Genomic DNA, 144,179 nt, shown 5'->3' on the forward strand with positions numbered 1-144,179 from the left:
GGTCTCTCTGGTTGACTTGTCTATGGAAAATGGACTTTGGGTATGCTAAGTGGTTTTGAAAATCTTTTTTTGTAGGGATGTGATATGTGATTTGTCTTTCCTTGGTTTCTTGGTAGGAAGCAATTGTCGTAAATTTCAAATAACGTGCAGAAATGCACCTTGTGGGAAAGACGGTGGATTTTTGCCAGTGTATTTGCTTTTCTGGGCATCTCTGTTCAGGTTTATTAGTGATTACAGTTCCTTTCAAGTACAAGTGCCTGGAAAGTGTTAAGGTCTGTAAAATGATTACGAGACAGTAGGCAAGAAATTGAGAAAAAGCCACAGCTCCTGGGAATGAGCCGCGAGAAGATCTAGTAGTGAGTGCTCCCTAGGATTGCTGTCAGGGTACAAGGTGAGGACGGTGGGCAGAGAAGTGGGAGCGGTGCGGGAGAGAGGGCTGGAGGTAGCTAATACATACATACACGCACAAAGCCCATACGGCTTCACTCATGCCAGGTTAAGAAGTGCCTTTTCCAGAAACTCAATAAAGAAATGGTATGTATTCAGGAGCTGTTTCAACCTGTCCACACCCTACCCTGACTTCCCCAGAAAACAGCCAAGCAAGGAGGCAAATGCCATTGCCAAGCCTCCGGTCTCTGGCGTCCAGCTCCCTCAGCTCCCAGAGCACAGCCCCACAGGACGTCACACGGAGCTGTCTCCAAGAGTGGGCACTGCACCGACCTGAGGCAAAGTTTTGATCTGATTCCTCCAAATCTGCCTGCCACTCGAGAGAGGGGTTTGGCCGCAGGGGCTCCCCGGCAGCACCAGGCAGAGGCTGAGCAGCAGCAGCAGCAGCAGCAACAGCCTGCAGGCTGAGTAAGGAGCCAGCCTCCGCCGCCTCCTCCTCCTGCCGGCGCGGAGTCGGCAGCACAGCCAGTCCCTATCGCTGTCACGCCGCCAGCAGCGCGGCCTCTCCGCCGCCCCCCCCCCAACACCCACCCCGCACAGCCCCAGCCCTCTCACTGTTATTTGCTTGACTGACCCGAAATGGGCAGGAGGGAGGACCTGGGCGCCTGAGGGAGGGGAGGGCGTTGGCCCGCCCACTCCTTCCCCTCTGGCTCCCTGCGGCAGCTTCTCCTCCTCATTGGTCATACACTTGCGTCCATCACCCCCACGCGGCCCCGGGATTGGCGGAAGGCGCACTTCGGAGCGAGGAGGGCAGAGTGACTCCGCCGGTCTCTGGCGCCTCATCTTTCCCTCCACCCCCCCTTTTCAACGTCCACCCACCTCTCCCCAGCCCCCACTCCACTCCCCCCCCACCTCCTCCAGTTCGCGGCAGTGTCCTTAGAAGACTCATTGGGCCAGGGGCGAAGCCAGCCGCCTATCGAGCCCCGCCGTCATTGGCCGACGCCCACGCCCGTCGGAGCGGCAGGCTTCGCCACTGGGTGGCTTCGCTCCGCTCCCCGCCCCCCCCCCAACGCCTCGCCTTCTCAGTCACCTCCTCCCCTCCCGGCTCTTCCAAGGCCCCCCTTTCCCCTCCCGTCCCCGCCGCGTCTCCCCTGTCCAGCTGGGCGGGGACTGCTGTACGACTCTGTAAAGTCTGTGAGTCACTGCACAACCTATCAATCCAATTAAATGTCTTGAGCGAGCCGAGCAGGCGGTGCTGCCGCCGCCGCCGCTCGCCCAGCCGCGGCCGCCCCTTCTCGCAGCGCCCCTCTGATCCATGGCTGTCTGTACTTGTTACGGTGTAACCTCCTCCTCCGCCTCCTCCGCCTCCTCCTCAGGAGCCGCTGCAACTTCCCCTCAGCCAGCCTCCTCCTCTGCTTGGGGACTGCAAAGGCATGGGATAGACCTAGAGCCACTTCTGTCTCCCCTCCAGCCCTCGCTCAATCTCCCCCCTTTAAATTAAAGTCTGTTCCTCGCTCCTCGTCGTTTTAGGGATTTATTTGTCAGTCTTTTATTTCCCCTGATTTTATTTTCCCTCCCTTGGGCAAGGGGGTCGCAGGGGCCGGTGGGTTTATTTTAGGGAAGGGGCTCTCCCCCCTCCCCCCGTTTCTCCTTGTCCCTTTGCGGCCGTGACTTGATTTTCCTGCCCCTCTCCGCTCCCACCCCTCGAACTCAGCGTCCTGCACTCGAGTGACGCAGCGACACCCTCCGCCCACAGCCCAGACGTCCCCTCCCTCGCTGCCACCCCGACCCGTCTCGGGGCTGGACCCGGTGCCGACTTCAGAGAAGGGTGAGTACCGTGTTGGGTTGGCGGAGGGGTGGGGGAGAATCTAGAAAAATGTTGTAGCCGGTCCACTCTGGGGAGGGCAGGGATCACGTTGTGGGCTGGAGGTTCCCGGTCAGGCGTGGATTTGAGGTGGCGACTGCCTCCCCCTCACTCCCTCTTCCCCCGCCCCTCGACTCCTTATTCACCAGCCTTGCTGTATTTCTAGGTATTGCCAGACTTCCACCATCGGGGCATTATAACGCTTATAAAATGAGCTGTAATGGCATGCTTTCTTAGTGAGTGGTCATAGTCAGCGATGTGATCTGATAGACTGTATGACCTGCAAAAAGTGCAAAACGGCTAATGGGTAGGTTTTCCTCCAAATCAAAGTTAAACTTTTATTCAATAAAGGCAAAGTAAAAGGTATTTCTAATTTGAATGTGTGGAGATAGACCAAGAGAAGACAGGTTGCCTTGTGGCATGGCTTACTATTTTTATTTTAAAATAGTTCTATAGGTTCCCTTTTGAAAAAAAACGTGAATTCAATATTAACGTAAAGGTTATGAAGTCGTTGAACCTGTTGGAGGAAAGCAAGGTAAGATGGAAATCCAGCTTGACACTTCATCTTTAGCTCACCTCTATTCTAGCAAGAAATTAAAACACAGAATTTTTTATTTCTCCGTCACTGGGCACAGTGGGGTGTGCTAAGGACAAAAAGGGCTTTTTTTTTCTTTTGATATCCCTCTTTTGTATACTTGATTGCTCTTGAACAAAATTTTAATTTGGTCTCTTGGTTGTTGGCTGTTCAAAAGTACACATACTTGGCCATATATGCTTTATGAGAATCTTGCCCTATGCATCTTTAATATTTAATTTGAGATAAAACTAAAAATTATGAGAAATAGGTACTCTGAATCACCTTCTGAGGTCGCTTTTGAGAATTCAGCCTATTTAAAATAGTATTCCTCTTTTTGAATCAAGTTCTGGTCTAGTTGTCCACAAGATTCAAATTAGGCCAAACCAAACATGTTTTGAAATATTAAAGTACAGGAAAGGCCTCTTAGTAGTTCATTCTCTCCTTCTCTTTCAGACTAACCAGAATAAGTTGTTGATAAATTTAATTGTAGAGAATAGACTGTTCCTGTACTGAAATCTGCCAAGTTTCTACAGAAAGATTTCTTTTTAAAGAGGAGAAATGTGTTTATGATCAGCCCAAAGTAGTAAAGTTGACTCAAATGTAAGTGCTGTCATAAGGAAATGCTTATCATAAGCCCCAAAACCTTGCAGAGTGTTTCAGGAAGACTTATACAAAGTCTTTTTGAATTGTTTAATAAATTTCATCATGTGGTCTTTTTCTTGAGTGTAAGACTGAATTATTGAGAGGCCTCAGAGCAGAGGGGAGCCATGCTGCCTGAGTTTGAATCTAGCCACTATCCCTGGATGGCTGACTGACCTTAGGCAGGTTTCAAACCTGGCCTGTGAGGGTTTTCTCCTGTAAATGGGAGGGATGACTTTTCCTCTAAGGGTTGCCTTAAGGATAATTGAGAGGGCACAAGGCACAGAGTACTTGCTGTTAGCTGCCCCATCATCATCGTCACCATCATCATCATCATCCACTGAGAGGATGTGTGGTGTAGTGGTTAAGGGGACCTCCACAACCAGACTGTAGGTTCAAGTGCCGGCATTTCCTCTTGCTATCCTTGTGATCTTGGCCGGGATGGGGAATCTCAGATTCCCCATCTATAAAGCAGGGATAATAGAAAAATGTACTTCGTAGGGTTACTGTGAGGTCAGAATGAGTTTGACTAGTATTTGGTACATCTTTTCAAGTTTAATTCTGTTTTGTTCCTGGTATGTCTTGAAACAATGGGTGACTATATTTTTTAGAACTATACTTTTTGTAAAGATAAAGAATTATTGCTGTCAATGAAATAAGCAGAGTTCTTATCCATATGCATGATGATTTATGGGATTTATACTTTTCAATAAAGTTTATATGAGGAGTTTTTATGAAAGTTAGTTATTGGATGAGTTGAGTTGATCACTCTTTCATTTAAACGTGCATAACCAAATATATATACCACTATTATAATGATACCTATCACATATTTGCTGTTATATGTGATTTTCTCCTCTACTAAACAGAAAGCTCTTTGAGGGTAAGAATAGTGTTTCATTCATAATTTAATCCCAGGTGCCCAGCAGAGTACCTGGTACATAGATAGGCTTAATGAATGCTGTAGAATGAATTAAACAATGTTATTCTCAATTTGTTTATGAGTAGTTGAATGACATTGTAAGTGATATTGTGGAGCATACTATTACTTGTGGTGTTGAGTTGAATTTTTATGTTCTCAATTACTGTTTTTGGAAATAGAGAGGGAATTATAACATGTTTTATTAGGAAAATATTTTTCATTTTGAAGATTGAACTTAAAATATTCTGAAAAGTACATATCAAATATCTTCTTTTAATACCTGACGTGGCCATTTTTTTACTGAAAGACTTTCTGACTCCCAAACTTCCTATAACTAAGTTGGATGTTATTATAATTAATACAAATTATACAAATTAGATTTTGAATGTCCCAAATGATGATGTGATGTTATTATCGGCTTCAGAATTAATAATAATAAAGAGAATTTATCAAACCAACACTGCGGAAATAAAACGATATCATTTCCTTAAGGACCTAAGCTTTATTTCTCTTTCCATTCAAGAGTGAAATTCTTTCTCTTGAGCAGTCTTAATAAATAATTAGCTTTTCAAATAGGCGTAGTAAATAGTGTAATAGGAATCATAAAGAAGGTATGTGTAATTAGTAAATAAAGCACTTTAACTAACTTCACCACACACTTAATAGGCATTACACAATTGGGTAATGTATCTTTTTAAATAAGCAAAATTGATCGTGCCTGTGCCACCCGCTTCATTTTTAGAATCATTCTGCTTTACTTGTCAATAAAACCAGTTTAATTACTGTGCCCTCTGAAATTATAAAAATGCAAGAAATATCTTTCATGAAAGAGATATCCTCAGTAACAAAATCTGAAAACTAATCTACTCAGAAGTGTTACAGAGTTCCATAACATTGTTAAAACTTTTCAAATATGTGAACTATCTAGTACAACGTGGGTAATTTTATATATATAATCCTTTGTCTAACCAAATCATCAGTCATCCAATTTAGTTGAATATATTGCATATTCACTGGCTAAAACAATTAATTTTTAAAAAGTCGCCCTTTTTTGTTCATACACTTTTAAAGCAGCTTATCTAAAATGAAACTTTAAAAAATTAATTTATAGGCACTTGAAACTACACTTAAGTGTCTGGTCTGTAAGATGGAAGGTCTGAGTTTTTGCTTAACACATTTCAGCATGACATTATTTCTGTAGCTCATATCTCTTTCATTTAACATTTTTCGTTTTGGTGAAGACATTTGAGTATTGGTATTTTACAGATGTATATAATGTCTTCAACTTTTAAAAAAGTGAAGTTTCTGATGAAGAATTGTCTGGAAGGAAGAGGAAGAGGAATAGAAATAACCTTTAGGGCCTGTGATTTCTATCCTTGTCTTTTAACGTTAGGAAAATGGATAATAATATACTCTGTCAGTGATCAAAAGGAGAGGAAAATTATTTTTGTGTTATCTATTGACATAAACTTAGAATTAAAGTCCCTGGAGTTCTAGACTGAACCATGCTACCGATTGGCACATGACCTTGAGCATTACACTTAACCTCCAGGACTCTCCCTGTTCTTATCCTTTTTTTTTTTTTCATCGTTATTAGATTATAATTGCTTTACAATGTTGTGTTAGTTTCTGCTGTACAACAAAATGAATCAGCTATATGTAACCTATATCCCCTCCCTCTTGGGCCTCCCTCCCACCCTCCCCATCCCACCCCTGTGGTCCTCACAAAGCACCAAGCTGATCTCCCTGTGCTATATAGCAGCTTCCCACTAGCTATCTGTTTTACACACGGTAGTGTATATATGTCAGTGCTACTCTCTCAATTCGTCCCACCCTCCCCTTCCCCCTACGCCCCCGCCGTGTCCACAAGTCTGTTCTCTCTGTACTGCCCTGCCACTAGGTTCATCACTACCATTTTTCTAGATGCCATATGTATGTATTAGCATACAGTATTTGTTTTTCTCTTTCTGACTTACTTCACTCTGTATGACAGACTCTAGATACATCCACATCACTACAGATGACTCAATTTCGTTCCTTTTTATGGCTGAGTAGTGTTCTTATCCTTTCAGTGGGAAGAGGGAAGGCAGTTACCCTGCCCTCACTCACAGAGGACATTGTAGGGGTAAGTTGTAAGTGCTTTTTAAAAGCATTGGAGAAGGACAGGGTGCAAGCAAATACAAAGTAAACATTTGCATTTAGAAATGGACATTTGTTTGTCATTAAAAAATTGTGACTTTAGATCTTTTGTCTGAAGGGCATTTTTCCTTTTAACTTTATATTTGTAGAGACTTCTTACTGGTATGTTCACAAGAAAGTATAAGGTACCTAAAGAGCCAAGAAACTTTGAAAGGGATTTTAAATGTTAACATTGAGTTTTGGTATATCCTGGATTATAGCAGATGTTGATATTATAAGAACAAACTTTATGTATCTAGGAGATAATACATTTTATTAACTTAAAGCTTGTAAAAATTTCACGTGTGTTGCAGGAAAAAATGTTTAGATGTATCAGTTTCGTCAGCAGTATATGCAAAGAGAGAAATTAGATTATTTACTTTTAAATTTCAAAAGGCTTACTTGGCTAGAGGACCCCTCCTTACACTCAGTTATTTTTGTACCTTGAATACAGTGAAATGTGCACATTTCAGAATATAGTGGCTTGAAGGATTTTATTTACTCCAGCGAATCTTTTATTTAGGAAGGTGAGTGAAGACAGGTATGTAAAGGCTGTATTTTAAGAAACTAGTTTTTTTTTCCTCTTGTCCCTAAAAATGAGTTCTGAGTCTTTAAAAGTCAAAAAGCCCAGAGTTAGCACATTATGTCAGTTTCTTTGAATTCAGCTTTCCCTCTCTCTGGTTTTTAACAGAAGAGTTGTCACAACCTTATGATATTATCACTTTTTAAAGTGGAAATGAAATTCTAGTGTACTCAGAGTAAGACCTATTAAAACAAGTGGGACATACAAAGAAATATTTTTTGTTCCAACTAATATTAAGTATAGTGAACAGTCATCCTCAAATGCAAGGTTGCTAAGCAGAAAGCAACTTTTAAAAGTGTATTGTCCTTTTGTCCTTATTGTTCAACATCCAATTGATGAAAACTCAGAACGATCAGATTTCTTTTCTACTTTTGAATGTAAGTCCACACTGATGTTTATGAAGTTTCGTGTGATGTTACGTACAACTCTGTAGTATTGAATGTTTACTTTTAACATATTAAATAAAATGACCAAAACAGTCCACCTTTTATTTAAATTTTATCTGATTTTCACAACCTTCTTCCCTTTATTCTACCATTGTTTTTCAGTTTTCTTAACATTACCACTTGAATTTGTATTTCTTTTAATGTGGCATCTTTCTCATTTTGCTCTTCTTTTCACATTGGTCTTTTTCCTTGATTATGACAGGTTTTTTTCTTTGCCTCTCTTTTGCCTTTGCCTCTGTTTAAGGCATGGAATAGGGGTTTTCATCTATTTCAGTCTGCTTTTATGAGATTGGGGCAAAGGCCTTCCATATAGAAAATTTGCTTTGCCTTATTTCAGAAGATGAGCTCTCTGATCATCTTATCTACACAAAACTTAAGGGGCCATTTTGTAAACCTAAAACCAAGTTTTAACTCATGTGAGGTGGTAAAAAGGGACGATAACGATGTGTTTATTATTTACTGCTTTTCTATTAATCTCTTATTTTGGGGGGTTAACCACAGAATTTTTTCTGTCCACATTACCTTGAAACAGCTCAAACATCCAGGCTTTGTGTTGCTCGGCGCCCAGTGCTGGGCGAGCCCTGGCGGCAGTCTGAGCTATGACCATGGCCACCTGACCACGTGGGGGGCGAGTGGGCCTGAGAACAGCACATTAGACATGAAGAGCAGGTCCTTTGTTTTGTTTTTAACTCCGTAAAACCAGACAGAACCTCAGACTCTGTCCACTGTGAGGTTTTCCAGGGTTCGCCATTGTTGAATGACTAATGTTCCTGGTGAAGTAACCATTAGCTTTATTGTCTTCCAGTGGCCTCAGCTCAAATGAAATGTATCCCTTTGAGTTAATTTTGTTTTGATTTTAAGACTTCTTTTCACTGAGAAGATCAAAGGGTATGAAAATGAATATGTATTTTTAAACAAAAAAGATTTACATAAAAATCCTTTGAGTAAAAAGATTTTCTAAGGACTCAAATCCATTGATTTGGAGAGAATGTTTAGTAGTTTCTTTCTTATTTTTTTAACATCTTTATTGGAGTATAATTGCTTTACAATGGTGTGTTAGTTTCTGCTTTATAACAAAGTGAATCAGTTATATGTTTAATAGTTTCTTAAAATACTTGACATTATTCAGACATTGGTAGTAGAAAACCTTTCAATTTGATTAAATGAAATGAATCCCCTTTTTGATTTACAAAACAAGCAGTCCATTGTTACTTTTTATTTAAACAATTCAAATATAGGGTTAGATAAACTTCATTTTGGAGTTGATTAAATAAGAGACTTTCCAGAAATTGTACTTTGTAAAATCTATGCCTCCTGGAAGAAGCTTGGTCTTTCTTTTTTTCTTTTGTAAACCTATATCCCATTACTGACTTCATTCATTTATTCATTTCATTCAACACATTTATTGAGCACTTACTATGTGCCAGCTACTCTTACGAGGCATATACATTATAGCAGTGAAGAAAAGAAACAAATATTATTGTCCTTGTAGAAATTACATTCTAAACTATTCTGATGTGTTTAGAGCTTGTTATCTACTATTTTGAGTAGTGATAACTAAACACTGTGTAATAATGGTTTGAAAAGAAAGTCAAGATTTCTTCATATGGATTTTATACCTTTTAAGTTGGTACAAAAGTCTAAAACTGAATCCTGAAACAAAACTGCATTCAAATGGACAATTTTTATTTGAGTTTGAGTTGAAATATTAAAAACCCTATAATGTTGTCGATGTTTCCACCAGAAATCATGAAATCATCCTCGTTTATGAACCCTGGGAAACCTTACATTGAACATGGTCTGAAATTTCTCCTAGCTTTTCTCCTAGCTTTTCTTTACACCTTTGAAGTTGTTTTCTCACTTTGCTTTGTTTTCTTTGTGACAGAGCCTGAAAAAAATGTGTATCACTGAAAATTGCACAATGGAAATGTAGTCATCTCAGCTATATGGCACAATTAACAAGAAAATCTTAAGTTTCCTTTGTCTAGTGTATATAAAGAACTAATCTTTTGTTTCTGTGATTGTAAAAACTATGTAATTTCCTAAACAAATAAAACTCTTAGTGTACATTTCCACCTCAAATATTTAAGAAGATATATGTGTTTTTGCGGTACAAATAGTACGAGTATGATATAATATAATGATTTTCATTAATTATTTTATTTTTGTTCATAAATATTTAACATATGTCCCAAGTGCTTGGGGGTATCAGAGACTAATAGACATGGCACCTGTCCATAATGGTTTTCACAGTCCAGTTGGGGAGACAAAAGATCCCCACATGAAAATTGTCTCTTGTGTTGGGCAATATGAGATTTAACTTGATGGAAAGTCTGGTGTAGGCCACTACAGTAAGCAAGGTCAAATGGACTTGCCTTCTGGAAGTCCTGAATGGCCTTCATGGGAATCCATCCTTCCTTTTATTGTTTTTGTTTTTAATCCTTTTAAGTTTGGGAAAGATGGCCATCTTTGTGCCTTAGGCACCTAAGGGTAGAACAGTCCCTTCTCTAGCTACTGCAACTGCTCAGCAAGAAGGAAAGGAAATGGAGTACACACCCTAGCCATTTATCATCAATACATTCGCTAGCTATCCCCGAGGGAAGCAGGGACTCTGAACCAAAAATAGAATACAAATGCCCCAACTTACCGTGGTTCAACTTCCAATGGTTCAACTTTACCATGGTGTGAAAGTTCTGTACATTCAGTAGAAAATGGAGCTGGAATTTTGAGTTTGGATCTTTTCCTGGGCTGACAGTATGCTACACGATCCTCTCGTGATGATAGTCACGAGGTAAATAACTAATACACTTACAACTATTCTGTACTCACACAACCATTCTGTTTTTCACTTTCAGTACAATATTCAATAACTTACATGAGATATTCAATACTTTAGTATAAAGTAGGCTTTGTGTTAGATAATTTTGCCTGATTGTAGGCTAATGGAAGTGTTCTGAGCGTGTTTAAGGTAGGCTAGACTAAGCTATGATGTTTGGTAGGTTAGGTGTATTAAATGCATTTTCGACTTACAGTATTTTCAGTTTACATGGGTTTATCAGGATGTAACCCTGTTGTAAGTTGAGGAAGATCTGTATATGGGCACACAATGGATATGGTTTGGGTTCTTGAGAACAAAAAGTTTTCCAGAGATTTGGGAAGGCTGGTACATCAATGAGGGCCCTGTACACAAGGGGAGTTCCCTGAAAAATGGAAGAAACACTGAAAGGGGAGGAAAGAAGTGGAGATGGAGACTTTTGATAGTTACTGAAGACACACTCTTTTTCCCTGGAGCAGTTTTGCCTGGAGCAGTCCTGCCTGTGAGATGGGCATGCCCTGGGCCTAATATGCCAAACTTAGGAAGTCTATATATTGCTGTAATATGTAGGTATGATCTTTCTAAATTGTTTTGCTTTTCAGTTAGCCGAGATTCCTGATGTGTGTGTGTTTAAATTCTAAAATATAATGCCATGTGACTATGACTTTTGTTTTCATTTTCCTGCACGTTTAAAAATATTAAGAATTTCTTTGTTTTTTGAGTATATTTGTTTATTTGGACCTAAATCTAAGGTAGAATAACACAATATATGCTTGTCTGTTAGATTTAAATTAGGAGGAAAAATCTAAAGCCTTAATGTTTATTTTAGCTGTCGATGAAAGTATTTGGACACTTGTATGGAGACTTTTTTTTTTTTAATTGTTTCTTTTCCGAGAAACTGTATCTGTGCTAGAACCATCACATATCTATTTGATTTAAAGGCCACCTGGGATAGTTATGTTCATTATCTTGATTGCTGATGATTTCAAGGGTATATAGATATGTCATGACTTATCAAATTATATATTTTAAATATATGCATTTATTGGATATCAATGAAACTTTAAGAAAAAGCCACCTAGGTTGTAAGGTATATTTTTCAAGATAAAATCTCTATTGTAAGATTATATTTTTGAAGTTTGTCATTTATTTTTTATTTCTTTTTAAATTTTATCTACTGTTTATTTACCTCTCTCCCATACCCCAGTCACATAGATTTTAAGAAAGACAAATGGAACCGCAGAGACTCATGTGCCAGCTGAAATTTAGATATAGGACCTTAGAGAGCTTTCTACTGTATGTAATGCTCACTAGAGTATTTTTAAGTAATTTGCACAAATTTGAATTTGGAGAATTGGAGTTGTGTATTTTTCAAGGAATTCTTCTTTCCTTATAGTTTAACGGATTGTGACTCATCTTTGGCGTGGAGTAAAGAGCATGATTTTAGTAGGACTTTTTTTTTTAAAGAGATTAAATGGCTTAATGCTTCTCCTTAAATATTGTTCCTTTTTTTAAATTGCATTTTTATAAATTAAATTTTGGCATGTTGGACCATAGAGTCTATGGATAGATTTGTTTAGGGAATAACCGAGGCTGCTCCATTCTTCTTGCCCTCGTGGTCTTGAGCACAGCACAGAAGGCTTCGTTATCGATCTGTTAGAGTCCTGGTCTAATTTTAATTGAGTATTCCTTATGTCACCCAATGTGTGTTTCAGAGAAATTTCTTCATTGTTGGAATTAATGCTTATGTTAACTTTAAAACGGCAATTGTGTGTGTGTGTGTGTGTGTGTGTGTGGCCGCGCTACATAGCTTGCGGTATCTTAATTCCCTGACCAGGGATCAAACCCCCCGCCCCCTGCAGTGGAAACGTGGAGTCTTAACCACTGGACCGCAGGGAAGTCCCTAAAACGGCAATCTTTTATGAATAAAAAACATTCCAGAAAAAAATTTGAGTTGTGTTTTTGGGATTGGGGCTGTCAGGGTATTAATGAGTTGTGCCTTGCAAGCTCAGGCTCCTTCTACCATACAAGAGGGCCACATTACAATCACCCATCCCCAGGCCACAACCCAGGGAGAGGCCCTGGTTTCAGTATTTTTGAAAGTCCTCAACTTATTCCAATGTACAGCCACACTGTGCTCTGCAGGGCTGTATCTCACACCATATTCCCCCACACCCAAACTTTCTGTTGTAAAACTTTTCAACTATGTAGAAACCTTGAAAGAATAATTCAGTAAAGACCCATATTTTCTCCACCTAGATTCAGTAGTTATTAACCTTTTGCTTTATTTTGCTTTATGACTCTCTGTCTCCCTTTCTTTATATGTATAATTTTTTGTACCATGTGAAAGTAAGTTTTAGATATCATGACTCTTTACCATTAAATATTTCAATATGCATCTCCTAAGAATAAGGACATCTTCCTACATAACCACAGTACCATCATCACACCTAAGAAAATTAATAATAACTTGGAATGCTTTTCAAGAGCTCAATTCCATTTATTAAAGATGTATGAATTCACATTCTGCTAAAAGTTAAATGCATATGAAGTGAGAAGTTCTGCAGAATATGAAATTCTGGGAATTTTTGCTAAAGATATGTTTCTTATCTGTGTTTGCAAGTAAGGCCACTACTTCAAACATTTTTATAAGGTAAATGCCTTTTCTTATGTGTGCCGAGGTAAGATCCTTTCTAGATCTAACGTCGCATGATTGTATCATGAGACAAAAAATTTATCAAAGTTCATGCCACAGTGTGGTTTAGTGGAAAAAGCCCCATTTTGAGCCAGAACGATGTTGGTTCAAATTCTTGCTCTGCCACTTACTGCAGGTGACCTTGGAGAAGTTGAATTCATGTATCAGGATGCTTTTAGAAACCACCCTCAAGCTTGCTGGAATCATCAGGAAATTTATTATTTCACAACAAATCCAGAGCTACGGCGGGCTCCAGGGTTGGTCAGTTCTGTAGCTCAGGTTCTTGGGGTCGTTTGGCTTTCAGCTGGATTCCTTGCTGGCTCCCACGTCTGTTTTGGCTCCTTCCTCAAGCTGGTTCACATGCTTATGTTATGGCATTCAGAGGAAGTCAGAAACCTCCACAGGTGTGGACTGTCAGTCTTTCTGTCTGATTGGGCATCTCTGCCCACATCTGGACCAGAGGGCTGGGGTTCTCTTAGGGAGAGGAAGGGAGGAATGGATGTCGGGTGTACCACTAACAGTGTTCATTACTCCTCTCCAAGTCTCCGTTTCCTCGCTATAGAATAGGAACAGTGATATCTACCTCTATGATTATTAATTGGTATACAACAGGTAAAGCAACAATACACAGCTGATTTTAATAAATGCTAATTCCTATTTTTTTCTTCTCTCCTTTTCATCTTACGGAAAATTCTCTCTTCCTTTGACACTGCTACACTCCATTCTAGTAAGTATATGTAAGTGATTCTCTCAACTGGTCTTTTTTTTTTTTTTCTTTTTTTCACACACACACACTGTATTTTATTTTTACAAGAGATAAATAGACTGACACCAAGCATTGTACATGGATGACCACAACAAAAGCAACAATGATTGCAATTACCAAACATGAAACACACTCATACTATGTCATAATATTGCCATTCAGTTCAACTGGTCTTTTACCTGTCCTCTAACATCAGTATCTAGGGCATAGCATTTTTTTAAAATAAATTTATTCATCTTATTTATTTATTTTTGGCTGCACCGGGTCCTCACCGCTGCGCGTGGGCCCTCTCCAGCTGCAGCGAGCAGGGGCCGCTGCTCGCCGTGGCACGCGGGCCTCTCACTGTGGTGGCCTTTCCCACTGCGGAGCGCGGGCTCCAGGCACGTGGTCCTCAGCAGTTGGGGTGCCCAGGCCCAGCAGTCGTGGCGCATGGACTCAGTAGTTGTGGCACACGGGCCCAGTGGCTCTGCGGCATGTGGGATCATCCCGGACCAGGGCTCGAACCCATGTCCCCTGTATTGGCAGGCGGACTCTGAACCACTGTGCCACCAGGGAAGCTCTAGGACATAGCATTTTATGTGAATTTTGCACTTTGGTCAGGTACCCTCCATTAATCTATCTTGGCCCTTCTTATTTTTTCTTATGTATTTCAACTTTATATTATTCCAAAGCCAGGGAAGGGAAACTGTCAACAGTGTGCATATATTCATCAAGAGACAGATCAAATGGGAACAAAAATCTCTTTAATTTCGCTATTCGTAAAACAACAGAGTTGAAATAGATTTTTTTCCTTTATTTAAAAGAAATGCACCATGACCTGTGGAAAAGTCAGCAAAATACAGCACTATATTTGAAATACAGTACCTTATTTGTCCAGCATAGACCGGGTCTTTGATATTTTGGGAATATCTAGGCTTATCATGGTAGGTTAGCCAGGTTTATCAAGGCAGTTTAGCCACTCTAGTTTCTCTAGAACGTACTTTCTAAATAGAATTGTGTCTGATTTACAAGTCAGTCTTTTCTGGATTGTTTGATCTTGAGCCCTCTCTCACCCACTGTGAGAAAGTAATCTTTTAAAGATGCGTTTTCCAGTATGTGTGCACACTGGTGGGTCTTTGTTCACGCATGCCCTTCTCAAAGTATGTAGAGAAGGATTGTCATATTTTCCCCCATTGGAATTTCTAAAGCACTCCTGAATCACCTGCGAAGCCTGCAACATTGTCACAACCCAATCACGTCGGAAGATCTTCACCTTTTTAAAAAATTTTCTTCCTAAATGATGGGATCACTCTTGAAGGAGAGCTACTGATTCTTCTTGACCCCTCAAGTAGACTATTTGATTCCTGCCAACCTCCATGGAAAGAACAGAAGAAGGGTGAAAGTCTTGTGTCTCTCTTGACTTGGAAGATGCTAAGTCTTGGGTTGTCCCTAAATTTTCAGTTACAGTTTTTTTACTTGGTCTTTCATTTTTAGGTTTAGTGTTGATGAGGTGCCTATTGCTCTAGTAAGCTCTGTGAATACTGAAAATACTCAGAGTTTGAATGGTTCCATCCATAATTCAAAGCGTCTGCTGGCATGAATTGTTTCGAGCCAGAGGGTTACTTTTTAAAAGAACTATTTAAGGGCTTCCCTGGTGGTGCAGTGGTTAAGAATCCGCCTGCGAATGCAGAAGACACGGGTAACTACTGAAGCCCGTGCGCCTAGAGCCCGTGCTCCCCAACAAGAGAAGCCACCACAATGAGAAGCCCGCGCACCGCAACGAAGAGTAGCCCCCGCTCGCCACAACTAGAGAAAGCCCGTGCACAGCAATGAAGACCCAATGCAGCCAAAAATAAAATAAATAAATTTTTTTAAAAAAACTATTTAAGTATGTTTTGATGTTTCTTATACATCTCAAATGAAAGTTCTGTAAACTTTAAATTACAAAGCAGCACAATGAAAGCAGAATTCTGAAATAAATTGTATTTTATTAAAGAAACCAGAGAAGGGACACTGTGGCTATAATTTTAGTTAAAAGTGCTAGAATTTGGGGGGAAAAAAGTTAGAACTTTGTATTGCATTTCCTCAAAGTGCTGTTGGTTACTTTTAAAAAGGGAGACATAAGACTGTAACTTGTGAAGCTTGGTTTTGTTTGGGCAAATTTTAAATTTTAGTACCTTGCAGAAAAGTTTAATGGACAAGATTCCCTTTGCTGTGTAACAAATGTTTTTACTATTTAGCTAAGGTTTACTACCGGTGGCTCAGAGGCTGAAAGGAAAAGTGAAATGGCTGTTGTTTCCCATCTAATACTAGATTTTATTTTTATTTCCACTACCCAGTGTTAAAAAAAGAAATGAAAAGAAATCAAAGATCAAGATCCAAAAGCTCAAACTAAAATTTAATTTCCTAACTAGAATAAGGCTGGTTTTGCCATGATGTGAAAAGTCATCCGTAAGAAACATTTGTTAATAGCTAAACAGTTGGCCATACTGATTGCTGGGATTAGTAGTTCGATTGGGATGTACTCCTGTCTTCAGATAATCAGGCAGGTAAAAACCAATCAAGGCAAAGCAGTTGGGACTGACTCAACTTCTTTTTTGCCTCCCTACAGAGAAATGTTTCAACTATGCTTCTTGCCCCTACTTTTTAGTCTCCCTGAGAGAATGGAACAAAAGTCCAAGTGACAGTGGGTTGGAGAGCAGTGCATTATCTGCCTATTACCCAGGACTTATATACTCTAATGATAGAATAATTGCTAGAGCTTTGTTTTTCTTTCTTGATTCTATCATTTCTGTGTTGCCTTGGGAGCTTCTCATGGGCGGGGTCTAAAGTTGTGTGGAATGGATTCTAAGGGCAAACTGCTTTTGTCCCAGGTCATTTATTGTTTTCATTTTCTGTAAGAAGTTCTTATTTTGGCTGAAAAATTGCAGCATGACCAACAAAAAATTGTTGATCAGCTAAGAAAAGTATATTTACAGTAGCTTTGAAAAACCTATTTGGAAAAGAGATTATACTTAAAGATTATTATTTCTGAAAGACCCATATACCATGGAGAAATGTTCCGGCCATGAATCCATTTTGCTGTATTAACCATTCGTGCCATTCAGTCTGTGCATCTTTAATTATATGCTATATATTTGAGCATGAGGCATTTGGGGACACTTACTGGTCAACTTTGAGTTCTGAGAAATTTTTTTTTTTAAGTTGCAGCCGGACAAAAACAAACGGTAGTTTGAGGGTATTATTGGAATTGTATTATGGTTGAAAATTTTGATTGTTAGAAAATTTGTCTGTAATTAGCCATAAATTTAGTTTTATTGTGGACCAAGTCATGGACTCTGCTGGAGATGCAGAGTCCTAACTTAGTGTGAAAACGTTCTGGTACAGGGACCCTCCTGTCTTCTCAGCACCGTTGTCATGTTCCACTTCAACCCATTTCACATGTTGTGGCTAATGTAGTGACTGCTGAGTGGTAAGTGCACTAGATCAACAGGGGTCATAAGTTTTTGGTTTTGTTTTTTGCAGTACTTATGCATCATAAGAACAACATGGTGAAAACTGAAGCGTTTTCTATTTGGGTTAATTTAGGATCACCAATAGAGATATAAAGCATTTGACCTTTTTTTTTTTTTTTCTGTTTTGCTCTCACCTGATTACTGGATGGGGAGATGGGCAAAGAATCGATGTTGAGGGGAGGTGATGGAAGAGAGGTGCTTGTTGCTACCACTTTTTGTCCATCTGTGTAATCTACTAATCATTTCATATGGTCTCTGACAACTGTTCTGGTGACAAGTTTTACTTCTTTTGGAGAAACTGTGATTTTTATTTCTGAGTAATTGTATGAATAAGAAAATGGGTTTTTAGGGCTTCCCTGGTGGCGCAGTGGTTAAGAATCCACCTGCCAATGCAGGGGACATGGGTTCGAGCCCTGGTCCAGGAAGATCCCACATGCTGTGGAGCAACTAAGCTCGTGCGCCACAACCACTGAGCCTGTGCTCTAGGTCCCACAAGCCACAACTACTGAGCCCGCGTGCCACAACTACTGAAGCCCACGCACCTAGAGCCCGTGCTCCGCAACAGGAGAAGCCACCACAATGTGAAGCCCGCTCACTGCAACGACGAGTAGCCCCCGCTCGCCACAGCTAGAGAAAGCCTGCGCACAGCAATGAAGACCCAATGCAGTCAAAAATAAATAAATAAATTAATTAATTAATTAAAAAAAAAAGAAAATGGGTTTTTAAAAACAGATTTCCTATTTCCTAAAATAAAGTGGGAAAGGACTGCTGTGAGGCTGAGAAATCTGGAGGCCAGGAGACAAACAGTGGGTGCTCAAAAAATGCAGCTCTGCACCCTTGGGGAAAAAAATAAAATAAAATGTGGAAGCCTTTTCTCTTGTTCTTCTGCTTCATCTTATATTAGCCATTTGTATGCTTATAAACATTTTTGGTGTGAGAATTCCTGTTTTGAAAGCTTTCAAGTTGTTTTTCGGTCCAAGCTGTTGGCATTCTACCTGGCAGTATCCGTACTTCTTATTTGAGGAATACAAAAGGAGATGCACTTTAGACTACTTATCCTTTAACTTTTGAATACTGGATGCACAGGTATTAGTGCAAATTCAGTATGCCATTATGTGATGAGGAAAAAAAAAAAGACATGTTTATGACTAGGAAACAGTTCTTGGCAAAGAGAAGTTCTGTCCTGTTCAGTTACTGAAATAGAGCTGAGTTTTCTTTTATTATGTATGTCTTTGAAGTTGAAATGATTCAGTAGTCATCTGTGTGAGTAGTCTAGAGTAGTGAGTTCTTGGGAACGTTTGTACTCCCAAGGAGGCAGTTTGTGAAGCAAATGTATAGCGAGTAAGTATATTGTGACTTTTCTGACTAGCGTGCTATAGAGCAGGTGATGTTTTGGTATCCTGGAGCACAGCAGTTAACACGAGGTGTCAAGTGGAAACTCAGGCACTTGGTCAATCCAGTTATCAGTTTCTACTCTTCATATGCTGTCATTTTCTTGGTGTGTATTTGTAATTGCTTTAAAGCGATCCTGTCAATTTGACAACCAGAAAGGGTAACAGAAATAAAGTCCAAATAGTTGATTTTAGAATTTTAAGTAAGTTGTAATAGGGGAACATATTAAGTGTGAGGATAACCATCAATTTGATTTTTCTTACTGTTCCTCTTGCTTATCTCCTTGACTGACAAGTTGACTGCTTCTCTTTATGTAAAGTTTTATTTCTTTTAAATTAAAAATAAAAGCTCATGAACTTTGTACTGACTCAGGATGTGTGATGCTGTGTTTTAATCACTGCTCTGTTCAGTCAGTAAAATTCCTATACTTTTAAAACATCCCTGACTGTCAGGTTAGCACTGCTACCACGTGCCGCCATTTTGTTATCATTGTTTTGCATCATCATTGACTTGTGTGATCAGGTGTCTTTCACCACATGAAGGAATGAAACTGGCAACAGTCATTTTATAACGGTGTATGTTAATGCATAATGTTTAATCTACTCCACATCTTTCTGCAAGGTTTTCTGGCATCCTTTTTTAGCATTCATGTTAAAGGAGGCGCCCAGGATGGCCCTTCAGGTTTTCTGATGTGTTTAAGAATATGCGGTCAATGTTACTTGCTGGAACCAGCCCTGGAAAAGTTGAACTGGTGCCATATATTTCTTGCTACTGTTATGTCTAACTATAAAATGAAGGAAGTGCTAATAACACTTCCTACTTGTTTAGCACGTTTTCCTCCCCAGCTCTCCAAGGAGTTGGCCAATATCAGGCAAGATTCCCAGCCCATGTTTCTATTATTTTATAATTCTTGTAACAGTGTTGCATAAGGCTTCCGCTCAGTATCTTTTTTCTTAGGTTCTCCTAAAATTTGGAAAGTAATACTTGCTAGTATCATCCCCATTTCTCAGATACTAAGAACAAGGCATATCTTGGCTAAGTATTTGACCTAGGATTATACTATAATCAGCCGCAGTGCCGAAAACAGAACACGGGATTCTTCCTCGACTTCATTTTATTCCTGAGCAGTAGTTTCTCTCCTTTACAGATAAATATACTTACAACAGGACCAAAGAAAATACATTTCCGGGTTCCAAAAATATTTCCCACATCTCTTCTTCAGTGTTCCAGTGTTAGGATTTATACTAGATTTATTGTCTGAAGTAAAGTTTCAGTGCTGGTTATAAACACGATCTGTTCCCATATTATTCCTGATTTGACTACTATCCCAGAAGGTGATGGATAGCTGAAGAAAGAGTATAATGAATGTATCCCATATTTTCTTTTTGCCCTTCTAAATTTGATTTAATATAAGGTTGCTTTCTGCCAGGAAATTTCATGAATGGGCATATGTTAATAAGCCAGACTTTTTTTTCTTTTATAGTAATAAACTTAACAAAATATCTCCCCAAAGTGGATTCAGTTAGAGTGTGTTAAACTTGAGCGAGTACTTCCTGAACTTACAGGGGGAAGCAACGCCAGCCACTCTGAAAATGAAGTTGTTCCTATAAAACTTAGTTACTGCAGTCTGAATATATTTTGTGCTTTGATGTAGATCTTCAATAATTCTTTTTGTTAGTGAATGTTTGTATAACTTGAGGAGGAGTCTGTAAAAACGAGAAGAATTGATCGTTCTGCTTTAAAAATACTTAAAAAAAAACTGGGGATAAAGTTTCTGAGAGTGGCAGGTTTTGTTTTTTTTTTTCCTTCAGAGTAACAGAAGTGAAAGCTGCATTTTGATCAGTTTTGCTCAGCCTTCTTAGTGACAACTTCAGGCGCAAAGCGTGTGCTGGTGTGCACACACAAAGCAGTCTTCTTGTTTTGGTGCCCCGCACGTGAACCACTGCATGTCCACACATGCCTCACATAAAGAGTCCATTCTTGCTCACACGCAGCCAAGGAGGCTGGCCCCTTGGCTGCCCGCTGCAGTCTTCTGCTCAGGGGAAATTGGCAGCCTTTCTTCTCCTGTAAACAACAGCCTGACGTCACCCCATGCAGCAGTGATAGCGGACCCACTTTAGAGATTCTCAACTGGCAGATCTGCTGAAGGCCTGTCACTGGCTTTGATCATCTTCACTCACACTTGAATAAATGCAGTAGGGAGAAACTCGTTAATGTCAGGAATACTGGTGTAGCCCTTTAAAATGGTTTGTGAAGTACTTGACCTTGAATTTTCACCTATAATCCTAATGAGAAACCTGTGTGACCAGCAGGAGAATTGTAGTTATTTCTGTTTTAGAAATGAGGTAACTCAAGTCCAGAGAATTAAAAAGTTAGCCAGTGGTGGAATGACTGAAATTCAGGCCTTCTAAACACTGTTTTGTCTCTTTTTACTATGTTAAATAACTTCTTTAGTAATTGTTAATTGTTCTGTTACTTCCTCTCCCATCTAAAATGTGTGGGATGATGATTTATGAGTTTTTTCCCAGTCAAGACATCTGTGCGTTAAAATCAGATACAGTCTTGTTGCATTCGGAAACTCCCAGACAATACATTAACCCACTTCCTTGCCTCAGAGAGAGCCTTTTGAAAAATCTAGCATAAGTCTACACTCACCAGCCTAATTGGAAAGATTTATTAACAAGATCCTGTTCTTCATTTAGCCTCTGAAAGCTACATAAAATCGAGAGGATGGAAGATCGTAATTCTTTTGTGTTGTTAACAGGAAGAGACAAAGCTAACATGAAGGGGCTGTTCTATTAGTTAGAAATCAGAATTTTATTGGGAAGGAGGGGAGAGTTGAGCTACTGGTTAAAATATAACTTATTTGTTGTATAAGTAGTTGTCTTTCTCACATACCCACTTCTAGTTTATTTTCAGGCAGTTACAAAAAGTGAAAAAGAACAATGACCTTTCATGATTTATAGTTGTGTATGTGGTTTGGGAATACTTCAGGTTGTAGATAACTCTTGGTTTTCTCTTTTTGACTCAGTCGGTTTTTCAGTGTGACATTGAAGAATAGGTAGAATGGTGTTTAGGTGTGTGTGGACTACACACAGTAAATTAGTCGGACCTTAACTTCTCTGCTGAATGCCGCAACTTGAGCCAGCTCCCCTGATTTTGAAGTGTATGTTTAGAGAATGCAAATTAATGTTGATTTTAGCTTACCCCTGACAAAAAAATGTATTATGTTTTAATACATAATCCTATGTATTAAAAAGGCAAATATAATTTAAAAAAAAGAAACTGCTTTCTAAAACTGCACTTTGGTATACAGTAGGCACTCAAAAAGGAATTTTAAATGAAACTGTGATAATCAGAAATTAACTATGTTAGCAACCTCAATAAGCTAGCATCTATTATAGCAGTTGACTAAAGGTATACCCAAGGAAAAAAAGTGCGTTTGGGGTGGAAGAAACATATTTTATTGCATAACTTAAAATGAACCAAAAGAGCTGTTTATTTTGCTTTTTATTTCACTGAATGGAAAAAAAGTAGCTTTGCCTTTAAAAGACAGTACTGCTGGTTTTAAAAATTATAGCAGGTTGAAGGAATAGAAGGGTATTACATCAAATCTACTTTAACAAAGAAAACAAGTCACTGCCTTCTCACCATCTTTTGCTTCTTTCTGTCTGTGGCAAAGAATAAGGAGCAAGTAACAGCTGCCAGTCAGAGCCCCTCATTTCTGTTGGGCAGTGAAGTCTCAAAGTCTGGGTGTGCTGGGGGAGTGGAGTGGCCAGTGCAGTGAGCCACCCCAGCAGTGGGGGCAGTGCCACCGGTGCAGTGTGCGCACCAGTGCGGGGCTTCCCCAGCGCTGCCCTTGGGGGAAGCCCATGCCCACTTGTTACAGGAAAGGCTGCAGGGGGTCTCCCCAACCCAGCTTTAAGTTAAAAAACTGATGCTTCAAGTGTCCCAGTCTGTCACTTAACAGCGTGGAGTTTCTCATCACTGCAAGCGGCTGTTTGTAATTGTAAGCACATAGTAGTAAGGGCAGAGGACAGATGTTAGATAAGTGAAGTCAGTGGGAGAGCAGTGGGAGAGCCAAGCTGGCCTTAGATTTTAACTTTTAAGTAATTATCTGGCTATGTGTTCCACAGTGGGTAAAATATGAGCAGAAAACAAGGTGGAATTTGAATTTTAGCCCTCCATAAAAGCATTAGCTTTTTATTTTAGCATTTCAGAGTTGGAAAATACCATTTTGGCAGATTTGGTACAAATGATGATACCACCTGGATTTGTATGGTGCCTTGCAGTTCATAATCACTCTCATGAGCATTATTTTATTTAACACCTGCAGCCGTAACCACCTCGTGAGTTACTGCCCTTCACCTTTATAAGTGAGAAAACACAGTTCTGAGAGGTTATGACTGGTCGAAGGGCACCCAGCTAGTAGGCAGTACTAGGGCTTCGACTGGAATCCCCGTCCTTTGACCCCAGCGTTCCTGTCACCGAGCCGGGAACAAGCACCTTGATAACACCCAGCTTCATGGTCTTCCCACCTCTCGCTCTCGCATCTGCGCAGAAAACCACAGGCAGCAAATCGAGCTTAGTGACCGGTTCCTGTTGCTCCCAGTAAACTGTATCATCAAAGGGCAGCTTCTTGATTGACTTTGAAGTTAATAATCCAATAAAAAAAGAGAAGACTTGTTATTTCTTACGCAGAATTAGAAGAGTAGTGCACAATGACCCATAGGGACCATTTGGTTTTAATACACATTGTTTTACCCAGAGTAAAGCCCTTCATAAGGAAAGTGAAACTCCAGTTAATTGCAGAGGACTAGAGCCCATTTCCCCAGCCTCAGACCAGGTGGCGTTTTCTTTTAAAAAGGACACCTCCTTAAACAGAGGCTAGAGTCCTCATCCCAGGAGCTAATTGGACTTGAGCTTCCAGCAGAAGCAGTTACCCTTTGCGAAGCCTTGTGCTGGAACCAGGCTTGTGGGAGTTTAGGATCTAGTGGGGGAGACTTACTCCAGGGTGAAATGCCCCAGTGCTAAGTGTTCAGTCATTTAAGAGACTAAGAAGGTCACGGATAGATTCATGGATAACTCAGATTTGGTCTCAGTCTTCTGGAAAACATTTATGAAAAAGCCCTTTCTTCTATGACCTTCTATTTGTAAGAAAAATGACAACTGTGGCCACTTAGGAGTGTTTCAGAATAACGAACGCTGCCTATCCCTAAGAAGCTGAAGTATGAAGATTAAAAGCGAATCAAATTTTGATTGTTAGCCCTGGATTTCTCTTTAGGCATTGTCCCTAGAAGTTTTGACTGAGAAAATCGTGTATCACTTGTGCCTTGTTATAAAAGCTCTGCTAATACCTTTTAACTCCTTGGCATACATTTTCAAAGAACTGATGGTGAGCGAGAGCTTGGAGAGCCTTTTTGAACCCCCTGGTAATTTGGGCAGTCTCCAAGTCAGGCTGAGTTGATAGGGGATGCAGAATTGATCAGAATAATTACAAGTTCCATTATATAAAACTTGGCCAACAAAAATGCTCAGGGAATGCCTTTATAGGACCTAACTTGCACCAGAATTAAACTTGTCTTTCTCAGTAGTTACTTCCAAAGCTGAACAAACTTCATTGTGTAAACGGGTCACTTTGTGCAGTATTCTGCATGACATGTTCAGGTATACACAAAGGCAGTTGGATTATAAATTTCAAGGCCAAACTAGCTTCCAGTAAAGCAGATATTTGAGGAAGCTATATTATATTATATTCTTAGAGGAAGAGAAAATTCTCTTTAATTTAAAAGCTGCGTTCAATTTCCCAGTCTCTTGGCTTGGATCGTGCTCACCTCTGTCAGCTCCAGGTTTGGCTCCTCTGTTTATTCTCTCACGTTCCTGCCTCTAGGTCCTTGAATCACACTCGGCAGTACTTGCTTATAATCAGGTGGTCCTGTCCTCACTCTGTTCTCCAGGGCCTAAGAAGTGGATAGAATGATTTGGGGTTAGCTTTAAAAAAATAACCAGATACCCCATTGATTACAGTCTGTGTAGTACCTTTCTACCATAATGTGTCTCACTGGCTTCAAATCAGGCCAAAGACAGAGGTAAAATACTGTAAATGGTACATATGTAGACTTTGCTGAAGAGGCTGTGAGGGTCCTACCTTCACTTACCATGTTTACCCAAAAGTGTCCCTCATTTCATTTTGGTAGTGAAGACCAAAGTTGAATTTCATTAACAATCTATGTATATTTATAGCTTTTTGTGGGTTTTGCCAGTTTTCCCTCTTAGGTGATAAATGGTGGTGGTGAAGGGGAGTTCCATAAATTTTAGGGCAAGAACCCAACTCATTATTCATTCAATTCATTATTCATTATTTAAATTTTCAGTTCATCACTTCAGCCCCCAAGACTTTAGGAGAAAAACAGGCATTGCCTGTCTATTTGTTTGACGGAAAGTGTCAGAAACCTATCAAACTAACTTAGAAAATGGAGACTTACTGACTTAAAGAATTTAAGAAAGGCCTGGGCCACCAGACTGTGGGAGGAGCAGTACCGTAGTCGGCTTGAACGTGGCCAGGACTCTCTCCATCTTTCATCTCTGTCTCTTTCTGCATTTTTGTTTGATTCCTTCTCATGGCTGGCAACATGGCCACCAACAGTTTTTATTATAGCTTCTGTCACTGAAAAGTTCTCTGAATGCCAAGTTAAGAAAAAATCATAGGCAAGAAACTCAGATCAGTGTGTGTCATGTGTCCATCCCTGGGTCATTCAGCAGGGTTAGGGAGATGGGGGTCATGTAGAAACATGGCAACACGTGTGTGTTTACCCAGAGGACTAAAAGTGGGTAGGTGGGTATTGCCCAGGATAAGACATGCTTGTTGGGAAGAAAATTCCCCAGCATGTATGCTCACTACAACATGTCAGACCAGTGCCTTTCAAATGTTTTGACAGAAAACCATAGTAAAAAATACGTTTTACATTTAAGCACACATACACACACACACACACACACACACATTTAATTGAAAAAAAAATTGTGAAACAGTATTTACCCTCACTATGTACAAGGCATTCTGATACTTTCTATTACATTCTATTGTAGTTCACTTTTAAGAAATATTGATTATAATTTACCTAACTGATTTCATGACATTAAGATCTGTAGTTTGAAAAATACTATGCTAGATGTTAAAAGTAGCAGGTAGATAACTTCACATGCAAACAGATACTTGCGCGTGGATATTTATTCAGTCTTGTTGAATAACTTATGTTCTAGAAAGATGCTGGGGTCTCATAGGGTGACAAATATGTGACATGAATGCCTTTTCCAGCTTCCATGGTGGATGATATGATTGTGCTTTTCCTACTGAGGAATACTGTGGAGGCTTTCCCAGACCTTTGTAAAGTAAAGTAAGCAAGACGAGTGCCATATGCAATCAGCTGCACTCCACTCTGTTATGGACTTACCTCTTGCTGAGAAATACTGAAATCCTCTGGACCTAGAAAATTTCCCTAAGTGCTTTCACTTCTCTCTTAAAACAAAACATCAGCACCACTTTCTTGAAAACTTTGTTGTGGCAGCATGAAGGACAGCTTTCCTGATCATTGTAATACTGTAAAAGGATGGATGAAATCTTTGCTTATCCAAGAGTCAGCTGAAGAACTAAGGCCTCTTGTTTTTTATTTTCTACTGAAACATTTGAATCCCCAGCCTTCTACCTTTTAAGTTGAATTGAGAAGTTCAGATGGAAACTTAACAGCAGTAGAGCAGAGTGACTCCTGAACGAGACATACGAAAATGCAGAGAAGAGTAGTAGAATTCCTTCCTGCAAAAGCCCATGGAGATCCTAAATAACAACTGATTAGCATATAGTGCCATGAATCTTACTGTGAAATGCACAGCCATAAAATGTTTAGAAGAATATATTGGGGAATATAGAATTAGGAATACAGAGAGATTTCACAGAACAAGACACAAAAAGTACTGACCATCAAGGAAAAGATTGATAAATTTGACTACTGTTGATGAACTTTTAGTCATTAAAAAGATTGGAAAAAGTAGATTGAGAAAAGTATTTAGAACACATATAATAGACAAAGGACTGATATTCAAAATATATAAAGAACTGTTGATGGGAGTGTAAACTGGTATAACCATGTTAGGAAAAAGTTTGGCAGTATCTAGTAAAGCTGAAGATAAGATACCCTGTGATTCAGCAGTTTCACTCCTACTAGATTTATAACCTAGAGCAATAGTTCCTCAAACCTTTTGATCTCACTGTACAGTTTTGAAAATTATTGAGGACCTCAAAGAACTTTTGTTTATGTGGATTATATCTGTTGATAGCTACCATAGTAGAAAATAAAGAAAAATTTAAAATATTTATGTATTCATAAAAAAACCATTATGTGTTAACACAACTTATTTTTTATGAAAAATAACTAAATTTTTCCAAAGCAAAAAAAATTAGTGGAAAGACTGGAACTGTTTTACAGTTGTGCAGACCTATTTAATGTCTAGCTTAATAGAAGAGAGCTGGATTCTCCTATCTGCTTTTGCATTTATCTGTTGTGGTATGTTGTTTTGGTTGAAGTAGACAAAGAAAATGTAGCCTTCCACAGATACGTAGTTGGAAAAAAGAGGAATATTTTAATAACCTTTTCAAATAATTGTGGATATTCTTTTTTGTAAAATCTGAAACCATATCAATATACTTTAATTTACTTAAAATCTTTTAGTTTACCTTGCATGTTGTTGAGTAGATTTTTCACTCATGCCTGATTTTGTAACATCATACACTGATTGTTTGGAAAATATTGTTTCACTGAGTTATGCAGATATTTTCATTGTTGACACATTTCATTATACAATATTAAAATGTCACATTCTTTAACTTTACTACTGTGATATCATCAGAAAAGTGTTTAAGTATTGGGAAGCTGTCAAGCACGTAGTGGCAGATAGCAAGTTTTCCAAAATTCTAATTTTCACTTGAAAGCCCGAATTTTATCACTGGCACCAAAACTCTGTTGTTTTTCTCGAACTGATTTGGCTCACTTGTCTGCTAGATACTCAAGTCTGAACAACCACAGTTTGTCTGACTGTCATTCCTTCAGTAAGAATGGTGTCCCATGAAGCAAGCAGCTACCGTCAGCTCAAAGGCAAACAATTGCCCAAGCCCTTTCTCCAGGCAACCTTCGTCCCTTGGTATGTGGCAGAAGTGCTTTATGTGTACTCTCCCATTTCGTCACACAGAGCATTAAAAAGACATGTACTTGAGGGTTGAGATTTAATTAAATTAATATTTTTTTCTGCTTTAGTGGGTGAAGGTCAAGAAAACAATGACTGCTAGTACCATTTGGTGCTACTGCCTTTGTTCGTGTCATCCTGAATCCATCTAAGCTTTTCACTGTTTTTCAACAGTGAAAAATGCAAATAATATCTTAGAATTATTATGAAAATAGTTTTGACTTTGTGGACCCTCTGAAGGGGCCTGGAGATCCCCAGGGGTCCTAGAATCCCCTCCCTGTCCAGGAATTGGACCACACTTGAGAACTGTGCCCTAGAGAAAGCACAACTCTTGTGCACCAGGATACACAGGATCCATCAGGGATACATGAATGTGAGTGTGGGGGGTGGGGGGGGGCATATGATCAAGGAGAGGTATATGGTGAGGAGGATGCTTCTGGGATGCTGACAGTGTTCTATTTCTTAGCCTGAGTGGGGGTGTTTGTTCTATGATATGTGAATCTATACGTCTTTTATTTACAAGTCTGATTCTCTGACTTTCACTAGCATTGTTAGTGTTAGTCTCTGGTTTAGCAAAATAAAGGGTGTTGAGAAGGGAGGAACCACCCTCCAGTGCTCCCCTCTTTGTATTGTGTATGGGATGTATTTATCCAGCCTTTTCTGCATTTTGGGCTGTGGTTCTTTTGGTTATATTACAGTTGAGGTAGGAATTCAAGTACTTCTCGTGTGTTTTCCCCCTCATAGTTTCTGACGTGGCTAAGGCAGTGAAAATTATGAGGAAGCTTTTTTTCTTTTAATTGAAAACTTTATATAGTGCTTAGTTATTTGAGACTTAGGAACCTTACCATAGAAGCTATTCCCATATTCTTATTTTCTGGAAGGGGAACAAAATTAAAAGTAACTCGAGTAAGGACCCAAATGCAGAGTAAAACCATTTCTTCTTTTGCTGTTATTACATCATAAAACTACGGTGACCATACATGAAATAAGAAGTCGTAATAAGATTTTGGCATTACTGGATTATCTTACTTATGGTCATGCTTTGAGAACACTTTCACTTTAGTTGTCTAATTTTATCTCCATAACACTGAATTAAGCACAGCAAGTACTGATACTTCCATTTCATAGATAAGAAAACTGAGGCACAGAAAAGATCTGTGAATTAAATCAGTAGCAAAGCCAGGACTACTCTAGATTTCATGACTCCTAAGGAATTCAAGATAGTCATCAAAACCTGGGCATTTTTGTCTTTGCCTCGTTAGCTCTCCTAACAAGCCGAGCTCCTCCGCTCTTGGTCAGGAACGTCAGTCAGTGCTCTGTATGTACGTCAGCACCACCTACCATGCTTCCTTATGCTCTGACACTTGGAATGAGAACATTTAGAAAACCACAAAGACTGAATGAAATTTCAACTTTGTCTGTTAGAAACTGAGTCCATTGAGGTGTGTGTCCTATGCTACTAATCACGGCCTTCAACCTGAACCCTCGTGCCGTAAGTGAGAGGAGTGTTTATGCTCCTTTTGTTAGCTGTCAGGGTGACTGGAAGGTGGCGGAGCTGGACTGCAGATAAAACCAGTTCCCCTTCAGATGTACCTGATCTCCCAGCAGTGCTGTCTTCTTGCTCCTTGGCCGAGGTCCACACACGTGGGATTTGCGTGTGCAAGAGTGTATGCACTAACAGAAAAGAATGATCCCAGCTTGGCTGCAACAGACTAGGCAGAGAGCCTAGGCAAAGAGCTCCTGGGCTCTGGAGGATATGGGGAATGGCCCATAGAACCAACTCTGACTTAAATGGACACGTGAAGTCTTCCCGCAAGTGGCAGCAGAATCTCTGGCAACAGAGTGAGGCAATTAGAAAAAAAATTAAGTCTCTTTTTACGGTTTGTCCAGGTTAATCTTTTTTCTTTTTTGAAAGTAATGTTTACCTTTGTTTAATGTTAGAGTCCCAGGATAAATAGATATTATATATAAATGGATATTATGGGCCCTGTATTTCACAACCAGGACCTACATTTAGTAAATATTTTTCTCATTAGCTCCTACCAGGATGTTATTTTTGAGATATAGGTCTTAATCAAGTCTCTCACAAGTGAAATATAACAGAAATCTTAGAAATGAATCTACTAACTGCATTTTTCCGGATGCATTTCCAATACGGTAGTCTAATTATAAGCAACCCCTACACACAAATGTCTGCTGCTCTTGCCCCACGGTTCCCCTTCTGACCAGGCCCAGGTGCGGCTGCCACGGAAGGCGCTGTCAGTGCTCAGAGGATCTGTGGGTCGGAGTGGAGGAAGGAGGGACAGTTAAAGAAACAGTGCCGGGGGAGCAGACCCCAGGAACAGAGCCTGTGCCGTCATACTGTGGCAGTTTCCTGTCCCCTTGTCCACAACCAGACTTCTTTGTTTTACTTATGCTCATCAAGTGCCATTGGACAGAGTAACAAGTGTGGATTAGCAGGAGTCTCCTTTTTTTTTTAATTAATTAATTAATTTATTTATTTTTGGCTACGTTGGGTCTTTTGCTGTGCGCGGGCTTTCTCTAGTTGCAGCGAGCGGGGGCTACTCTTTGTTGTGCGGGCTTCTCACTGCGGTGGCTTCTCGTTGCCGAGGATGGGCTCTAGGCACGCGGGCTTCAGTAGTTGTGGCACATGGGCTCAGTAGTTGTGGCTCGCGGGCTCTAGAGTGCAGGTTCAATAGTTGTGGCACACGGGCTTAGTTGCTCTGCGACATGTGGGATCTTCCCGGACCAGGGCTCGAACCCGTGTCCCCTGCATTGGCAGGTGGATTCTTTTTTTTTCATTTTTTCAAAATTATTTATTTATTTATTTTTTGGCAGGCAGATTCTTAACCGCTGCGCCACCAGTGAAGTCCAGCAGCGGTCTTCTTTAACCTATAGCAAGGAGAATAAGAGCATGAGTCTGGAGTCTGACACTGTAGACTTGAAATTGGCTGTTATCACCTCCCAGCTGTGTGACCTTTGAGCAGGTTGCTTTACCCCACCTAGTGAGTCTGTTTTGTCTTCTGTGAATGGGGATAATTGTACCTACCTCCCAGGGTTACTCTAGGATTATATTATGACCTGTATGCATATGGTATACATGACCCCATGCCTAAGCTGTATTGATAGTAAGCATTCAGTAGATGGTAGCTCTTTTCATATATGCAGACAATTAAAAGGTTCATTCATGATCCCTACAGCATAAATTATTTTTAAGACAAGGCTTTATTCCACATATCTATCTGAACTCTACTCCCCGGAGGAGCTGACTTTTTTTTTTTTTTTTTTTATGAAATAATTTTTTAATTTAATTCATCATTTTCAAGGTATATTTATTTTTCACACTGGACTTATAACCACACATCCACTAAATGTGGATCTTTTTTTTTTTTAATTTTTGAATTTTATTTAATTTATTTTTTTTATACAGCAGGTCCTTATTAGTCATCCATTTTATACACATCAGTGTATACATGTCAATCCCAGTCTGCCAATTCATCACACCACCACCCCTACCTCCCACTGCTTTCCCCCCTTGGTGTCCATACGTTTTTTCTCTACTTCTGTGTCTCAGTTTCTGCCCTGTAAACCTGTTCATCTGTACCATTTTTCTAGGTTCCACATATATGTGTTAATATATGATATTTGTTTTTCTCTTTCTGACTTACTTCACTCTGTATGACAGTCTCTAGATCCATTCACGTCTCTACAAATGACCCAATTTCGTTCCTTTTTATGGCTGAGTAATATTCCATTGTGGATATGTACCACATCTTCTTTATCCATTCATCTGTCGATGGGCATTTAGGTTGCTTCCATGACCTGGCTAAATAGTGCTGCAGTGAACATTGGGGTGCATGTGTCTTTTTGAATTACGGTTTTCTCTGGGTATATGCCCAGTAGTGGGATTGCTGGATCATATGGTAATTCTATTTTTATTTTTTTAAGGAACCTCCATACTGTTCTCCATAGTGGCTGTATCAATTTACATTCCCACCAACAGTGCAAGAGGGTTCCCTTTTCTCCACACCCTCTTCAGCATTTGTTGTTTGTAGATTTTCTGATGATGCCCATTCTAACTGGTGTGGGGTGATACCTCACTGTAGTTTTGATTTGCATTTCTCTAATAATTAGTGATGTTGAGCAGCTTTTCATGTGCCTCTTGGCCATCTGTATGTCTTCTTTGGAGAAATGTCTATTTAGGTCTTATGCCCATTTTTTGATTGGGTTGTTTGTTTTTTTAATATTGAGCTGCATGAGCTGTTTATATATTTTGGAGATTAATCCTTTGTCCGTTGATTCATTTGCAAATATTTTCTCCCATTCTGAGGGTTGTCTTTTTGTCTTGTTTATGGTTTCCTTTGCTGCAAAAGCTTTGAAGTTTCATTAGGTCCCATTTGTTTATTTTTGTTTTTATTTCCATTACTCCAAGAGGTGGATCAAAAAAGATCTTGCTGTGATTTATGTCAAAGAGTGTTCTTCCCATGTTTTCCTCTAAGAGTTTTATAGTGTCCGGTCTTACATTTAGGTCTCTAATCCATTTTGAGTTTATTTTTGTGTATGGTGTTAGGGAGTGTTCTAATTTCATTCTTTTACATGTAGCTGTCCGGAGCTGACATTTTGAGAGGGGTAGGACAGTAGGGCACTGTTAGCGTGGAGATGCTAGGGAAAAGGGCAGGCCAAGGTGAGAAAGTCAGGAGATGTGGAACATCATAAGGCCCTGGGAAGTGGGGAAAGGAAGACTAAAAGGTGAGACTGGGTACATTGTTCCCCCAGAAAAGGGGTGAATTCTTCCTCTTCTTCCTTCCTATTGAACCTCATACACATTGCTGCTAGGACCCCAAACTCAGGCTGAGACTGTTAATACTGTATCTGCCCTCTGGCTGTACATTCAGTCACCTGCAGAGCTTATAAAAAAGGACCCCTGCTTGGGCCCTGCCCCAGTCCCTCAAATCTGAATTTCTTAGGGGGTGAGACCCAGCAGCACCTCAGGTAACCAGTGTGCATCCAGGGTGGGGAAGCATTTTAGCTACGTATGGGTTAAGTATACCTGTGAAGGCTAGCCTGGAAACCTGCCCATTCCAAGTTCTAAACAAGTGGGAACATTCCACACACACAAACACGTGCACACATACATACACACCCACACACACAAATGTACATATGCAGTCTTAACTTCAGCAAAAAAACTTTGTCCTTCATTGATTCAACAATCATGAGGAGTGTAGAAGAGATGCTGTTGTCAGTACTTTTAAGTGGAGAAATAAGCTTTATTCATGAATAACTATAAAAATTCCAAGATATCATGAATGCTGTAACAGAGGCCTAAATTAGGATGACAGTTCAGAGGAAGGACAGAGTATCTCATTAGTGCTAACAGGGACAGTCTGGAGCATTGAGGATGAAAAGGGGAACAGCATTTCAGCGAGAGGGAATGTTGTGAGCAAAGACTTGGAGATGGAAAAGCCCAAGGTATATAGAGGAACAATAGTTGGACCAGCTGGGGAGAAAGTTGAAGCTTGTGCTAAGGAATTTGCCAAGTTAGTGCAGGTTTTGAAGAGGAGGGTGGTGTGGATGGAGCTGTCTGTAGGAAGCTGGATCTGACGGTGATGTTACCCTGAGGGGAGAGGACTGGAAGTGGATGTATTTTCAAAGACCTATAGAATTGAACACAGACATAGAGTTGAACAGTGAGCAGTGGGGGAGGGGTGACACGGAGAGAATGGGAAAGGGGAGGGGAGGGTCGGCAGCTGGAATGAGAGAGGAAACTCATTCTTTCACCTTACCCTGCTGTTGCCCAACGTCTGTCTATTATTCTGTGAGATCTATGTCAGTCCATCCCTAACCACTCTTTGGATTTTACCTAGGGATGCAAAGGCACAGAAAAAAGCTGGAAAAAATTTTTTTGAAAGCTACCCTTTTTTGCAGAGATTTTTTTTTTTTCTGAAATTGAATGTAGAATATTGGAGAAATTGTTTAAACTAAGGTGTTTCTGTTGCAACCTGCTCATAACTGCTGATTCTTCCCAAATTATTTCTAAAAACCTGGCAGTAGAAAGACTTCTCTGAAAAACCATCTGCAGCTCTCACTTCCCTGAATCCCATTCTCCCTTTGTCAGGCATTCTTTATCTAATGGCCCAGATAAAATGAACTCTTTGGGAGAATCTGAGTGCATTTCCACTTATAAGCACAGAGAAATACTTTATTTAGAAATAGGAAGGATTTTGTTGCAAGCCTGTTGCAAGGCTGCAGAGAGCTCCTATCCAAAAATTAAGGAAGGAGTGTGGGTGTGGGAGCACCTGTCCTGTATTTGCCTGGATTAGCCCTGGACTCAGAATCCTGAGAAGGGACAGTGATTTATGTTATTTCCAGTTAATATAAATATTAAGAATGAGAAGAAAGGCTATTGTTCTGCCTTAGAAATCAGATTAATTAGGCAAAACCATACATGAGAGAAGTTTTAATCAGTGAGGTTGCGGGTGGGAGGTGGCTTCTCTTATGAAGTTTACTTCACTATAAAGAAACTGAAAAATTGATACAGATATAAAGACGATAAAAAGACAACAGAATAATATGATAAGTTTTTATTTTAAGAAAGACACCTAATCGCAAACATTGAACTGCTGTTTTGACTTTTGACATTTTCCTTATTCCATGTATGTATGCTTTATATATAGGTATATATAAATAATATCTATACGATGATGTGGTCGGGAATATGTACTTAAAATATAACAATCATTTTCTTGTATTTCTATAGCATTTTTATCATTGAAATTTACTTAGTATTATAAATATTCTATTATGTTTATAAATCATAATTTACCAAGCAGTTCTCTAATGCTGGATCATTAGATTGTTTCTTGTTTTTAGGTACTAGAGAAACACTGTGTTGTGTAGCTCCTTTTTGCTCTTATTCAATTATTTCCCTAGAATCAGAGTCCTAAGAGTAGATTTATTTAGTCAAAGAGTATAATATCTTGATGGTGCTTGTCTCAGTTCTTTTCTGAAAATTAGTACTTTCTATATCTGCTTAACACTCTAATGATAATAAACCTAGAAACTATAAAACCTTCTTTATTACCACAATTCTGATTTCAGTTTTTAAATCTCAAATTGAAAAAAACTATTATTCCTTTAAATTTAGCATCTCATAAATACATTTACATCTGTAATATAAATTAAAAATAAATGCAGTTCATGAATTTATAATTATCTAAATAAGCTGTATCCTTTATTATATAAAATAAATCCCACATACTATCTTCTCTTTCCTTCAGTATTTCCAGAAAGTTTATATCACTGTTTTTTTAAAACTATAAATCCCTATAAAATCCTAATTTTTCTTTTTTTCATAATATGCTAGGTCAGTTCAATCATATTTATACACCTAGTAGGTACCAGAGTTTGCTTTAAAAAAATCGATGTTTGTGTATGCACACGTTTCTTTTGTTAATTTTAAAAAGGAAAAACCCAATTTTTGAGTTATTAGGTATCAGTCTGGAATATTAAAATATCTTTCTCTGCAAGCTGCAAGTCATCTGCGTTCAGGTAGGTCTTTTTCCAAGGACTTGTTTTCTGTGTGCTGATATATAGCTGTGTTAAGACTAAAATAAGCTTTGTGGCTTAGAATAGTCTCCTTGCCAGTCGGTCCCTGCCACACTTTTTTTTTCCCCTTCAGTCCATCCTATTCATTACTCCCAGATTAATTTTCCTAAAACACTGCTTACTGAAAAACCTCACTGGAAAACCTTAATTGACTCCCCATTTCTAGATGAATTGAGTATAAACTTTTCACCTTGGCATTTAAAAACGTGCCTTTGCAGGTTCATGAGAACCACTGGCCAGATTAGTGTGCTGCCGCGGTTCCCCACCCAAGAGTTACCTCATCAGAAACTTCTAGGAGTGGGACTCTCCGAAATCTCTCTCTCTTTTCAAAGCCCCCCAGTTGAATGAAGCACCACTGGGCAGGGGGTGATGCACTCTGGCACCAGCAAAGGGCAGACACAGGCTTACATCGTGGCTCTGCCACTTAGCAGCCCAGGGATTTCCAGCATGGGTGCCGGCCTCTACACCTAGGCTTTCTTCTTTTTTTCTGTAAAGTGGGGTCAAATAGTATTTTGTGAGAATAATCACAATTATGCATACCACGATTGGTATAGAGTAAGTACTAAAGAAATACTGGCCACTACTGTTTTATAGTGACAGTAGTAGTAATAAAAATCGTAAGCTTTGTGTTCAGGCAGATGTGGGCTCAACTTAACAACTCTGTTCTTCCTCTCTCTAGATCTTATCCAAATTACCTAATTTTCTGACCCTCAGTTTCCTCATCTACAAATACGGCTAATAATGCCTCCCTTATTTAATATGAGATATAAAATATCAGCACATTGCTACATAGTAGGCACAAAATGATAGCAAATGTTTTATTATATGCCAGTTACTGTTCTAAGCTCTTTATGTTTTGTTTGTTTGTTTGTTTTTAGCATACCTCAGTTTTAATTTTCAAAACAGGGACACATATTCTTGAAGAAACTTAACAATCATGAATCAACTGAATCATTTGACAAGAAGTTCACAAGCCAATGTGAAGAAAGGGAGAGGGTATGAGAGCATGTAAGCTCATTATGTTTTAACTACTCTTCCTATGAACCTTATGAGGTGATACCAGTATTGTCATTATTTCACAGATGAAGAAACTAAGACACAGAGAAGTTAAGTAATTTGCTCAAGGTCACACAGCTAGGAAGCTATGGATTTGGACTCACTCCCCTGACTCCAGAGCCCACTCTCACCCACTATGCAGTGTTTCTTCTCATTATTATATTGCATTGTTATTGACTTACTTTATTTTTCCTCCACCCCCTCCTCTATCTACACTAGCTCCCTTAGGACGGTGAGTAATTTTTCTTTATATCCCCTACAGCACCTAGCAAGTACCTCATCTGTAGAAGATATTTAACAAACATGTGTTCAATTGAGCATAATAAACATACTCATTTCTTACATCTGGTCACAAGTAAACTGCTCTTGGTTTTAGGCGGTTGTCTTCTGGCAGACCGTCTTCCAGCCACAAGTCAGAGGACTCTAATTTGTCCACTTAACTGCTTTCCCAGCCTCTTCCCTCTGAGCTTCAAAAGTTTGTGTTCTGAGGAGGGGAGGACGTGTCATGGGTCATGGGATTTTGGTAGGGACTCTCCGGAAGGACTAGGCACCTGGAGGGCAGCCTCGTCAGGGTGCTGGGAGGTAAGAGGCCAGGCTCGAAACAGCTATCTCAGGGGAAGGCAGGTTCAGCTGCCCCCCATGACTCCCCTCCCCGGAGACTGCGCCAAGGGAGAAGCTCCCTCCTGCAGTTAACCCTACACCTCATCGGTTTCTGAGAGATGTTGCATTCATTTCCCCAAAGTATGACCCTGTTTTCACTTGCTGTTTCAAAGGGGCCATTTCTGAGGTGACTGTCTCCTCTGACCTCTTTCCCATTGTATGACATAATGAGAGTATCAGTTACGTTCTCTTTTCATGCTGCTACACTTACTTCTATGGATCTCACACTTACTCCTTAGGACCCTTTTCTTTTCGCTTTCTCCAAAGGAGAAGTTTAGGTGTACATCTTCCTTTATTTTGTTACGTTTATTCTGATTGGAAATTTAATCAGAATTGCTATTTCTTGAGTAATCTGAAATCCTGTATTACAGTTGTGATTGTTTTTCTTTGATATTAAAATTTTATCAGGATCTTTGATTTCTGTTTTTCATAACACCTGTTGTATTTTTCTTGCTACAAAATCAGTAAATATTCATTGTAGAAAACTGTAAAAGTGCAGAAAAGAATAAGTTAAAACATACAAATGATGTTGCATTCTGGTATTGAGTGATATTTACTTTTAACAGTTTGACACATGTTCTTCATAAAATTAGCATGTGGCTCTACATACTATATCTTAATTTTCTTTTATTGTATGATTTAGAAGTATCGTTCTTTGACTTGTTTAGGAAAATAATGGCAATGAATGAAAGGCAGACTTTGTGTACATTGCTGACAATCAGCATTAGGCATTTTTTACTAATGCATTTCTTGGGATCTAGGCAGCCTTTTGTCCGAGCTCCATTTGGAAGTCTGTCTCCGTAGTACGAGTGGCTAACAGAAAATGAGCTCGATAGGGAATTTTGAGGTGGTTCCCTCTGTGGATCGCAGGCACCGGCCTTCACCCTGCCGTTTGAGTCCCATTACTGAAAACAAAGCTGGCTTTGGACTGTGCACTACTGTATGTGGTACTCGATTCTGTATGCCTTGGTTTTCCACGTGCCTTGCCAAATTGGTTTCCTGACCATGACCTTGTAGTTCAGCATTTCCCTTTCCCTCCACCCGTTTCCTGCCTTTACTTTTGATCATCAGGATTCTTTTTCACATGAATCCCACGGTAGTAATGTAGTAGTCAGACCCACAGTCAGGAGACCCCACCCCTTGGTCTCCTGAAATTCTTTCTGGAAAAGTACATTTTCCAGGTCTATACTCAATAATTGTAATATCAAAGTACCACACAATTTTTAAAATGTCTTTTTTTTTGTTTTAGTAGCAAATTTTGGAATAGACAAACTTTTTTTTTTCGTCATCAACCCTGACATTGACATTGCTCTTAGGGAGCATTTTCAACTCTTACCTGTATGCACGTGTTGACTTCTACAGCTTGTTCAGTCCTCATGTCTTCCCACTGCTCCAGTCCTGTATTTCTGTATGCTTTTATTAGGACATCTCCAGTTAAGTATAACATTGTCACTTTAAGATCAACCTGTCTCATTTGGACCTCATTATCTTGCATACAAACCTGCTTCAACTACCTTTTTTCTTTCCTGTGGAACCTAATATTCATTTGCTCTCCCAGAGTACTAACTATTAGAACTAGCAAGAGAAAACAATAAGGTGGCCAGATGCAAAGTGAAGTACACAGAATTCAGTAGCTCTCCTATACATCATCAATGATCACGATGAAATAAGGTAAATATAATGATGAAAAAACATATATAATTGAAAATATAATGAAATAAAGTCCCAATCACCATAGCAATTAAAACTATAAAATACCTAGGAACAATTTGTTTTAAATAATTTTTTTATAGATTTATTTATTTTTGGCTGCGTTGGGTCTTTGTTGCTGCGCGCGGGCTTTCTCTAGTTGCAGCGAGCGGGGGCTACTCCTTGTTGCGGTGCATGTGCTTCTCATTGCAGTGGCTTCTCTTTTTGTGGAGCATGGGCTCTAGGTGCGTGGGCTTCAGTAGTTGTGGCACACGGGCTCAATGGTTGTGGCTCGCAGGCTCTAGGCTCAGTAGTTGTGGCGCGCAGGCTTAGTTGCTCTGCGGCATGTGGGATCCTCCTGGACCAGGGCTCGAACCTATGTCCCCTGCATTGACAGGCGGATTCCCAACCACTGTGCCACCAGGGAAGTCCCTAGGAACAGTTTTTAATAATAATTCTGTAAGACTTTAAAATTTTTCTTTTGCTGAAGGACTAAATATGTAGAGAAACATATTCCTAGGTGAGAAGATGCCAGTTCTCCCCAAGGCGATCTATAGATTCAGTGCAGTTACAACCAAAGTCCTAATGGAATTTTTAATAGAATTTGATAAGCTAATTCCAGCGTTTCTCAAAATTTGAATAAAGAAGAATGAAAAGCATAATCCTACCAGGTACAGACATCTACCTCAAATCTAGAGTAATTAAAACATTATGACCGGGCTTCCCTGGTGGCGCAGTGGTTGAGAATCTGCCTGCTAATGCAGGGGACACGGGTTCGAGCCCTGGTCTGGGAAGATCCCACATGCCGTGGAGCAACTAGGCCCGTGAGCCACACCTACTGAGCCTGTGCGTCTGGAACCTGTGCTCCGCAGCAAGAGAGGCCGCGATAGTGAGAGGCCCGCGCACCGCAATGAAGAGTGGCCCCCGCTTGCCACAACTGGAGAAAGCCTGCGCACAGAAACGAAGACCCAACACAGCCATAAATAAATAAATAAATAAACAAATGTGGGGTTTAAAAAAAAAAACAAAAAAACATTATGACCATAATTCAAAAAGAGTCATGTACCACAATGTTCATTGCAGCTCTGTTTACAATAGCCAGGACATGGAAGCAACCTAAGTGTCCATCGACAGATGAATGGATAAAGAAGATGTGGCACATATATACAACGGAATATTACTCAGCCATAAAAAGAAACGAAATTGAGTTATTTGTAGTGACGTGGATGGACCTAGAGTCTGTCATACAGAGTGAAGTAAGTCAGAAAGAGAAATACAAATACCGTATGCTAACACATATATGGAATCTAAAAAAAAAAAAGGTTATGAAGAACCTAGGGGCAGGACAGAAATAAAGACGCAGACATAGAGAATGGACTTGAGGACACGGGGAGGGGGAAGGGTAAGCTGGGACGAAGTGAGAGAGTGGCATGGACACATATACACTACCAAATGTAAAATAGATAGCTAGTGGGAAGCAGCTGCATAGCACAGGGAGATCAGCTCAGTGCCTTGTGGCCACCTAGAGGGGTGGGGTAGGGAGGATGGGAGGGAGACGCAAGAGTGAGGAGATATGGGGATATATGTATATGTATAGCTGATTCACTTTGTTATAAAGCAGAAACTAACACACCATTTTAAAGCAATTATACCCCAATAAAGATGTTAAAAAAAAAAAACTTTATGGCATTGGCATAGGAAAAGATCAACAGATCAATAGAACAGAATAGAATCCAGAAAAAAGACATAGAACCAAATTGAGTATATGATAAATACAGCTTTTATAATCAAAGGGAAGAGGATGGACTGTTCAGTAAATTAGAGAGAGAGAACAAAGAACACAGCAGAGGCCCTCAGATGAGAGACATGTATGGTGCATCTTTTCCAGCAAGAGATGCCCTTTACTGGAGAGGAGTAACAGGGGCAGTAGAGAGAAATGATGTTAAGGAGGTAAGCAAGGGTCCTCATATATCCTTCTAAAGAATTTAGACCTTTTATTCAAGTACCTTATTCATCCCCAGATTACTACAAATTTTCTCATATATTCTATGTTCTTTTATGGTTTATTTTATTACATTTAGATCTTTATCTCAAATTTATACCCATTCATTACATGAGGTAAGGATACCATTTTCATTTTTCCTAACTAAATAGCCAATTATCCCAGTTCCATTAATTGAATCTTCTTCCAGTGTTTTAAGTGCTGCTTTAAATGTCATCATATATAAAATTATTTTTCTGGGTTTGTTTCTGAACTCTATTTCAGCCCATGAATCTGTTTGTCTATTCCCTTGCTTATATAAAATGCACCACCTTGAATAGTCTTAAGCAGCAGAATGACATGATCAGATTTGTAAAGAGGTCACGCTGGCCAGTTAGGATTCTGTTCCAGTAAAATTCAAGCAAGAGATAGTCTCAGCCTGAACTGAACTGAAACAGTTGGGGTGGAATGGGCAGAACTTGGTACTTGCTGGAATGTGGTAGGTTTACAAAGAGGAGGAGGTAAGGAAGATGCCCAGGTTTCTTGCTTGGGAAACTGGATGGATAATGATGATGCCTTTCACCAAGAAAAAGAAAGAGCAGCAGGTTTGAGGAGAGGCATGAGAAGAGGATGAGTTCAGTTTTGGACATGTTGTATTTAAAAAACCCATAAGACTTCTCAGAGAGGAAGTAGAGTTAGGCATTTGAATTTTTAAATCTGAATCTCATGAAAGATCTGGGTGGAGAAATACTTGTGAGGCAGATAGCCCACAATTGATGTTTGGGAGTAGGTGAGAGTGTGAGTGTACAGGGAGAGTATATAAGAGAGCAAATGAGGACACATCCTCAGGAATAGCTTGAGGGAGAGAATCCTCCAAAGAGACAGATTGAGTGGCCAGAGAAGTAGGAGGAGATTGACAGTGAAGTGTTTTGGAAGCCAGGGGAAAAGAGCATTTAAAAAGGAGAGAACGGTTAGTAGTGTACAGTACTGCAAAGAGATCAGGAAAGCTAAGTTCTGAAAGGTTTCTGTGGACTTAGTAACAAGGAGCCCCTTGCTGACTATGACAAGTACCGATTGGATGGAGTGGTAGTGTGGAAGCTTGTTGTAGTGAGTTGAGCGGCAAATGGGAAGGAGAAAAGGTGAATGTAGAGAACTGGTTAAGAATTTTGACTGCAAAGAGGAGAGAAGTGGTGGTACCTAAGAGATTATGAAGCTGAATAGTTTTCTGAGTTCCTTTTTTGAAAATGGGCAAGACTTCATCTAAGTGAAGATGCTTACTTAGATGCTGATGAGAAGGATCCAGAAGAGGGAAAAGGAAATAATTGATAAGTCTTGGTCTCCAGGGTGCCTGAGAACAAGAGCCGCGGAGGGGTTGGAGTGCAGAGAAAGAGTGCATATGTAGGTGACTTTGTCAGATCAGGCTCAAGTTAAGAGATTGTGAAGGCTTCTATTTTCTCTGTGAAGTAGGAGCAACCTTTTCTGCTATGAATAAGGAGAGATGTGGTGGAATGACAGGTTTGAGAAAAATGCAGAAAGTTTGAAACAGCTACTATGTGGAATGGAGAGCAAGGCAACTAAAACTGTAGGATTTTGGCCACGTGGAGTCTGAATTCAGAGGGACGGTTTCTGTGTGAGGTGAGGGTCTGGAGCTGAGGCTTGAGTTCAAGATTAGATATGGAGATTTGAGATTTGGGATTGTTAGAAACTTTAAATTAAGGGTTGAGAGGAAAAGGGACAGTTGGCAGAGCAAATGCAATCAGAGAAAGAGACTCCAGACAAGGATATTGAAGAACATTAGGAGCAAGTAGAAATACCCAGTGAGTATGATATTGTGGCAACCAAGAGTTTCAAATAGAAGGGGTGAGTTAATGAATGGAGTCAATGCTGTAGATTGTGGTTCTTGACCCTGTAGAATCACCTAGGGAGATTTAAGCAAGTACCCAGCCCTCTGCCAACCCCAGACCAATTAAATTGGAATCTGTGGGTGGGGCTCTGGCATCAGTATTTTCTTTGTACTTCTGAGTTGTAGCCAGGTTGAGAATCACTGCTATAGAGAGAGTATATGATGAGGACTGAGACGTGACTGGACTTGGCAACCAAGTCATCAGTGGCTTTTGAGAGAGCAGTTTCAGTAAAATGACGAGACTAAATTCCAAATTGTAGCAGGAGGGGCTGGATGAGGATACAGAGTTTTGTGGTAAAAGTAAAGTAAATGGAAGGAATTGATGCTGCATGGCCCCCATCTTCTTATAAAGTAAGTGTTGTTGTCAGCTACTAACTATGAGTGGGGTGTGGATCTATTTGAGATTTTGTGCAGAGTAGGGAAAAAAACTGAACAGATGCTCTGAGGAATATAAGAGACTGCAAAGCCACAGTAATGGCCTAGATGAGCGTGAATTGCATTCTGTAATTATCTGGCCTCTATTACTCACGGTTATTGAAGTAACACATGCAGCAAAAATTGCATTTGGTCAAAATGGGTCTTGTAAATCCCTTAGGAAGGTGCACAGTGGGGACTGACATTCCCTCTCCCCAGAGAGCCAGTTTTCCCTAGGATCAGTGGAATAATCACTGTTTCTTCCCCTGAGCACCAGATGAAATAGTTGACTTGTATATAACTAACGGTATATAAAAAAAATGTCTCTTTACTCTAAAACCACACTCAGCTTAATTAAATATTCTCATTAAGGAGAAGTCCTTGGGTCATTAAGGAGGAGTAACTTAAGGGACTTCCCTGTCGTCCAGTGGTAAAGAATCCGCCTTCCAATGCGGGAGACGCAGGTTTGATCCCTGGTCGGGGAACTAAGATCCCACGTGCTGTGGGGAAACTAAACCCATGTGCCACAACTACTGAGCTTGCACGCCTCAACGAGAGAGACTGCATGCCGCAAACTACAGAGCCCACGTGCCCTGGAGCCTGCGCACCACAACTAGAGAGAAGCCCGCGCCACAATGAAAGATCCTGCGTGCTGCAACTAAGACCCGATGCAGCCAAAATAAAATAAAATAAAATAAATGTTTTTAAAAAGTAGAAAAGAAACATAAAAATTTAAAAATAAAACAGGAAAATTTAAAAAAAAGAAAAGAAAAGGAGGAGTACTTAAGTACTAAAATGGACTAAAGGTACAAAACAATTAGCTTTCCATCTCTGTCCTGGGCATACAATGAGTAGAATAGGTGGAATTGCCTATACTACCTAAATTGTTATTTTCCAGTTTTCTTTTTTTAATTGAGCACATATAGTTGATTTTGTATAAATTAAATATGATGATGCAACTCACACCACTCTATTTTTATTTCTCGCTTGTCCAAAATCATCTTGAGGGAGTATAATACAGTGGTTAAGAACGTGGACCCTGGTTCAGACCATGTCAAACCATGGGTTCAAACCATGTCACTGTCACTCACAACGTGTGTGACTTTGGTCATGTTGCTTAATCTTTCTTCTCAGATTTCTCATTCATAAAGTCAGCATGAAAATAATATCTACCTCATAGGTTTATTGTGAGGACTGATAAGTAAGTCGATCCATGGAAAGCACCCAGTACTGTTAGAAATTATTATTGTGAGTCATAGTAACAATGGCGTATGCTGATTCATAAGTGTGATTTGGACTACAACTTACATCACAAGGTCAGACTTTTACTAGACCTTAGACTGTGGCCCAGGAGATGATCTTTGCCTTTCAAGTCAAGGACCAGGTGAAAAAGCTGCTGGCAAAGTTCAGATGTCTACTACCAAGAAAGGGGGCTGTATTTATGACTTTTAAATAATCAGACCTGCTACAAACGGGTCTCTCTCAAATCTCACAGTTAAAGAAATACAGGGCTTCCCTGGTGGCGCAGTGGTTGAGAATCTGCCTGCCAATGCAGGGGACACGGGTTCGAGCACTGGTCTGGGAAGATCCCACATGCTACGGAGCGACTAGGCCCGTGAGCCACAATTACTGAGCCTGCGCGTCTGGAGTCTGTGCTCCGCAACAAGAGAGGCCACGATAATAAGAGGCCCGCGCACCGCAATGAAGAGTGGCCCCCACTTGCCGCAACTAGAGAAAGCCTTTGCACAGAAACGAAGATCCAACACAGCCATAAATAAATAAATAAATAAATACAATTAAAAAAAAAAAAAAGAAATACAGATCTTCCTCGACTTACAATGGGGTTACATCCTGATAAACCCATTGTAAGTTGAAAATATCGGAAGTCAAATTTGCATTTAATACGCCTAACCTACCAAACATCATAGCTTAGCCTAGCCTGCCTTATATGTGCTCAGAGCACTTCCATTAGCCTACCATTGGGCAGAATCATCTAACACAAAGCCCCTTTTATAATGAAGTGTTGAGTATGTCCTGTAATTTATTGAATACTGTACTGAAATACACAAAATGGTTACAGGGTCCTGGGGTGGTTGTAACTGTATTGGTTGTTTCCCCTTGTGATCACGTGGCTGTCTGGGAGCTGCGGCTACCCCTGCCCAGCATCACGAGAGAGCATTGTGCAGCATATCATTAGCCCAGGAAAAGGTCCAAATTCAAAATTCGAAGTCCAGTTTTCTACTGAATGTGTATTACTTTCGCACCATCATAAGATTGATGAACCATTAATTCGTTAAGCTGAACCATTAGAAGTCAGAGACGGTCTGTACGCTGATGAACACACAAAATCTTGGTCTTTGCACTAAGATAAGTGGCAAGTATGTTGGGATGTAGTAGATTTCTAGAAATATAAATTTTATAGATCATCTCTGTCAAAACCAACAGTGCTATGTGTTAAAAGGCAGACTCTTTTACATGAAATAATATGATGAGTTGGCCAAATTTTAGCCTTATGATTTTTTGCAAAGTTGGAGAAACATTTATTTTAAAAGAGCATCCCTGTTGAAAAGAGACAATGAAATGAAGTCTGATGATGTGTTAATGAAATTAAAGAATGGCTAAAAGTGGAATGATAAAGAAGTAAAAAGAAAGAAGCATCATTTTGATAGAATGGAGGGGCGAAATGTACATCTAAGATTAGAGCATTTCTTAGTACTAGGTTTTTCCTGTAGTTGGATTTTGCAATGATCCCTTTCAAATTTGTGGTAATTACTGGCATAAAACTCCTCATTACCACTTCTTTGAAGTATATGTGTCATGTTTGCAGAGATTTTTTTTTTTTTTCAGAATAAGACCTGCAACTCATAAACATAACCACTTTCAGAAATCGTTTATTTGAAAAAAATAATACCATATTTTGGCTCAAAATAAATAACTAGATTAAGCCTCTGAGCTCTTTTAAACAATTGTAATACTATATAACCTTATAAATAACATTTAGTTAATGCAGAGTGTTAAAGCACCTCAAAGAATTTAATTATTCACCACTTTTTAAAAAAGAACCATAATAAGTTGAATTATAAATGCCTTAGAACTTAAATTTACCTTGGATAGTTCCATGGCTACCCCACAATATTAGAGTACTAGAATCATTTATGCCTCAGTCATATAATAGCTATTATTTACTGAGCATTCTCTGTGTCAGGAACTGCTCTAAGTGCTTTATATGTTATAAGTGCTCAGTTAATCCTTACAGCTTTAAAACAGGTCTCATTTTGCCCAAGTTTCACAGCTAGTATGTGGCAAAGCCGAGACTTGTACTCATACAATCCACCTCTGGGACCTTAACCACTACGCTAGACTGCCTATATTTGAATAAGCAAATTCTGAGAGGGAGTTTAACATGCTTGAATTCCCCATGTATCTTCATTTTTAAAGAAGTGGAGAGAGTTCACAGTATTAACTTGAATTTATTGTACAAGTTATGGTACCTGTAGAGAGCTTTCTGTTTCAAAGGGGGAATTCTTGAGAATTTAAGTACTTCAGAATATTACAGAAACAAAAATATTATTAAAAAAAGACTTTCAGATACGCTGGTTGTACTGTTTACTGTACTAGACTGACAGTTTGTATTACATTACCTCTTCCTGGTATCAATCTTGCCTTCCATATTACATGCCAGGCATTTGCCTTAACTACTTTTAAAATTGATTATATGTCTGAGGAGTTGGAGATAAGTAGTGGGTGAATATCTTTGAATTTGCAGCAAAATAAGAGACATTCTGGTGGTGCTGAACAAAGGAATTCCATTGCATTTTGGACGTGTTTTCTAGTGTAGGTTTTCTGACTGGTCAGAACTGATGGAGTGCCATCTGGACAACTGATGGCCTTGTTTCGTTCCCTCATAGTTCCTCAGTTTCCTTGCTTTTTGTGTTAATTCAGAAGAGCATCATTTACAAGATAAAACAAATTCTTTTCTTGGGATGCTTTACCTGGGTAACTGCTCTAGCCTCTGTCTTTCCCTTGGGTTTTACACCTCTAGAATGAAAAGGGGGGATTTTATTCCCTATGAGGCTAGTTTGGTATATTTTTAAGTTTACATTGCCATAATGAAAAAAATTAAGATTCTCTCATGTCTTATCTGACTACATATTAAATTTAATTCCTTTGGAAATTGTACTAATTCTGTATATGTACATGTATATGTTGTTTTTATTATTTTGTATGTTTATAAAGAGAATAGATGTTTGTTCAAGCGATCCAAACCGTAAAAATATAACCACCCCCCAATCCCTCTACTCAGAATCCACTGACATCATTTTTTTAAAATAAATTTGTTTATTTATTTATTTGTTTGTTTATTTATTTATTTATTTTTGGCTGCGTTGGGTCTTTGTCGCTGTGCGTGGGCTTTCTCTAGTTGCGGCGAGCGGGGGCTACTCTTTCGTTGCGGTGTGCAGGCTTCTCATTGCGGTGGCTTCTCTTGTTGCGGAGCGCGGGCTGTAGGCGCGTGGGCTTAGTAATTGTGGCTCACGGGCTCTAGAGTGCAGGCTTAGTAGTTGTGGCTCACGGGCTTAGTTGCTCCGCGGCATGTGGGATCTTCCCGGACCAGGGCTTGAACCCAAGTCCCCTGCATTGGCAGGTGGATTCTTAGCCACTGTGCCACCGGGGAAGCCCCACTGACATCATTTTAATGAACAAGCTTTTAATCCCTCCCCCAGGAAATAAATAGAAATAAATAACTTTATTAAATAAAGCCATACTATAGATGCTGTTTTGCTTTTTGTTATTTTCAGTCATGGAACTCTTTCCATGTCAATATAGATTATATTTTTAAATAGCAGCATAGTATTCCAATGTGAATGGATATGTAATAATTTATTCAGTAAACCACCATTGCCAGACATTTGTATTGTTTTTCTTTTGTTCTCTTGGAAGCAATGTACTCCTGGGAACATCACTTATACTTACATCTTTGCACACTTTTGCATTTTTCTCAATAAGATAAATTCGTAGGTATGGGTTTGCTGAGTCTAGCAGCACATTAAAACATTTGATCATATTGCCGATTTGCTCTCCAATGTTTGTGCCAGTGTGTGCTCCTACTAACAGGGCATGAGAAGGTCTGTTTTGTTATACCCATTTGCTTCTTTCCTAACTGATTCATTTATTTAATAAAATCTGAGTGCTTACTACATGCCAAGGTATACTAAAGTTTCAATAATAAACAATACAGGGGCTTCCCTGGTGCCGCAGTGGTTAAGAATCCACCTGCCAGTACAGGGGACAAGGGTTCAAGCCCTGGTCCGAGAAGTTCCCACATGCCGCGGAGCAACTAAGCCCGTGCACCACAACTACTGAGCCTGCGCGCCACAACTACTGAGCCTGCGTGCCTAGAGCCCATGCCCCGCAACAAGAAAAGCCAACGCAATGAGAAGCCCACGCACCGCAACGAAGAGTAGCCCCCGCTCGCTGCAACTAGAGAAAGCACGCACGCAGCAAGGAAGACCCAACGCAGCCAAAAATAAATAAATAAAATTTAAAAAAAATTTAAAAAGTAAAAAAACAATACAGAAACAGTACAGGGTTTGTTTGGGGATACTAGCATCTGTTTTGTTTTTGCTTTTTTTAAATCTTCATTTCTTTTCTTCTCATTAATTTGAATATTTAAAATAAATATTGACTAGTATTCTTTCTTTGTGAATTGCATATTTACAAACTTATTTTTTCTGTAAATTTTTCTTATTTTATTACTATTTTTAGATTGTTATGTAGTCAGATCTATCTTTCTAGGCAGGCCTTCTCCACCCTAAGGTCATAAAATTGTTTGCTCATTGGACTAGCTAGTGTTCTTGGTTGCAAAAACAGAAACTGACTCTATTTTACTTAAGCCAAAAATGGTATCAGGTGCTCACGGAATTGCCAGGAAAGCTGGAAACAAGGAGTCAAGAGGAGGTGGGTGGCCTGCAGCAGAGTAAGGCCACATGACAAGGACAGATTGGTAAGACCAACCTTCTCATCCTGAACCTGCTACTGCTAAAATAATAGCGTCAGGAATATGTAATCTTTTCTTACTTTTCTTCATTCCTCATTCCCCCCCACCTCCCGCCTGTGGTGGCTTCATTCGTAGGTATATTGTCCCCAGTGGTAGTAAAGACAGCCAGAAGTGACAGTCTTACCTTTGTAACATCCTTAGCAGAAAGAGGGCACTTCTTTTTTTTTTTTTTAATAGATTTTATTTATTTATTTATTTATTTATTTATGGCTGCATTGGGTCTTCGTTGCTGTACGCAGGCTTTCTCTAGTTGCAGCAAGTGGGAGCTATTCTAACTTACGGTGCGCGGGCTTCTCATTACGGTGGCTTCTCTTGTTGCGGAGCACAGGCTCTAGGCGCGCAGGCTTCAGTCGTTGTGGCATGCGGGCTTCAGTCGTGGCTCGCGGGCTCTAGAGCGCAGGCTCAGTAGTTGTGGCGTATGGGCTTAGTTGCTCCACGGCGTGTGGGATCTTCCTGGACCAGGGCTTGAACCCGTGTCCCCTGCGTTGGCAGGCGGATTCTTAACCACTGCGCCACCAGGGAAGCCCAAGGGCACTTCTTTACCAGTTGTTTGTGCAGAAGTCTTGGCATTGAATGTCATTGGCCTGTCTTGGGACACATATGTATCTGTGAACCAGTCACTGTGGCAAGAGGGGTGGAATGTTTTGATTGGCCAGGCATAGGTCAGGTGCCTGTCCCTGGTACTGATAGTAGAATCAGCTGGATTGAGAAAAAAGAGAGGGGTGGTTCGCAAAGAAAAGCGGGGTGCTGTTACGGAAAAAGAGGAACAGATGCAACAAAGCAAACAGATGTCCTCCGTAATCATGGTATTTGACATTTTCAATAATACTGCATTCTGCATTCTTTCAGTAGAGCAAAATTCCACTTGGTAACTTATTGTTTCAGAAAATTAAAATGTTTTTTATTAAATTAGTTATTTCTCATTGTACATCAGTCACTAGGAAGAGGAAATATTAAAATCCTAATAAGGAAAGTAACGTGTATCCTTCATTTTTGAGTCAATTATATTGAATAAAAGACAGCTGTATAGGGCTTCCCTGGTGGCACAGTGGTTAAGAATCCGCCTGCCAATGCAGGGGACACGGGTTCGAGCCCTGGTCCAGGAAGATCCCATATGCTGCAGAGCAACTAAGCCCATGCACCACAACTATTGAGCCTGCGCTCTAGAGCCCACGAGCCACAACTACTGAGCCCGCATGCCACAACTACTGAAGCCCACACGCCTAGAGCCCGTGCTCGGCAACAAGAGAAGCCACTGCAATGAGAAGCCCGCACACCGCAACGAAGAGTAGCCCCCACTTTGCCACAACTAGAGAAAGCCCACGCACAGCAACGAAGACCCAACACAGCCAAAAATAAATAAATAAAATAAATACATTTATTAAAAAGAAAAAGACAGCTGTACAGAGGAGTAAAGAATTGCTCCTTTTTTATTGTATACATAGAACATGGATTCTTAAAGATGCAAGATTCATACATGGTGGAGATGTACATTTTACTAAAAATCCATGTTACTGAAATCTGATATAGTGTTATAAATATGTTTAGAGGTCCAGATAGTAGCATATACAAGGAAAGCCAAAAATATAAAACAGAAAAGAAAAATACATATACAGTACCCTCAATCACATTGCATGAGAAGTCACTGCTGTGTGTTACAAGACATTTTTGCAGTCATTCAAAACTGTTTCCCCATTTGAGTCAGCACTTGCTTAATGTATTGTCTCCCATGAGTGCCAGTAACAAACAGAAAAATATCAAAAAACAGTGAAGGGTAGTGAAGCAAAGAAGGGTTTTGGAGTCAGCCGAACTTGAGTTTCAATCTCGTCTTAAATGATGTGACTTTAAGCGTGCATCCCCATCTGAAAAATGATGTAAGATGTATCTCATGAATTTAAAGATTAAATGACACAGTTTATATAACAAGAGTAACTATTACCATTATTATTGCAATTTAGAATTATTTTGTAGGGAAAGGTAACATTCTTTTGGAAACTCCATTGTGTCAGTTAGCAAATTCAGAGACAGTTGTGTATATGAAAGAAATATGATGCATTTCCACATGTGTACTGGGGTTTTCTTTTGATACCTACAGTTTAGGTATAGTTGTGGTAAGCCTTTGGGGTGAAAAGATCGGTTTGTCAAAGGTAGGCTGTGATGTGCCTACTTGGCTTTTTCTAGTGTTCCGAGATCTGTGGGAAATGTCCTGTGCATTTTCAGGTCTAGGGACCAACAGCAGCAGCTCCAAGTGCCTGGTTACTGCACTGTGGTCCAGCGCCCTCGGAATTGAATGAGTTGTCTGTGGAGTTAGCCCAGTCTGGCCCAGCAGCATTTGAAGTCCGGGCCATATTTTAATTTGATTAACACTTTCACTTAATGATGACCTTGTTGTTTCGGCACTTTGCAATTGAATGATTTATGCAAAGGCTTTATCCTTTATTTGCTGTCTTAACTACAGAGTTTAGCATCAAATAATTTCATGACGGACCACATTTGGCATGCCTAGTTATTCAGGGAATTTTCAAAGAACTGTAGTGGGACTTTTTAGTCACACATCCTCTCTGTTCTTAGTCATCCATTCCTTTTATGGTAGTCATTAGCAAATATCTCCCAACCACTTCTATAATGGTTAACAGTGTAAGCTCTCTGTAGTGTTGGCTGTTTTGAGCTCTGTGTACTTAATTATGAGACAGTCAGCATATACTTGTGAAAACATAAACTAAATGTTGGTATATTCTCCACATGGTTTCTTTTTACAGAACAACGGTTGTTAATACACACATTAAACTATTTCAAAATCATTAATTGAAAGATTTTTGTCATATATACTTTTTTGGGTGTTATCTTTTCTCTCCTTCAGTTGTACCACTTATTAAAGTGTGATTAATTATTTTTAGAATTAAGGAAAAAGAGAACTGAAAATCAGGGTGATTAGAAGTTTTGTTTTAATGACTAGGAAAACAGACATTTTGATGTTCCAGGCAATCAGAAGCACCTTTTACATTTAACTACTTGACCCTAATGGCCTGGTCAAATCCCAGTGTTGCACAATTGCGTTCTACCTTCCCTAATACCTAGTAAATCTAATTGTTTGGCTGCTACCTATTTCCTTAACTTTAAAAACTGTTTATAGGCTGTGCTCTTATTGTAAGAGTACACCAGAAGGTGAACTTGGCACCTTTTCTAAAAATTTGATAATTTTCACTCCAACTCCTTCTTCTAACCCTTCTACTTTCTCCCCAAACTCACAGACACATTTCTCCAAACATACTCAATAGTGTTCTTTTTCGTACATCCAAAAGACATTGGACGTGTGGTCTGAAAACAGCACCAAGGGTAATTAATTAAGGTGAGAAAAGGAGATAATGGGTAGGACCTTGCTCCTGATCTCCATAAGGTGTTACGAAGTGCTCTTCTAGGTGTCTTGCAGGCCCCTGATTCAGCACATCCTGAGTCAAACTTGTTATCTCTCCCCGGCCTCTGGCTTACCCTCTTAAATTCTCTGTCTCCTATTATGGCATCTGTCTCCATCCTTTTCTCATCTTAACTGCACCCCAGCTCTTCCTCACACTCCATGTCCAATGCCCTCAGCTCTTGGCGGTGTGGGCGTGGCCCGAAGCCCCAGTCCCCAGTGAACTCATCCAGCAACCAGCAGGGGCATCCCTTCATGTATATTTGCTCTACACATATTTTCTTTGTGTGCATGATTTGAAAAAGTTTGGAAAGTATTGCTCTACAGGATAAAATATGCACTCCCATAAAGACTGTGCCAAAGATGACCCCAACTGACTTCTGGCTTCAGCTCCTCTCATTCCCCACAAGTGCATTTTATGTTATAATCTCATCAAACAAGTCTCAGTACTCTAAATACACTTAGCTGTTTCATTCCCCTGTCAAAATTGGCTCATTTTGTGGTTGCTTTTCCCTGTTTCTGCCAGGTGAAATTGTGTTCATCCTTTAAGCACAACCCAAATGTTATCTCTTCCTTGGCCCAACTAGGCAGAATTAATAGTGCTTCTTTCTGTGACTCCAGAGCTTATGCTTTTAACCACTGGCTGTGGTGAGCCAATAAATCTCTATTGCTTGGAGTTAGACTACCTGAGTTCAGATCCCAGCTGCATAGCAGCTGAGTGACCTTGGGTTATTACATAAACCTTCAAGTACTTGGTTTTCTTCTTTGTAAAGGTACATAATAATAGTCTGTAACTCATGGAGTTGCTATGAGGATTAAGTGATAGATAAAGCTATTTAGTGCTCAGTAAATGTTTTCTTACAATGATTATTTGAACTCCTGACATATTATTGCATTGCTTCTTGTTGTGTGCCCTTTGCTGGGTTTAAACTCCTTGGAGGAAAGGGGAGCTACGTCTTACTCACTTCTGTCCAACATCTGCGCTAACGCTTGGCACTATGAGTAGTAGCAGTGGTGCTGGTGGTAGTAAGGGCTCTATAGATCTTCCTTTGTGTCAGGCACTATTCTAAGAAGTTTTGACAGTATCTCCTTCAGAGGGTTGTTGAGAAGGTCAAATGCCCTCATAACAACCCTATGAGGGAAATACTATTGTATCTGTTTAACTGATGAGGAAACTGAGGAACAGAGAATTTAAGCACCTTGTCTAAGGTTACAAAGCTAGTAAGAATAACAACCAGAATTTGGACTCAGGCAACCTGGTTACAGATCCTCTGCTCTTAACCATTATACTAGGCTCCCTAAGAGTAGGTGCTTAATACATATCTGTTGAAACAAGTAAATGAATGAGATTCCAATAAACAGGCATGTGGGACAGAGTGGCTAGGAGATGGTCTTATTCAATGAGATATGGGTAAAAAGCCAAAAAAATTATCAAGAGATAGACTAAATGAATAAAAGAAAGCATTGGTAAATAATGGTAACACAAGGGGATAATCAGTATTAGTGACCATGGGTAGCTGGTCCTTTGCAGATACATAACTGTTCAACAGGCAGATCAACTTGATCCTTTCTAGGCTTGTTTTTAAGTTGTTAGATGGGTCTAGAGCCGGGTTTCTCAACCTTTGCACTACTGACATTTTGGGCCATAGAATTCATGGTTGTAGGGGGGCTGTTCTGTGGATTGCAGGGTGCCTAGTGTCATTCCTGGCTGTTACCTGTTAGATGCCAGTAGCATCTCCCATCTTTAAGATGCTGAAGGAAAAAGGAGCCAATATAAAATTATGTACAAGGTGAAAAATCCTTCAGAAGTGAAGACAAAATAAAGACCTTTTAAACCAACAAAAGGTAACTGAATTTATGGCCAGCAGACCTGCACACCAAGAAATGTAATGGAAAAATTTTCAGGCTGAATGAAAAAGATCCCAGATGGAAACTTGGATGTTCATAAAAGAATAAAGAGCAGTGGAAGTGGTAAATGTGTGGGTAAAGAGGAAAGACATTTCTCCATTAACATTAAAAAAAAAACTCTTTAAGTGACAATTGACTATTTAAAACAAATAGATTGTATTTGGAGGCTTATAACTTATGTAGAAGTAAAATGAATGACATCAATAGTACCAAGAATAGTTCTTACAATGTATGTGAAGTTGTATAATATTATTTGAAGGTATAATGTGTAAAGTTTAAAATGCATATTGCAAATGCTAATAAAGAAATTAAGTGAAGAGGAATAGCTAATACACAAATGGAAGAGATAAAATGAAATACCAAAAAATAGCCAGCCCAAAAGAAGAGAGGAAAAGAGGAAAAATGTAACAAAGAACAAATGACATAAATAGAAAACAAATAATGAGATGCTAGACTTAGAGCCAACCTATTTCAGTAATTACATTAAGTGTAAATGGTTTAAACAATCCAATGTAAATGAGTCAGACTGGATTAAAAGACTCAACTGTATATGCTATCTACAAACAGGGCCCAACTATATGCCATCTACAATTATATATTATCTATACACTTAGAATATAAAGACAGAGATTCAAAGTAAAAGAATAGAGAAAAATAAACTATACAAACACTAATTAAAAGAAAACTGTAGTGGTTGTATCATCAGACAGGTAGACTTAAGACTAAGAAATAGTACTAGGGATAAAATCATTTCATAAAGATTGTAGTAGTTTCAAATGTGTCCTCAAATTGTTTAACCCTCCTTTCTTTAAGAAGTGGAGCCTAATTCTTCTCCCTTTGAATGGGGGTTGGACTTTGTGACTCATGAATAGAATATGGTGGAAGAGGTAAAAGACAGTATGGCTTTCAGCTTGGTTGCACTCTATTTAATCACTTGCTGTGGGAAGTCAGCTGCCACATCATGAAGAGAGGTCCATATGGTTGGTTGGCCTCCAACCAAGAGCTACGTGAGGAATCATCTTGAAAGCAGATCCTACAGCTGCAGTCAAGCCTTCAGGTGACTGCAGCCCCAGCTAACATCTTAGCTGCCACCTCCTAAGGGACCCTGAGCCAGAACCACCCAGCTAAGCTGCCTCTGGATTTCTGATCCTCAGAACCTGTATGAGAATCAAAAATAAATGTTTGTTGTTTTAAGCTGCTGTTTTAAAGTAATTTGTTACACAGTAATAGAGCTAATAGAATGATAAAAGGGGTTGACTTATCAAGGAGATATTCAGATCTTAATCTGTATGCACTTAATAATACAGCTTCGGGCTTCCCTGGTGGTGCAGTGGTTGAGAGTCTGCCTGCCAATGCAGGGGACACGGGTTCGAGCCCTGGTCTGGGAGGATCCCACATGCCGCGGAGCAATTAGGCCCGTGAGCCACAACTACTGAGCCTGCGCATCTGGAGCCTGTGCTCCGCAGCTAGAGAGGCTGCGATAGTGAGAGGCCCGCGCACCGCGATGAAGAGTGGCCCCCGCTTGCCGCAGCTGGAGAGGGCCCTTGCACAGAAGCGAAGACCCAACACAACAATAAATAAATAAATTTAAAAACAAAACAAAACAACAACAAAAAAAACTTATTAAATAATAGAGCTTCAAAATATATAATGTAAAACCTGTCAGAACTAAAAGCGGAAATAGGCAAATCCATAATAATTTCCTTCAGCTGGAGATTTCAACACTCCAAGCTTATTTTTTGTTTTATTTTTTTATTTATTTGTTTTTGGATGCGTTGGATCTTCATTGCTGTGCACGGGCTTTCTCTAGTTGCGAGCGAGGTCTACTCTTCGTTGCAGTGCACGGGCTTTTCATTGCAGTGGCTTCTCTTGTTGTGGGTCACGGGCTCTAGGCACGTGGGCTTCAGTAGTTGTGGCGCACAGGTTAGTTGCTCCACAGCATGTGGGATCTTCCCGGACCGGGGCTCGAGCCTGTGTCCCCTGCATTGGCAGGCAGATTCTTAGCCACTGCGCCACCAGGGAAGCCCTCAACACTCCACACTTATTAATTGATAGAATAAATACACACACACACAAAATCAGAGAGGAATTGGAAAACTTGAAAAGCACCATCAACCAACCTAACTTAATTGATTTTTATAGAATACTCCACCTAGGAGTAGCAGAATGCACATTCTTTTCAAGTGCACATAGAACATTCACCAAGATAGACTATGTTCATGGCTATAAAAAAAAAGTCTCGGGCTTCCCTGGTGGCACAGTGGTTGAGAATCTGCCTGCCAATGCAGGGGACACAGGTTCGAGCCCTGGTCTGGGAAGATCCCACATGCCGCGGAGCAACTAGGCCCGTGAGCCACAACTACTGAGCGTGCGCATATGGAGCCTGTGCTCCGCAACAAGAGAGGCCGCGATAGTGAGAGGCCCGCGCACCGCGATGAAGAGTGGCCCCCGCTTGCCGCAACTAGAGAAAGCCCTTGCACAGAAACGAAGACCCAACACAGCCAAAAAAAAAAGTCTCAGTAAATTTTAAAAGACTGAAATCATGGAGAATATGTTCTCTGACCACAATGGAATCAAACTAGAAATCAATAACAGAAATATATCTGGGAAATCTCCCAAATATTTGGAAATTAAACTTCACACTTTGAAAATAACACATGGCTTAAAGAAGAAATCAGAAGGGAAAATAGAAAATATTTTGAACTGAATGAAAATGAAATCACAACATATCAAAATTTGTGAGATGCAGTTAAAGCAGTGCTTGAGGGAAATTTATAGTTTTAAATGCTTATGCTAGAAAAGAAGAAAGGTGCAAAATCATTGACTTAACATTTCTACCTGGATAAATTAGAAAAAGAGCAAATTAGACCCAAAGTAAGTAGAAGGAAAGTAATAACAAAGAGAAATCAATCAACAAAACAGAAAAAGGGCAAAGACTATTAAAAATCTATGAAACAAAAATTGGTTCTTTGCAAAGAACAATTAAATTTATTATTAAATATATTATGAGTGATTCCTTTTTGCAGTCTTAAAACATGATATAGTACACTGTTAAAATGAATTTTTAAAAACTAAAAAGCTGTCTCCTTAATTGTTTTTTATTTGAGATACATGGCCTTTTTTTGAGATCTCTAGGTATTGAGGTATAATAAAACATATTTGTCAGTTACAAGTTTAGTTATGATTGATTGTATTTATTTCAGAAAGATTTCTTTGAAAGATAATTAGTTATACTCAGGGAGAAATAGTATTTTGGGGGGAACCTCCACAATTTCTTTGTTAAATTCTGTATTTTGTTTTCAGTTTTGAACAAAAAAGTATATAAAGCAGGTGATGAAAAGTTTGAGTAATAATATAAGTTCCAGGAAAATTCAGTTAAAGATATTGAAAAACACACATCGAGTGTTTGTAGATTTCATTTGTCAGAAACATGCTTTCACAGTACACATTTACTGTGAGTGTTATTCAGTACTATAGATTAACCAATACCTGCCAAAAGAAATAAAACTGTACACAGACTAAACCACCAGCATGGCAAATGATGTACAATTTTGAATAGTTGACTGCTTCAGTTATCAAACCCATTCATAAATAATCTGTACCACTATTTGCAGTGTTACTCAGCGACAGAATTTTGATGAAACAAAAGATGAAGCAAGGTAAAAATGTATAAGGACTAATTTTGTCCATAGTGAAAGTGATCTTAAATATTCAATTTTATCCAAATTGTAAGATAATAAACCACTTTACTGTTCAGCATATACTAAATACAAGCCCAAAGAAAAAATAAAATCAAGTAAATTCTCTTAATCACTAGGATATTTGGTAAATTTATATTCTTTCTTGATTATTCATTATCTGATAGTTTTATTCATGGATTATACAGCTTTTCTCTTTTCGTTATAAAATCTTAGAATCAAGTGACATAATCCAGCTCCCTCCTTCGGTTTCATTTTGCTCTTCATCTTTTGAAACACCTCACTGATTATGAGCCTCCCAGATACAGGAAGAAATACTTAAAACCAAACCAGTCAGTTCTGCTACATTCTAATAGTGTTTTTAAAAAGTTTCTTCATGTGGGGTGGGGTGGAGGAAGGATACACAATGATAAAACAACCAAGACTGGGATTTCAGGATCGTAGGTGGAATTCAATTTCAAACTCTAATTTTTAGCTTCATTTAATCGTCTCAGTTTGTAATATGCTGTTCACCTGCTTCTCAAGAATAGTTTCTTTCTGTTTTTGAGAATCTTCCTTCTAAAGTATGAATTTTCACCCCAGGCAAAAGATTTATAGTTAACAGACTGATAGGGCAGACTCAAGGAAAACTTTATAAGGATTCCTTTTCTGAGGGAATTTTGATGGTTTGATTAGATAGGGTACAATGCTCAGAATTAGAAGGAGACTTTTAACTGGCCCAGAGAAGAGCCAGTTTTAAGGACAGGAGTATCATTCTTCCTGCCTGTTGTACAGTTTCAGCTACCAGGAATTCTTTAAATGCTGTGAATCCCGGGGGTTAAGTGTGACAGAGTAATAGTTATACCCATTATTGTTGAGAATTGTTTGCACTCATGTTTCCTATATGCATGTCCTCCTACATTTTTTGAGTTTGCTGTATTTGACAGCTGTACATCAGTGGTTTTTTTTTTGTTTGTTTGTTTGTTTTAAATATTTAGGCACAGTATCTGTCATTTAATAAATACCTGTGAAATTTATTTTCTCTTTCCTTCCTATTTCTATTGTTAACTTTAACTCAAGACCTCAAAATTTCTTAACACAATCATTTTGATCATTTTGCAATTGGTCTCATTTGTCTTGTGCTGTATCTCTCCTACATTTGCCATACTTCTTTTTTTTTTTTAATTAATTAATTTATTTATTTATTTTTAGCTGTGTTGGATCTTCGTTTCTGTGTGAGGGCTTTCTCTAGTTGCGGCAAGTGGGGGCCACTCTTCATCACGGTGCGCGGGCCTCTCACTATTGCGGCCTCTCTTGTTGCGGAGCACAGGCTCCAGACGCGCAGGCTCAGTAATTGTGGCTCACGGGCCTAGTTGCTCCGCGGCATGTGGGATCTTCCCAGACCAGGGCTCGAACCCGTGTCCCCTGCATTGGCAGGCAGATTCTCAACCACTGCGCCACCAGGGAAGCCCCCAGTGGTGTTTTTATAGTTCAAAATAAATAGTAGAATGTGCTATAGCTGTAACTTTGTATTTTCTATAATTTTCTCTCTTTTTTACTCCCTAATAGGAGGGTTTGTTTTTGTTTGTATGGAGCTGTATTTATTTTTTTTTTAAGGTGGGAAATAAACACCAAGCAACTTTGAATTCTAAGATTTATTTATTGAGTATGAAGTCTAAGTCCATCACAGATTACAAAAGAGAGATAAAATGAATGTGACCATCCACACTCAGTTTGTTTTTCTTTTTGATTTGTTTTAATGAGTGTTTCCTTGTTCTGAGTTCAAATTCTCCACTTATGCTTCCACTCTTTCTTATTATTCTTAGGTATCGCCTCCTGGGTGAGGCAGTTCTTGATTATTTCTTCTCAGAACTTCTTCCGTACATTAAACAAAAGCAAAAACAAAGAAGGCATGCCCTTCCTAGAACCTAGCTTTTCTTACCAAGGTTTATTTGGCAGATAGTGTTTTTTAAAAATGAGTATTGTGAAATCTGTAAATTTTCCAGTCAGATGATGGCTTTCTATCATAGCGGCCACTCATTATTTGTTAAATTAAATGAATTCTTATGCATACATTTAATGCAGAATTGAGAAATACCAGATCGTAGAAGTCCCCAGAAAAGGATCAATTAATCCCAGGAGACTAAAGACAAAGATTGCATGTTCCATTGGTTTTGTAATTCTGCAGAGTCTGACAAAAGTGAACCCTTAGTTATTGGGTCACATTGCATAAGAAGACGAGTGTGAGTTCTAGTCATTCAGCCAAGTTGTCTATCACCTGGAATAAGCCAGGCATGGTGCTGGTCTTGGGATGTGGTGACAGACAAGGTAAAGAAGGTGGCACTTACCTTCCAGGTTCCCTGAGGAGGTGGTAGACTGAAAAGGAATCTAGGAATTTTAGGCAGTTGTCTGACGGAGAACAAGCTTTGGAAAAATGCCTGCAGGTTAACATTGAAAGATGGGACTTCAGCCTTTGAAAAAGGTGCTTGTTTCTGTAAAAGTCCTTTCTTTCTACTTTCTTTCCATCCTGCTCTCTTAAAACACCAAGTGCAAAAAGCACTTGGTATACAACTCTATGAATATACTAAAAGCCATTGAATTAGACATTTTGTATGGATGGGTTGTATGATATGTGAATTCTATCTCAATAAAACTGTTAAAAAAGTTATCTGCTGTATTTGAGTTTTTTGAAAACTGAATCTGGAGGAAAAAAGTTGGTTACTGTCTGTGCAAGAGAGAGTTTACTTAGGAAGTTGGAATTACCAAGAAATGAATATTTATGTTACCAATACTTAAAACATTTCCAAATCTGAACATTTAAAAGTTTTCTTGTTATTATTGATATCTCTCATGAATTTTATAATTTTTTATAAGTGTCACAATTAGAATTCAATCCTAAATTATGTTATAATCAAGGTACTATTTTATTTTGGTAGAAAAGAGTAAGAAATCATTATGGCTATGTAATATGGATCATTGCTGTGATATTAAACCATTAGTCCTAAAAGATTTAATAAAGTTAATTATTTGGTCATCTTCAAAGACTGATTTGCTAGTGTCCAAATCGTATAGCTCTGAACAAAGTTATTTTCATACTCTGGATAATGTATTTCTTTCATTTTCACATAAGCACTACCTACAAATTTATGGTATGTATAAAAGCAGCAAAACCATGAAACGAAATTTATGTGTGATGTTTTGAAATTATGATCTCTTATCATTGATATTTATATTTTGGAACAGCTCTGTTTGTTACCAGTTGCTGCATAACAAATTACCGCCAAACTTAACAGCTTAAAACAACACACATTTATCATCTTAGTTTCTGTGAGTAAAGAATCTGGTTTCAGCCTGGTTGAGTGCCTCTGCCTCAGGGTTTCTCAGCGTCAGGCAGGGCTGCCGCTTCATTCGAAGACTTGATGGACAGAGGATCTACTTCTAAGCTCACTCAGATGGTTGTGGGCAGGACTCAGCTCCTCACAGGCTGTTGGGATGGAGGCCTTAGTCCCTCATGGGTTGCTGGAAGGAGTTCCTTGATTTGTGGGCCTTTGTCTAGAGTAGCTCACGTCATGGCATCTGGCTTCCATCAGAACAGTCGAGCAAGAGGGTGAGCAAGATGGAAGCCACAGTCTTTTTGTAAACCTAACCTTGAAAGCCACATCCCATCACGTTTGCTGTATCATCTGTTAGCAGTGAATCACTAGCTCAGTCTATACTCAGGAGAAGGGAATTTCACAAGAACATGAATACCAGGAAGCAGGAATCGGGGCGGGGGTGGGGGGGGGCACGCGTTAGAGGCTGCCTACCACAACATTCCTCTCAGAAGGGTCTACATAATATGTATTATGGCTTAGAATTCATTTTTTGCTAAGAATATTATGGCATCTCTTGAAATATGAGTGATGCTCAAAGGTGTAATGGATAAAGGACTGGGGAACAGTACACTAGAACTGTTATCATATCACTTCCTATCTTATTGCTCCACTATGCCTGGAGCATTAACCTTTGTCCGGGATGGCTCAGCACTCACTAAAACAGCCATTGGAAAGGGGAAATAGAGTGAGGGGATGATGGGTACAGCCCAGAAGTAGCAGCTCTCATTTCAGCTCATATCCCATTTGCCAGAACATAGTCACATGGCCACACCCAGCTACAAAAGAGGATAGGAAACTTAGTCTTTGGTTGGGCAGTCATGGGCTCAACTAAAAATTATGCTATTATAATTTTTATAAGAATAAAAATCCCTGAAGAAAGGGAGAATATTTGGGAGAAGCCTCTGGCCAAAGCTTTCAACAGCATTCAAAGGGCTATCACCTGGCCATGCACTAATGCATTTTACTCTGAGGTGAGTAAATGTCCTCTTTCAGAGCCTATTACTCTTAATTCAGACAGAATTCTTATTAGCTAAGTTATGGGACTTCTCAAACCACTGCAGATTAGGAGGAAATATAGTGAGAAGCAGGCAAAAATTGAGAGTAGAATGTCCAGTAGCAAATATGGACATACAAAAGGCTGAGGCAAAGCCTAAACTGGCGGTTCAGAGAGATTTGATAGAAGGGCAGCCAGTCCTCGGAACTTTAGTAGCCTGAGGCAGTGCTCATTTAACATCACCACTGACTAAAATACTTAGATTTAGTTGTGATGATCCAGAGTCTTCCATTGTTTTTCAAAGAAGAAAATACATTTTGGCACTCTGAAAGAGGTAAGCTTCATCAGTTATCTGGAAAATTCATTTATGTAGAACATTCTGTAAAAATGATCCTGACAAATAAAGGAGAGGCCCTTCTACTCACCATACTCCTCATCTTATCTAATTACCGCCACATTATTTGTGTAGGAAAATTCTTTCTGAGTTCCATTTCTGGTATCTAGAATTGTATATTGTCTCAAAGTGGTTGACATTAGTGATTTCTTTGTTTTTAAAGAAAGTATATGTATTAGCCAATCGCCATATATTTCAAATTGTAAACATAAAGCAATTACTCCCCATCCCCACTATCCTGTAAAGAGTGCAGCACTTTCTGGTTACACATAGAGTATTACTGTAAGTGTAGGATTGTCAAAGAGTTCTCCAGTTCTCATATTTTTAAAGCCAACTGGCATCATAGCTACTATTGCCATTCTGATACATTAGCCTTGAATGTTCTTTCCCATTTCTCAATCTGGCAAACTCTTACTCATTTAAGACCCAGGTCCATTACAAAATAAAATGTATTACGCATGAAAAGCATGATCCGTAAAAGGAATAACTGACGAATTAGACCATCAAAATTTACAAGTTTGCTCTATGAAAAGCCTATGTTAAAAGGATGCAAAGACAAGCCACAGACTTTGAGAAAATACTTGCAAACAATGTAACAAAGGACTAGTGTCTAGACTATATAAAGAACTCAAAACTCAAGAGTAAAAATAACAAACAATCCAATTAAAAGTTAGGCAAGGGCTTCCCTGGTGGCACAGTGGTTGAGAATCTGCCTGCCAATGCAGGGGACACGGGTTCGAGCCCTGGTCTGGGAAGATCCCACATGCCGCGGAGCGGCTGGGCCCATGAGCCACAATTACTGAGCCTGCGCGTCTGGAGCCTGTGCTCCGCTACAAGAGAGGCCGCAATAGTGAGAGGCCCGCGCACCGTGATGAAGAGTGGCCCCCGCTTGCCACAACTAGAGAAAGCCCTCGCACAGAAACGAAGACCCAACACAGCCATTAATAAAATAAATAAAATAAACACAGAATAATCATTTAAAAAAAAAATTAGGCAAAACACATGAAGAGACACATTTTTCAGATGTTCAACATCATTAGATTAGGGAAATGCCAACTAAATCAGTGAGATACGTACACACCTATCGGAATGGCTAAAATAAAAAATAGTGACAACACCAAATGCTGGTGAGGATGCCAAGAAACTGGGTCACCGATCCATTGCTGGTAAGAATGTAAATGTTGCAGGCACTTTGGAAAATAGCTTGGCAGATTCTTTTTAAAAGAAACATGTCACTGTCACACGACCCAGCAATTACACACCCGGGCATTTATCCCAGAAAAATGAAAACTTAAGTTCATACAAAAACACAAACACAAATGTTTGTAGCAGCTTTATTCGTAGCAGCACCAAATTGGAAACAAGTCAGATCCATCGATAAGTAAATGGCGAAGCTCACTATGGTATGTTCAGCACCACTCAGCAACAAAAAGGAACCAAGTAATGATGCATACTGCAACCTGGATGGACTATGCTGAGTGAAGAAAGCCAGTCCCAAAAGGCTGCATACCATATGATTCCATGTCTATAGATACGGAGAACAGATTAGTGATTTCCAGGGGTTAAGGAAGGTGGGGAGGAGTATGAGGGAAGTGGCTGTGGCTATAAAAAGGCAACACAAGGGATCTGTGTGGTGATGGAAAAGTTCTGTATCTTGACTATATCAATGTCGATACCCTGTGCTGTGGTTTCGTAAGATGTTACCTTGGGGGGAAACTGAGTAAAGGGTACACAGTATCTCTCCATATTGGTTTTTACAACTACGTGTGAAAATACAATTATCTCAAAAGTTTAACTGAAAAATTATGAAGTCCTCAGAATTCCATTGGACTGTGAGCTCCATGAGGGAAGGAATATCTGTATTTCACCAGCATCTAGTACAGTGCCTGCCTCATGAAAGATGCTTTGAAAATGTTTTATGGGTACCCTTAAGGGAGAGAGGCTGAACATATGAATGTAATTATATTAAGCACCCATAACTGACAGCACACCCCCAAATGAAGGGTATTTCTCTGCTGAACTGTTCATTTAAAAACTATTGAGCGTCTACCTTACCTCGTCTTGTAAGTGCTGGAAATACAACAGGGAACAAAATTGAGGGGTGGGGAAGGAATCCCTGCTTTCATGGAGCTTACAGTTTAACTGGGGCAGAAGACAGTAAACAGAATACAGAAATTATATACGTTAGGAAGTGGTAAGTGCTAAGAAAAAAGTAGTTTTAAGCAACGTTTAGGGGCCGAGGATATGGAAACGACAGCAGAAGTGAGGGGGTTGCAATTTGTAATTTTAACCAGGGTTTAAAGACCAAGAGACAGTGTCATTTGAGCAAAGTCTTGAAAGAAGTAAGGGGAAAACCATGCAGGTATATGGAGGAGCAGCCAGTGCAAAGGCTCGGAGGCAGAAAGGTGTCTAACATGTTCAGGACTAGCAAGGAAGTGAAACCAGTGTTGGAGGAACAAGAATGAGAGAGGGAGAGTAGTTTGGCGATGAAGTTAGACAGCAAGAGTGCAGGACATGTAGAGCCGTGTAGGGTGCTGCAAAGTCTTTGGGTCCTACTTTGAATGAAATGGGGAAGCATTGGAGGGTTTTGAGTGGAGGAGTGACATGACCTGACTTAACAGCTGTTGCGTTGAGAATGAACGGTAGCACAACAAGGTAAAAACAAGGAAGAGAACTTCAGAAGCTACTTCAATACTCCAGGCAGGAAGCTACGGTGATTTGGCTGGGGGTAGTAGCAGTGGAGTCCTGAGAAATAATCCATTTGTGTTTAGATTTTGAAGGCAGAGACAACAGGAAATGTGCATGAGGAAACTGATGACCTCTGTACATCAAAGAAGAATTTTAGTCATTACACTAATCTATGGTTCATTTCAAGGACAAAATTAGGTTTTAGAAGATTTGTTTTAAAAAGCTACTTTTGGTTCCTCAAAAAGTTAAGAATTACCATATGATCCAGCAATTCCACTTCTAGGTATATACCCCAAAGAATTGAAAGCAGGAACTCAAACAAACACTTGTATGCCAATGTTCATGAGCAGCATTATTCAGAGTAACCTAAAGGTAGAAGCAGTCCAAATGTCCATCAACAGATGATTGGATAAACAAAATGTGTTATACACATACCATAGGATGTTATTCATCCTTAGAAAGAAATGAAATTCGAATACATGCTACAACATAGGTGGACCTGGAAAACATACTAAGTGAAATAAGCCAGACACAAAAGAACAAATATTGTATGACTCCACTTATATAAGGTACCTAAAATAGTCAAATTCATATAGATAGAATGTAGAATAGAGGTTATCAGAAGATGAGGGCAGGAAGGAATGGAGAGTTATTGTTTAATGGGTACCGAGTTTCTGTCTGGGATGATGAAAAAATTCTGGAAAAGGATAGTGGTGATGGTTGTACAGCAATATGAATATACTTAATGCCACTGAATTATACACTTTAAAAAGGTTGGAATGGTAAATGTAAATACCACAATAAAAAGAAAGTATAGGATGCAGATGAAACACTGTCTAAAAGGAAACTGATTTTATATATATAGGTGAATAAAATCAATGAATGAGCAAAAAAAAAAAAAAAAGGCTATTTTTTAACTTATTTCTTCCGATCTAAGAACTAAGCTTGCTTTAAGCGTCGTCTGTGACTTGACTTTCTTTTGAGATCCTTTAGTACATGTTTGTTACAGTCCTTTCTTAATGGCTCAAGCCTTAGCCATTGCAGTTAAAGAAACTAGTGTCCCCTTAGAAAGGTCATTATCATCAGAAGGGCAGGGGAAGAGTCAATTGCTACAGAGTGATCTAACTAATTACAATTTTTGGAAAAAGATTTCGTCTAAAAGAAATATAGATATATATATATGTGTGTGTGTGTGTATATATATATCCCCCTCATACAGTAAAACCTTTTTCTTTCTCTCACATAATGGTTCTTGAAAACAATGTTCCTTGAATGCACATGTAAATAATTTTCCTGCTAAAACCAGCATTTTTGATAATTTAGCAGAGGTGATATGGAGAAAACCTTGAGTACAGGAAGGTTTTGTGGCACAGCATATTTAATAACCGTGACAACTCAAGAATTTTAAGCAGACTCGCCTCCCTGTCTGGGATCTGTCGGCACCAGTGTGTCTCTCCTGGCAAGCCCTTAAATGTACTATTTCAGCCAAAACTGCACTAATGATGGTCTACCAAATTTTAACAGGATATTTTTAAGACTTGATATTCTCATGATTAAAAAGAAAAAATAAAACTTTCCCCTATTTCTTTCAAAAGCTGCCACTCTAAAATATGTGGCAAATTAAAAAAAAAAAAAAAAAGTCTGAAATTGCTTTACAGCCTTGATGAAACAAAGACTGGTGTGTTGGTGTGGCTGCAGGGAGCTCTGCGCTGCTTTTGTATGATTTCAGAGGTGAATTTAGATGGCTGGAAGATAGATGGGTGCCAGATGCAGTTTGACATAGATTCAGGCAGCTGCTCCTGGGCTAGGTTTCATTAGCTGGTAAGTGCGCCAGCAGAAGCAGCAGAGCGAGGCCCCAAATGCCAAAATGACAGTGAGAAGAGTGGAACAATACAATATTCACTAAGTGATTTTAATCTCAGAGATTAAATGTCACCCAATCAGTTTCCAGGTTTTAAAAACCAACTTGTATGAAGCCATTAGAGGGCCCAAGTCTTTGTCCACCGGGGTAAAAAGTTTTACTTAAAATTTTTTTTTTTTTTAGCTTTTAAACAGACACAAAGTGTTGTAAACCCATTTTGGTAATATTCCAAAATTAATTTTGGTAAAATCATGTCAACCTCTTCAACACACACACCGCAGTAAAAGAAATGTATTCATTTTTGCAACCAGGCAAATATTCCTCAATCATGGACCCAATGTTGGTTTGTTATCTATCTTTCTTAAAATGAAAGTCTTGGAAGAACTTCCTAGGCCAGTTCCAGCTTAGGGGCCCTCCCCCACCACTGCCATACCCATTCTTCTTCAAAGAAAGACCAAGATCTCAAAACAGAGAGCGTATATTAATTTGCTTTTGAGACGTTATGATATGTATAGCTAGTGGTGAATATGTACCCAACCACATAATTAATTGTGAATTAAAACCATTTTTTTTCCTATTAAGAACTTCTGCTCTTACTACTTGTGGGGTCATAAGTAATTATGAAACTGACTCCAGAACTCCCCATGCTTGATTTCAACTCACATGTTTTCTCGCCCGAGAAAAGGAACCTTTATTTAGTATATTAAACTTACTAAACTTATCTTTGCTTTCCTGTAAAGAGTGTTATGATCTAATACATCAGTGATGCAACCATTTTATGTGGGGTAATTTTTTAAATTAAATTAACATGAAATAAATAATTGATTGGACATGTACATATTTGAAAACTGTAAATCTAACCCGTCTCTGCTTTTCTTATTTAGTCTTAGGAAGCTAATGCATCACTTATAATAGCCCTGAGGCATTACGGTGTATTTCTTTTTTTCTTTTTTCCTCCAAATGCACGTGCACTCAGCTCTCTTAATAACAATGGGAGTTGTGTATGTGCTCAGCAGAGAATAGCTTCCATTGTGTTTTAGTATTTTTAGTATTTTGCTTATTAATAGTGTTGTAATACTACTCTTTTTTTAGTCTACAGCATGGTTAAAAATTTAGAAATATGCTCTGATTGAGTCAGAAACTCTGTATGTTCAGGAGCAATTATAATATTAATTAATGGCTATGTGATACCCTACCAAGTTTGAATATATTCTGGACTTGAATATGTTGCATACATGTTCTCTGAAAGTTTAATTTCCTTGGGACAATGCTCCCATCTGTGAACTTACATTTGAATTTAAGGGAATCATATCTTAAGTGACATGGCTTTAGTTCATCTAAATCCTTGGGAGTTGTTTCATAGTAATCTAAGCTCCACCTTTCACCCCCTTCCCTCTTTTTTCCCTCCCTTCCTCTTTTGGTCTAGCACTGACAACTTGACTACGTTGACCTAAATATCGAGACCTCTTTTAGTTTCACTGTACATGCTACTCACGAGGGCTGTGCTTGCAAATCTCTTTGATAAGGGGTGAGTCTTGGGTTCATGAAAAGTCTGTTTGGTTCAGCACATTCAGTTTTGGTGAACCTAACTAGACTCAGATTGCATTTCTCATGGATAGCCCTTAAAAGCCTACCTAACCTTTCTGAATCTCCTCTGGGAGGAGAAAATGAGGCAGCATGTGTAACACATTTAGCAGAGTACTTGGCACAAGGACTCATTCTATAGTTCTATATTCTGTTTCTTTCCTTTACCTTATGCAGATATTCCCTGGAAAATTTCTCATTTAACCTTGTGAGAAAAGTTAATATGTATAGAAAACATATGGAGAGCCTCAGAGAAAAGTGCTATGTGAATAAGTCCAAGATGTTATTGGGGTTATTACTATTAATTACCAACCAGTACAAAGCCGTTTTAATTGTTAATAATCATTTGACATTTTAATTTATTTTCCCCCAATGAAGTCATAAATTTAAGCCACAGTCTCTTACCACTTATGGCAAATTCTATTAATTATCTATGCTATAGCTATTCCCCTGTTCCCTCATTTTGGTTTTGTTTGCTTGTTTTTGTGGTAAAATATATAAAAGCTAGCATTTAACATCTCAGCCATTTTTAAGTGTACAGGTCAGTGGTATTAAATACATTCGTACTGTGTGCAACCATCACCACCATCCATCCCCATAACTCTTTTCATCTTGTAAAACTGAAACTCTGTACTCATTAAATAATAGCTTTCCATTCTCCCCTAGCTCCAGCCCCTGGCAGCCACCATTATACTTTGTTTTTATGATTTTGGCTGTGTTTTTTTTTTTTTTTTTTTTAGTTTGGCTGTGTCGGGTCTTAGTTGCAGTATATGGGATCATCGTTGCAGCATGTAGGATCTTTTGTTGTGGCACAGGCGTCTCTCAAGTTGTGTCACATGGGCTCAGTAGTTGTGGCGCACAGGCTCTCTAGTTGTGGCGCGTGGCTCTAGAGTGCATGGGCTTAGTAGTTGCGGCGTGCGGTCCTAGTTGCCCTGTGGCATGTGGGATCTTAGTTCCCCAACCAGGGATCGAACTGACGTTCCCTGCATTGGAAGGTGGATTCTTCACCACTGGACCTCCAGAGAAGTCCCGATTTTAGCTATTTTAAGTACTTCATATAAATGGAAGCATATAGTATTTGTCTTTTTGCAGTTGGTTCATTTCAGTAAGCATAATGTGATCATCCATGGGTGAGGTTTGTCCAGTTGTAGCATATTGCAGAATTTCCTCCCTTTTTAAGGTTGAATAATATTCCATTGTACGTATATACCACATTTTGCTTATCCATTCAGCTGTTGATGGACACTTGGTTGTTTCCACATTTTAGCTATTGTGAAAAATGCTGCTATGAACATGGGTGTACAGATACCTCTTTGAGACCTTGACTTTCAATTCTTTGGGTATATACCCGGAAGTGGAACCGTTGGATCATAAGGTAGTTATATTTAAAAATTTTCAGAAACCACCATACTGTTTTCCACAGTGGCTATACTATTTTATGTTCCCACCAACAGGGCACAGGATTCTAACTTCTCCACATCCTTGCTGGCACTTGTTGCTTTCTGGGTTTTGTTTGTTTGTCTGTTTTTTGATAGTAGCCATCCAGATGGGTGTAAGATGGTATCTCCTTGCAGTTTTGATTTGGATTGCCCTAATGATTAGTGAAGTTGAGCATTTTTTCATGTGCTTATTGGCCATTCATATATCTTCTTTGGAGTAATGTCTGTTCAAGTCCTTTACCCATTTTTGAATTGGGTTGTTTGTTTTTGTTGTTGAGTTTTAGAAGTTCTCTATATGTTCTGGATATTAATCCCTCGTCAGATATATGATTTACAAATATTTTCTCTCATTCTGTTAATTGCCTTTTTACTCTCTTGATAGTGTCTTTTGATGCACAATATTTAAAAATTTTCATAAAGTCCAATTTGTCTTTTATTTATTTGCCTGTACTTTTGGTGTTATATCCAAGAAATCAATGCCAGATCCAATGTTGTGAAGCTTTTGTCCTATGTTTTCATCTAAGATTTTTATTGTTTTGGCTCTTACTTTTAGGTTCTTGATTCATCTTGAATTAATTTTTGTATGTGGTGTTAGATAAGAGTCCAACTTCACTCTTTTGCATGTGGATATCCAGTTTTCCCAGAACCATTTGTTGAAAGATTGAATGGTCTTGCCACCCTTGTCAAAAATCATTTGACTCTGTATGTGAATGTTTATTTCTGAGCTCTCTATTCTATGCCATTGGCCTATATGCCTGTCTCTGTGCCAATACTACACTGTTTTGATTATTGTAGCTTTGTAGTAAAATTTGAAATTAGGAGGTGCAAGTTCCTCCAGTTTTGCTCTTTCTCAAGATCACTTTGGCTATTCAGCATCTCTTAAGATTCCATGTGAATTTTAGGATGATTTTTCTGTATCTGCAGAAAACATCATTGGGGTTTTGATAGGGATTTCATTGAATCTGTAGGTTACTTTGGGTAGTATTGACATTTTAACAATATTAAGTCTTTCAATCCATGAACATGGGATGTATTTCCATTTATTTATGCCTTCTTTAATTTCTTTCAGCAATGTTTTGTAGTTTCCATTGTGCAAGTCTTTTTCACCTCCTTGATTAAGTTAATTCCTAAGTATTTTATTCTTGTTGATACTACTATAAATGGAATTGTTTTTGTAATTTCTTTTTCAGATTGTTCATTGTTTGTTTATAGAAATGCAACCAGTCTAAGAGTAATTATTGATAAAGGAGGGACTTCTGTCATTGTGGTATTTGTTTTCTATATGACTTACAGATTTTGTCCCTCATATCCTGTATTACTGTCTTCTTTTGTGTTGAGTTGATTTTTTTTTATAGTGAAATGTTTAAATTCCCTTCTCATTTCTTTTTGTGTATTTTCTATAGCTATTTTCTCTGTGGTTACCATGGGGATTACATTTAACATCCTGAAGTTATAACATTCTAATTTGAATTTATAGCAACCTAGCTTCAATAACATACAAAAACTCTGCTCCTTTATAGCTCCTTCCCAACCCCTTTCAGTTATTGATGTCGCAAAATTATACCTTTATACATTGTGTGCCCCCAAACATGAACTAATAATTCTTTTAAATGCACCAGTCTCTTAAATTGTAGAGAAAACAAGATTTGGAGTTACAAACCAAAGTTACAGTAATACTAGCTTTTACACTAATAATTGGGTTTTTTTTTCTTAAATCTATTAGTCTCTTAAATCATGTAGAAAACCAAAAGTTCAATTAAAAACCATTTTTACAATAACACTAGCTTTTATATTTGCCCATGTGTTCACCTGTATTGAGATCTTTATTTCTCCATATGACTTTGAGTTACTGTCTAGTGTTCTTCCATTTCACCTTGCAGGACCCCCTTGATCAGTTGTTCCAAGACAGTCCTAGTCATCATGAACTCCCTCAGCTTTTGTTTATCCAGGAAGGTCTTAATTTCTCCTCACTTTTGAAGGACAGTTTTGCCAGATATAGGATTCCTGGTTGACAGTTTTTTTTTTTTTTCCTTTTAGCACTTTGAATATATCAGCCCACTGTCTTCTGGCCTCCAAAGTTTCTGATGAGAAATGTGCTGATAATCTTATTGAGGATCCCTTGTATGTAATGATTTGCTTATCTCTTGCTGCCTTCAAGATTCTCTCTTTGTCTTTTGAAAGTTTTATTATAATAAGTAGGTCTCTTTGAGTTCATCCTACCTGGAGTTTCTTGAGCTTCTTGGATGTTTATATCCATGGCTTTCATCAAAGTGGGAAATTTTCAGCATTATTTCATCAAATATTCTCTCTTACCTTTTCTCTGTCTCTTCTTCTGTGACTCCCACGATGCACATGTTGGTCCACTTGGTGGTGCTCCACAGGTCCCTTAGGTTCTGTTCACTTTTCTTCAATGTTTTTTTTCTTTCTGTTCGCAGATTTGATCATTTCCATTGTCCCGTCTTCAAGTTTGCTGATTCTTCCTTCTACACAAATCTGCCTTTGAATCTTTCTAGTGAGTTTTTTATGTAAGTTATGTTACTTTTCGGCTCTAGAAGTTCTTTCTGGTTTCCTTTTTAGGTTTTCTTTCTCATTATTGAAATTTCCATTTTGTTCACACATCATTTTCTTGACTTTCTCCACATCTTCCTTTAGTTCTTTGAACATTTTAAAAACACTGTTTTAAAGTCTTTGTCTAGTATATCTCCATTAGGTCTTTTTCAAGGACAGTTTCTGTTGATTATTTTTTTCCTTTGAATGGGTCATATTTTTCCATTTCATTGAATGCCTTGTGATTTTTTTGTCAAACACTGGACATTTGAATCCAATAATGTGATGACTCTGGAAATCAGATTCTCCCTCTTCCTCAAGGTTTCCTGTATTTTTCTTTATCATTTTTGTTTTTTAGAATGTGGTAGGCTGTCTCTGTGCCAAGATCAGCCTGAGGTATAAATTTAAGGTCTTCTCAGGTCTTTTCTGAGCCTTTCTCTGGGCGTACACGGTTATGTTCTTATTTTCCCTGTATATTACAGTTTTTTAATGTCCTAGTCTTTAATGTCTAGGGTAAGTGAAAAATGAAGGTGGGGAGGGGTAGGTTCTGGCCCTTTAAATCCCCTGGAAAGTCACTTCAGGGGGAGAGGCTTGTGACAATGTGGTGGGGATGGTGGGGAGCAGGTGCAGCAACAATGGTTGCCACCTCTTTGTCTGCACTAATGTCATCAGAAGCAACAATAAGAGTGCAGACCCCTGATATTCAGAGGACAGGGTTCTTTTTGCTCCCCTAGCTCTTGTAAGCTGCTTGCAAGCTGCTCCAGGAGCATGTGCATAGCTGGGGTAGGAGGGTGGCTAGCTGCTACTGTGCTAAGAACTGTAATTGACTGAAAGTAACCAGAATTTACTGCAATTTACCATATAAGTCTTTCCCTGGAACTTGCAAGCCTTCAACAGACTTCTGAGTCCCAAAATAGTTACATCATTCAGATTCTGCCAGGCCATTTGTTGTCTAGGTGGAAAGATAGATTCCTGGTGCTTTCTACTCTACCATCTTCCCAGAATCCTCTCCTCCTCATTCTGTTTTAAGAGAACTCTGAATTTATTTGGGGTAGCTCTGTGCTACGCTAAAATACTTGATGTTCTGACACCCTTTTAGATGAGATGGCTATGTTCTGCTCTGTTCTGGCCCGTGAGATGTGGGTAGAGGTCCCTGGGGAGAACATGCCTTGAATAAAAAGACAAAGCCTCATGAAGACAAGACTTTTGACTTTATTCTTACATAGAATGTAGATGAAATAGCTGGTGGATAGCAGCCTTCTTATGACCCTCAGCACCATGAGGACGGTGGAACAGGTACCTTTGAGCCATATGTCCAGTCCTGAGCTGCCCAACCCAAGACTTCTAATTTCATGAGAACAAAGAATAAACTCTAAGTCATTTCACACTGTTAGCATTTCTTTACTTACAGCCAAGTGTAAATCCTAATATACCATTTAAGCCCATAATCCATGAAACAGAATAGAAGCGTGGCCAATGGAGATATTTGTGTCTGTGATGAGCACCAGCATTTTTCAGAGCAACTCAAGAGATTGAGATTTGAGATCTGAGTTTCAGTTGCATAGAGGTATAATGGGTATTAAAGAAAGATGGGTACCTCTACTCCTAATGAGACTTAAAGCTTTCTACATTTTTTGTGTACATTCTCCATTTCTTTGGGTTCACTTGCCAAGCATTAATGGCATTTTTTTTAGGTGGAAAAAGAAAGTATTATAGCCTAGTAATAACAATGAAAGTAGGAAGAGACATGCTGGTTGCTTCTGTTACTTATATTTTAAAGCCATTGAAGAAAGTAGCTGATCTTTCTTAGTCTTTATTATGCTTTGTTATATACACATCTTCCCATCAGAATATAATTAAAGCAAAGTGACAAGGAGGAGGAAATTACAAATAATTAACAATCCAGAGATCTTACATTCTCCCAGTTCTTTTCTTAAGCTTAGCCTGGGACCTGACACAGTGGACAGTCAGTAAATGTTTGTTAGACAAAGAAAAAAAAAGGTGGGGTTGGTTTTAGATTGAATTGCAGGGACCGAGGTGCATTTTGAATGCTAGTCAGATGATGAGATTTATTCAATAAAAATGTCTTTTTCCTGTACTCCAGTCTTACCTAATGCCTGAAGTGAGTGCAGCTCCATCTAATCTCCAGTGTGTATCCCAAACCTGTACATAAGATTCACCATACTTGGCAGTGATACTGGGGAGGAACAAGGGAGCTCTCCTTGCAACACCAGTGATTGCTGGCCCAGTATTGAATTTAATGAGCATTATCTAAGTAATTATTAATAACAAAAAGAGCTACCTTTCTTTATCATTTTCAGAGGCTGTGCTAACATCTTTACATACATAATCTCACTTAACCCACATGATAACACCATGCCTCAGGTCCTGATTCTGTCTCCTTTTTACAGTTGAGAAAACTGAGGCTTAAGCAAGTTGCCTAAGGTCAGATCGCCAGCACATGGTCAAGCTGGAACTTGAAACCCTGTCTGTCTCAGGACTATTTGACTCCAAAGTTAGTGTTCTTAGGCATGTCAGAAAATCTTGACTATAGTTTGCTTAATTATATGTTAAATAATCTCAAAATACTCTGTATTTTGTACTTTGGTTTCTCTGCAAAGAGCCAAAAGGTAATGGTATAAAAGCGGCCTAACTCATAGTGAAGACTTTTTTACTGTTAATGTGGAAAAGATGACTTCTCACAAAGGGTGCTTTACATAATCTTTTTCTATTTACTTCAATTTCACAGCATGCGCTCTCTTTCAAGTGGGAGGGTGGGTTGGAGGTAGATGAATATTCTTTGCTGGAGTTACAGCAACGCTTGGTGCGGGCAGAAGAGCGTGAATGTACATTACGCAGAGTTCAGCTTCACATCCGATGGGTATATCACTGAGCTGCATGACTGTGGCCGCCTGAGGTATCATGGTATTTTAAGCTCCGTGTGTGTCATCAACATATGTGGGTTGAAATTGCGTGGAAGCATAGTAGTCCACAAGAAATATAAACAAAAGTAAAATACACCTTTGGAATAACTGCAGCATTTCATATAGCAACCAAATATTTGTGAAATCTGTACATTTTGAGCTGTTTGTTTTTAGAGCTAATGATTTCATTTATTAACTTAGACCGTCTTAGTATTTTCTATTTACTTAACGTTTAAGATTCAGTCATAAAATCTCACTCTGAAATAAAGCTGTTTATAGAAACTTAGCCAGTGTGTGGGCATATTGAAAAGAAAAAGATAAGATGTATTTTTAAAAGATATGTTAAAAATTTGCTGCTTTATAAATAGGTAGGTAGATAAATAAATGGATAGATAGATCACCATGCTTAAAGTTCCCATCTGAATCTATTTTCAGAAATGTGCTTTGGCAGAGAGTCTTCATTAGGTGGTTAAGTGTAGTGGTATTTGCAGTAATGTAAATTTGAAAATAAAAACTAGATCTGGAATCTAGGCTTTGCTGCTTGGTCATTGTGGCATCCTGAGAAAGTTTTCCTTGAACCTCAGTTCCTCGAGTGTAAAACAGAATAGTAGTAGCTGGGGCTACTTGGGGCTTTAGGATGTGGGGAGCAACTAAGATGGTGATGTCAACGTGCTTTATCATGTGTATAAATAAGTAATTATACAGATTCAGAGGTGCGGTATTGTTATTGTATACTCCACAACCAGCAGATGGACCAATCTAACACCATCCTTCATCCAGGCAGGTGACAACGTCTATTTTAGTCTCTCGGACAACACAGATTTATTGAGCTGTTATGCTGTGTGAGGACTTCCTTCACATCAGCAGAGCTTATGTTTAGATTTACAGCAGCCATGGTTTATGCAGTGGCATATTTTTATATAGCATACAGGCATTCTATACATGTACATTTTTTATACAGATGTTTGAAGTTTCTCTTTAAGTACACAAATTTGTTTAATGTAAGCTTGTTCAATAAAAATCTTTCCCTGTATCATTTCCCTATACTGCTGTTTTATTATTACATTTTTCCCACAGAAAACATTGAGCATAATGGTACCTTTTCTTCATGATTCAGGATCATTTAGATTGCTTAGGTATTCTGTTAGAATACAGAGCCCTTTAGGGCAGGGCTAGTGAGGGGCATAGTGCTATTTGCCTCTAAATGATCTTCCACACTAAACTTTTTGAGCTCTTGTATCAACATTTTTTAATCCCCCCAACCCTGATTTCTAATTGTTAGCTGCCTTTTTCTTTTTCTTTTTTTTTATGCTAGTATCAATTTGCTTCTTTTTAAATCCATTCTCCCCTCTAATTCCCATTTACAGTCTATGGTTTGGGGGAACAAATAAATAAAATCATCTTTAAGATTAAATAGACACTCAGGAAGTACATGATAATGCATGAGGTTGGTGCATGGGCTTTGTGATTTCTTCTTTTTTTTCTCGAGGATTTATTTCTGCTTGCTTTGTTGGTTCTGAGTAACTGGAGTCTCTCTGAATGAATCGTTTTGCCCAACACCACCATTTACAGTCTGCATCAGTTTCCTCTAATAATCACCAGTGGTACTTATCTAGCTCGTTACCAATTATAAAATTCTTCAAGGGACTTCCCTGGTGGTCCAGTGGTTAAGACTCCGCACTGCAGGGGGCGCACGGGTTCGATCCCTGGTTGGCGGAACTAAGATCCCACATGCCACGCGGCCAAAAAAAAAAAAAATTCTTCAGCATCCCTTCAACATGATCATGAGAGATAGGCAGGGTGCGTGTGTGTGTGTGTGTGTGTGTGTGTGTGTGTGTGTGTGTGTGTGTATTTTTTTTTTTTTTAATATTTTACAGATGAGAAAACTACGGCATAGTTGGAGGTTATTTTACCCGGGGGTTGTAGCTGAATGTCCTAGGGAGGCTCGTTCACCCAGACTTGCATGTTCCCTTTACCTGGAGATCCCATTTCCATAGGTCTGGGCAGGACCCAGGTTATATTTTGGAAAAAGATCCCAAATAATTCTAACATGCATAGCTTTCCCCAACCCTTTTCCCCATCTTCCAAACCCTTCCACCACCTCTGCTCCCATTCAGAACCACTGGCTCAAGTTTTTATGACCAGTAAGTGATTTATTTAGATGCTTTCACATGCAGGTCAACAAATAGTGGCTTAAATTTATGATTTTTAATGGCCCTGTAGGCAACTGATGTGGTGGTCAGAATAGTGCCCTCTTTCCCCACCTATGTTACTTTACATGGTAAAAGAGACTTTGCAAATGTTTCTAAATGAAGGATCTTGAGATCCTTGTTGTCCAGGTTATCCTGGATTATTTGGCTGCGCTCCATATAATTACAAGGGTCCTTATTAGACAGAGGCAAGAAGGTCAAAGGCAGAAGAAGGAGATGGGACGACAGAAGCAGAGGTTGGAATGGTATATTTTGAAGATGGAAGAAGAGGCCACAAACCAAGGGGTGCAGGTAGCCTCTAGAAGCTGGAAAAGACAGGAAAACAGATTCTGCCTTGAAGCCTCCAGAAGGGATGCAGAGCTGTCAACACTGCAATTTTAGACTTCTGAACCTCCAGAACTGTAAGAGAATAAATTTGAGTCATTTTAAGCCACTAAGTTTATGGTAATAGGAAATAGCAGCAATGGGAAACCAGTACAACTGGGAAATATAAAATACAGATTCTTAAGCCCTCCCACAAAGATACTGTTTTAGCAGAGCTGGGCGGGGTCTAAGGATGTGGGGTTAAACCATTCCCTTGGTGATTGAGTGGCCTGTGTCCTCGGACCTCACCTGTGGTTACAAACAGACTCATAAGGCCATCTGTTGTTTCCCTCGGAAGTCTGGAGGTGAGTAGCCCTAGAGCCAGTTGTTCTCATCGGCTCAGTGATGTCCTCGAGGACCCAGGCTCCACCTTGACTTCTACCCCGTCACCCTCAGTCCTTACCCTTCTAACATGCACACAGGATAGCTACCATAGCCCCAGGGACCACATCCTAACACAGCCATGAGGGAGAAAGAGCTCTTCCTGCATGCTTGTGTGTCCCTCATTTTTTAATCAGAGAGGAAAAATTCTTTCCCAGGGCTCCCAGCAGACTTTCCCCTTCTACCCAATTAGCTGGAACTGCATCACCCATCAAGGGAGGCCAGACGGCAGGAAACCTCGAGTACTGTCTCAAAACGCTCTCCCCTTCTCCTCCTCCTGGGAAACTTTCGCATCCCTCAAACGTCACTTACTTCTCATCTAGCTGGTGCCTCCCCGCTCCAAAGATGATCCTTTAGTGCCAGTTCTCTTTGTATGGATACCTTTTGAAATCACCTCATGTGCCACCAGTGGGCACCCTTCACTTTGGAAAAAAAAGCATTTTCTTAATCTTTATAACACTGTGGAGTGGGTAATATTTCCCCTTTTTTACAGTTAAGAATCAGAGATTGAGAAACATGCCCAAGGTTCACAAGTGAAAAGCTCATAAGTGGCAGATCTGCCTTAACTGTAAAGCTCAGGCTCTTAACCATTACACTGACCCAGACGGTGATTCTCTGTCGTGTAGTGTTAGTAGCACATTTTCAAATATTAGAGTTTTGGGCACACTTGAAGAGATTAAAAACTCAAAGCAACACTAAACAAGTCAATCATTACAACGTAGTCACCACCACCGGAGGGTTTTAAGAGAGGAGTGACGTGACCTGACTTTTGTTTTAAAAGGATCACTGACCACTATCTTGAGATACACGGTTAGGGGCCAAGAGTACTGCAGTAATTGCTTCCCATCTGACTTAAGGCCAAAGTCAAAGTCATTGCATTGGCATATAAGGCCATCTATACCCTGCCCCTCCTCCCTGTACCTTCTCTCCTCCCACTCCCTCCCCCCCACTCCTCCCCTCTGTCTTGATGTCTTCGAACCCTTAGGCACATGCCCGACTCCAGCCCTGCTCGCATTTTCTGTTCCCTCTGCCAGGAAAACTGTGCTTGGCTTGAGTCTTCACCTCCTTCAGATCTTTACTCAAATGTCATCCTCTCTGCAAGGCTTCTCTAAACCACTTCTTCAGAATTGCCCCCACCCCACACATACACACCCAAGCACACATTCCCCATCCTTCTTCCCTGTTTTACTTTTCCCTAGAGCACCTAATTTCTAATACGCCATGTAATTTACTAATTTATCTTATTTTCTCTCTTTCCCCTCACTGGAATGTAAGAGCCGTGAGAACAGGGATTTTCGTGTGTTTCGTTTGCTGCCACATTCCCAACTCCTAGAACCTAGGACACAGTGGGCATTCAATAAATATTTGTTGAATGAATATATTCTTTATACACAGCTCTGATTAGTTCTATGGGGTAAATTCCTAGAAATGAAATGACCACAGTACAAGATATGGACATTTTAAAATGTTCTTGATACAGATGTCCAAACCCTGCCTTCCCAAGGTTGAATTCATTGACACTCCCATCAGTGGCTATGACCGAGCCTGTCCACTGTGCCCTCACATTGTTATCAGTTTTAACACACCTGTAGCCAGCTTGGTGTGTAGCAGTTATATTTCTAATTCGTACTGCTTTGATTAGGTGCATTTGTCTTTGTTTTTTCATGCATGTCTTCCTTTGGTGATCATCAGCTTTTGTCCTTTGCCCATTTTGCTAATTTAATTTCGGTGTTTCCTACTGTAGTATTGGTGTTTTTCTAATTGATTCATAAAATTAGGTTAGGTTAGGTTACTAAGCCTTTGTTATCTGGTTTGCAGATATTTTTCCAAGTTTGTCATTTTTCCTTTAGTTTTGCTTATGGTGTTTCTTGATGTATAGTTTTTTAATCCATTTTAATTTTATAGTTCTTTTTTTGCTTTGTGTTTGGAAAAATCTTGTCTCCTTCTAAAATCAATTATTCATCTGTAATTTTTTTAGTTCTCTTACATTTTAAAAAATATATTTTATTATTTAGTTAATCTCTTGTGTTTTTTCATATTGTCACAAAATACGAGAATCTAACATCCATTTTTCCCCTTAAATCGTAAACTATTGCACTAACAACGCTATCTTTAGAATATACTAAATCTTTATACTAAGGTCTGTTTCAGGTTTTTCAATGTAGATGCATTTATATTTTTCTTTTGCCAGAACCCAACTCTGTTAATTATTACAGCTTTTTAATACCTTTTTAAAATTTATTTTATTTTTTCATTTGTTGATTATTCTTAATAAATTTTAGGATCATTCTGTCAAGTTCAGAAATAGATGTGGAATTAATGTCCTAAAATAAAAATCATATTGTGCCTCTCCCCCATGGGAAGTCTTTTTTTTTTTTTCGGCTGCACCATGTGGCATGTGGGATCTTAGTCCCCGACAAGGGATCAAACCCGTGCCCCCTGCAGTGGAAGCACGGAGTCTTAACCACTGGATCCCCAGGGAAGTCTCCGGAAAATCTTTTAATGACTCCTCACCACCTTCAGAACATAAAGGCCAGACCCTTTAATGTGGTATCCAAGGCCTTCCTAGACGTGCCCAGTCAGACTCTCTGGGCCTGTTTATTGTTATTCCCTGCTTGCGATTTACGCTTCAGATCCGCACCCACATCCTCTGCTTTTTCTCACCTCCCCATCTCTGCAGCTCCATCTGCCTTTAATGACCTTGACCCACTCCCATTTACCCTAAAATCCATCACTACCTCCCTGTTTTCACACTGGCCAGGCTCTGTGGCCACTCGTGTGTCTGTTGTCACCTTGCGCATGTCTCTGTTGCCACGTAACCCACTGTGTCACAATGATGAGTTAGTCTACCCTGTGAACTCAGTGGGAGCATCTCTTGTTCATTTTGTATTTCTTGTACCTAGCATGCTACCTGTCACACAGTAGGTGGTGTAGATGGATTAGAGGAGAATATCTAGGACTGAAAGTCGGGAGATGGATTGCTGCAATAATCAAAGTGAAAGATATGAGGGCCTTGACTAGGGCAGTGGTGGTAAAAATGGAGAGAAGGGGACATATTTGAAAAATATTTAAGAGAGAAAATTGACAGGACTTTATGAGACTTTATTAAGTATGAGAGAAGATACTTTGAATCTTAAATTTCCTACTTAGACATCAGGGGTACCTTGTTGGTACCTTAACCATATTTAGGCATTCAGGAGGAGGAGCAGATTTAAGGAGGATAAAATTAGGACAATTTTAGATGTGCTGTGAGTTGGAGATGCCTTTATGATACCCAGTGGAGATGTCTAATAGGCAATGGGATAGAAATAGGCTAATTATATACTTTTATTGTTCAACCTAGGACCATTTTGAGATTGAAGCAGGGTGTTATTACTAATTATGCCAGGACAAGCATAAACTAGGAATGACCCTGACAAATGATAATATGTATGGTCTCTCATATATATAAAGGTCAGATGTGAACCTCAAAGAGAAAGGTCTGGAATGTGATTATTGATTTATGAATCTTTAGCATACAGATCCCCTGAGAGTGGGTGAGGTTGCCCAGGGAGAACTTATAGGATGAGAAAAGAGAAGAGGGAGCAAAACAAAACCATAGGGAATACAAACATTTAGATAGTGAACTGGTAAAATTTTTTCAAAACACCCATATCTCCAAATTTTCCTGAAGATTCTGATATCCTAACTAACCATCCCCATTCCCCACTCACCTTTGTAATTTTCTCTGGTCCCAAATTGCAATGGGGGGTGATTTTTTTTTTAAAGTGCAGAACTGTAGGTTTATAGGGTGGTCAGAGGAAGAGGAGCCAGCCAAGGAAACTGCAAGTGGACGGAGAGATAGGAACCAGGAGACTGACTATAGTTCAGCCAGAGTTTCTGAAAGAAATGTTTGGAGGTGGTCATTAATGTCAAATGCTGTATAGAGAGAGGCTCAGTCATAAGAGGAACTCAGAAATGTCCATTGGCTTGGCACTTAGGGGGCACTGGTGCTCTTTTCTGGGGGTGATCAATATAGTTTTTCTGCAGAAGCCAGAGGAAGTAGGTGGGACTAAAGCTGTGAAGGGTAAAGACAGAAGTAGCCACCAACATTCCTGCAACATTGAAGCAGGGGAGGATTGTTTCTTGTTTTATAAGTGAAGAGAGAGAACACTGAGTCTGTAATTTATTGACTGCAGGAAGGAGCCAGTAGAGAGGGCAAGGCTGAGTGTATAGGAGAGGAAGAAATACCAGTCTGCAGTCATATTTAAGCTGTTTTACTCAGCCCCATTTTCTTGTCTGGAGTACCTATGCTGTACTATAGTTGAATGCCACCATTCTGTCCCAGTAGGAGTCACTGAGACTTTAAAAACCATCCTTCAGATGTCTTTCTATTTGGTTGGCTTGGGACCTAGATTTTTCTCCGTCTTTTTCACTAAAGATTCAAGATGGGAGCCTTTGAATAGAATATAAATGTATCTTCTAGATGCATTGATTTGCTGAAATGTCACTGGCAAAGTGTTGATAACCCATCACTGGATTTATGGGTTGATATGATTATGTCTTCGTTGATAGATTTAGAAACATACACTGCAGATGAACATATTCCTTTGGGACAAATATATGTGTGTTTACGTGGTATTCTATGTATTAGCAGGAAAAGTGAGTTTTACACTGAGAGTTGATTTTTTTTTTTCCCCTTGAGAAGCTCCATTAAGAAAAAAATGTTAAGTTTCAGAATAGAAACTGTTCCATTTTCTGATCTGCTACCTCATAGTAAGAAGTCAGTTGTAAGGTTAACTTTCTCGGAGAGAAGAAGGCAAGGACACCAGCGAAAGGAAAAGGAAGGTTTAATTGCTCTGCAAAGGCCCAAACATGCTCTGAAAAGTAAAGATTTCAGGCTTAATGTGCATGGAACAAAAGGCCGTTGTGAACTGTGTACAAGAGTTGGTGAGAGTTTGTATTCTGCCCCTTTTTTCTGTGGGAGTTATTTCCTGTTGTTGACTAGAGTTCTTTATTTAGAACCACCTAGCTTCAGAATGCCTGCTAGCAAGCAGAAAAGTGTGTATTTAAAACATAGGCTTATTTCAATACAATCTCTGAAAAAAAGTCACACTACCCTTGCACTGAGACAGCATCACATTGCCGAAGGTCAAGAGAGTGTGTGGGCTTTATTCCTATAACCCCGTATCGAGGGACACAAATAAGAGAGAAGCAGAATGCATTTCGTGTAGCAGTAAGTGGTCACCTGAACACCAAGTGAAAGATAGTTCACGGGGAAAGTGTGTTTCCATTGTTTTTTAAAACAAAAGGAAACAAGATTTCACTTTTTAGTGCTAAATGCATTATTTGGTATATTAAGGAAGTAACAGGAAGCCTTACATATTCTGTAAGGAAGGTTTTATCCTTTCTAGTATGATAGAAGTTAGCCTGGCAGGTGAGAAATATACCCCAAATACTGGCTTTAAACCAATTATTCTCTTATACCTGCCTTGTCAGCTGGGCTTCCTATTAAAAACTTTAGGTTACGCTAGCATCGTCATTGAATTTTGCAGTCTATTATTAAGAGACAGAGAAGACGGACAATATATCAAATGAGTAAAAAGAATTAAGTTATTACTGAAATAATGGGGGATAAATAAATGCATGAAATATAAATATTACCCAATGCTTTATTAATAGATATTAGAAATTGTGGGAAAAAACCTTACGAAGTTCTACTCATGGGAACCATATGGAAGAAAGGGAAAAAGTGTATTTTTTTAATGTGATGAAATCTAAAACAATAAATTTAAATTGTTTATTACAACATATTTGTTTGCTTTACATGTTTTTAAAAAGAAATTAAACTTTATAGTGTCTCTCCCTGATTCCAGTATTCTCCTCCATTTATGAAAGTCAACCACTTTCCTGAATGCTTTTGTCTGTAATTTTTTTTTAATATTAATTAATTAATTTATTTATTTTGGCTGTGTTGGGTCTTCATTTCTGTGCGAGGGCTTTCTCTAGTTGCAGCAAGCGGGGGCCACTCTTCATCACGGTGCGCGGGCCTCTCACTGTCGCGGCCTCTCCTGTTGCGGAGCACAGGCTCCAGACGCGCATGCTCAGTAGTTGTGGCTCACGGGCCTAGTTGCTCCGCGGCATGTGGGATCTTCCCAGACCAGGGCTCGAACCCGTGTCCCCTGCATTGGCAGGCAGAGTCTCAACCACTGCGCCACCAGGGAAGCCCTGTAATGTTTTTATTCTATAATTGCATACGTCTGTATTGGTAAACAATATATAGCATTGTTTTGCATGTATTAAAATATTTTATATAAATGATATTATACTGTACATACTTTACAGCTTGCTTTATTTTACTCAGCATTATGTTTTTGAGATTTAACCATGTTGATATTTGGTATCTTTAGTACTTCTTATCCACCATAGTTTTCAAGTATATCAATTTATTCTCATCTTAATGAACATTAAGATTGTTTCTGATTTTTAGCTATTACAAGCAAAGCTACAATAAACATTCTTCTATGTCTCCATGGGGAATAAAAACAAGAGTTTCTCTAGATTCTAGATTTAGCCCTTCTCATCCAGAATTCTTCCAGAGAATTAAACCCGAGTACCCTAAGGCATCTATTGTATGTAATGAATTATCTTCTGTCCTCTAAGTCTAGAATGGTTCATGTGTTGGGCTGGAGCTGGAGACTGATACCTGCTCCTAAGAGCGAGCGGTTATGCCAGTCTTTCTAATTCTTCAGTTCAGTTGGGAGGCTTGAAATCAGCCATGGTGGGTTATTTACACCACAGAAATCAGCAAATTCTACAAATAAGGGCTTCTTTCCTTCTTTCCCCATTCCCCACCCACACACCAGCCAGTTGTTAAACATTTACCAGCACACCACTGATTCTTACCTTTATACCACCCTTGGGAGATCTGAGGAAATAGTCACTTGAATTCTTTTCTGTAGGGCTTATTTTCTCATGGAACCCTAACTGAGAAAGACTGCATGTATGTGGACAGGGTGTGTGCATCTCCAACTCCACTAGATAATGCCACATTATCTCCAAAATGGTCAATCTGATAGCTGCGAACTAACCTTTTATAATTTGCATTTTTCTTATTGCTGATGAGATTGAATATCTTTTCACGTATTTGTTGGATATTTGAGCTTCCTCTTTTACCCATTTTTCTATTGGGTTTATATGACTTTTTAAAAATTGATTCAGTTCTTTATTAATTCTGAATATTAATCTTTTGTTGATTATATGAATCACATGTATCACTCAACAGTCTTTAGCTTGCCTTTATCTTGTTTATAGTATATTTTGTTTAATAGATGTTTAATTTTTAATATAATCAAAGTTATTGGTCTTTTTCTTTATAGTTTGTGCATTGGCTGTCTCGTTTCTTAATAATCAGAGTCTCGGCAGGAAACAGTATTCCACTCAAGTGATTCAACTAAAGAGACTTTAATGAAAAAGGACTTTTGACAGAGAGACAAAAGTTGAGGCATGGGAGACCAAGAACTGTAGGAAGGTGTTATTATCTTTAGGTCTAAAGGGGAAAAGGGAGGAAATGGTGTTGCTAGAATCTGTGAGAGTTGGCACCCTGGACAAGGGGCTGCCTGCAGAAGCTGTGGTCTTGGAGGGATGGGTGATGCCATAACAGGGGCCCAAAGCAGAAAGGAGCAGGGAAGAAATACCCCAGCCTCTCTCCCCTCTGACCCACTGGTCTCTTTCTGGTGCCTTCCTGTTGAAGAATCCAGCTGGAAGCTAGTTGGCAAAGAAGCTTAGTCCATAGGGGTCAACATTTCAAGGTACAGGGCAAAGCAGAGGCAAGTAGAGAATGAATCTTAGGAGACAGACAGTAATCACATATTCCTTATCCTGAGCCTATAAACATATTTTCCTATATTCTCTCCTAAAAGTTTTAATGTTTTGTTTCACATATTTAGATGTTAGTACACCTGAAATGTATTTTTTCTAAAAATGTCAGGTACCTCATTTAATTTTATTTTTCCATGCAGGTAAACCGGGTGACCTTTAGTCATTTATTGAATAGCCTGTTCTTTCCCACTGATCTGTAACCTCACCTCTGTCATATTTTATGCGTCCGTATATGTGTGGGTCTGTTTCTGCACACTCGATTCTATTCTACTGATCTATATATCCCTTGCCAGCACCACTCTGTTTTAATTACTAGAGCTTTATAATAAGCCTTGATATCTGGTGGGACACATCCCCCATCTTGTTCTTTAAACTTACTACAGCTATCTTTTGCCCTTTGCTATTCCAGATGATTTCTGGATTTGCTTTTAAAGTTCCATGGGTGGGGGGAGGGGAGCATTGGGATTTAAGTTGGAATCATATTTAATTTATTGATGAGTTTTGGGGAGAATTGATATTTATATAGTATTAAGTATTCTTGTCCCTAAATGGTGTATCTCCCCATTAATTCTGTTCTTTTCATCTGATGAACTTTTGGAAAGGTTTCTATTTTCTCACTTTTCATTTTTGGCTATAATGTGAAAATAGTAATTCCGGAGTCTTTATCTTTATAGCTGTTTTTTTTTTTTCATCACTAAAACTAAGAGCATGTTGTCTAACAGTTCTAAAGTGATAACAAATCAGGATTGATTAAAAATGAATGTCTGATTCATTAAAATTCTTTTCAACCTTTATAATTTGGGCTTTGATATCTTAAAGGAAAGTAAAAGGAAATATAAATGGTGTTGAAATTACCAATACTACTCCCACAAAAGCTATTTATCAGCCGTCCCAGTATGGACTATGCTGCCCTCTGTGTAATGAGGCCAAATGAATCACTGTAGTCAAAGTCAGGGAATCTGGCACTTTTTAAATGAGTCTTTTAAATTTGATGTGACTCATATGTATGTTTTCTTTGAAAAGAATCATCTTTAGGGACAATTAAATACATGCATTGTTTGAGCAAACTCGAGTTTGTAGAGCGTACATTTATTTGTAACAGAACAGAATGGCAGTGGGCGTCTATGCTATAGATGATATTCTCGTGGTATTTGCTGCCATCCACTCTCCTTTCTAAATTTGGTGTTACAGATTCAACTTCTGTTTTTAAAAAGGGAAGTTACATATAGCTCATTCACACTATTATTTTCTCCTTAAAAGCCAGTTTCTCTGATAATTGCCCATTTAAGGAGTTTCATATACCTCAAACAAGAGTTCTCTAAGAAAGCAGTTTTGAAACAAATATTACTCAGCAAGATAAAAAATCTTTTGTTCAATATTTAGAGCATGTTTAGGAAAACAATTGACTAGTTACACAAGTGTATCTAATACAGCATTGGTGTTTATCTGAGATGTTTGCCTTAGTTTCTTCCTACTTGACTTTCACTCTGCATTTCTGAAATTTTAAATATAGAAATTTTTTAATTTAAAAACACGTTATTTTCAATTTAAAGCAAGTATTATTGGACAGTTGGATAATTTTGAAAAAGTCTTGTTTATTCTGGCAACAAGTCTTTAAAGAACAGTTCTGCGTTGGTGACTAAAAGAAAAGATAAAGTCTTACCTAAGTGTTCCGTCTCCTCCGAAAACCAATAAAAATTCACAGTGGCAAAGAGCTGATTCATTTTTTGTTGTATGCGCTGTTTCCATTTAAACTGTGTTCTCTGTCCACATGTTTATTTTTAATGATACTTCATAGCCTGAACTTAGAGGTATTTCCTGGGCATCTATACACACTAAAGCTTTGACTTTTTTTAACTCCTCAAAGTAGAATTTCTATAGCTGAGACTTCAAAAAGTGGTTTAAATACGTTATTTACGTTCCCGACATCACCATACTTCTCTGAAATGACCTCTTTACTCACAGGTGATTTAAAGGTACACAATCTTAGATCGTTTCTGCAATAGATATGAGAATGTATATCACAGAAAATAGGGCGTGAAGTTGGTTTTATATTCTTCTAAACTCCTCCGTGAAGGCAGTCCCCATTGTAGTCACCTTTTCATAGACTCTGAGTTCTGGGAAGGGGCTACAGAAACCCTTGAGCCCTAGTGCCTCATGTTGTGGGGTGTGGGTGCAGGCCCCATGATGTCAAGGCCCTGATTCAGCTTCACTGCTGACTGGCTGAGGAACTAGACCCGAGATCTTCTGACCAACCACCTGTGTTCTTTTCACCGGAACCAGTGCTTATCCTAAATCTGTGACATAGCAGATTAAGAAACTAAAAAGTCAATGATTAATCATAGCTAAGAGATTTATTTGTACAAGATCTTCAGACTCCTATTCCAGGACTCTTCCTCTCACCAAGCTGGTTGCCAGGGACAAGGATGGTCTGGAGGCTGCATGATTTCTAACATTCATTGAAGTTTTCTAGGGAAGCCCGGAGTGCTGAGTACCTTGAGAAGAGTGTGAACTGCTCAAGAAGGGAGAATGGTTTATAGACAGGAAGTACAGGGTCAACCTGCAGAGGCCACCAGGAGAGTAGTGCCGTGTGGGGAACTGGGGACAAGGAGAGAGGTTTCTGAGAAGCACCCACCAAGTCTTGGCGGAGTGGCATCTGGCAGGAAGGGAGCACTGGAGTTGTCACCAGGCAAGGCCTTCGCTTTCCAGCTGAGGGAGGATGAAAGCAAGAGCTGGAGTCTCTAAGGAGGGCCGCTCGGAAGTGGACCTCACCATTTATCTGAGGATTTTACCGGAAAATAGTGGCAAATGAAGTAGGGAGGAAGCTCTTGCTCAGCAGATGCCGTCTCCTCTAGAAATGGTTCGAAGGGACTAATCAAAAATGCCAGAAAAAAGAAAATGGTTTTAAGAGCATTTTCTTCCAATATTATCATTAAGATTTTGTTCCAAATTACCATTTAAATACTATCAGATTTTTAAGAGAGAAAAAGGCGTGTATTGCTAACAGAAAAATGACCCTCTCCCAGAACTTAAGGGGCAGTCATTGCAAACCAGTCCAATAACAATGAGGGAAGCTTTGCAAGAGCAGCCCTTCACCGGAGTTGAAGCTCTCTTCCTGTGAAGCGTGACTTCAGGGAGAGGCAGGAAAAAACCTGACACAAGTAGGGCGAAGAGATGGAGAAGAATTTGCAGTAGTAGAGAAGTTAACTGGCTCCTTTGGTACCGTGAAGTTTTAACTTGCTAGTGGCTGAAAAGTACTGAACCTGTCCGTGCCATCTTTGTGAGAGTGTTTAGTTTAACAAATCATCGTATCCTGTATCAACTCTTTGATAATCAGTTAGGTGATGTGGGACTTCCAGACTTTATTTTGAAGATTTATTAATAGATTTCAGTGATCAGTGAATGGGAAGTCCACATTCAGTTAGGATCTCTGTATTTTCCATGAAAAGATTATTTAGCCCAGCTGGCTGTATATAATGTGTTTAATAACTGAAACGTTTATTGAGGGGGTAGGGGCATAAGACCAATATTTCCAAGGTATATAGATGGATGCTTATTACCAGTATTTCACGTGGAACTTGAAAGGTAAAATGTAATAAAGGAGAAAGAATGAGCTTGAAAACTGTCGCAAAGTCTTTCTCAGTTTATGTAGGCAGCTTGTCCTTGTGTCAATTCTTTGGTGCATGCTAATTAAGTGCTAAAAGTGGCCTTCAGTTAGTGCAGTAGTCTAGTTGTTTGCAAGATGTGAGGGCACAGAAACTTTCAAGAGAAGCAGTGAAGTGCAAACTAGTACCCAGAACTACAAAGCAATGTTGAGAAGTACCTCTCTGAAATTAAACTCATGAGTATTTTTAAAAATTACCATCACAGTTCTATACTTCCAAAAGCAATATTTCTTTTTTCCCTAAACAGATATGTTCCTGATAGTTAAATGTGGATGACTGGCCTAATTTCTTGTATGTGAAAGTGAGAGGGAGAAGCTCTAAACTCTAAATCCTGAGGGTAGGATTATTTTAAATGGACTTTTAAATGTTCCAGAGAGTGAAAGTGTGAAAACCACACTTATGTGTTCACTAAGCACTTCTTGTTCATTTGCTAGGAATAAACTATATATATATATATATATATATATATATATATATATATATATATATATATATTTCATTTGCTACGAATAAACTATATATATATGTGTGTGTATATATATGTATGTATATATGTGTGTATATATATATATATATATACATATATATATATATATACACACACACACATACTTTTTTTTTTTTTAAATCATGCATACTGAAGGGAGTTGACTTCAAAAGCTCAAGGAGGGCCTTTCCTTAGCTTCATGGTGTTGGATTCCCAGGACCAGGCAGAAATTGCTCTGCTGGCCTGTGGGGGACTTGGCCCCAGGGGAGTGGGCCATGAACCACCTGGTGTGGGACTACATCAGCAGCTGTTGAAGCTGCCACTTCGTCCTTTGACTTCTTGGTACAAGATGCCAGAATTTAGCAGTGGGGGAAGTGGGACTTATATATAACATGTGCACTGATAAGACATTTACCTTCAAAAGTGTGGAAAGGTGAAAACCATTTTCCCCCAGAATTTAGATTGCTTTCCTAAGAACTCAAACCTTTACTGAGCACACACAGAATACGTACTTTAGCAGAATCAAGCGTCCACTCTGAAGACTTAAAAATTGTCACTTTGATCTTAGTTCTTTTGGTAATTCATTTGCTAGAAAATATCCAAGCGTCACAAAAATTGTGCAAGTCTAACTTGCTGCTCACTTCAATTCATGAATAACAGTTTCAATTTATTTTAAATTCAACAGAGCCTCTGGCCTCTGCTACAGAGATATCACAGGAGGAGATTACTGCAGCTTCTATTTCAATGGCTTCTCCTTAAACTGAGTGCTGAAAGTGTAAGCGAGTGGGTTGTTAGGAAACTGTTGGTAGTGTCCTCTCTGAAAGGCAGAACTCTAGAAATGAAAAATATCTTGGCTTCATGGCAAAATGTTTGAATATTATGCCACCCAGGCACAAACTGAACAGGACTTGCTGAGGGCCCTGAGCACTACTTCCACGATGTGTAATTTGGAATGCCACTGTAATGAAACTTTCCAAAGATATCCACAAATAATTAGCTTTTGGCATTGGTTATGCTTAAAGAAAAATCTGTGTAAGCTTTTAATTATACTGAGGGGCCAGTAAAAACCTTTTTCATTCCCTTGAAAGATAAAACAAGAAACATTGTTCCGTCTACCAACATTTTAGCCAAGGTTTAATTTCAATAATATCATCGATTTGATTGATAACAAATCATTACTGAACAGTTCCAATAGGTCTAAACTTGTCTTGATGTTAACGACTTATAATCACCTTTATGTTAGGTCTTAAAGCTTTATTATCCTTAAATATAACTAGTATAGTGGACCATTAAGCTCCAAAGAGATCTGAGACGATATTGATTGGGGTGGCAGCCAAAGTTTTAAGGTGCCTGAATTACTTTTTGTAACATCTTTACACTGAACGCGCATGTAATTTTTAAAATAATCATTAATTTTCCAGGGGAGCTCTCCTTTCCTAGGGCTTTTAAATTCGCATCATACACACAATCTCTCCCAACTAGTATAAATTTCCCTGCTAAATGTAAGTAGTTCAAGGCAGAAGCTTTCTTAAGGAGAGAGAAAAGGCTGTCAATGTGAAACTGCGCCTCGGTATCCCCTGCGTATCCAAGCCTGGCTTGCCTACCTGCGTGGGCTCTGCCAGGGTAGGCGGCCGGCTGCCGGGTCTGCACCACGGCCGTGGCCTGCCACGAAGGATGCAACTCGGTTCCGTCCTGTTCCGAAGGTACTCTTGACTTGGTGACCCATTTCAAGTGTTGGGCTGAGGCCACTGCACGCAAAGGGAATTTTCTGTCCCCAGCTCCAGCTGGAGCCCCCACCCATCCTGTCATTCGGACGTCTCTGCGGGCCACTCGTGCGTCCTGAGACTGGGGCATCGGAGAGGGTCTCAGCTGCGGGTGCGCCGCCCCCGCCCTCCCGGAACGCCTGTCTCGAAAGCCCCGCTGGCAGCGTGGACGCCGCGCCTTGGGGTCTGATTTTCTCTCCCCCCATTTCCCCCCGGGACCCTGCCTGCCCGGCTAACCGGCCCCAAGTTGCAGAATAGCTCAGATGCTTGTCATATTTGCGGTCGCGCGACTCAGCGGGCTGTGCGCGCGCGGCTCTCGCCGCCGCCTTTGTCACTAGCGGCTCCGTCATTTGCATGAGTGGTGTGAGGGGATTCTTGGTGGTTAGTTGTGGTCCCCTGGCCGGAGTGTCTCTTTTCTTCTCCCCTGCTCCTTAAGCCTTCCCTTAAGAGAAAATCAAGGGCGCGCCGGCTGGGAAGGGAGCCGTGGGCGGCGCTGCCACCCGGCGTCTCGCGTGCTCCGCCTGCCCCTTCCTGCTCCTGGGGCGGCCGGGGCCCCGCTAGGCATTTATCGCGCCTCCCGGGACCTCCGGGGGAGGGGGGCGGGGCCCGGCAAGGGGCGGGGCCTTGTGGCCGAGGGGCGGGGCGGGCCGAGGGGCGGGGCCTGCTGAGCCCAGGGCCCGGAGCTCGCGGGAGGCTCGCTGGCCGCACGTCACTCCTGCACAGCGAGTGCTGGAGCACTAGCTGCCGCTAGCTCGGTCAGGGCGCCCCCTCCGCCCGCCTCCCGCTTCCTCCTCCGCTGCCTGCCGCCGCCGCCTCCTCCTCCTCCACCATTGTATAATGCTCCGAGCGCGCAGGCAGAGGACGGCGGAGTCTTAGCTTCGGTCTCGCCTCCAGCCCGCTCCTCGGAGCCACCCTCGGGCCCCCGGAGCGGGGGATTCCGCATGGAGCGGGAGTAGCTTGAGGAGTGGGCAGAAACCCCTCCTGATGTGTTAGTTCCCAGGTGGAGCTGCATGTGGTAAGTTCTCCCGGCGCCGGGTTGGAGGGGATTCTTGGATGCGCTGGGCTCCCGGTGGGTGGGGGCGGCGTTGGGACCTCGCCAGGGCCGGCTGAGCCGGGAGGGCGGAGGAGGGGCCCGGGCGGCCGCGGGGGTCGCGGGCGCCTCGGCGAGAGGGACCTGGGCTGGAGCAGGTACCGGGAGGAGCGCTCCCTCCGGCTGCTTCCCGGCCCCGCTCCCTTGGACCCCCGGGCCAGCGCCGGGGACCCCCAGCGTTCGCGGGCAGATCTGCTGGGGGAAGGGCAGGGGACGGGCAGTCACGGACCGGGGTCAGGAGGGGGTCGGGAGCTAACCAGAGCCCAGCGGCGGGGCGGAGGGAGCTTGGAGCTGTCGCTTTTACAGCTGGGATATGTGTGCGTGTTGTGGCGGTTGTGTTGTTGTGAACGTGCGAGACTTTTTTTTTTTTTAAGGCTCGTATTGCTGGCGCGAAGGCTGCTTCACTTTTGAGTTCTGTGGCCGGGTTTGCATCCAACTTGCTTTAGTGTGTTTCTGTTAGTTTCCCTGTGTTTTAGCTTAAAAACATACCTCTCCACCCTCTTTTCGCCCGTGCCCAAGTGAATTGATTTTGAATGTGTATGTATGTTAAACTTGATGTCTCATTGGTTTTTAAGTTAGAAATCTACAAGTCATCTTGGTCGTGACCGCCTATGACTGAAAGGGAGGGGGCTGAGGGGAGCCAGCTGTCCCAAGCCCTGGACTTTGTACCATTAAGACAGGGTGCCGTCAGAGGGCCACTGCATCGAGAGAAAGATCATAAATTGTTTTTTTTCCCCCTTGGCCACGAGTTACCTTACTTTTAGCAGAAGTAATAGTAATAGATTGAGATAGGAGTAGAGTTCTGTGTTTATCCTTAAATTTCTCAAAAAGATTAGATATAATTTGTTTTAGAATAACTTTTTGCTTTCAAGCTGGTTAATTTCAGGATGTTTCAGGAGGTGGAAAGTAAGTTTTTACAGGCACTGAGTGGGGAAGGACATTCAGCAGGGTGAGACATCCAGCTTCAAACTATACCAGTTTTAATTGTAATCAAGTTGGGCAGCCTCATTTGGTCTTAAGGAAGACAGTATATGTTTTCAAGCTTTGTTCATGAAATATACTGTTTGATTTCCCAATATATGTTAAGAAATGTCCATAATGTGTGTAAAGAGCCTAGAAGTTGTAGTAGCCAATAGGATCCCTGAGGCCTTAAGTGTTCAAAGTAGCCTTTTATAATTAGGGACTAGTCTCTGACAAGAGTGAAGTGGGCTCTTGGCTCCACTCAACCCCTGGAGGACAGTCCACCTGATTGCCTCTGGGTTGTTTTGCTGATGAGGGGGGGGGATAGTTGTTCAGCTACTCAAAAGGCGTGTCTCACCCCTAGAACTCCTCCCAGTCCTCCCCCTTTTTATAGCAGTCTATTCTGATTTGAGTGTAGTAGGGTGTGCTCTGAGGATGAAAATACCCATCCTAAGATCCCAGCTTCTGGCACGAGCAAGAAGAGCTTGTTCATGCATCTCCGCTTTCCTGTTCATTTTAGCAGTTTCTTCGTGGAAAAACAACAAAAAGAGAGATAAACGTTAGAAATTTTCCTTTAGCTTTATTGATTTACTTAGAAATATCATATGTTAATGTAAAGTTGTCTATGTTGTTCATCAGGTTTGGAACCCTTTAAAATAATTTTTATTTCTTTCCTCCCCCCTAACTAAAATGTGCTTAACCATGTTGCTGTCAGGTGAGAAATCTTATGAAATGGATTTGACAGCCTTTCTTTTTTTTAAACATTCAGCTCTGTTCCTGGCGTTATTACAATAGGTGGGAGAGAAGACTCACATTTTATAATACCAACCAAGTGTACGACACGAAGTGTCCTAGGGAACAGTTTTATTGTCAGACGAGTGTCACAGCTTCTTAGGTAACAGCTGCTCCGGCCTGTTTCCCTTAAAAAAATTAGAAAGGGATATTAACTCAGATTTAGAAAACCTTTAGACTTCTATTTGCTGAATTGTCCCCTTGAAAGCTTTTTTATTTAATTGAGAAGCTGAAATATAAATTTTACCCAGTTGCCATGCACTGAATTATTAATAATGAGATAGTTAGTGTATATTTTGATATTTTAAAACTCACTCAAATTTGTGTAGCAGCTGATAGCTTTTGGCATATGCTATTTTAAACAGTGTTCCAATGACAGAATAAAAGTTACAACGCTACTTAGAAAGGCGCACACACACAAAGCAGATAAAAAACATATAAGGGGAGGTTGAAGATATATACATATATACAGACATACAAATACATGAAGATTTTTTTCTGTCAAAAGTTAAACTGACAGAAAATAATAAATAAAAATAAAAGCATACTTCAAATTATCAGTAGCAAATTGTACTAAAAGTTTGCCCTTGGTCAAAATATTTTACACTTTAGCTATTAAGAAAGATAAAAGTTACAACAGAAACCCTTAGAGGTTTCTTTTGCTGTGGTTCCTTGTTAGAGGACACTAGTAAAAGCATGCAGCTTTATTTTATATTTTGTTTATATCAAAAAAAAAAACAAGACGACTTTGTCAATATTACAACAGAGATTTTTAAAATGTATAGATAAATATGGTATTTAGGAGTGTGAACTTTAATTCACTTGTAGAATTTTTTTAGATTTTGTTGCTATAGAAATTTCATCCTTACTGTTACGGCCTATCCTATAGGAGATAGCTGTAGTTGCAGTAGTTTCTTGCCAAAGGAGAGAGGGAGAGGGGGCAGAGAGACAAGAGAGAGGTGTCTCTGATTGCTGAGTGCAAAGATCAGGTGTATGCTCAAGGCACCAGAGGGCAAGCTCCAATTTTAAGTGAAAATGGCCTCGAAATAAGGGTAACACCTACTTTCATAGGTCTTTCCATTAATCAACACTGACCAGCAGAACACGAACATCAAAAAATGCAGTGGCCACTGCATATGCACAGATCATATATTTTCTACTGACTGTTAATAATTATTCCTTAAACAATTGACCGAAACCCCCAAGCTAGGACTCCTGCTTAAGAAATGTGTGGATATTTAATTTAGTTTCAGTATTCTTGAAGGAAAGAGCAACTAACCAAAGTTAGCGTATCTTTTAAACAAAATTATTGTCTCCAGTGGCCAGTGCGGTTGGTGTTAAAGGCAAACTTGTGCCCTCCGTGCAGATGCTGGGAAACCCTGTGAGCAGCGCTGTCCCCTGGAGCGCCCGTCACTCATTGTGTGGAGCGGTGTCTTTCTCCATGAGCACTGTGTGGCAGTTCATTCTTTGTATGAATCTGTGAATGGCATATGTCAGGCCAATAAGACGACATTCCTATTCTGGGTAATAAATAGACGCCTTGTTTTTTTTTTTTTTTTTTTTTTTTCCTTGAAGATCATGAGACAAACAAAACATGCTTGGCTGTCTAAAAATTTTCTTTGAAATACAAATAAAAATTTCAAAATAAAAACATCGCAATATCTTTGAAAACATATGATTCCTAATAGGACAAAACAGATGCTTATCATTTAAACAAGCGCCACATACAGACAATGAAAACTCCCTTTTGGAAGGAAATTCTGCTGTCTTTGTGGTCTGAGGGCTCCTGAAGCTGGAAAGCCTCCTTCGTCTCCTCTCAAGATCTCCCGTCCCTCCTCTCTCAACTTAATTGGGAATCCCTGCCAGGATTCACTGAAGCAAACCCCACAATTTGATGTATCTATCTTAGCAACCTGGGAACACAGAAGCTGTATTCCGCACCAACTGCAGCTTTCAGTTCAGAATGGAGTCGGCATCTGCTCTCTTGTCTGGCCTCCTCTTACACTTGCACGCCGTGTGTCCAGAGCTGGCCCTGCCCCTGAGCAGGGACGGCAGAGGAGGGCTGAGTGTGCCCGCTCGGCGCCGCCCCGTGTGGAGTGAGCAATGCGGATGCGCGGGGTGGGGGCTGGAGGGAGGAGAGTGGAGGACAGCTCTGGAGCCGACCGTGCTGCTGCTACAGCAGGTCTGACTAGTTTTAGTTGCCCAAAGGCAGCTTTGTTTCTCTAGTAACTCCAGGTAGCAGCAAACCTCAGCTCTTAAAACGAATTCATGTCTGAATTACTATCTTTCTGTCCCTTTGCAAAAACCTGTAGCTTTGCAGAGTTGCTATTTAATTCTAAGCTTTTTTTCCTTTAAAAACCTTCATAGGTGGTTAACTGAAAGCAAGACGCTAAACCAGGCATTTTTGTGCTTCTAAGGAGTTTCATGTAGAATAGTGAAGGGGAAGGAATTCTGGCTCTTCAGGACACACACACACACACACACACACACACTCACTCAGTCGTGTTTCTAGCTGTCTGTGTGAACCTGTTGAACAAAAGTAAAAAGTATTACTTGATCATGCCATGGTAAGAAAATTAAATAATGAAGCGTTACTTGCTGCAGATCAACCTTTAGCCCCTTGCTCTGCTCTCCTGGCTGACTGCTTATCATTCCACGCCAGCCGCAGCTCCCGGGCTTCAGGCAGGCCTGCTGGAGTACCCCACCCCGGTGTTTAGAAGTGTTGAGTTAAACTCAGGGAATCTGAAAGTCCCAAGGTCATCTCTGCACCAGAACAGGTTTGCATAAAATTCTAGCCACACCAATGAGATAACGAGGTGGTGACTGTTTTAATCTGATCCTCCCTTAGTGGTTACCCATTTTACAATAATACATGATACAGATTTGCTTTTCAGATTTCTTTCCTTTTTTGAGGAGGGAATCTCCATGTATGTGTGTACTTCTCTGTCTTCTCTGCTGTCGTAGAAAACCCACCTGGCAGAGGAATTTGAGCACAGTGCGTGGTCTGTAGCTGATGAAGAAATTTTTGCGCTGCCTCTGTGCTTGTCACAAACCTGGTGATGGTCTTTTCTGAACAGTTTTTTAAACAGACTGCTTTTTAAAATATTTTTATTATGGCCGGAAATATAAAATAAAATAGATTTTACCTGGTGTTGGTTGTTAGCTGTCTAACAGTAAGTAGTTGGTTAACAAATTCAAAGCGTGGATTCCTCAAGTGGCACCTGCCTTCTTGCTTCTGAAGCCCCTAAAGATAGGCAGGATGTTCAGGGGTGGCAGTGGGGTGGGTGGGAGGCAGGTCTCCTTAAAGGTCCTTGAAGATCATAGAAGTTCAAGTTCTGACAGGTAGTTTCCTTAGAAAATAAATATTTATTACATTCAGTGTGGTGCTCTGATTAATTTTATTGTATTTGACTAAATGACTTTGTGTAAATAAAGTTCTGTGGGTCATTAATTATCAATACCCAGAAGTCCTTGGGAAGAAATACCTGTTATCTCAAAATAGCCCCAAAGTCATTTTTTTTTTAAGATTTATTTTTTATTGATTGATTGATTGATTGCTATGTTGGGTCTTCGTTTCTGTGCTAGGGCTTTCTCTAGTTGCGGCAAGCGGGGGCCACTCTTCATCGAGGTGCGCGGGCCTCTCACTATCGTGGCCTCTCTTGTTGCGGAGCACAGGCTCCAGACGCGCAGGCTCAGTAGTTGTGGCTCACGGGCCTAGTTGCACCACGGCATGTGGGATCTTCCCAGACCAGGGCTCGAACCCGTGTCCCCTGCATTGGCAGGCAGATTCTCAACCACTGCGCCACCAGGGAAGCCCAAGTAATTATTTTTAAAAATGAATGGCTGCCATCTTTACTAAGTATCATTCACTGCCCTCAAGCATAGTTTGTATCCTCATTTCCGTTTTCTACTTTGTGAATTATTCAAGTATATGATATAAAGTTTAAATTGTCTTTGTAAAACCTTATCAGGAGCCTGCCTAATTCTTAGAATTAACTGAAGTAAACATTCTGAATATGTATGCTGCTTATATGAAACAGATATTTACATAGTAGGATAGTTATCTCCTCCCCTTTACGCATCTCTAAGTATATGTCTTTTATCATGTACCTAAAATTTTTATACCCATGTGTCCTATTGTAAAAATGTGATCGTTTTCTTTTAAGGAACCCAGATTTAGACCATACAGTACAGTGTTTAGATTTACTCAGTGAGTAAATAAGTAAATAAAGAATATTTATCTGGTTTTCTTCTTTAGATTGCATGTGGAAGTTAAAAGATGAAATATGTTCTGTATTTGTGAGGAATATAAAGCATGTCTTCTTTTAAGTGATTTTTCAATTTGAAAACAAAGAAGATTAAAAACTAATAATAACCTGTAAGAAACACTTTCATAAAAACACTTCCCGATGTAGCATACTTAGTTTTTGTTAGTTTTATTCAGTGGCAAGTTAGTTGGCTAACAAAACCTAGACGGTAATCTTTTGTTTTAATTAAGATGCAATTTTATTTTTCACAGATTTGTTCTAGCAAATTATATTTACCTGTTTTAGTGTGACTGTTTTATGTATCTGAAAGCGCTCTGTAAAACAACAGCAACAAAAAACCAAAACACTGCCACATACTTTTGGCAAAGCATTTGTTTCTACCCTAAGCTTTCTCCCCCTGACCTTGTTTATTAAGGGTCTCTAGTGTGAGGGGAAAAACAAGGTATCTTTGGGGAAAAGATGGTTCAGGAGGGTTGACACCAGAATCCCGTCCAAGCAATTATAAGTACTGGAGAAAAAAATATTTTCATTATGCATGGGAATGGGGGTGGGGTGAGGCTGGCTAGCCTTTACTGGCACATCATCTTAAGGGAAAGAAATTAAAATCTAAGAATTCCTTCCCTTAATGATAACGAGGCTTTAGATTCAGCATGCTAAAGATGTGTTCCTGACACCAAACTAGTGTGGTAATAGCGTCATAATTTTAATGACTACAATAATATTTATAAATATAACATTATAATAGTTCATGTTTGCCAAGTTTCATATGGAAGGATTGGTGGTAATAGTTCGTGTCTTATGAACACTATTATTGAACATACAATATCATAGAACTTCACCTTGTAATTGGAATAGGAAGAATTCCAGCAAGTTATACAATCAACTTGCTTCATTATCTCTTTAAGGTTACCTGAGTTACATTTTACGATTAAATGGCTCCTCCCCAATATTCTTTACGAAGTTTTCCCAAATAACTGCCTGAAGCCATTTCTGTTCAGTGTGGAGGTAATTTCCTGTTGTTAAGAAGCAATAGGATTATTGAAGGCTTTTCTATCCTAGTAAAATTCCTACTGCTAACCTTGAGACTCTCTGTGTGGTTGGGAGATCACCTTAGGACGCCCCCACTGGAAATTCTGAACTGCTGGCTTCTCTCAGTCCACATCTTATCACTCGGGTTGTATGTTTGTTGTTGTGTGTTTGTTCTCACTTCAGGAGTCCTCCATGGATCTTTTTAACCATGGTTTTTGAAACATCAGTGTTACTTATATACAGACAAGAACCTTTTTTACATGTAGTATTTCCAGATTCTGAACCATAGCATAAAATAATTTAGTTTGGTCTTTGCAGGGCTCTTGGCTTGCTTAGCAGTGTCCTATGGAGACCTGAATTTGGGAACAATCTTGGAAATGTGTATACTTTGAGAGATCTCTAGTTAGAAATTGCAGTGAATAACCAGACTTCAGGCGTGCCTGTTGCTCTGCTGCGCCCCCTCGTGGTTAGATGTGATATGCTCTTTCAAAGCTTAAGAGGAGTCTCCACTTGTGCTGGGCGTGCTTGTTTACATAGAGCATTTATAGCTTTCTTCTATGTAAAATAACCTATCAAGTTAATATAATAGTTCTCGCTAAGGGTGTAAATAGTTTATTGTGCTTATTTGATTTTTTAATTTGTAGAATTTTAAAAATATGTATTGGTGTTGTGTGTGTGTGTGTTTTACCTTTTTCTTATGGAAAATTCCCAACACACTCAAAAGTAAAGAGAAGAGTACAATGCATCCCTTGTGCTTATCACCCGGCTTCAACAGTTATCAACATTTTGTCAGTTTTGTTTCATCTTCACGGCCGTTTTCTTCTAGAACATTTTAAAGCAAATTCCAGGCATCGTATCATGTTGTTTTTGTTAAACTTCAGTTTAGAAACTGTATAATTCGGCTCAATCTTTTACTTTAGGTGTGCAGTGCTTTTAGCCAGAATTGTTAGGTAAAATAAGAGAACTGTTGGCATTCTTAGTATCTTTGGAAGAGGTGACTGGTGTCCCTAGCTTCCTAAGTGTTAGGTTTAAAACCTAAAATTCCCAGCTGGCGGAGGAACCAGTAAGACAGGATATTAGAAACATTTTCTAGTACTTAACAGTTACATTCTAAAAAGCCCATGTTTCTTTCCAGATGTTTATTAACAAGGCCGTAATTTATTCCAAAGAAATATTCACTTGAAACACTCTCTCCCAGAATTTGCCTACTAAATGAAGTTAGTTGTCAACATTTTTAAACGTCCTTTTCTTTTTCCGAGAGAAAATATGATGTTTGACAAACCAGCAGCGTCAGAAACCGTCTTCAATTCAATAGAAGTGTGTAAAAATCCTGAGAGGGAAAGCTAGAGTTTCTTAAAATGTAGACTTGAGGAAGACATCCCCAAGCAGTAAAAGTTGTTGTTTTAATTGACTTCGAGGTTGCCTTCCTGGCTTAATTTCTGTTTGTCTCCCAGGCTTTAAGACGCTGTCAAGAAAGCAAGGAGGATTGTTCGCGGCGGTCCGGGTCCAAGTGCAGAGCCTGATCGCGGCTACGCGGCCGTGCAGTGCCTGCGGCCGAGCCCGAGTCCCCCGCGCCGCCCGGAGAGCCCGGGGAGGCGCCGCGGCAAACAGTGGTGTCGGGTTACAGCTTCGGAGCCGCGCCGAGCGCGCCTAACTGGCTTGATCTAGTGACTGGCTTCATAATTACATTGCTGATTTGTTAGGGAAGGCTTTGTCTTACTTACCAATTAGCATGGATGTTACTGCAGGGACCTCATCCTGGATGAGCTTGGGTTTAAAAAAAAAAAAAAAAAAAAGCTTCCCCGTTCCGGGCAGCTTTAGGTGTTCAGTTACTCACCCTTGTCTTCTGGGAGTCCTCACCCTGTCTGTAAACACGCAGAGGCTTTCTCCCTGTTGGAATTTTTTTGTTTGTTTATTTTATTTTATTTATCTTTGGCTGCGTTGGGTCTTCGTTGCTGTAGTTGCGGCGAGTGGAGGCTACTCTTGGTTGCGGTGCGTGTGCTTCTCATTGCGGTGGCTTCTCTTGTTGCGGAGCACGGGCTCTAGGCGCGCGGGCTTCAGTACTTGTGGCACACGGGCTTAGTTGCTCAGTGGCATGTGGGATCTTCACGGACCAGGGCTCGAACCCGTGTCCCCCTGCATTGGCAGGCGGATTCTCAACCACTGCGCCAGCAGGGAAGCCCTCCCTTTTGGAATTTTGCCCGTGTTTCTGCCATTCCCTAAGGCCAGAGGCAATCACTTTGGGGTCTGCAGAAGTGCTGACCCACAGCGCCTCCTGGAGGCTCACCACCCCGGTTTTGGGGGAACTGCACCGGCCACAGCGCATGACACACCCCCGCTGGGAGATCCTTGCAGGCTGACCCCCCTTTCTGTCACCTCTCTCCCCGATCTGCCAGCACCACCACCTAGCATGTCCCTTCAGGGTGGCCTTTCTGTTCTCCTGGTGGGTTCTGTTGTTACTTGGGGGAGGAGGGGTGTTAAAAGCATAGGTGTTATCAGATTTCTGAGTCCTGGGTGTTTTTTTTGTTTGTTTGTTTTTTGGGGTGTTTTTTAAGGTGTAATATTTTAACAGTGTGGAAAGTTGTCTAAGCTAACCTGGCTTCTCCCCGTAGAAGGGGGATGGGGCCTCTCCTTCCTTCCTGGGAGCTGCTGTGTGACTGTCTGACAGAAGAGCCTTTTCCCAGAGTTCGCCCACAGCTGGTGGAAGGTGTCCTGGTTAGGAGCAGAGGCTCTCCATTTGGACCACCTCAGAAGCAGGATCCAGAGCGCATTGTAAGACAGGTGTATGGGGTGAGGAGAGGAGAGATGAGAAAGGTTCTGTTTCAGAAGTTGTCTCACCAGCATTTCTGGCCAGCCTCTCTTCTGCTCTTGGAAGACTGTCGCACACTCAGTACTTTTGCCAGGGGCACTCCTTTCTTCCTCCACTGCCCCCAAAAGAAACTGAAAGAATGTGTGTGTTTCCACTTACAGGACTTTGGGTTTGGTGGCTCAGGATGTCAGAGTGAGGAAATAGCCTCTGCTAGCCTGTTTGAAGACACTCGTCACATGTCTTGTCTTAGCTTCTTTTTTCTTCAAATTGGCTAGATCCATGAGGACAAGTCATCATTCTGAATCATTGGCATTACCATAAATGCCTCGCTTTTATGATTTTTAGTGTCAGCATGGGCACTTCTGGACTGCTCAGCAAGCAGTAATCACACCAGTGGCCACACAGGATGGTGTAGTTCAGGAGATTAGGGACCCTCTGGATTAGGAGCCTTTCACTTGAGAGATGTTAACTTAGTGACACAGGCATAAGTGTGCAGACCAGTGACTCATCCCAAAGCAGGCACCAGGGTCTTCACCCTGGTGAGGACGTAGAACGAGACCAGTTCTCTGGGAGCCGAGGGCCCCACTAGTAACTACCCTTCCCCGACAGCAGACACCAGGGCTGAGTTCTGCCTCGTTCACTGACTGTTGAGACAGTATGTCACTTAATCATGAAGCCTGCTACACTCAAAAGCCCTGGATTTCTAGTTGTCGCTTACTATTCCAAAAGGAAATTGGAACAAGCTTTTGAAAATGTACACAAAGTACAAACCATCCGGCCTTGAGGTGTTTTGGAGTAATGTCTTTTGGGATCTCCCCTGTCTGCCCCACCTCTGTGTGTGGACCAGCGTCCCTCCGCCTGGATGGATGAGCTGAGCTGGGAGCCATTTCCACTCCCTCCCCGGCCGCTTGCCTCCGCTCTCAGCTGCCTCTTTGATCATGTGGTCGGTCATACCTTCCCCAATCATTTCCTCCCTTCAGAAATTGGAACTAAGCTATCAATTTTGACCTTCTTTTAAATGCCTTTTGTAGCATTAATTCCCTTGGATACTGAGTAGGATGAGGTGGAGGGTTTTCCTTCTATCTGGGGTGATCACTATTTGGGGGGATGAATTGAGTTAAAGCATAATGCAGTCTTTTGCATCTTTTTTTGACCCGCAGCGAGTCAGAAAGACAGCCCTAGTGGTGCGCAGAGGAGGGTTCCCAGTTTGGGCCTCTCACAGGCCCGAGCAGTGATGCTGCCCGCAGGGGCCACACAGCCCCCTCCGTGCACCTGTCAGTCAGCGGCCACCAGGCTCTGGGCCTCTAGCAAGCACTAGTGGCCACAGAGCGCTGCAGGTTAAAGCAGTGGATTTTGTTGTTGTTAGTGGGGATGACAGAAGTGGTGGTTTGCAAAAGTAGATTTAATATTCTTCATTTAAAAATCATAACATTTATTTTGACAGTTCAAATAACATTAAAGGAGAGTGATTTAAAAAATTTTTCCAAGACATAGCTTTTAAACAATTGAAAAACATTGAGTTTAAAAGAAGTTTTTTGATTGCTTGTGGTTTTTTTTTTAATGTTTGCATTTTTTTCCCATAATGCCTTAAAAAATATAAAAGCTATGAAATGCTCCCTTTTAACACATAGGTACTATTCCAGTTTCTCTTTGGACATTGGGCATAAGGCCTCACTGCCATTCACTCTGTGATCACAGCAAGAAGAATCTAGGCCCCAGTGAGCAGGTGGGATCTGATATATCAGTCTGAGAAGCTGAGCTTTATCATTAAAATTGAGCTGAAGACATCTTAATTCTGCATGTAGTCTTTCTTTTTTAATGTCAGTTGCCATCACAGAAACGCTGCTCATTCTTTTTTTCCTTACCTGCTTAGGCACAAGTAGGGAAGCCCTTTAGACTCAAGTTTAACTGAGTAAAGATATTCTCAGGCTTACATATGAAATAGCCGGATGGGGAAAAAAGGAAGTCATAGTTCTCAAAATGAGGTCCGCAGACCAGCATCACCTGGGAACTTGATGGAAATGCACATCTTGGGCCTCCACACCAGACGGACTGAATGAGAATCTGGGATAGTGTGTGTGTGGGGGGCAGCATTCTGTGTTAACTAGCCCCCTCGGTGAGTCTGATGCTCACCCAAGTTTGAGAACTAAAGATCGAGAGAGGCATCCCTGCCCACCCGCTGTGCCTCGGGTACTGACAAATCTCCTTACCCAGGGCCTGCCCTGTACAGCTGTGCCCTCTGAGATTCGTTCAACCTTCCCCTGTGTCATACCCTCCCTCCCATGCCAAGTTTACAGTCAGAGCCAAAGACACACATCTCTGTCTTTGTTTTACAGTCCTTCTCTGGCTGTCCCACAGTGTCTTTTCTCATTCTTTCCATTTACTATTTATCCAGTGACTATTTCTGGAGCATCTTCTGTGTATCAGGGACTGCCCTAACCTGAGGACACAGAGACGAACGGAACAGTCTGAAACCCTCAGAGGGCTTACCGTCTGGGGTGGGAAACCGACATTGAGAGACAATCCTGCCTTAAACAGAAACCTCAGATCCTATCCCCAGAAGTCCCCTGGTCACCTCAGTCTGTACTCATCTCTCAGACTCCTTGCTGTGAGAGTCATTCAGAATCTGGAATTGCAGACTCCCCAATAGGTAATATCGTCTCCTGTTTCTCTGGTTCTTTCTCTTCTGAGGAATCTCCCAGTGACATGTTACTTTTGATTATCTGCCCAAGCGGATTGTAGCTTTTGAGGGCAGGGTCCTTCCTAATGAAAGCGGCACAACTGAAAGCCAGGTTTAGAATCTGGAGATTTTTATTCACTATTAAACTTCCTGGAAAACTCCGGCAGAGAAGTGTTCATTTGTATTGCTACCCTTGAGTTTTGGTCTCTATTTTCAAAACTTAGATTGCTGCAGTTACTACTTGCCAAAATTTACGTTAAGCAAATCAGAATGCTAGGAGTTTGTTTCTAACAAGCTTATTGGGGAGGGAGGGTGTTTTATCTGGAAGCTTATATTAAGAGCCAGTGAATATTCAATAGAAGAGTGGCTGTGGTTAGTTTTAGGCCCCTCTGGGTGGGCAGGAAAGGAAGGGAGCACCCACCTCACTCCCCCATGTGGGGATCTCTAACCAGCCCTGAAGCTCAGGGCCCCTTCTGGGCCTTTGACTGAAAGATTGGGTAGAAGACATGAGCTATGGGCCTGGGTCTTCTCAAGCCAAGGGAGGAGGTAAAGTGGGGCGCCAAGCCTCGGGGTGGCCTGGAAAACCGACTTATCACAGGCCCCCTTTGGTGAACTACAGGCTACCACCCCAGTGTCCAGGTCCACCGCCAAGGGGCCTCTCGGGCAGGGACAGCAGACACCCCCTTCCCTCTTGTTAGCTTGAAGCCCCTAATGAGCTCCAGCCACTGCTCCATCCTCAGGCTGCAGCCAAGTGAGGCCTTTTAAAACGTCTCGTGCCTCTCCAATGGCCAGAAGAGCTATTGCTGTTGTCTTAGCGCGCCCGAGGAGAAGGCTTCAGGCAGCCTGGCCCTCGGGTTCTTGCGAAGCTTGTCTTTTCTTTGAATTGTGTCTGCTCCAAGGTGTGGCATTCACACAGCACCGAGTGAGGGTCCTTCTCACCGCCCTCCCACTTCCAGGAGCTGGAGGCCTCTTCTGAACGTGGGCAGGCGGGACTCTCAACAGTACGTTAAGCAAACTTTGGGAAAACTTTAATTTTTTACAAATTTTAAATTAAAAAAAATTTTTTAACGTTAACGCTCTAAGTAGGAATGTGGATTAGATTTTACTATGTTGTTTTTCACTCCTTTCTGTAAAAATGTAGATAGGCTTCAGATTACAAGTCAGGATTGTGTGCATTTTGCAATCTTACTGGGTGTGTAGAGCAGTCTTGCCTCATAAAATGAAATAGAAAAATGAAGGCAAACCTGCTTTGAGCCATACTCTATCATGAGTCCTTATTTACACATTTGAGAAACATCCAAGATTCGATTCGTCTTGCCTATTCCCGCTCACGGATTTTGCTTACACGGGCCCTCCTCTGTCCCCTTCCAGAGAGCATTACGAATGTCTTAACAGGCTTTCCTTAAATCATTAAGATTATCACACAGCTATGACCAGCTAGATCATTCTAATTGGAAATTAGGCGCTTCTCATGTTGAAATCTCTCTGAAAAGTATCTCCATAGATCTCCCTCAGCAATGGAAATTCTACTAAATGCCTATAGTACCACGTGCTTTTTAAATATTTAAGTTCTGTGTGCTTGGTGATTATTTCTAGAGAAGTATGAGTTATTGAAAAAGTCCTGTTGTTTTTTCCTGGCAACAAGTCTTTAAAAGACAGCTCTGCATGAATGACTAAAAGAAAGGAAAAGTCTACGTTGTCTTTTCTAAGTGTTACTTCTCCAGAAAACCAGTAAAAATTTAAAGTGGCGACGAGCTTACTAATTTGTTTTGAGGTGTGTATTTGGTTTACATTTTGGGACAGTGCTTCTCAAACTTTTTGTGATGAAGGACCATCTTGTTTGTGTTTTCCTCCTTATAGACTGATACTTTAGTAAAACATGATAAAAATAATTACTAGAAAAATGAAATAAGAGTACAAAGATGTAAAAATAGAAGCCTCGTTTTAAAAAATTGTATTTACAGAGATATAATTACTCTGTAAATCTGCTATAAAAGTTTCTAAACAATACAGTATCTCTACTTACCTCATCATGAACTAGTAACAGTTTACAGACTGGTTCCATCTATGGACCACACTTTGAGAAACACTGTTTTAGAGTGTGTGTGTGTGTGTGTGTGTGCACTTGTGTACTCTGGCACACGTTTGGATGTATTGGGTACATTTAAATTATAGCATATAATGTAGATTATATAACAGCTTTATATGATAATTAAATGCATTTGGTGAGCTCTTTGGTAAAAATGGAGTTTTTCTCGAAGTGACATTAAATGCTTAAATTGTAAACAAATACAAATGGCATATATGTGAATACAGTTATCTGTTTCAAAACACAGTTGTCCGGTAATACTTCTAATGCATAAAGTAGAAAGTGTTTTGTAATGTGAAATGAAGTCACCTCCTCTCTGATTCACACTCAAGTTTACATGGGCACAGATACTTCAGATAGGAAATGTTCTGTGCAAAGTGTATATACAAATGAGACTTTTAGCACTGAACAGTAGGAAATGTTTCTGTCATGTGAAGCATTAGATAAGGGAGTTGTTACTATCATACCTTCCTTGCCTCAGAGAACAGTTAATTATGGGACTGGTCTTTGGTCCTAGTGATAGACAGCCATTTTCTTAATGTTTACAAAGTGAGGGCAAGTGTTTCCTGCAAGCAACTCCACATTCTTTATGAGTGTTAACAAATTCTCAAGCTGATTCTGACTTTATGGCTTGCAGCTATCTTCGTCCTTCCCTCCTGGAGACTGAGGCACATGAAGGCGGTCACCCGGAGTGGGACTTGTGCGCCAGGCTCTGTGTCCACCTGCATGTCTGTCTGCCTGGAGGGGCAGCGTGACCTTCTTTCACAAAGCCTTGGGAGGAAGTTCTGGGAAGTTTTATTATGGTTAGCCTGATTCCTTTAGGATGAGACTCCTAATTGAAAATGATAATGGTGTGTCCGCGAAGATGTTCAGCCCCTTGAAGACCAGGCTTTATTCCTGTGCAGGACTACCCACTTTCTGGCAGAGTGCCCAAAACAGCGTAGATTTGGGATGAGTTAAAGGATTGAAGGAGGCCATTCAGTAAAAGGCAAGTCGCCTTTAGAAGAAAAACTGGATAACTACAAAGCACTTTCTTGTATGTGACGATATCAGAAAGAGTGAGTGGCCTTGAGGAGAGCATTAACACGTGCCTGTGGGTAAGTGGTGTAGAGGGGATAGGGAGCAAGCATGGGCCTGGCTTGATTAGAAGCATGTCTGCTCGTCTGAACAACGGCGTAAGGACAGCTTTCTTGATTCATTGGTTGGAAAGTGAGGTCTCTGAGTCAAAGGCTGGTGGACTTGTGATTGCTGTTTAGCTGGTAGAAGTTCTGAGACGAAGGACCACTCTCCTGAAGGCACAGACAGCTGAGGGTGTCTTCACTCAGGCCAGAGCACACAAGCAGACCTCCGAGCCTGTGCGTGTCAGGCGAGGTAGGCAGGAATTAAAATCCAACCCACTCCCCAATGCTCAAGGTCTGAGATAGGGAGATCATTGTTTCTTTGAAATCCCGGCTGGAATCACAGTAGGTATTGTTTTAAGAAATGTGTCGAGTACCCAAACAGCAATGCTTATAATCAGAGCAAATTTCTTTTAAATTAGTCCAGTTGCACTCAGGCATGGCTGCATGCGATGAAATTGAGCCACGGGAAAACTCGGGCTGGGCAATCCACCTTCCTCCACTTGATTCTAGACGGAAAAGCAGTGGCAGCTCAATCACTGTGGTCATTTAACACAGTCCATGCCCTTCGCCACATGTCACCAAACAGGCAGAAAGGCTCTATGTGTGATGAGGAAGGAAACGGCGTTTTGAAAGCATACGCAGTTCTACCAAAAATTGTACATATTCCCTTTTCTCCAACTGGGTTCTTTTCATCGTTCTAGGTGTGTTCAAGCTGTAATCTATGATACCTTTACCTGTTTAGGTCATAGCATTGTCAGTGTTTTCTTGGGCTTTAAAAATAGATCTGTTTGGGGGAGGGAAGTTGAACCTGCGTGGTAACGCCATTGGCATGCGAACGCAAGCCCACGAGCACAAAGTCAAAATCATGGTTTCCATGGTAACGTTTAACTTGTCTGTGTTGTACACATTTCTCAAGAAATACATTCAACAGACTACCCAGTGATAAAGATTGCTCCACCGGCACACAAAGGTAGATTTCCCAACGATTCCTCTGTTGTAACCAACCCTGGGCAGGGAACTCAAGTCCGAGCCCTGACCTCTGAATCCGCGTCTTTTTTTACAGTGGAAATGCTTTTTTGTGGGATTGATTCCATCTCCTTCCTTTCTCCTTGGCAGATATATGTTGGGGAAAGGAGGAAAACGGAAGTTTGACGAGCATGAAGATGGGCTGGAAGGCAAAATTGTGTCCCCCTCCGACGGTCCGTCCAAGGTGTCTTACACCTTACAGCGCCAGACTATCTTCAACATTTCCCTTATGAAACTCTACAACCACAGGCCCCTCACAGAGCCCAGCTTGCAAAAGACCGTGCTCATCAACAACATGTTGAGGCGGATCCAGGAGGAGCTGAAGCAGGAGGGCAGCCTGAGGCCCGCGTTCCCCGCCTCCTCGCCGCCCGCCGACCCGCTGGGCTCCAGCTACCGGGAGGCGCCGCCTGCCTTCAGCCACCCCGCGCCCGCGCCCTGCGAGCTGGGCGGCGCTGCGCCCCTGGAGGCCTGCCTCACCCCCGCCTCACTGCTCGAGGACGACCAGGACACGTTTTGCACTTCCCCGGCCGCGCAGCCTGCGGCCCCCGCCAGACTCGCACCTCCTGCCCTCCCGCCGGAAAAGGACAGCTTCTCCTCCGCCCTGGACGAGATCGAGGAGCTCTGTCCCACATCTACCTCCACGGAGGCCGCGGAGGCCACCACCGACGACCCGAAAGGGGACTCCGGCGGGCCCGGCGCGCACAGACCCGAGGGGCTCCAGGACGGCCGGCCCGACGACCCGAAACTGATGGACTCCCTGCCCGGCAACTTTGAGATCACCACGTCCACGGGCTTCCTGACAGACTTGACCCTGGACGACATCCTGTTTGCCGACATTGACACGTCCATGTACGACTTTGACCCCTGCACGTCCGCGTCGGGGACATCCTCAAAAATGTCCCCCGTGTCGGCCGACGACCTCCTCAAGACGCTGGCCCCCTACAGCAGCCAGCCCGTCGCCCCGAGCCAGCCTTTCAAGATGGACCTCACGGAGCTGGACCACATCATGGAGGTGCTGGTCGGGTCCTGAGCCCCGGGGCCCGTCGCCTGCACCCCGCACCCCGACAGCTCTCCGCACTGTGCATGTACCCTTGCTTGCCTTTTTCTGAGAAAAAGAACATTCTACAAAAGGATCACACTAGTTTTTGCTTTGAGCAGAGTTGGAGTGCCTTCATCCAAGTATGACCACTTTTAATATGCTTTTTTTGAGTGGTTCCTCAGAGACCTAGTCCCCGGGAATAGGAAAGAATACATTTGAAGACAATGTCGCTATGTGGAATGACAAAAATAAACAGTTCAAGTGAAGCACAAGGAATAAGTTGGAAAAGCTGTAAATTGCATGTGCATATTTGTCTATTTTTTCTATAAGTTTTATTGCAAGAGGTAAAAAAAGAAAATATATATATATATTATTTAGATAATCTCAGTACCTTTTCCGGCATTTTCGCCCTGTATAGGTTGACTTGGCAATTCAGCCTTTTTAGAGGCATTAACTACTCCTCGTAAGTGTTGCATTTACATGGCTGTTTAGAAACTGCTGCCCAAATTTATTTTATATTTTTGTACAGATTCCGCAGTTTATGATATTGTTTTTCTAAAAACAAATGCTGTTTATACATATGAGATAGCTATTTTGATAGGATTTGCTCACATAGTTCCTGCAAACTTCAGATGTACAAGTTGCACTTGTACTTTTATAGAGTTGTAATGTTTTATATGTGTTTGGTGCAAAGAGAAAATTGGATCAAATCAATCCACAGTTGATGTCCCCAGATGCGCGCACACACACACACACACACACACACACAGACACACACGCAGCGCTTTAAGAAGGGCCAGGAGATATCACACCCAGATTTCACAAGCACCGACCCCCTGGCATGAACACCCGCCAGCACTGTGACTTCCAAAGCCAGAGCCACGTCTGCTCATCAAACTTGCATTAAGCAGTTGGCGGGAGGTGTCCATGGAGCTCGGGGTTTAAGTGATGGTTCTCTTTAGCTCTCTCTCTGGAGGGGAAGGCTACCAAGTACTCATTGTATTTATGCCAAGTCTGCGCTTTTAATTGTTTTTAGTTTTTTAAACAAAAACCCCAGATCTTTCCCTTTTGGGCATAATTTTTATGAAGACCTGAAATTTTACACACGAACAAAATTTTATGAAAAGCAACCGACCTCTTCATGGAACTAAACCCTGTTGCGACGCTTAGGGCTCGTCAGGAAGGAACTCTCCCCCAGAAGGCATCCATCATGTCGCTCTGTTGTCTTTTCCTGCTTCCCTTCCTTAGAGCTTTCTTTCCCTCTGTTGCTAAGTGCTGAAAATGGCATCTTCACGATCACCACAGTGAGCCCAGCTCTCCTCGGCCCAGCCTAGGATGCACTCTTGTAACACGCATGGCTCCTGAACCTGGAGTTGGTCCCATTACGTCACGGCCTCCGATCTGGTTGCTTTCTTAAATCAACTGCTCGAACTACACTTTACAAGGCTGTTTTACCCAAATACACAGATAGGACTTTCTATGCATGTTCCCCTCCTCCCCCATTGCCATCCTCTCTCTGCCAGGAGAACTTGAGAACTAGCTTTTTGTTCCTAGCGGTGTACATTTAATTTTAAAACGTTTGCAATGTATCATGCTTGTTGCCGTAATTATTAATGGCCTTTCCGTTTCAGTTTTTTCTTTCTTCCAATGGTACTTTAGCTGGTTACAACCTATATTGTTGAAATGCAGGTGGCTTCTTTAGGAATAACTTTTATATTTATTTAAGAATTTTTAAATTATGGGATTTGTGTTGTTGTTGTTGTCTTTGTTGTCGGTCATTTGTCAATATTCAGTCACCAATTCTGCTCACTTCTTGCCATGGATAAAATTGAGTCTTTCTGGCCAATTAAAAAAGACAGCTTTATAAAATGGCACTTTAAACAAGCCATAGATAGTTTTATTTTTATAATACACATGGCAAAGCAAATACATTTTGATGAAGGAACTGCTCATCTAAGCAAAAGATTCGTGTATGATACGATTAAATCTTTCTACGTTCTGATTTACTCCCCACCCCCGCCAACTTGAATGTGTTTTTAAAGGCTAATTATCAACTCAGACGAGCAGTGAGAAACCGATCAAACTGCACTGTTCTCCAGCAAGCACCCTCCACCGGACACCTCTTACTACTGCAGATGTGTCATTCCCTTTGATAGGACCAGGGACCATGTAGTTAAGGTGAGGGTTGTTGTAGATGCTTCCGGTGTCACCGTGCCTGTCCGTTTGAAGGGCTTCCTTTTCCTGTAGAGAACAAGTCCGCCCAGACTCCGTGCTTCTGCTAACTCAAGGACCCGGCAGACTCTCCACATGCCGCCCGCATACACATACGTGTACATGCACAATAGTGTTGATTATTCCGGACAATAACAGGGTAAGGCGGCTGATTTGCCATTGTTAAAAACTGATTGATAGTAACTTAGAACAACTGTACTTCGGTTGGATTAGCAAATCGTGTGTTTAAACAAATCCCATATGTTGGGCAGCAGTTCAAATAAGCACAGCGAAGTGTTGCCCACACGTGGTTCTCTGACTCTCCCGCATTTGTAAGGCTGGGCTTCAGGATCAAAAACAAAAACCCCCAACAGCAGCACGCAAATGCTTTTTAATTCTCTGGACACCCTCACCGTAACTTCTTGATATTCAAGGTCTAATGAGGAAGACGTGGGGAATTAGTGGCCCTTTTTCAAAAGAACAAAACCATCAAGTGTTCCAGTTATCTTCGTGTCTTATTTTTACAAAGTGATGTCCCGACAGGGAAGAACGTGAGCCTGTGTGTGATCTCCAAGTCCCAGTTTGAGTGTGGGACGTGCTTCCAGATGCCACCCGGCAGCAGTGCCTTCCCGTTTCTAAAGGACATCCTGTGGCATTCAGAGGCAGGCAGGCAGTTTGAGGTGCCTTTACGAGAGAGACAGAGAGACATGCTGGGTGGGGCTGGGAGAGGACAATTATTGACAGTGATGTGCAATGAAGTGACAAGATGAGAGCAGAATAATAAGAGCTTTGAATTTGAAGTGATTTTTTTTCATAAGTTATTTATTCCTTTTTTTCTGTGTAAATATATTTATTTTACTGTGGCGCTCTAACAACATCTGGATCGTAACATGTGCAGAATGTATGTAGGAATTTATTCTCCTGTAGGAATGTCAATCTGTATTAAAAGGGGGTCCGAGCCAGACCCCTGGGTCTTCTCATCGTATGCACAGTCGACGTTCATTTTTACTCTCTCCTCTAATATGGGTCGATTTGAAATATGCAAAAGGTATGGATGAGGAATGTTTTAATACCTCCAAATTTTTAAGAAAATCAAGCATCAAAGGGTTGATATTTTTTAAAGTTTTTTTAGTCGCACTTTCTCTCTTTACGACAGAAGGGGCAGCCACACCGACGCCCTCGCTCACACCAAAGGGTGAGAACCAGCCAGAGCCGCCTCCACCGGAGTGTCTTTCTCAATTGTGCTGTTTATTGCCATAGCCCCTTGGAGTGTCCCAGCTGCCCTGAGATCGATCAAGGAAATTTCTTAAATAAATAAACTCCAAAGAGCCAAAGTGTCAACTTACGGATCATTTTTAAAGCTTAAATTTATTAACCACCTTTGTGGTAAACAATGAATTATGAATCCGCAGGGCAGCCTTCTCAAATGACAGGTGCAAAAAAAAAAAAAAAAAAAAAATAAGAGAGAGAGAGAGAGACTCTACTTTGTGCAGCGATTGTTATTCTCTGTATGAATTGTCTTAATTTCAAAATCTTGCTGTTACAAATTGGACCTTTATATGCTTTCTGAAAATAATTGAAAAGAGCATATTTAACCTGTTTCGGCTGGAAATGGTTAACTTGCAGTAACTGCCAATGGCAGTGAGGTGTGTGCGTCCTGCTTCTGTACAGTTGTTTTCAGGGCTTCTAAGAATGAGTCTAAATGGTTCTTGAAAATTAGCCAGGATCAAATGCTATTGCAAACAAAGCCAATAAAAATTTTGGACGTCTTTTGGGGATAACAAGTTTGGAAGGGAAGTTGGTCCATACGAGCAAACAACCAAGATTTGGAAAAGATGTACATAGTGACATGTTTGGTGCATGGTTTTTGAGGAGGGCTTTTGTCAAACAGGAGGTGTAACCTTTCCCCCACAGACCTGAGAGCTGTGCCTTTTCTATGCAATATTACTAGACGTTACATCGGAACCCAGATGGTTGTATTCACATGTAGGTTTGGGCTGTAATCTAAACAATTGGACAGATTAAATGTACATGGAAATGAGCAGTCTTACTTTTGTAGTTTTATATTATACAATAAACAGTTAAAAGATGAGAGAGGCGTGTTTGCAGTTTCCTTCTGCCCGGAGCACAACCAGCTCACGTGTCACCGTCTGCCCGCGTCAGGGAACGGTCTGCTCGCGGCTTGTGCTGGAGTTGGTGCTGTCACCCTCTCCCTGTCTCTCGGTTCTCCCCCTGCCTCTTGGGCCCTTCTCGAGCCTCCTCCCCCAACTCTCACTAAACATTGGGGGTTTTTTTCCAGCTCTTTGCTGAGCCTCCACTCCTGCTTGCTTTCCCGAGGGTTCCTAATCCACTCAGGACTCTGAAAACGTATTTCCAGCTCCTACCTCTCTCCCAGGCTCTGGACTTGGTATCTGCCAAGCTTTGCCATCTCACGCTCAGTGGGTCTAAACCAGCCTCGTTCCCCCCCACGGGGCTGGTCCTTCCCCTTTGGGCCTCTCTTTGGCCTCATCACCCTTCTCCCAGGTGTGATTCCGCCGCCTCCTTTCCGAACTTACTACAGCTTCCCCAGCTCAGACCCTCTTCCCCCCTCGCCTCCAGTTATTGCATCTGCTTTCTATCTGCTCTTCACTGCCACCTGCTTGCTTCTCTAACATCCTTGTTGCCCCCCACTGGTATTCCACAGCACCGGAGGTTCACGAATTAGTTGCACATCCTCCAGCAGCCCGCCCCCCATTCCCACAGTCCGGCTCCCCACCCCTCCCACCATCTTCCACAGGGTCGTGGAGGAGATCCTGTGGAGTCTCCCTGACAGCGGGGCCCTCTCTGAGGGCATCGTGTGATCTAGCCTCACCTGCTCCAGGCAGTTCTGGGCCACGAGACTAGCTGGTGAGGGAATGGGGCTGGAAAATGAGGTTACTCGGGTGGGTCTCAATCCAATGACTAGTGTCCTTATAAAAGGGGGGGCTTCCCTGGTGGCGCAGTGGTTGAGAGTCTGCCTGCCAATGCAGGGGACACGGGTTCGAGCCCTGGTCTGGGAAGATCCCACATGCCGCGGAGCAACTAGGCCCGTGAGCCACAACTACAGAGCCTGCGCGTCTGGAGCTTGTGCTCCGCAACAAGAGAGGCCGCGATAGTGAGAGGCCCGCGCACCGCGATGAAGAGTGGCCCCCGCTTGCCGCAACTAGAGAAAGCCCTCGCACAGAAACAAAGACCCAACACAGCCAGAAATAAAAAAAAAAAAAAAAAAAAAAAAAAAAAAAAAAGGTTGGGGGTAGATTTTGACACATACAAGCACAGAGAACACCATGTGAAGATGAAGGCAGAGATCAGGGTAATATGTCTACACGCCAAGGAACACCAGAGACTGCCGGCAAACCACCAGAAGCTGGGGGAGCAGCATGAACAGATTTCTTCCTCACAGCCCTCAGAAGGCACCAACCCTGCTGACACCTCTGTTTCCGACTTTTGGCCTCCAGAACAATCGATTTCTATAGCTTAAGTCGCTCTGTGGTACTTTGTTACGGCAGCCCTAGCAGACTAACACGGGGGAGAACAGGCTGAGCTCAGTCCAGACATCCCGATGGAGATGCTCATTAGGCCGCTAGAAATAAGAGGCTGTTACTCAGTGGAGAGGTTTGTCTCTGGAATATGAGCATCTGCTATTAATTACAGATAGAACTTTGGCGACTCGTTCAATCTCTCTGTGCTTGTGAGGACGAGATAAAGTCATGGCTCCTAAATCTCTTTGAACATGTTGACGGTGCAATAAAAGCGCAAGCTGTGGATGTTATCTCTCCTCACATGCCTCCAACTGCACCTAGTGCATAGTAGGCACTCAAAACATTTGTTTAATTAAAAAAAAAAAACAAAAACCCTGTGGTTCCTCCTTCTCTACAGCAGGAGAGAAGCACAGAGTGTGGTCTTCCTTGTTTGGGTCCCAGGCCCACTCCCGTCCGGCCCTCTGGACGCTCCCATTGCCAGCACACTGCATGCCCTTGCTTGTGCCCCCAGTTCTGCTTGTGGATATTCCACCCATCACTCCCAGGCCGAGCTCAAGTGTCTGTCCATGAAGCTTCCTCCTCTTCCGGAGGGCTCTGCCTCTGCAAAGGCACTTAGCAAGCCTTGCCATGTCTCTGGCTAGCTGTGTAACTTTGTCTCCTGTGCTAGCCCCTGCTGCTGCTCTTCTGAGAACAGTTCAAAGAGATGTAGGAGCCATGACTGTATCTCGTGATGTTCATCTTTGTCAGAGGTCAGCAAACTTCGGCCCTTGGGCCAAATCCTGCCCGCTGCCTGTGTGAATTTTATTGGAACACGGCCGCATTCATTTATGTGTGTATTATTTATGGCTGCTGTCCTACTACAGTGACACAGAGACCATAAGGCCCTCAAAGTCTAAAACGTTTGCTCTTTGGCCTTTAACAGAAACAGTTTACCAAACCTTGACCTTTGCAAACCATGCAATGCTTAGAACAGGGTCTGACCATAGTTGAGACCAGGCCAGACTTGCTGTGCTCAGGGGCTTACACAGACTGGGACGTCTGGAGATGGGTCTGGAAAGTGAGTACAGTACAGAGGTGAGGGCAGGGATCCCAAGGACAGAGAGTGCGAGGTGGGGATGCGAGGGTCAGAGAGGGCGGAGGAGCCAGAAAAGCCCTGCAGGGATGGACATCTTCAGAGCGCTTAACACCTAGGAAGGCAAAGGGCCCTGTTTTACAGATGTGAAAGCTGAAACACAGAGAGGCGAAGTGATTCTTGTTTAAGGCAAGAGAGCATAGCATGGAGGTTCAGAGTTTGGCTCTGTAATTGGACCACCTGAGTTTGAATCCTGGCTCCATCATTGATAGCCTGTAACATTGGGCAAGTTCCCGAACCTCTCTATGCCTCAGCTTTCTCATCTATTAGATGAGGGTAGTAATTGAGCTTATCTCATGCAATGATAGGGATTAAAGGAGTCCATACATGTAAAGCACTTACAACAGTTCTAGGGAATTAAAAAAAGAAGTCCACAAATGTTGGCTGTAGCTAACCTGAGAGTGGCAAGGCTAAAATCCAGGCCTCCACTTGGTGTGGGGTTTTAGGTTGGGCCATTAAGCAAACCTGGGGCATCTTAATGCCGAAGGCACGTTTTGTGGGACCACCACCATTTCCTAACACCACGCTTGTGGTCATGACGCTCAGCTATGTATTTACTGAGGACACTGTGCTCCAAGCTTGTGTGGCAGTCGGGGGTCCCAGAGTCCCTATTGTCTCCTCTATCTTTGCTTTTAATGTATGTTTGCTCCTTCTGGAAAGGAATCTTAACTGAATGAGGAGAGTCAGGATTACCACTTCCCGAGCACTCACACGAGCCAGACACCACTAAGCGCCATGTACGTGGACTCTGCCCGAGCCCTTTGAGGTTTATCTTACCACCTCTGCTTTACAGAGGAGGGAGTCCAGACTCAGAGAGGCTAAGCAACCGCCCAAAGGTCACACAGCTGGCACGTGGCAGAGCTGGGATTGCAGGCCAGGCCCCTCTGACCCTTATAACCCCTTCAGCACACTCCCCGTCACCCATCCTCACTGCTGGTGTCGTCGAGTCCACCTGCAGGCTGCCGGCTGGAGGCTGAGCAGGCGTCCCAATCCAAGCTTCACCTCCGTCACTTGCCTGACCTTGGACAAGACGCTTCACCCCTCTTCTTCCCCACGGGGGTATGGCTCCCTCCTGGCACGCTGAGGCATTAGCCAGAGGGACAAGAGAGGAAGATGTCCCAGTGGGGCCAGCAGTGAACCAGGAGCTGGGACTGCTCTTACAGGGCCGAAGTCTCTGTGTGACCTTGGGTCGGCTACTTCCCCTCTCAGGGACTCAGTTGCCTGGGTGGCAAAGGAAGGAGGCACACGCATGCCACATGCTTCGGGCCATGGTTCTTCTTGGCTGCAAGCTGGAAGCGTGGGGGCCTCCGCCAGCACCTCTGGGCACGGAGCCCTAGGCCTTGGGATCTTACAGAATCGCTCAGGTGGGAGGAGGACTGCTGCTCTAAGTCCCCCAGTGCCAGCCTTCCCGGCTGCTGGTGTGCAAGACCGGGAAGGCACACACACCGTCCCTGGAGCTGGGAATCCCCTTGTGGCAGGCTGGCTGCCCCAGCCCCACAGCCCGCCCCTCCCTCCCTCCCTCCCTCCCTCCCCGCAGGCGGGGAAGCCAAGCTGCCAGCTGCTAGCAAGGCCTATTGTTCAGCAGTGACAAGAAATGGCTGCAGGGGCCCAGACCCAGGAAGGGCTGGAGACAGAAAGGGGGAGGGGCGGGCCGAGCTGGGGAAATGTCTTCGAGGGAGCTTGGCCCCGCTGCCCTGGAGAAGCCGGAGCACAAACACCCCCAGCGGACTTTTTCACACTTGTCTTCCCGGGATGTTATCCCTGGAGGACGTGCGTGTCACTGTTTTTGTGTGTTAGTGTTACCGCGTCAGGCTGCCTCTAGAAAAGGATTTATGGTCACTTGTCTCCCAGCTGAGTGCTGAAAACAGTGCCAGGTGGCCAAGTGCTTTGAAAATGGTGTTGTTCGAAGTCAGTCCAATCCACGCGCTCGTGGGAAATACCACCTTCTTGGGCCCGGAGACGTTCCAGGGATCCTGGACATTTGTGTATAGCTTAATGGTGTAGGAAGCATTTCACATACATTCGTGCTGTTTGATTCTCAGGACGACTCTGGAGGGGGTGGCGATGGAGGGAGGCTGAGCTTGCTTGGGGAAACTGAGGCACACAGAGGGTCAGGGCTGCAGACCCAGGCTCTGGACTCCTACATTTATTACCTTCTGGTGCTTCAGAGCTTAAAGAAACTGGCCAGAAACTTAGTTATGAAAAATAATGGTCAACAGCCAGCCATGGAGCTAGAAGTTACAACCCTTGGAGCTTTGTCACAGACTCATTGGGAACTGAAGTTATTCAGAGCTTCTGTTCTGTCCTTTCTAGTGCAATAGCAGGGCCCTGAGCTGGGGAGGGCTTAGGAAAAATGAGGTTGTAGGGCAGGACTGGTCGGAGAAGGAGGTGGGAGTTTAAGTTCAATAGGAAGTTGCTGGAGGGCCAGGAAGTGGCCTGATTCATGTTTAGAATGAATTTGAAATTTGAAATTAAAAACGTGAAACCATTCACATTAGCACTATATACTTAGGTATGAATCTAACAAAATATGTACAAAACTGGTATGAGGAAAACTACAAAGCACTGATGAAACAAATCACAGAAGATCTAAATAAATGGAGAGATATTCCATGTTCATGGAGAGGAAGAGTCAATATTGTTTAGAGGTCAGCTCTTCCCAACTTGACCTATAGATTCAACACAGTCCCAGTCAAAATCCCAGCAACTTAGTTTGTGGACATTGACAAACTGATCCTAGAGTTTACATAGAGAGGCAAAAGACCCAGAACAGCCAACACAATATTAAAGGAGAAAAACAAAGTTGGAGGACTAACTACCCAACTTCCAGACTTACTATAAAGCTACAGCAATCAAGACAGAAAGCACAGTATAGGAAAAAGAATAAACAAATACATAAACAGAATAGAATAGAGTGCCCAGAAGTAGACACACACAAATACAGTCAACTAATCTTTGACAAAGGAGCAAAGGCAATTCAGTGGAGACAGGATAGTATTTTCAACAAATGGTGCTGGAACAACTGGCCATTCACACACACATGCACACACACTAAAAGAATCTAGACAAAGGCCTTATACTCTTCATCAAAATTAACTCAAAAGAGATCATAGACTTACATGTAACATGCGAAACTGTTTAAAACTTCTACAAGATAACACAGGAGATAATCTAGGTGATCTTGGGTTTGGTGATGACTTTTTAGATAAAACACCAAACGTATGACCCATGAAAATTATAAATTGGACCTTATTAAAAGTTAACACCTCTGCTCTGCGAAAGACACTATTAGGAGAATGAAAAGAAGCCACAGACTGGGAGAAAATCTTAGCAAAACAAAGTAAACAGTCCAAGTCCAATTAAAAACGAGCAAAAGATCTGAACAGACACCTCACCAAGGAAGATATACAGATAACAAGTAAGCACATGAAAAGATGGTCAACATCATATGTAATTAGGGAATTGTAAATTAAAACAATAATGAGATACCACCACACACCCCAAAACACTGACAACACCAAATGTTGGTGAAGATGTGGAGCAACAGGAACTCTCATTCATTCTTGGTGAGAACGCAAAACGGTACACTTTGGAAGACAGTTTGGCAGTTTCTTACAAAGCTAAGAATACTCTTACCATATGATCCAGCCATCATGCTCACAGATATTTATCCAAACAAGTTGAAATATAATGTCCACACAAAAATTCGGCACACAAATATTTATAGCAGCTTGATTCATAACTACCAGAAACTGGAAGCAACCAAGATGTCCTTCAATAGGTGAATGGATAAACAAATGCCGAAAAGCTCAGCCTCTCTGTACATCAGTGCCGAATCAACTCTCTGAGACAGAGTGTTGGGTGAAGCACCCCGAGCTCTGGTCTGCCTCAGGACCTTTGCATTTACTGTTCCCTTCCCCTCTATCTTTGTATTTCATTGAACCCTATGAAATGACTATTTTTGTAGATTAAAAAAGGTTAAATATCAGGATTCCTAATATATCCTATTCCTTCTCATCCTCCAAATCTTGGCTCAGATGCCACCTCCTCAGAGTGGCCCTCCCTGACCATCCCACTCCCAAGTAGGCATATCACTCTGTTTTATTTTCTTGGTAGCATTTATTACCATGTGAGGTTATCTGATTTATTTGTTTGCTCTCTTCTTCTTCTTCTTCTTCTTCTTTTTCTTCTTCTTTTTTTCTCTCCTGTAGTATATAAACCTCCTGACAGTAGGGACCTTGTCTTGGTCAATAAGCTTCTCAGAGAACAGATGGTCTGGGGACCCCAGATAATTGTACCACCCTAGGGAGGGGGAAGCTACCCCACTGCCCCTGAAATTTGACTGATGTCATATTTCCAGCCAGCTCTCTGGTTGGGAACAGAGCCTGATTTACCTGACAGAACAATAGGGAAACATGATATTTTCCCCTTATGTGTTGAGGGCCAAGTTCAAAGCCTCCTCCGTTGGTATAGTGGAACAGCAACATGGGCTGGAGGCAGAGAGGACTGGGTGGGAACCAGCTTTGCCCCAGCTACCACCTCCTCCAGCCTGTCCCCCCATAACAATAGAATAGCTTTCCTTACACTTACTGTGTTCCCTCAGCTCCTACTCTGATGCACAAACTTTAGTGGCTCCCTATTGCCATGAGGAAATATGCAAACCCCTTTTCAGGCTTTCGAGGCCCTGCTTTCTCACATCCCACTGACTCTTCCAAAAGTCCCTTGCCTAGGACGCCCTCTTCCCCTCCCTACCTCCCAGGCCCTTCCCATCCTCTGGAGTTCAGGCACACCTCCTCTGGGAACCTTCCCTGACTGCCTGTGCTCACAGGCTCCTGTGGGCGCCCCCCCCCCACCAACCCCCTGCCATTAGTTTGCTCAGCTCATGGGGTTTTGAGGATTGCTGGGGCCTGTTTCAGAGCTCGGGCTCCAGAAGAACAGGGACTGAGTCCAGGGAGTGTGAGCGCCAGCTGGCTGCTGAGTGTGACTTGTTGGAAGGGGAAGGAGGGGAGACTGAGGGGCCTCCCAGTGGGAGAGGACCTTTGTCTCCTCCTTGGTGGGTCCAGACCCCTAAGAGCACACCAGCTCAGGAAGCTGGGGCACAACGCCCTGGAGAGGGGTCCATGCAGCCGTCCCTCGTTCCTCTCCCTCCCCCAGTGTGGAGCCAGCCGAGTTGACTCAAGTGGCAGGAAAAATGTCCCCCCACCCTTCCAAGCTGCTGCACATCTGTGCCCAGACAAAGCCAGCTATTAATCCTAGCTTTTGTGTGAGTGTTTGGGTGTTGAATTCCATTTGGATCTGCCAGCTTTTGGAAGGGGAGATTGGAGGGGATTTAGTGACAACAAAAGGAACCCACTGAGGGGAATGGGAGGGGGCCAGGGGAGCTAAGAAACCCAAGTGCATTCACTCTGAGCCTGGTGAGGGCTCCTGGGAGCCCAACTTCAGCCAGAGCCTAACAGGGCTCCCAAATTCCCAGGGTCTGAGTCACAAAAAGAGGCCACTCCCCAGGAGAAAAACACCAGCTTCACGGGCCTGTTGTCCACTCCAGATGCTGTCTGGGCCTCGGCCCCAGCCTGACAGGGCCTGTGCCCTGCCCTGGTACCGCCTCTTTCAGACTGGGGCAGCCCACTACCCAGGGAAGTCCAGGATGGGGGGAGACAGGAAATAGGGAGCAGGCAGAAGGCTGAAGCACCAGGGACCGAGTCCAGATCAGGGAGAGCCTCAAAGTCACCAGGAGTCCCCAGCCAAGTCAACCACACAGCAATAAGGGCAGAGGGCCTGAGGCACTGGGCTGCCTAGTGGCCTGGATCTGGCTCTCCCGAGCAGTCCTTGGGCACCTGGTCCCAGCCAGATGCTCAACCTCCGGGGACTCCATTCCCCACAAACCCTAACTCTGGCTGAGGCATCAAACACTCAGAATAGCCCAGGACAGGGTCATGGTGTGTGTGTGTGTGTGTGTCTTAGAATGTCCAGTAATTCTGAGGGGGAAGACCTGCCGCCCCAGGCAGGTGTTCTTTGACTAGTTTATGTAGCAGAAGCTCTGCTCTCATTACTAGATTAATAAGCGGCCTGAGGTGTGAACTGAACCCCACCCCCCAATCTGCCCCTGCCCCTCCTGCTTTGTGAATTTCACTTTTTAAATGCGCTCCCCATCTGTGGCTGTTTGACCCCAAAGGCTCACCGAGCTGTGGAGCTGTTGGGTGACACAGTGAAGTACAAGTTGTTTTAACTCTATGTGGTGCGGAGACATACCCCGAGCTTCCTCCGCATTTCTCTACCTTATCTGAGATGTCTCGTAATATTCATTCATTCATTCAGTCGTTGACTGAAGTATTGCTCTGCAGGCCAAGTTCTGCTTTAGCTGCTGGGCAGGAGATGCAAAATGTGGCTGCGTGCTACAACCAAGGTTCCGGGCTTAACGAACGATTTTCTAGTGGCTGTTAGCACATCCACAGATGTTTCAGTCTGCCTTAATTAACTCTAGAAATAAAAGGGTGAACTTGAATCATTCGTTCATTCATTCCCTCACTCATTCAGGAGAGGTGAAGTCAGGCTGGCCCACCAGGTCCTCTGTACTAAAAACCCCAAATGTTCTCCCAACTCTTTCCTGGTCTTTGGGGAAGGGGATTTCACAGGTGCTCTAAAGGCTCTCTCCTCCCGGCACTGTTTCTGGTGGACCTGGTCTCCGGCAGCCCCCCTCCAGAGGCGAGTGGAGAATAGGTGGGCCACTTGCTGCCTCCAGGACGATGGCCTCCTCTGGATCAGGGAGAGGGCGCAGCTCCTCCAACTCCGGGATGGAACCTTCTGGAAGCCAGAAAGCCACCCTGTTCCCGGTTTTGTCAGAGGGCACCTGCACTGTTGCTGAGGAGGCTCCCCGAGGCTGGGTGACAGACGCCGGCTGCTGCACTGACTGGGGAATCCCGGGCCCGGCGACACCGCGCTCTGCACTGGGTCACGTCCACAGGAGCTTCCCGCCAGGCTGACAGTGAGGGGCTTGGAGGCACAGAGATGGTCATGGGGGTTGAGAGGATCGGTGACTGGAGGTGGTTTTTAATCCCTTTGTCTTACATTGTAAGGGATGGGGATTGGGGGCGGCAAGATGAGTCCACAGGCCTTGGGTGGCACTGACGCATCCGCACATGGACTGAGATAAATGGGGTTACTACTGTGGGGGGAAGGTCAAGACGGGCACCAGTCTGCAGGCATCTAAGGATGGAGTGTGGAGAAGGGCTGGGGTCGGGAGACCTCACCAAGTGTGGCTCTCGGGTTATCAGTCCTGGCGCAGAGACTAGGCAGGTCCTTCTGCATTCTGTAGCTCTGGGGCTCGGCTTCTCTCTCCAGTTTCCCTCCCAAGATGGTCACAGGACCTCAATGAGGGTCACGACAATCAGAGGCTCTCTGTGTGTATCTGCCCACCCCTGGGGCAGGAAGGGTCTGGCTTCCCAAATCAGTAATGATCAGAAGTGCTATTTATTGAGTGCCACATGCCAGGTGACATGCTAAGCTCTTTACGTTGCACTAGCTCAGTGAAGACTTGTAACCACCCATGAGGTCAGCACTATTATTATTCTCATTTTATAGCTGTGCACACCGAGGCTTAGAGAAGTTAAGGGCCTGACCCAAGATCAAATAGCTAAATGGTGGTGGAGCCAGGACTTCAAAACCTGGGCTCTACTCTATTCTGATGGGGATCCCTAAGACCTCTGGATCTTCTACTTCCCCAGGGCCACCTCCCTCAGCCATTTCGCAGCCCAGCAATGTGGAAAAGGCCTGGAAGAGGAGGAAAAATCCAGTTTGAGCCTCTAGTTTGGCCTCTTGGTCAAAGGTGAGATGCAGTGAAGAAGATGAGTGGTCAGGAGATTATCTGGAGATTTTATTGCTCCAGGATGACCCCTCTCCTCTCAGAAGAAAACAGATTAGCAAATTTTGCTCTTGAAAGTAAAATTTTAAAATGAAAAGGTTTTTTTTTCCTTTTAACAAAAGCAAAGCCAGAAAATACAGAGACACAAAAATAAAAATGTAAAATACCTTTCTATTACTCAGAGGTGATGACTGCTAAAACCTTGCATATATTTTTGTCAATATGCAAATATTTTGTCAGTATGCACTTTCTAAGTGCAGACACATATACACACATGCTTTTTCACACTGTATTTCTAACAGAGCAAAAATATTATTATTTGGAAACTGCTTATTTTTTTCACTCAGTAATTTATCTAAACATCTTCCTAAGTAGGGACATATTTATTCACCCACTATATCATATTCAACAGCTGTGTGGCATTCTATTCTACGGCTGTACCGTAATTCATTGAACTAATCTCCTAATGGTAAATATTTAGGAATTTCTACTTTGTTCCTGCTGTGATCAGCAGCTCGAGTTAAAATCTCAGTACATCCTTATGTAGAACCTTGAAGTGAAATTAATGAGTCAAAAGGTGTGCGTGTGTTGCCCAAGAGCCCTCAGGAAAGGTTGTAGCCATTTATTCTCATAAACCGAGACCCCTGCCCCTGCCCCACCCCAGTGCCCGCGAGCGCGTGCACACACACACACACACACACAGACACACACACACACACACACTGTTGCTATTCCTGGAATATTCTTTCATTTAAAAAAAAGGTTGACAATTTGATACATGAAATACTATCTCATTATTGTTTTATTTAGCATTTCTTTCATTATTAATCGGGGTCAACAGTTTTCATGTGCCTATTAGCCACTTTTATTTCTTCTCTCAGTTGCCCGTCCATGTCCTTTGTCCATTTTTCTATTGGATAGTCTTCTTTTTAGCACAGTTTTCTTTAGGTGAGTAGTTCTCAACCCTGGCATATTAGAATCACCCGGAGGACTTTAAACAAAGAAAGAAAAAGGAGAGGGAGGGAGGAGTGAGGAGGGAAGAATGACAAGGGAAGGAAGGAAGGGAAAAGGCCCCATCCCAGAGTAAATATTTGGTGGAGCCTGGGTTTCAATATTTTTTAAAGTGTTCTCGTGCTTCTAATTTGCAGCCATGGCTGAGACCCTTGTTATAAATTAGAGTTCTCCCACTGTCTGGCTCCAAATGCTTTCATCGCAGAATCTATTTTCATTTCTTTGACACCCAGTTTTCTCCTGTGAAAAATGGGCAGCAGAACTGGGAAGCAACACAGCACCCCGTCCCAAATTCTATAAATCCCATCGAGGAGGCTGGAGTTTCAGGAAAGAGGGTGAGGCAGACACTGTGGTCAGGCTCTCTGCCAGGTGGATTGGAAAAAATTAAAAATGCTCACTCAGGCAATTAGACTTTCCCTGAAGACAGCCTGAGCCCTAAATGGAGGGGACAAAGCTGGTGTTCTTCAGAACACATTTGCTTCTCTACTGCACCCACCTTCAGATGCACAGCAATCTTGCCCTCTCTGGGGCTTCAAGGTGTAGAGTTAAAGTCTTATCTGAGCCATTTCATCTCCTTTCAGATGTCAGCAGGAGACAGGAGGAGTGCAGCCGAGGGATCAGGTCCGTCAGGAGGGAGCCATCCCCCTGGCGCCCCGGCCTGCCCTGGGGATGGGACGGATCCCCGGGCCGGTGCAGGGGCTGCCTCCACCACCTCTAGTCCTCTCAAGGGGGTTATGACATTCTCAAAACAAACTTGAGTACCGTTAAAACTCAAAGGCTCTGTCCCCTTCCCCCCACCACAGTGCAGGCCGCGCAGGTCCCACCTGGGGGACAGGATGGGATGAAAGGGTCTTTCTGGTGACTCAGGCAGGAAGGTCCCTGGAAACCCCCAGGCTCGCTTGGTGCCACGCCAGGTCGGGCACACGGAGCACAGCAAACACGAGCCTTCCCGCCACCACGGCCGCCGCTGGGCCCGAAGGTGGTAGAACACGTGCCTCTGCTTGAACCCTGGCCCACCTGGTGCCTGTGTGTGAACCCGAGCCTCTGTTTCTTCATCTGTAAAATGGAGTTGGATGTTGATGTTCAGGGCTGCCGAGAGGACTAAAAAAAGTGGTATGTGGCACACTGCAGTCCTCAGTACATGCCAGGAGCTCTCTGTGCCTGCCCCTCCACGCCCTTTCCCTACCCTCGCCTGTCAGAGCTGAGGGCTCCAGTCGAGCTCAGGAATCTCCATCCCCTTTTTCATACCCACGGCCCCCACTTATTCCATTTCTTAGGACACGGAAGGTGGCCCTGCCTACATGGTCTCCGGGCTCCCAGCGCTGAGCGGAGCTTGCCCCGGAAGCTGCACCCCTCCGCCTGTGCCCAGGCCGCGCCCAACCTCCGTGCCTTCTCTCCTACCATCTCCTTGAGAACCCCACGCCTTTGCACTTTCCTACCCAGACTTAACTAAAACACGTACTGTAAACCTAATATTGATTGAGCACTTACTTTGTGCCAGGGACCAAGCTTCATCTCCATTACCTTATTAATTGTTCACAGGAAGGTTTTTGTTACCCCATTTTACAGATGAGGAAAGTCAGACTAGTTCTTCGTAAAATCACAGGGCATTAGGGAACAGAACTGGATTCTGATGCCACCATGCTGTGTTTGGTATCATATACACTGACTGCCTATGTGCCTGTCCCAAGGAGCTTAAATTCCAGTAGATGTTCTCTCTCCCTCCCCTCGGCTCCCACTGCATCTTGCTCTGCTCCCTCTGCACCATTTATCCCACCCTGCCTTGCATTGCTGTTTTCTGGGTACCTCTCATCTCCTTTGACCATGAGTTCCCCCAGGGCAGAAAATGTGTCTTTGTATCTTCATCTTTGAGTCTGGCACAAAGCTTAGAACACTGTAGGTTCTTAAATTATGTTTCTAATTCTAAAGTAATGTGTTCATTATAGAAAAAAAAAAAAAAAAAAAGGAAAACACAGAAAAAGTAAAGCAGAAAACAAATATCACCTATGATCCCACTACCCAGAGAAAACCATTGTTAATATTTAGGCATATTTCCTTCCAGTCTCTCTCTCTCTATATATAGTATTTATAGATATATAGTTTTTATATTATATATATTTTTTACTTAGACAAATAATATATATTCTGCATAAAGTAGACATCTTACAATACCATTTTCTATGATGCTTTTTTTTAAAGTACTCTTTGCTTCTTTTTTCTTAATATTTATTTTATTAATTTATTTGGTTGCAGCAGGTCTTAGTTGTGTCAGGCGGGCTCCTTAGTTGTGACATGGGAACTTTTAGTTGAGGCATGAATGTGGGATCCATCTAGTTCCTTGACCAGGGATCGAACCCGGGCCCCTGCTTTGGGAGTGCGGAGTCCTAACCTCTGCGCCACCAGGGAAGTCCCTATGATGCTTTTTTACCTTATAACATGAGCAATTCCCACATCATTAGGAATTCTTTGAAAATGATGTTTTTTGATGGTTGTAGATTGTTCTCTCCTGTGATGGTGCCCCTCCTGTTTAAACCACTCCCATATTGTTGTGGTTCATTTAAGGCCTCTGTGATTATTCCCAGAGGAGAAATACCTGAAGTGGAATTGCTGAGACAAAGAGAACAGATATTTCCAAGGCTCTTGACACATTACAGTTGGCTCTGAACAAAGCCCTGCTCTATCAAACCCTCTTCCATCCCCACCCACCCAGATGTACTCAGCTACCAGCTGGAAGGCCCAGTGCCCTAGGGCCCCCTCTCTCATTTCAACTTCCCCTACCTTTTCAAATGGTCAGAAGCAGGTGGGAGGGTCCTGGGAGATGGGACTTGAAAGACTTGGCCAACCGATGCCCAAATCTACCCCTCTCTGATCTGCACTCCATCATCAGAATTACTCCTTTGGGTTAAGGGCAGTGTGACTCAAAAAGCTGCTGTTTGTAAAATGGACTTCTAGTTGGAGACATTCCCACTAAGCCATGGCCACTAGGCAGATCTTCTTTGTCACTAGATTAACAGCCGAGACTTGGGCCTCAGGGATTGGGACATTACAAAGCTTTGCATGTTTTTAATTTTACTGAAGATATTATGTAAAAATATTAAAGATTAATCTGGGGAAAAAAGACAAAATATCATGCCTATATCTTTTCCCTTCTTCCACATTTTTCTAGGTCAGGGAAGTAGTCTCTATGAAAGGGAAATAACCTTTAGTGAACCTTTAGATCAGTATCTTCAAAAGTATCCAACACTTTCTTGGATAGATTTTCATTCAGCCTATAATGACATCCATAAAGCAATGGCCATGGGTCTCTAGCACAGGGCTGGATATATGAGCCACCAGGTGCTGTGAGCCCCTCAGAGGCCATGGCCAACACAGCCAGAGTGCTTTTCCAGCTCCACTGTAAACAATTTGGGATTTAATCTAAAGAGATTCTAAGTGGGTCAATTCTTTGAGGTAATTTGTGTCAATTTCCAAGTCACTCCTGGTCATCGTCCAGGAAAGACAATTTTTATTAAAGAACCCCAGGGCTGCCTGTAGGGACAGCCTCCCCGCTCCCTCACCAGTCGACACTCAGCAGAGGCGGATGGCTGCGCAGAACAGCCCGCTAACTGAGGGAACCCGGGCAGGATCGTCGTCCTCAAGGAGCTCAGCCTGCGCTCCCACCGAGCTGGGCTGGGCGGTGTCCGTGCTCCAGAGCGGCGGTTCTCAAACTTCGCGAACGTGCGGGTCTCCGGCAGGGCCTGGGAACACAGCCTGCTGGGTCCAGAGACCAGTGCTGGCCCGAGAGTCTGCATTTTTCTGAGTTCAAGTTCCGGGGGGATGCCGAGGCTGCTGGTCCCAGGGTCACACTTCGAGGACGCTGGCCCGGGAGCTCGAAGGGAGGGAACCAGGGTCGCGCCCCAGGAGGGCGCCGGGCTCACACCCCGGGGCGGAGCGGCGCGGACGCCGGGCCCGGGGCCTCCCGAGAGGGAAGCGGCGGAGGCCGGAACCGCGGGCGGCGGCGCGGCGACTTGGTCCGGGTGACATGGGGGCGGCGGGCGCCTCGGCGGCGGCTGCGGTGGGAGGCCCCTCCGGCCACCCAGGGCGCGGCGGCCCGGCCTCCCTCCCCGGCCCCGCGGCAGCTCCGGGGCGCCCCGCGTGGCTTCCCGGGCCTCTGCGCCCACCGCCCGGAAGGAAGACAAAGGCACCACGGGGGACGGAACTGGAGCGTCCCTCCTGAATGTCCAGACTGTCTGGGCCCCTGCTTCTCAAACCCTTCCTCCTTCATGGCTCTCATTGGCGCTGGGCTCTCCTCCCTGCCCACGGGGTGGGGGGCGGGGGGAGGAGAGGCGCTCCACATGCAGTCCCTACTCCCACTACCCGCCCCGCACCAGGGGCCGCCGTCTAGAGCCCCAGATTCCATCCCCAGAGCGGCTGCTCACAGCCATGTGGCCTTTACAGTTCACCTCAGCTCCCTGGCCTCAGTTTGTCCTCCTGTAAAGCAACTGGGTTGGAGGGGGGTGTTTCTGAACTTCCTATCCTATCCACCTTGACCTGTGAGTGGCAGATGGTGGGATGGGGTCTGGTGCAGGGAGAACAGGATTGAAGCCAGGTAGGGGCTGTGAGGTGGTGGAGGAAAGGAAGAGGGGAAGCAGGAGGGGGCCTCCCAGGTACCTTAGCCAGCTCTGCCCACCCTCGGTCCTGGCCTCCAAATGCGGGCTGGCAGAGCCGCTACCCAGGGAAGGCGCCCATGGGAATCCCCTCGCTATCTGGGTGCCTGGTATGCAGTCACTGTTTGCCAGAGGATGAGGGAAGGGACAGAAAGGAACGTGCAGGCTGGACTGGAAAATCCAGCTGGGCAGGAGGAGCCCTGACTGTACCTCACACTGGAGGCTGAAGCCTTGCTCGGCCCTGTCTCCGCGGCACATGCCCTGCTGGACCCTGGGGAGCCCTGTCCAGGGGCACGGCTGCAACTGGGCTGAGAGCTCCTGAGCCAAAAGTCTAGTAGCTTTTAGCTTTGAGGCTGCACACATGTGCTCCCAAGACTGTGTGGAAATGTTATTTTCAACTTAAATCCATCTTCCTACAGATTTACTCAATGAGTTCAAAGATGTTCAAAATTAAGAGTTCTTAATTTACAGGCTTGGCGGCAGCTTCCAACACATTAACCCGAAGGCCTCATATCCTCCTCAGCCCGCCCCTGCTCCCCTCTGCAGGAAGGGAAGCGCCCACAAAATGTCCAGATGGTTCAGAGAAGTATGTAAGACAGTCTGTTTGCAAGTGGCAGAAATGCCTCTCCAAGTAGCTTAAAGATATATGTACCTATAAAATATATAAATATAGACAGTATTTTATATGTGTATTTGGCTCACAGAGTCTAAATAAAGGTTAAAAACTGGTAGGAAGGACAAGGATATCGTTGGGCCCTGAATGTGACAGGACTCTCTGATGGCAGCTCCCAAGCTTAACAACTTAAAGTCTCACTGCAAATTTTCTCCAAAAATCTTAGAGTGAGGGGATCCTTAGCAAACCTATTTGAGAAGGGTCTGCCAGAGGACCAGACCACTTCACCAGGCTCTGGGTCTGGGGAGAGGCTCCTTTAGACCTGAGCCTGCACGGGGCATGGGGAGCCTACTTCCTGGTAATGGCTCCAAAATACAAAGACCTCCACTGCCCAGGACTGATGAAGCCCACACAATTCTCAGGCTGGGACCCACCAGCCAGTTCTGCCAGAGAGCTGGGACCAGGAGGGTGAGGCCAGTCTCCCCAGAGGAGTGGCCACGTGAGAATTTGACCTGTTCAGCAGAAGTGGTCAAAGCCACTGTGTGCAGTGGTGCGGGTTGTGCACTGCGGCTCCGGAGGTGCTATTTGTGCTGTTGACTCCGTGAAGGCGCCCCCTGGAGTTGTGCAGCGCACAGTGCGTGTGGCTCTGGAGGCATTCCTGTTATTCAGGACAACCAGGTGATCTTTAGAAACAGATTAGAAACAGAGCTTCCTGAGGTACCTGCACACACATGGCCTCGTGGAAGCCACCCAGCCATGGTACAGTGACTTGATTTCTCTGGGGGGTCATGCTGCATTCTCAAGGTGGGGTGCACTGGTCATTGTGGTAAACACAGATGGAAGCCCTGTGAACCACTGGGGCCTGCCTTGCAGCGGCAGGGAATGTCCCCAGAGTGGCTCAAACACTGGATTTGTAGTTAGAAGCCCCGGACCTCCATGAAAGAGGAGCCATGTGACCTTGGTCAAGTGTCATTCTATGTGGTAGCTTCCTAGGACTGAGTAACAAATTACCACAAACTGGGGGGCATGAAACAACAGAAATTTGTTCTCTCACAGGTCTGGAGGCCTCAAATCCAAATCAGGGAGTCAGCAGGGTTGGTTCCTTCTAGAGTCTCTGAGGGAAAAACAGTCCTATGCCTTTCTCCTGGCTTCTGCTGGTTGCTGGCGATCCACACGTTCCTTGGCTTGAAGACACATCACTGCAGTCTCCGCCTCCATCTTCACATCTCCTTCTCGCAGTGCGTCACTTCTCCCTTCCTCTTCTCCCTCTTTTTTTTTTTTTTTTTAAATTTTATTTATTTATTTATTTATTTATGGCTGTGTTGGGTCTTCATTTCTGTGCGAGGGCTTTCTCTAGTTGCGGCAAGTGGGGGCCACTCTTCATCGCGGTGCGCGGGCCTCTCACTATCGCGGCCTCTCTTGTTGCGGAGCACAGGCTCCAGACGCGCAGGCTCAGTAGTTGTGGCTCACGGGCCCAGTTGCTCCGCGGCATGTGGGATCTTCCCAGACCAGGGCTCGAACCCGTGTCCCCTGCATTGGCAGGCAGATTCTCAACCACTGCGCCACCAGGGAAGCCCCCTCTTCTCCCTCTTTTTAAAAAACTAAATTAGGGAATTCCCTGGTGGTCCAGTGGTTAAGACCCTGTGCTTCTACTGCAGCGGGTGCGGGTTTGATCCCTGGTTGGGGACCCGCACACAGCGTGGCCAAAAAGTAAAAAAAAAAAACAACAAGAAAACTGAATTTAATTTTTTATTGTGGTAAAATATGCATAGCATAAAATTTACCATTTTAACCACTTTTAAGCATATAGTTCAATGGCATTAAGTACGTTCACATCCTTTCCTCTTTTACAAAGACAGTTCTCATTGGGTATAGAGCCTACCCTGATCCAGGATGTCTCATTTTGAGCTCCTTAATTACGTCTGCAAAGACTTTTTTTTTTTTCCCCAAATAAGATCATAGTCAAAAATTTTGGAGAGATGTCTCTTTTGAGGGGGCTGCCAGTCAACCTAGCCCCTATGGCCTCCAACCCTCACTTTTCTCATCTATGAAGTGGGAATCATCACACTTCCACCTCTACCTGGTTGGTTGTGGGCACTTAGGTGCCATCTGTGCTGAGGGGTCAGGGGCAGCAGGCCTGGCTTGTCTTGTAGTTGCCCTGCGTGTGGCCCTGATAAGCCCGGTCTCCATGTGGCCTGAGTTCTGGCACCACGGGGACTCCCCATGAGAGGGAGAGCTCTGCTGCAGAAGGGCAAACAGGCACCAGGTCAAGGCCCAAGGAGGAGGCCGGGGTGGGCACAGGCTGGACATGCTGCCTCATTAACCTCTCTCTACCCGTAGAAAGCACTCCTTGGACGACCCCTGTGACTTTGATGCAGAACGGGGAACGAGAGTGAGTGTTAACCTGGAGACCATCCCCACTTCCACAAGCCACCTCTCCGGGCTGGGGCTCCAAAGGGATGGCAGTGCGATGGGGCCAGACTGTTGGCTGCCACGAGCTCTCCCTCAGGAACATGCTTCTGAGCTGAGTGGCCTTCTAGATTCCCACTGCCCCTGCCCAGCGTGACCTCCCGCCCCTCTCAGTTCCCCTGATTCTTCCTTGGCTCTCAGCCTTCACAGCAGGAGGTGTGTGACACCCAGGGTGACCTTGGGCCACTTGCCCAACCTCAGTGTCATCACCTGCAGAATGGAGATAACACAGGAGATCCTTCAGGGGGTGGCTGTGAGGCTCAAATGCTATAGCAGAGCTTGGGGGTCGTTGCATGGACACACGGACAGGCAACCAGCTCCTCCGGGTTTTAGATCTGGTCTGCTGTGGGCTTTTGGGCAACTTATTTAACCTCTCTGGGCCTCAGTTTTATCATGTGTAAGATGAGATAAGAATAATAGTGCCTATTTCATAGGACTTTTGGGGAGATTAAACAAGCTAATACACGGAAAGCTCTTTGAATAGTGTCTGCCACTTACCACGTGCTAGGTAAGAGCCAGCCATTATTATTATTGTTGTTATAGGGTTTAACACCGTACTGTGCATATAGGAAGTCCTCAAGAAATAACTTAAAAAAAAACCCCAAACCCAAACCAAAACACCCCAATCTGCCTTCTCCCTTTGGGCCTCATCTTCCCAATCAGCCTGAGCTCCTGGATGGGATGGGGAAGCAGCAGGAGTTTGACACAACTTGGTTGATTCATGTATCCAAAAAGCTGCCAGGTGCCATCTCTGTGTTTTTCTTACCCTTTTGTTTTGTTTTTTTTTTTTTGGTGGCTGTGAAAACTGATGGAAACTACGGACCCTCTCCCCAGAAAGGTGCTCAGAAGCAAACATCACAATGTGTTGCACAGACTTTCAGGGGATCCCTGACCCCCGCTGAGGACCAGGGCAAGAAGCCCCTCTCTAGGTGACACCCTCTCCCATGTCTCATTTGTTGGTTTTACTCCAACAAAACAAAAGCTGGTCCTCCTCCCTCACCCTTCAGTGGGCGGTACCCCAGCTCCCAGCCACCTTCACCCCCCCCCCGCCCCAGGCCCCCTGGCTCAGCGCCCACTCCAAGCCGCAAACCTTGGAGAGGAGTTGAATACAGCACCTGTTCGGCATTTGAGGGCTAAAAAAGAAAAAGAAAAAAACAGACTCAACTTTAAAAAAAATCAGACAGAAGGAATCATCCTCCAGGCCAAACACCATACTTCATGGGGCTCTTATTCACTGAGTGGGACTAAATGATATTTACAGCCAAGAGGCCCTGGACTCACCTAGATGAGCCATCTAGGAGTTGCCCAAACGCTGGCAGCAGAGTGGAGAGGGCAGGGACGACCCAGACAACTGGCAGGGGGAGATTTTATTGTTGTTGTTCACAGATGATGGGATTTTTTTTCCCCCGCTTAATGTTAAGTGTAATTTCGGAATTATAGTACATGTTCCTGGGAAAATGATAACTTCAAACAATTGTTTCCTTGAGGCCAATTGTGTGCTTGGAATTGGGCTATTTGCTGTGGGTGGTGCCCATTCATTCATTCATTCATTCAAGGTTTATTAGGTGCCTTCTTTATATGAGAAGCTGTTCCGGACACCCGAGATACAGCCACCAACAAGGCAACAGAGTTTCCTGTCTTAATGAAGTTTATAGTCTTGGCAGGAGAGACAGATAACACAGAATAAACAATAAATAGATGTTGGGTGGTAATGTGTGCTGAGAAGAAAGTCAAAGCAGGTGGGGGCTGGAGAGGGCTGGACACTATTTTAGTGAGTGTTCAGAGCAGAGGCCTGAACGAGTGAGGTTTGGGGAGGGTCCCAGGAAGGAAGGAGGGCCATCCACCAGGTGGCCAGTCTTGTTTGGGTTGGGACAGCCCTGCAGGACTAATGACCCACAGGGCCAGTTCCCACAGCTGGGGGTTTCTGGATGATAAGTTTGCTGAAGGCCCCCAGTCCTCTGCTGGAACTTTTCCTGGGGCACATAGGTCCCTCCTGGCCATGGCCTTGGACCTCCCTGCCAAGCCAAAAGCACCCTCAGGGCTGTTTCTTCCTCATCCTTACCCCTCCCTATTGTACCTATGCTTTGCAGAGCCCAAAAACTTCTGCTGAAATCTGGATGAAGTTGGCAATATTTCAAGACATTGACTTTTAGGCAGGTTATACTATTTGCTATAGACTGAATGTTTGTGTTCCCCTAAATTCATATGTTGAAATCCTAACACCCAGTGTGATGGTATGAGGAGGTGGGGCCTTTGGGATGTAATTAGGTCATGAGGGTGGAGTCCTAATGAATGGAATTAGTGCCTTTATAAGAGAGCCAGAGAGCTCCCTCACCCCTTCTGCCATGTGAGGACACAGCAAGAAGACAGTTTTCTATGAACCAGGAATCAGGCTCTTACCAGAACCTAGCCAAGCTGCATCTTTGATCTCTTACTTCCCAGGCTCCAGAACTGTGAGAAGTAAATTTCTGTTGTTTGTAAGCAACCCAGTCTACAGTATTTTTGTTAAAACAACTTGAAGGGACTAAGACACTCTTAGAAGAAATATAGGGCATAGAGGGACAAAGCTAAATGACACCAGGAGGAAACAATCAGATAAATCCAGAATGTGGGACACTTTACAAGACAACTGGCTTGGTCTCTTCAAAAATATCAATGCAATGAAAAATAAAAGGATGGGAGAAGTGTTCTAGATTAAAAGGAACATACAACCAAATGGATGTGTACTCCATGAGCAGACCCTGCTTTGAACAGGTGAACTGTAAAAGATACTTTAGGGACCTTTGGGGGAATTTCAATAGACTGGGTTTCAAATGGTATGCAGAAATTATTGTTTATTTTCTTAGGTGTGATAACAATATTTGCAGTTAGGAGAATATTCCTTTATCTTGGACATGATGTTGGTGTGTGGACATGACAGGTAATGATGTCCATAATTTACTCTGAAATTCTTCACAAAGTAAATAAGTAAGTAAATAAAACCTAAGCTTTCTAAGGTTCAGAATGGCTCAAGGGAAGAGAATGAGATGCCCCAGGGGACACGGCTCACCTTCCTGGGCTTGGCTGGGCCCCAAATGCTTGACAAACCCCAGGGCGTGCACTCCCTGTGGGTTTAGGAAGGAAATGTGCAGCAGCACCTGGCACATAGTAGGTGCTTAACCGAAGCTGAATGAACGAATGGATAGTCTTCGTGGGATTCCTCTCCTCGGATGGGTTCTGGCTGATCACCGCCCCCCTCCCACGTTTACATCCACTGTCCTTCAAGCTCATCACAAGACAATTAAAAACATGGGCAGACTGTCAAGGATCACCTTTGAGGGAAGTGCCTGGGAGGGTCCTCTGAGGTCTCCCTGGATGATTCCAAGCACCGCCTCCATCACCTCTCCCCAAGCCCCTTCAGCACCTCCTGGAGGCCTCCTTGTGGAGCTCAGCTACTTCTGTAGCCCCACCGTTCAGGTCAAAAGTCAGTTGCTCATAATCATTTAATCATGAACGGCTGGCCTGCTGGTCCCTAATTATGTCATCGAATCAGGTGCTGCATGGTAAACAGCCCTGTTGCCCGTGAGGCTCCCGTCAGGTGAGACACATTGTAGGTACCCAATAAGAACTTGGTATCCTAAATGATAATCATAATAGCAATAATAATTAATAAAAATAATAATATGTAACATTTATTCAGCACTTACTATTTCCAAGTGTCATGCTAACTGTATAACAAAAGTTCTTTCTTTAATTCTCCTAAGAAGCCTGTTCTGGTATTTTTTACTTTAATTCTGACCCCCATTTTGCAGACCGGTTCCTAGTTTCACAATTAGGAAGTGGCAGTGCCAGGATTCAAACTCCGGTTGCCTCATTCCTGCTTCTCTCCCAGGAACAATGTTTAGGCCACATCTTCTGTGGTCCTCGAAGGCTCAGGATTCCTTAGTCGTGGGGCTGGTGAATGCTTGAGGGCAGCTGGGAAAGCCATGAGCCCCCAGGGCCCAAGAGCTGCAACTCCGATTATTGTGTTTGTTCCCAACCAAGCTCCATGTTGAAATGATTATCCAGAATAATAGCTCATGCCCCTTCTTTCACAGTCCTCAGAGGCAACCCACAGGATGGTTGAAAGTCAGACAGGTTGATGTGTCACCTTTTATGGAAGTGCCTGGGAGGACCCTTTCCCAGAGGCCAGCCTGCAGAGGTAAGTACCCTGGTTGCAGACAGTCCCCTTCAGCCAGGAAAATGTTCAGGTCCCCTGGCTTTCTTGTCAGTCATTTGGGGAAGGGGTTCCTGGCGGGTCCCCACTAGCATCTGAGCTAGGATAGACCATTTCTCATCTTTGCTCCTCTCTCAGGGCCGATTGCCCATCCATCTCCCCGTCAGCGGAGGTTGATATTAGATAAAGACCAGTTGTCACTGGTGGGCTCTGCCCTGATTTTCTTCCCCTGAATGCATCCTCTCAACAGGTGTCTGGTGACACAGGACCCATGAGGTCCTGCCTGCCTCACAGATGTTAGGTTCCAGCCACAAAACCAAAAAAAAAACTGAGGTGGGAAAGAAGGATCCAGATTTCACTGAAAATGAGGCTTTTCAGGGTTGCTGACTAAGGAGTTTTCTTTCCAAACATCTGAAAGTGCAAACAGATTGTAAATTAAGAGGGAGTTACAAGATAGTAGCTGAAGGGAAACAACGCCTCCCTGCTCTCTGGTTGTGGCTGGTGTGGCACTGATGGGACCCAGGCAGCCAAGAGAGGTGATTAGCCCGGCAGGTGGGTGGGATGGGGCCAGGGTGCTGGGGACAGCGTTCAGGCCTCTTCCTTGAGCCAAGGGGGAGTAGCTTGTTCTGACAGGAGGTAGAACACTGGTCTGTGTCTTCTCTTGCGCCAATGAATTAGTGATTGCCACCCAGATCAAAGTTCAGGCTCCCAAGGCAACTCAGCAAAAATAAAGTGAAACAAATTATAACCCATTCAAACCAAGCTTCTCATGACCAAAGCATGAAGCCAGGAGTTGGACGGCCCTTGAGTCACACTTCTCTGCTCCTTCTGAGTAAAAATACTGATTTCAGTGAAATGTCTTCATTCAGCTGAGGCTTGAATTTATAATGGGAGGAGAGCCCCTGGCATAGCTGTCTCTGGCAGTAATCCTGCTGGGTTTGGGGTGCTGGGGCCGTGATGGGGAGCCTGGGCCCAGAGCGGAAAAGTCAAGAGCATTTCCCGCTGCCATGACCACACCACCTCCAGACGCAACGCGGAAGCAGTGCTTTAGAGAACAGAACAGAAAAAGAGGGGTGGAGAGTGGGAGGACTGTTGAAAACCCAGAGCTGGCTGGGCAGGTTTCAACGTGGAGCATGCCTTCAGGTTCCCTTGTCATGTCACTGAGTTCAGTAACTATCAGCGTGACACCCCCTTTCAGGGATATCAAGCTTTGTCTGACGACCCCTGAGTGTGGTCCTCTGAGCCCCTCTGAGTACACCCAGGCCTTGCTCAGAGGCTGACTGTCCAGCACCATCCACTGAGGGCCCCCTCTGGGGAAAGGTCGGGATTCTGGGTTTGGGAATCTCCTACAGAGCTGTGTGCTTTCCAAACGGGGCTTGCCTGGCGGTGTGAGCTGTGCCCCAGGGGCGGCCGAGATACCCCCATGTCCAGTCCCTACCTGCTGCTTACACAAGGCAGGAATCGAGGCCAAACCAAAACAAAACAGACAGCTTTGGGCAAAATGGAAACCCCACGGGGTTGGTGTTAGCATTGGGGGGTGGCTTCAGAGCTTGGAGAATCGAGTTGGTAATTAATGGCATAGGGTATCTTGGAAAAATTCAGACAGGACTTGAGGTAGGGCTCATAATATTTGCAAGCAAAGGCACACACAGCACAGGTTCTGGAAGGATCCCTCCATTTCACCGAGGGGTTCAGCATTAACAGGTTCAGGAAGAAAACAAGGTGAAAGTCCGTCCACCTGCCAGGCCCTGTGCCAGAGACCACGGGCCCAACCGGAGCCAGACATGGTCCTACCCTCAAGAAGCTCACGGCCTGAGGGAGAAATGAGCAAACCGGTCCTCATGAAGCAAGGCCACAGGTGCCTTGACAGCCCTCATCACGCTGTGAAGCGTTCAGCCTCTGGCGTCGGACGGCCCTGGCTTCTAGACTCTTCTGCTTCCTGGCTGAGTGATCTTGGGGAAGTTGCACAACGTTCCAGGTGTTGGTTTCCTCCGCAGCAAACTGGGGGTGAGTACAGTTCAGGTACCTCCTAGGGTTCCGGGGAGGGTGCAGAGAGTGAGTCAGTGCAAAGCACGTGCCTGGCCCACGGTGGTGCTCCTAATAATGCAGAGAAGCTCGTTTGATGATAATAATGTAAACCTAGTATTATCAGAGAAGCTTGCCAAGCACCCAGGGTGGCTGGAGACCAGTCGTCTGCTGTTCGGGGCGGGCCGGGGGGGCGGTCCAGAGAGGCTCCCAGAGGGTGATGCCGCACGGTGAGGAAGAGCGACCCTGGGAGGGGGCGTTTGGGTCCCGGAGAGCAGCCGGCAGTCCCGGCAGAGCCCACTGCGCAGGGGGACAGAGCCCCCAGGTGCTCTGTGACGTGCCAAGGAGTTAAGACTTTGTCGGGAGGGTGAAGGGGTACTGGGAAGGCTTTCTGACAGGAGAAGAGCACTCTGCCATCAGCAGAAGATTAGACGGGAAGGGAGGCAAGGCGGGGAGGGTCAGCATGGGCTGTAACAGTGGGCACGTAAGAGACTCTGGGGGCCTGAAGATGGAGGAGATGGGGATGTAGGAGGCATCGCTGGTAGGACTCCAGAACCGACAGGATCAGGGATGAGGCAGGGGAGCAGGCCAAGAGCGAGCGTGGAGTTTGGCCACCAAGGCCGGGGCGGGGGTGTGGAGGCAGGGGAGTGCAGGGCTGTGTGGCACACGGGCTTCAGTGCAGGGGTCTGGGGGCCGTCTGGGTGCGGGCGATGGGGCCATCAAATCCTGGTGCAGAGCTGGGGGAGGGGCAAGGGTAAGGATCTCCAGCAAGACTCTTGGTTACCTGTTTGGGCTGAGGAGCCATATGGGAAACACTATGTAGGTGACCAGAGCGGCCCCTTTCCTGAGGCAGACGCAGCACTGATGACATTCTCACCCGCTGACCCTTGTGAGTTTTCATGACCCTCGTCACTGACCCCCAGGAGAGAGACGACAACACCGGAGAGGCGCGTGAGCGTGGTCAAAAGGTGAGTCCAGAGGTGAAAGCCAAAGGAGCCAATGTCACCATTCACAGTCAAGTTCAGGGTATAGATAAGGGGTCTGTCGTCCTTAAATCCTGATTTTGGAAAACTGAAGGAAGGGAACAGTTCTTGAAAGAGGTAAATTTAAAATAAAATAAAATATTATTATATGAAGTGATATGAATGCTATCCTCAGAGATAGTCCCCCTGAAAAGATGAGGTCAAGTGACGGACAACTGAGGCATGAGATACTTGGAGGGCAACCTGAGGTTTGTGGACGTTGGGTGGACTTTCTGACTTTATTGTCAGGAAGACAATCGTTTTTCCCACCATCAGCCTTTTATCTGCATCATCAGCGATGGAGTACTGACCTGGATGAGTGATGATAATACAAAAGTATTTATTGAGTTCTTACTATGTGCCAGTGACTCTATGGATTATCCTCATATAACCCCGCATCCTGAGTAGAAGTCATTTTATCTCCTACTAGTTTTATCACCCTTATGCTTCTTTGGGAGCACTAGGGCACAGACATTATCAAGCTGGATGAGGGATTGGAGATCATGTGTAGAAATGCTCAGGATACCCACAAATTGCCACAGGCAGAGTGTGAGGGATTCGGCAAGGCTTCGCCTGTTCTTAGGATGCGTGGGCACGATAGAGAAACGTGGGTGTCGCTGTGCTGGGAAAATGTGTGCTGAGTCTTCCTGGCTCTCTGCGAGGGGAGTTGCAGGGATTTGTACTGGTCAACATCTGGGTCGGTGATCTGGATCATAAAGGTTATTTATCAATCTGCAGATGACAAAACTGAGGAAGGAGGGACAGACTACATGCTAGATGGTACAATAAAGATTTGATGAGAGGGACAGGCTGAAGTGATCATCCAAAGCTAACAAAATAAATTTGTAAAAGGACAAATGTAGAACTCTGTTTTCAGATCTAAAAACTCAAGTACACAAGTAGGTGATAGAGAAAATCTGGCTTGATGGCAGTTATGGAGGAAAAGGCCGTTTACACAATTTAAAGAGGCAACATTGTTGCCCTATACAATAATGTAATTGTAGGCTCCATTTTAAAAAAGTGTCTGAAATAAAATAAATATGAGCCCCTTTCTAGTGATGAAGCAACATCTGGCCCAGTCTCAGGAGCACATTTTAAGAGGAACTTTGGTAAACTGGAACAATGTCCAGGGAAGGATGACATATATGGGAAAGGCCTGGAAACCAGGTCATCGTGGGAGACCTTGTAGAAGAAGGGGACAGGGAACATGATAGTGGTCTTCAGTATTTATGGTAAAGGGATTAGGTTTATCCCGTGAAGCTTGAGAGGGGATGGCTTGAACCAACAGGAGGTTATGGGGAACCAGGCTTCCACTCAGTAGATGTCCTAAGAATCAGTTCTGGCCAACAAAGCACGTGTCTCGGGGGGCAAGCAACCTTGTGAGATTCTGAGCACATGTGAGGTCCCTGTAAATGTTCAGGCAAAGGCTGGACTGGCTGCCCATTCAGAGGGGAGATGCAGGAGGGTGTAAATGAAAAGACCGAGAATCGGGAAGCTGGATTCATGTCCTGCCTCTGGTTATAGATGAGTAATGTTGTGAAAGCCCATTTCCTTTTCCAGGCTTCAATTTCTTCAGCTATGGAAGTTTAATCATCATTGGCTTTCGACGTTTGGTGGCAATGGAACCCTCTTATCAAATGAAATCTTCTGCAAATCGCCCTGCTCCCCGTATAAGCCCAGTGTGTTACTAGTGGACACGCCC

General features: G+C 42.3%; 1 protein-coding gene across 3 annotated transcripts; it reads left to right on the forward strand.

Moving 5' to 3' along the window:
- Positions 1-1,611: 1,611 nt before the first annotated feature.
- On the forward strand, positions 1,612-116,098 carry SERTAD2 (SERTA domain containing 2). 3 transcript variants are annotated; one of them, XM_036873572.1, is made up of 2 exons: positions 1,612-2,215; positions 110,847-116,098. In XM_036873572.1, exon 2 carries the CDS (start codon positions 110,851-110,853, stop codon positions 111,784-111,786), a length of 936 nt encoding a protein of 311 aa, XP_036729467.1. In that variant the 5' UTR covers positions 1,612-2,215; positions 110,847-110,850; the 3' UTR covers positions 111,787-116,098. The 3 variants fall into 3 exon arrangements, with proteins under 3 accessions (XP_036729467.1, XP_036729469.1, XP_036729466.1); XM_036873574.1 differs by lacking the exon at positions 1,612-2,215 and adding an exon at positions 2,676-2,786; XM_036873571.1 differs by lacking the exon at positions 1,612-2,215 and adding an exon at positions 93,606-93,907.
- Positions 116,099-144,179: the final 28,081 nt, after the last annotated feature.

The sequence above is a fragment of the Balaenoptera musculus genome, chromosome 13 (assembly GCF_009873245.2).
Source record: "Balaenoptera musculus isolate JJ_BM4_2016_0621 chromosome 13, mBalMus1.pri.v3, whole genome shotgun sequence".
NCBI lineage: Eukaryota > Metazoa > Chordata > Mammalia > Artiodactyla > Balaenopteridae > Balaenoptera > Balaenoptera musculus.

Excerpts from the sequence above, each read along its gene's own strand:
- SERTAD2 (XM_036873572.1), top strand. The coding sequence starts at position 110,851 with ATGTTGGGGAAAGGAGGAAAACGGAAGTTTGACGAGCATGAAGATGGG.